At 38.3% G+C, this 144,179-nt stretch overlaps 3 protein-coding genes across 5 annotated transcripts; 2 read left to right on the top strand and 1 right to left on the bottom strand.

Moving 5' to 3' along the window:
• Positions 1 to 12,293: 12,293 nt before the first annotated feature.
• Positions 12,294 to 26,421, top strand: N4BP1 (NEDD4 binding protein 1). The gene is made up of 7 exons (XM_054389915.1): positions 12,294 to 12,527; positions 13,838 to 15,609; positions 19,390 to 19,520; positions 19,973 to 20,069; positions 21,314 to 21,421; positions 22,887 to 22,994; positions 24,685 to 26,421. The coding sequence occupies exons 1-7, from the start codon at positions 12,294 to 12,296 to the stop codon at positions 25,019 to 25,021; spliced, it is 2,787 nt and encodes a 928-aa protein (XP_054245890.1). The 3' UTR covers positions 25,022 to 26,421.
• A 55,982-nt stretch (positions 26,422 to 82,403) lies between these two features.
• Positions 82,404 to 101,455, top strand: SIAH1 (siah E3 ubiquitin protein ligase 1). 2 transcript variants are annotated; one of them, XM_054389642.1, is made up of 2 exons: positions 82,404 to 82,431; positions 100,117 to 101,455. In XM_054389642.1, the coding sequence occupies exon 2, from the start codon at positions 100,119 to 100,121 to the stop codon at positions 100,965 to 100,967; it is 849 nt and encodes a 282-aa protein (XP_054245617.1). In that variant the 5' UTR covers positions 82,404 to 82,431; positions 100,117 to 100,118; the 3' UTR covers positions 100,968 to 101,455. The 2 variants fall into 2 exon arrangements, with proteins under 2 accessions (XP_054245617.1, XP_054245616.1); XM_054389641.1 differs by lacking the exon at positions 82,404 to 82,431 and adding an exon at positions 96,941 to 97,031.
• Positions 101,456 to 104,880: 3,425 nt separating this feature from the next.
• LONP2 (lon peptidase 2, peroxisomal) lies at positions 104,881 to 143,442 on the bottom strand. 2 transcript variants are annotated; one of them, XM_054389541.1, is made up of 15 exons: positions 143,210 to 143,442; positions 141,997 to 142,231; positions 141,098 to 141,229; positions 139,673 to 139,795; positions 138,828 to 138,991; positions 138,351 to 138,445; positions 137,966 to 138,224; positions 132,059 to 132,200; positions 126,155 to 126,305; positions 125,542 to 125,668; positions 124,482 to 124,615; positions 116,181 to 116,323; positions 109,544 to 109,751; positions 108,096 to 108,286; positions 104,881 to 106,392 (listed from the first exon to the last, which is right to left on the bottom strand). In XM_054389541.1, the coding sequence occupies exons 1-15, from the start codon at positions 143,440 to 143,442 to the stop codon at positions 106,171 to 106,173; spliced, it is 2,559 nt and encodes an 852-aa protein (XP_054245516.1). In that variant the 3' UTR covers positions 104,881 to 106,170. The 2 variants fall into 2 exon arrangements, with proteins under 2 accessions (XP_054245516.1, XP_054245517.1); XM_054389542.1 differs by lacking the exon at positions 141,098 to 141,229.
• Positions 143,443 to 144,179: the final 737 nt, after the last annotated feature.

Genomic DNA, 144,179 nt, shown 5'->3' with positions numbered 1-144,179 from the left:
AGGATCTTATATACAAACAATTCTTTCACTTCTGAGCAAGATCAATGTTCTGAAATGTCTTGCAGAGGCATGTTCTGACTGGCAGCTCTTCAGAAACCACTGAGAAAAGACTGGCCTTTGACATTTCAAATATCATTATTACAATGTGTACTAAATTGAAGGGCTAATTGGATTACAGTTTTAATGACTGCATTTAAACTACAAGCCTGGCTATGCATTTACTCTAGGTATCAGGTTACCTAAAGCATATCCACAAATTACATTGTTCCTGTTCTCCTAATAATATGGTTAGAGGTCTCTGCACAGCTCTTAGTAATAAAGAACTTTCTCTTACAGAAAATAGTTGCTGAACAATGACATCTGCTGATACTGCAGCCTGTTATACATCTTATTAGAAACCCCTTATCCTCTCACACAGACATATCCCTGTAGTATCCTGCAGAGTAACTTCAGTGCATCTAAGAAATGGTAAAAGCTGTGGGTTAATAAATCATTCTGGATAGTCTACATTTTCATGCAGTGTATATACAAGTAATACCATGCTTCATATAAATTCAGAATGTCAGCTTTAAGAAAAAAAAAAAAAAGAAGAAGAAAAAAAAAGAGGAATAATTTTAAGTGTGAACTGTGGAATAATTTTTTCATAGTACCACAATAAACTGTCAGCTATCTTGACAATTGAAAATGAAGTGTACTATACTCCTCAGAAATTCCCAGAATTTTTTTTTTGTTACAAACAGAATAGAAAGAAAAGACAACATATTGAAACCCAAAGCCAGACTCCACATGCACAGAAATTTCATTCAGATGCCACTGCATTAGGATCTGTAGAGCCCTTAAGTCATAACAACCTATCAGAAAATATCACCTGAAGTGATCTCAGCATATCTAAAAATGTTCAACTGTCGTTTTGAAGCAGTAATTCAAGTATTTAAACTCAGGAAAAAAAATTTGACAGAAAATACAAGGGAAAAAGCATGTTACTGGAAGAGAAACTGCCTTAATTGGGTCATTAAGAGTATTTGATAGGATTACAAAAAGGCAGAACTGTCAGAGTGCAATTCTTCTCCTGGCCACTGGCCAAAACAGTGCAGATTTTAGAGGACAGAATAAACCACCACAAGTACTACAGCATCTCCCATACAAGATAATTTTAAAACAATTATCAGCATTTCACTTTCATTTGCATGAGAGGTAATTTTTACTTATTTTATAATTTCCCACTAAATTCCTTCATCATTTAAGTCTTTGCCTATAAAAGGGAACATGCCCCAATGAAAAGCCACTTATAGCCAGCAGCACTAACACATATTTCTAGTACGGGCAAACAAATAATCTAATGTCATCTGAACATTTATTTCTTATTTTAATGATTCCAAACATGCAAAGTATCTGTACCAGAAGCTGCATCAATTTAGGGTACAATGACTCAGCTGCAGTTGGAGCAAATGTCCACCACAAAAAACCTTTGGAATGATTAGAGGTAACAGGGCAGCAGCAGCTCCCTGCTGCGAGGCTTTTATTCATCCTCAGCTACCAAAGTGCTTCTCTTCTCCACATGAGCCACAACTTTCTTTTTCTCCAAATTTTAACCCACAATTTTTAAAGGCTAACCATTCTTCTGACCTAAAACAATCTGCTATATGTAAGAAGAAACTCTCCAGGAAGGGGAGATAGAATAAAGATCCCAATAGCTGTTCAACACTTCTGAGACTGAGTTTATTTTCAAAGGAAGGAAAAAAAAAATAAGTAAACCACACATGACTTGATATAAATCCTGCAAAGCTGCCAGAAATGCTATCCACCCAGTGGAAAGAGGACATTTCCACTTAAAACAAAAAGTCTCATGAAAGACCTTTATATCTCCTGTCTCTGAGAAGTAAGGAAGCTTTTTTTTTCCCTTGTAGATGGCAAACTTATTTCTAAGTATTCTGTGATTACAAATTTTGTATCAAAAGGGCACAAAGAGAATGGACAGGAAAAACAAGGTTGAATATTCATATATCAAGGCTCAGAGGTAGATTTCACCTGACCTTAGCCTTTAAATGGGTACCAACAGTTTGTTAATTTGTTGGTTTATATTTATATATTTGAACTTTCTATTATGCATGTCTCTTACACATGTATAAGTCTTACCAACAGCAGACATCGCCTTTTATGCAGATAGTTAGCTCATTTTTCTCTCAATTTTTTTTCTCTTCATCGAAGGAAAAAAACGTAATTTAAGAAACAGGCTTCAGAAATATGTATTTTTATGGCATCTGCCATTCATTACAATCCAAGACATTCTGACAAAGAACATGAAGGATGAAAGTCCAGCAATGAACATTTAGGACTAACATCTTCAGATGAGCATTTCTTTTGCCATTCTCTTTGTTCCCACTACCAGTATCTACACCTATTGCCTTTCTCAGTCAGCATGGGCACGATACTTACCACAGCAAAAAAAAAAAAAGCAACTATGTTAGCAGCAATTCTGTTGGGTGCACAGGGACAGCTTCTTTCACACAGATGAAATACAGGGCATTCCCATATTTTTCTTGATCCTTGTAGACAAGGCAGCACTTCTTTAGTAGAAGGAGACATCCAAGACAGAATATTTCAGAAGAAATATTATCTGTCTTGTGTATAGAGTCCTAGAATTTTGTCTTGCCTTGTTTTATCATAACTGCACATTAAACATTTATACCTGTAAATGTGACAGACAAAAAAAGCCTCGACTTATCCTGAGGATGGTTGCAAAGCAGGAACCATTGCATTTTGCAGCGGTACACCTCTCATCTATACCTAATCTGTAAACTGATGTTTTTAAGTGACATGTAGCATCTCTGCAATTTTTGTCCCTTATTGGAGACTTCCAATTTCCCGGCTGGAATTTCCAAATGCAACACTTCTGGTAACGTTATCAGATATCCAGAATTCTGGGGAAAATAGCTGCTGCACACCAAAAAAAAAAAAAAAATCCAGATAATCTTTTTCCTGAATGTTCATGAATCAAAACCACATGCTCATGGCATGCAAAACTATTTCTGTCTTTTCAAATTCCAAATTGTCACAGGTATTCTAACAACTGATTGATGAACTGATCAGTTTATTACCATTAGCTGAGGAATTTTCCTTTGGTTCAAGTGGAAGTTATCATACCTTGATGCTCCAGCATTGTGAAAGGATTACAGTTCTTAGGATTTGGGTTTTGCAAACATTTAATTTGATATGGTGTGTTAACGGTACGAATAACAGCTTAATACAATACATTCTTTTTGGATCACAAACAACCCACACACACTCCCATTTTTCACACAGCTCTTCTGTTCTCAAATACAGCAGCCGAGCCTATTAAAAATAGATTAATCCTTTTTAACGTCACAGGTGTGACATTTTAAAAAATCAGTACTTTCTTTCTTCTTTCCACAAGTACTGCTGGAATAATTTCTTCCCCCTTAACTCCTACTTATGCACATTCTTCTCAACATAGCTGTAGCATAGGAAGCTAGCATAACGATGGCATCTTCAATTCTTACTACTATATCTTCATTATCTAAAATAATTCAGACTTAGGGGAAATTACAAAGCATATCTATGAAACAGTGCAGGAAGATTTTCAAAATTATCCTTCTAAGATTGTAAGGAATCCAATTATTCTGACAATCCATCATTGTCTATTGTGAGTCATGAGAGACAGCTGGTAATCTTGGATTCATAATATTCTACCCATCTCCTGCCTGTTACTAGCCAGCAAGGGCTAAGGTAATCCACTAACAGCTTTTTTATTGTGAGCAAGCTCAGCCAAAAGACAACTTGAAGTAAATGAACTAGTAAAGATTCAAGTATCATATTACATATCACATATTACAGACACTGGCAGCCTCTTCAGTTCTTAAACAGTTAATCTAAAATTAGAAGCAGGGCTATCATCAAGTAGCCCTTAATGTTATGACATCAAATACAGTGATCATGCATAGTTATGTCATGCAAATTATGTAATTACACATGTATTTTCTATACAAATTATAAATGGATTGAGTTCCTACAGCTGTAATTTTTTTCTCCCAAAACATTAAATCCTGGCTAAATCTGTATTTTAGAATTTTACCAAACATTAGTTCTCTTCCAAAAACAATTTCATTTCTATTCAAAATTTTCTGCCTTTGAACATACTTCAAAAATTCTAACAAATATTTTTACATGACCATGGCTATGATAAGAACAGCTCCAAATATCAAAATGTAATAAGGCCTGAGATGAGGGAAAGAGAGATTCAGTGTACTGAGGGTCATGAGCCTGAATTACTCTACCAGAACACACCCACCCAAACATTTGATGCACCGGCACTTCCTCACCATAAAGAAAACGTGAAGCACTCACAGTATACACAATTAAACTATATATTCTTTACTTGAAGAGCATGGGGAGTAATAAACTTGCTATAAATTTGTTCTTTAATTACAAACCAAAAGGCAACATAATCATTTAATATAAATCAGAAACGAATGCTTTAAAATAAAAAAAGTTAAAACTGTTTCATGTACAATTAAAAAATGAGGTTTACCAAACAGCAGATAGATATAAAAGTGAATGCCAAAAAAACCCAATTTATTTACATGCTAGTTGTTTAAGGACCTTTAAATTGTCTTTAAAATTTAATTTTTAAATTATTTCCTGATCACAGTTAATTAGCAAAAATTTAAAAATATTATGAATACCTTGTTTGCTTTATTTCTACTTTTCATAAAATTTTTATGCATTTAGACATTCTAGGATTTACATTTTGTGGCTTGAAGGATTGAACATTCCATGAATTACAAAAATGGGCTAACACATCAAACAAACAAAAAAGTTTGTATTGTTTAAAAGATGTGATCAGAGGTTAAAGAAGTAAGCTCAGACAGTAAATTAGATTCATGCTTTGCATGTAAAGATCACTGATATCAAGTACTCACTTGTCTCAATTTATCTTAAGCAGAAGTGAGGGTAATGGTGCTTACTATAAAGTCCAGAAATGATAAAGTACATCTTATTGTAAGAAGTCAAAGGTTAAACTTATTATTGCTCACCATAGGCCAATCTTAACCCCAGGATTAATGCCATAAACAAAAAAAGAAAATTCTGTTCGCACACATAATGCACTGGGATAACGTCTCTGAAGAATTACAAAAGTGAAATAATGCCCCCTACTGCTTTCAGAAAATGTTTCTGTATAAATAAGGTCTTTTGGTTCAAAGGGAAATTATCATGTAAAACCAATGAACATGTATTTTCAAACTACCCGGTGCTCATTAGCATGACATATGACAAGGACAATTTATTTCTTCTCTGGCTTTTAACTAAAATATATGAAGAACCTTGCCTTGTAGAGGAAACTTTCAGGAACATAAACATCTAGCGTGAATATATAATCTAAGTTTATCAGAAGTTATGTATTTGGGTAAAGAAAGTATGAAGATTTAATTCAATATTTTTTCTTGATATTTTCCTGAATACATCAAATTTCAAATAATAGATTTTATATAGTAATGATATTTTTCAAATAGTAAAGTTAGCTGGCTCATTTCATCAACAGCTAACAGAAATCATACAGTTCCTTTGAGTTGTGGAAGACCACACTTCAATTCCCAACTTGCTGGTTTAGTTCTGGTATCACAGCTAATGCTGTAATGAATCTCTTCACAGGCAGATAAAACAACAGGGTTACTGTTTGAAATAGTTTCCAGGGAAAGGGAGGGCTCAAATACTGAAGAGTAATTAACAAAGTCTCTTTTATTTGTTCTGCTTTTAAGTCACAATAGACAAAATATTATTAACTCCTAATTTCTACTACTATCAGTGAAAAATAACTCCCAAATTCTTAAAGGTATCTGAACTGATTAACCTTCTCTACTTCAAACTAAACTAGTAACATAAATATATACTTGGTATGTGATTGCCTTCGATGATCTGATCTTCAGCACTCTTGAGACAATTGTTGAAAATATCAAATCTTAAAATAGCTCCTAAGACACCTGCCTTTGTTCAAGGCCAGCAGAGTGAAATAGCTAGAATTCACAAGTGTTTATGGCACAAAAACATAACAGATGTTTTTATACAACACTGTACTATTAGCTACACTGGTCATTTCCAACTCAACAATCTCAACAAACACTTGTAAAAGAGCACCAGATTTTATGTGATTCTTACTTGGACGTTCCTGCAGTGGCATGTGAGAAACAAAAATACTTTCTTATTCAGAACAAAAGAAACTGAAATTGCAGAACTTGTATTTTAGAAAACATTTGGATAGATCCATTTTTGCTGATTTATGGGAACTTTACACAACAGTTTACCCCTTAAACACTAACCAGACCCATGACTGGCTCAGTGATGAGATTTAGCAAAACATGAATTCTACTCAGACTTGGAAGATTATATCAAGGGCATATTTTCTAAATTTTGTCCCATCTCAGTGTTTCTTTTTCTGTTGACATTTTATGGCACTCCCTCAAGACATTGCAATGTAACTATCTTCTTCCAATCCTCACCTGATATATATCAATAGGTGTTAACTGGACTTACTGATATCTAGCCAGACAGGTATTTCTTTTAACATCTCTAACCTTAACTTATAATATCATAGTCTTCAATGACAATTCAATTTACTTTCTTCTGTTTTTCATTTTTATTAGTTTGCTTTTGCTATTCAATTTAACTAGGAATATTAAGATTTTATCTGCTCCTATACATCTGATTGTCCCTACTGATTACATATGTCCCCAAAACACTATCTGATTTTACTGCTCTTCATTCACATGAAAAACATTTAGTCACTTTAGCAGTTTAAGGTCTTCACTTTGTACAGTTAGGCTTTGTATAAGCTATCTGCAAATTGATACAATTCAGACATGAAAGTTTTTACACCTATTCTCATACTGCTTTGCAAATGTAAGCAGCAAAACAAAAAATAAATCACCAACAGTTATGTTTACTCCATGCTGGATCTCTTAAAAGCATTAAAAATCCATTGTAAGCACATTTTTCAAGCTTATTGTACCCCTTGTACCTTTCATCTATTGGTGCCATTTTCCACCAACTCTTTTATACTTCACTGAACCTTCCAGAACAAGAAGAAATCAGTTATCTTACTCTATCAGCAATCAGCTACCAAACAGGTACAGTACATATAAGAAGGTTGCTCAGTCACTATAGCTAGTGCTTTACAAAAGGGACTGAAATTCCTGTAGTCAGACTAGGGCCAAAATGTTTAATGATACTCAAGAATTTAAGTCTACCTTTTGATAAACTATTAAAAATATTACTTGAAAGAGCGTTATAAATCCCTAGTTACCAAATTAGCAAGACTACTTCCTTAATATTTGCAGTTGCAGAAATTTTGATAAAATACACCAACTTTAAACTGACTTACAGAGTGGCAGCTGAGCATGGCACACTTTTTGCACCATTTCAGCTGAAGCTGGACTATGTATTCTCAGAGACAGATGTATGATAGTGACACCCCTGCAAACACCTCTTATTTCTGTAAGTAATGCAGTGGTATTCAATCCTCTCTCATAATACAGATTATACTCTCATGTTATAATTTTTTTTGTCAGCCATTCAAGCAATGTTTACATACACAGCAGGTACACAGTGTTGAGAACTTTTAAAGTGACTAGTAATAATACAGCTAAATATTTACATTAAAAAAGCCCCAGAAAACTGTCTTCTGGAACATTTCCCAGACTAAATAACAGCCTTTGCCAACACACCTGCAGCTTTTTGTGACTAATTAAGAAACTTCAGCAAACACCCTAAAAGCCTCAATACCCAAATGCAACCTCCACTAAATAAAAATATTACCCACTCTCAACAAATGATACATGTATAACTGAAGTGATTTTTGTCTTCTGTTCCTTATTTACAACAAATTCTTTTGAAATTAGTCTGGAATAAAGGAATCCAAATTTAAGGGACAGAATAAGCTTCATTAATAGAAACAATTAATTACAGAATCTATACTTTGATTTGTTTGCAAAACATTTACGTCTTAATACCAAAGCTTTGATCTGTAAGTTCGTTAAAATGTCAGCATTGCAAGGGAAACTTTTTTAATCACAAGCATCTCTAGGCCTTCATGTAAATATAAAAGTCTGTCATTGCACAACTGGAGACTTGAATAAAGTCTAGAAGCTTGCCTTTATAAATCATTGTTTTATTATTATTATTATTTTGTTCCTAAACCATTTCTAGCTTTTTGATTTGTAGTCTATAAACAAAAAAAACTTTAATTAAAGTGCATATCAAAATCTTCTACCAAGATCTTGATACCATCATAATGAGAGGCAGTCTTAAATTTTATGATTATATGACATACAGACTTGAAAGCTTTAGCTCTCAAGTTTTCTTTTCCTTTCTGAAATATATAAAATTTATTCGAGGTATCACTTTTGGAAAAAAATATGCTATTACTTGTGTTATGACTACAAATTAAAGTTTCTGATATTCAAATTCATGCAGGATACTTTCAACACCTTATCATTTTAGGTCCCCATCTTGCAAACAATTGAATGTATATTTAAATTTATGCATATGAATACCTTCACCCAAGACCATAATGAGGATCAGAGAACCATCTGTAAACTGCGTCATCATAGATTGCACAGCTCGTTTAACCAACATGAAAGACAATTTAAAAATTCAGTTTCCAAGTTGTTTCAACTAGCACAGCTCCTTTTTCAAGCATGCAACTCAAGCCTAAACATTTCAGGAAGGCCCAGTTTCATAAAATCATTTTTGCAGCCAATTTTTAATTGCAACAATTTTAATAAGTAAGAATTTGTGCAATGCAGCTGAAGCATGATGTTTTAAAACATGAAAGGAAAAACCTACTTACACATTATAGTATTTCTCCAACATTAATAAAAATAAGGAACCTGGCAACAACTCACTCATTTTCAGAACACTGCAAAATGTCCTACTGGTGTTCCAAATGCAAGAACAGCCTTTGGATGAAACCAGTTCCTTTGAGTGCTACCAGTTAACCACTGCACTTTCTCTCCCCTAAAATAAGCTTAATAAGATGCAAGCAAAGACGTAAGAAAGTGAATTTTTCCCTCCAACTAAACAGGGCTGACCACTTTGGATAATGTACTGCAAAAACCCCATAGGGTGAAAAAGTCTTTCTTTATAAAGCCCCTCTGTAAGCAGCCTATTATAAAATGTGTGTTTTCAACCTACCTCACAATTTGGTTTTCATACAGATTGTGTACCTGTGACAAGAAGCTTGCAATTTCTCCTAAGTATGGGGAAGATTGAGTCCAGGATACAGTTTCAAATGGCCACTAAAAAAAAAAAAAAAAAAAAAAAGGTAGAAAATTCCAACTTTTTTTTAATAGTTGACCCCATGTTTGTAAACATAAGCAAATCTTTTCAACAGCATTGGTCTTTTCCACTTCAAAAGGGCTTTAGTTTGTCTTGAATTTTACGAAGTCATGTAATACCTAACCATAGCAGACAGGGTCGCACTTTTACAGAACCATTCCAGCTAACAATGACCTCCCCGAGAGCAGTTTCAGACCCTTATAACGCCGTAAATAAACTCTTAATACAGATTTATAAAGAATATACACAGAATTATACAGACACCAAGTTTTATAACATGCAGCATAGCAAAACAGACCACAAAAGATAGGCAGCACCACACATTATCCAGTTTATTTAGAAACTAGAAAGCTTTTGGTTATCCTGACACATTCCAAAAGTCTGTGTTGACAAGGTAGATAGAAATAAGTTTCTTTCATCTTTTGCATACTTTAAGCTCCAAAACACTGGTAATTTAATTTTTATTATAAAGTTCCTTGCGATTTCATTTGTAACTAATAATGACTACAATGCAACAATGGCTGCAGTGACTACATTTTAACAGTTGATGGCACAAATTACCTCAAGATATTGCCTAGTGAAATGTTAGATTAATTCTTACATATGAAAGTAGTAGAATAATTTGACAGGAAAGCAAAATGCAAGTATCCAAATAACGAAACCAGAAGAATTTCATCTTTAGGGAAATATAGCAGTTTTCCAAAAACATGACACTCATTGTTAGAGCCCCATCTGGTTCAGTGTGTCTATGCATGCATACACAGATGCAAGTTTTTCCATTTTACCATGCCACAGACGACATTATATTGGACTTCAGAGGTTTAACACTTCAAATCCAGATAGGAAAATGTATATAGCTATACCTGGACATAAGCATTTAGTGTGACTTTCCAATGTGTTAAGAACTGCAAACTATCATTTGATTAAAATTTCTAAACAGGGATATGAGCACCTTTGTAAAAATGGTATATTATTAATTACATCCCAGTGTAAGTAGATTAAAACAAAATATATATGTTTAGATATACGACCATAACATTAATTTTCCCTTAGGCAGTCATATTTGATGAACGGCTACTAAAAATTAACCTCGCAGTGATGCTAAAGGGATGGAAAAAACAAGTGGGCTGAGGGAATTGTGGTTTAGTCTGAAGAAGGGTGAAGGGAAACCTTATCGCTCTCTACAACTCCCTGAAAGGAGGTTCTATTGAGGTGGGTGTTGGTCTCTGTAAAAACAAATAGAATTTAAGGAAATGGCCTCTAAGTTGCACTGCGAGGTGTTAGAAGAAACTTCTTCACTGAAAGGGTTCACAAACACTGGAACAAGCTTCTCAAGGAAGTGGTTGAATCCCCAACCTATGGGGCGTTTAAAAGAAGCAGAGATGTGATTAGTGGCACGGTTTAAGACCAGACTAGGTAGAAGGGCAACGAGGCTGGTGAGAGGCCTTGAGCACAAGCCCTATGAGGAGAGGCTGAGGGAGCTGGGACTGTTTAGCCTGGAGAAAAGAAGGCTCAGGGGAGACCTCATTGCTGTCTACAACTACCTGAAGGGAGGTTGTAGCCAGGAGGGGGTTGGTCTCTTCTCCCAGGCAACCAGCACCAGAACAAGAGGACACAGTCTCAAGCTGCGCCAGGGGAGGTTTAGGCTGGAGGTGAGGAGAAAGTTCTTCACAGAGAGAGTGGTTGACCATTGGAATGTGCTGCCCAGGGAGGTGGTGGAGTCACCATCCCTGGAGGTGTTCAAGAGGGGATTGGATGTGGCACTTGGTGCCACGGTTTAGATAGGCATGAGGTGTAGGGTGACAGGTTGGACTCGATGATCCTTGAGGTCTCTTCCAACCTTCTTGATTCTTGATCTTGATCTTGAATTAGATAACGATTGGACTCAGTGGTCCTAAATGCTTTTTTTGCAACGAAAGGCATTCTATGATTTTTGTGAATCCAACAGTCGAAGAAAAATTTCAAAGATATTTTCCCGAGTCTAGATGTGAAAAGATGGAAGAAACAAAAATACTTATTCCTTTGCACAACAGTTACTCAGTATTGCCAAATCCAGGCATTTAAAAGTCAAGTGTAGTCCTAGAGCTACTTTTTAGGAACTAATCTCATCCATCATATCTCACTTTAAAATCCTCTTTAAAAAAAAAAAAAAAGGAAAGAAAGGAAAAAAGCAAACTTTAAAAGCGTCTTCGTTTGCCAAGCTATCAGAGTTGGCAGTAGGGGCTACACTTCAGTCCCCTATGACCACGAGGCACAAAATCTTCACCAAAAAAAAAAAAAAAAAAAGTTCAAGACGACGGTAGCAAAACATGGCTTGCTAATAGTACCTTAAAATGAAACTTTTAGGCCGTGAAATCGTGAGAGGGTGCTTTCCCTCCGATGGAGCGGGCTCCTCCTAGCTGCCAGGAACGGGAGACTGTACTGCGCCAATTGTGCCCGGCGCTAACGCTCGGAGGCGGCACGCTATGGGCAGCCACCAGCCTTCTCACAGCAAGGTACCCAACACAGGACAGCAAGCACCCACCAATCAGACTGGAGCCAGAGAAAAAAGAAGGAAGGAAAAAGAAGGGGGGAAAAAAAATAAGAAGAAGCGGGACACTCAACCCCCAGCAGCGTTCCAATGTCTGCCTCAAGCTGCCCGTCCCGCAGAGAGGCCAGGTCGACAGAAAGGAACCTCGGCTGCCTTCACTAAAGATGGCGCCACGGTGCCCGACAGGGCTCCCCGCCTCCCGGCGTAAGGTGGTGGCGCCGCCGTCGCGTGCCGCTGACGATACAGCTGTGGGAGCATTCTCCTCCTCCTGGCGCGAGGTCGCGGCGCCGTTATCGTCGCGAGCCGATGACGTTGGCGGGTGGTGTCGAGGGACGTCGGGGATTCCCCGTGTTGTTGTTCTGGGGACCCGCGGAATGGGAGCCCGCAGCGCGGAACGGCGCGGCTGGTGCTGATGGCGGCTTGCTGGGCAGCCCGCGGCTCCAAGCCGGCGGTAGATGAGTTCACCGTTCCTGCGGAAAAGAGCCGTCTCCTGGAGGGGAGCCGGGGCCGCATCGAGGGCTTGTTCGAGGTGCGGCTGGCCGTTCTGGAGGCGCAGGGGGACTGGCGGCCAGTGATCGCGCCGCCCGCCCCCGCCAGGATCTGGGTGCAGCTGAAGGGCGGTGGGAAGGCTGTGCGTAACGCCAAGGTACGGGGACCAGGGGTGTTGTGGGGGGCTTGGTCACCCAGACGGAGACTACATTTGTGCTTGCGTAAGAAAAGACTCTTCTAACTCGGGGCGCGGCTCGGGGCCGCTACGTGCGGGTATAAGGAAGAAGGGGTAGGGAAAAAGTGCTTCACGAGGAAACAGAAACGGTCCTGCCCTGGCAAATAGTTGTGTTCCAGGTAACAGGGTGTCTTCCGTGGTGTTGACATAAGCGTGGAAAAGAAAACGAAACAGTTCAGCTGAGAAGTGCAAAGTTCATCGGTTTTGCAGGGCACGTTAGGGTCACCACGTTGTTAAACCTTCCTGCTGTCTCCATGTAGCTGTGTCAGGGGGTTTAACAACGATGAGAACGGATCAAGTTGTACTTCAAAGCGCAATTAAAATGTATTGCTCTCTTTTTTTCTAGAAGTTAAGAAGTTTCTTGGAGTGGGTTGATATGGTCTTGAAGCAGTCTGCCTTGATACCTGCGATGATGCAACTCAAGAGATGATAGGAAGTGGTGTTACATGATCCATTACCTTGTATTGATTTTCAGTTCCATTTAGAAGAGAAGCTTAATTTCCAAGAGTAAAGACATACCAAATTTCATTATCTACTTGGTAATCTGCAAATGCAATGACTGCAGTTTAAAAACTGGTGTCACAACATTACAGAATTCTAAGCACAAAGGAAAACAGTTTGAGGAAAAGTAATGTTACCTGAAAGAAGAAATAGTGAAGTATTGACAGACTTCAGAACTCTGATCTTTTTAACAATCAGTGTCCTTGATTCTATGAGTATTAAGTGTAGAAAAACTAATGCTTAATAACAGTTTTAAAATACAGGATATATACTGCTGTATTGAGCATTTGGAAATTTTCTTTAGAAATAATGTTTATAAGTTCAGTTTTATGGACTAGGTAAAATTCCCTAGGGCAAGGCATTTGTTCATGAAGTGGATTTGCTCTTTGACCAAAGAACAGGAATGGGAAAATAAATTTCCTTTGACTTGACTTTTAAAGTGTTTGAAGATACAACTTAAATATTCCTCTAGTATCAGTTTCAAGTAAATTTATTTAGAAGCAATAGGATATAAAAGAAAGTTAGCCTTTATGAAATCTGTTTAAGAATAATTTCTGATACCTGCATTGTTATTTATTATCCAGTTTACTAGCAGTATTTACTTTCTTACATTTCTATCATATGCTGGCTTTGGTTTTTCATGTACTTGTCAATTATTGACATTACTAAAGCTATTCTTAATATATTAGCTTTTCATGAATATTCACTCTGCTGTCTTTTATTTCTTCTAGGAGTACGTTAAGGGACTCTGTGAACCTGAACTAGAAGAAAAGGAATACTACCCAAAGGACATGCACTGCATCTTTGTTGGAGCACAGAGCCTGTTTCTCAACAGTCTCATTCAGGATACTTGTGCTGATATAACAGTGCTGGAAATAGGGTTGCTTAGTATTAAGGGGGGTGCAGAAGCTGTTGTTATGGCTCAAAGTCACATTCAGCAGTTTGTGAAGCTTTTTGAGAATAACGAAAGCTTATTAAACGACAATGAATCAGAGATTAAAAGGCATTTCAGACAATTTGTGGAAGCACATGCAGATAAATATACAATGGATTTACTGATTTTGCCTAGCTCACTAAAAAGAGAGCTGCTAGCTCTCACACAAACCGAATGTTGTGAAGTGGAGAGTGACATCATAGATCTTACAAGTTCTGAAAGCCCAACAGAGTTTTTGCAAAATAAAGCCTCCAAAGTAATCACTACAAACAGAGATGGAAAAGCAGATGGTGAGGAAGCAAGAAACAGTGCTGGGACACCTGTAACTGAGCTTACAAAGCAAATGGACACTGTGTTTTCTGATGCTTCTGAAACAAGTTTTGTTCCCATAAATTTGCCTGTGTTAGAGGCAGTGGTATCTAAAGAAAGGCAATCTTGTAAAAGAAGATCTTCTGATGATGAGGAAAGGCTTTCTAAAAAGCAGTTTTCTTTGGAAAATAATCAGGAAGTGATATCTGCTTCATGCAGTAATCCTTCAAACAGTGATGCAGTTACTGATTTGCTTTCAGATAGCTGCAGTGATTCAGGTGATCCCAATTATTGCCTTAAAGAAAGTGATGATATCAGTGAGGAAATGGAATATAAGATTCTTGTGAATTTTTTCAGAACGATGGGATATTCCCAAAGTATTGTAGAAAAAGTTATTGGTATCCTAGGACAATCTGTGGAACCATTAATATTGCTAGAAGAAATTGAAAAGGAACATATAAAATTTCAAAAAGAACATGAACAATCATCTCAAGAACCTGGAACTCTCAATCTTCCTTTAGGCAGTAGTGCAGATAATTCACAAACACTAGGAGACAAAGGTATTTCTAGACAGAAAAGTCTACTTAAATCTAGTCATGCTTCAAAAGAGGTGAAAAATGAGTGTGATAGAATAAGAAATTTGCCAAGCAAGCAAGCTGATGCAGAAGATAAAATGCCTGTGTTGGTATGCAAATGTGCTTCTCCTTCTAGCCAAAAATCAGCTGTGTGCTATAAACAAAAAGACTCTAACTGCCCTGGTAAGAATCACAGTGCAAGGTCAGGTGATACAGAAACTGATGATGATATAACCATTGTTGCTGTGCAAGCTGGAGCTGTAAAAGATACTGATTTTGTAGCCAGAGGGAGCTCAGATGTGCGTATCTCAACTAATACTAAAACTGCAGTTCAGCAGAAATCCACAGGGCCCTCAACTGTACGCAATAGTTATCCTGGTTTTGAGGACCAGCTGGGACACTGCAGCTCTTCTCAAGTGAGATCTCTCAATCGACATCTTTCCCAAACCTCAAATACTGAAAATCCTGTCCCAGATCAGGTATTCTCTTCAAAGACATATCCTTCAAATCCTGATAGCAAGAATGTGGGGCCACACTCAAACAAAAGTCATCGTGATCCTTCAGTTACTGGAGTTCAAAGATTTTTGGATTCTCTGAAAAAGCCATACAAACTGGAGTTGAAAAATGAACCTGGGAATCCGTATTTAAAACACATCATTATTGATGGAAGCAATGTTGCAATTTCGTAAGTATTGTTCTTTTCAGCTATTTCCATATTAAAAGTTCAGTGAACTTTGAAATAATGACTGTGGCATGTGTTTGCTAGCTTGCTTTTTGATCACCAACGATCTGTGTACACAGCACGATTTTTCAGCTACTGGTAATGGCTATGTTGGTAAGTTATTGTAAAGCTTGATAGTGAAAAATTAGGTGAGGTTGACAGAAGTAAGTTTTATTTCTAACACATAGCAGTTCTGATAGGTTTTATTCTCCATTTAGTCATAGCGAATGCTTTTTTGAAGTTATTCTTTCTTAAGGTACTGTGCATAGAAGGAAGTTTGTAAGTTTTTAGCAGGTGGCACTGTGTGACACTTCAGTACACGAATCCTGTTACAACAATGTGGTTTCTGGGATATTCTGTCAAGAAACTATTCCTGTAGAATTTACTTCTGGCTTGAAAAAAATTACATAGTCTGAAATTGAACAAATGGAATAACTGGTTAAAATAGAATAAGGAAAATTCTTGATTTTGACTTTAAAATTGCTTGGTAATAGCAATACTCTGGAAAATGTTCACTATAAAGCCTTTTAAGACTCAGTTTTTGTTACAGAAGTGCAGTCCTAATCCTAGGTTTGCTGAAGCAGAATCTCAGGCATCAAATCTCATAAAAATGAGTAATTTAATAGAGTGGTATACCAGAAGGATCAGCTTGAGCTGGGTGCCTCCTGAGAGTTACTTCCCTGCACTTTTTAAAGCCTTTCAACATAGGCTGTTCATGTGGCAAGTGTGTGTCTTTTGTCCAGTCAAGCAGTACTTGTCCTCTTCCATGAGTAGAGTTTTGATGTGGGTGACTTTACCTGCCTACATGGTTTCATAATCTTTGTTCAACCTGCACCTGGAGCTCATCTGTTTTCTGCTCCCTGCAGGTAGAATAGAATGACTTCCTTCAAGGTCAATCCTTCCTTGAATTACAGTTCATTTTCCTTTGATCATAAGAGCCACTCTAATTCATATTGCTAAGCATACAGTCTTCTTTACTATTAGTTATACAATCTCATAATGTTAGCTCAGTTACATTGCATCAGAGTCATGTGGAAGTTACATGGATGTTCTTTTTGTGTCTGTTTTCAAGAAAGAGTTCTACCTAAATTCATTAAGCTCTAGGTTAGAGCTTGTGCCATTTCAAAGCAATCTGATTTGAATTATCAGTGCTCCAGCTCAATGTAACACTTCAGTCAGAAATAATTTCAGAGAGCTCTGCTCTGCAAACAATTTTATGCATTAAACTTGTTTTCTTTAACAAAGAAGTTGAGCTGCCATCAGCTTAAGAATCAAGTCTTCTGGTTTTTTACTTATTTATTAGTAATTCTAAAGTGGAGGTTCTTACATAGTAGTGACATATTTGTTCTTTAACAATATGAAGCATAGTGCTTGGGTCGTATTGCTTTTTGTGAATCTAGGCAAGGAATAAAAATACTCCACTTCCCCGCGTAAAACTTGCAAGACAGGGAACCATGTGTATGCGCACCTCATTTTCTTCTATTCCTCCTGATACTTGAAAGAAACTATGCAAACAGTAGCAGACAATTGCAGGGCTGTTGGATAATTCAAATAGCTTGGCTGACAGGGCACTATGCAAACAAAGCCAATGAAATGGGCACAGTTAGTACTGAAAAGGTAAGAAATCCCTTTCAGTGACTATGATGTAAGAGTTTTCCATTATTGTAAATATATTCTAATTCCTTAATAATTTTTATTAGTATCTTCTGGAAATTTAAGTTTGTTTATCTAGAACAGCAAAAATCACAACCTATATTTTTAAAATTTTTTGCTTCACTTGGTTCATTTTAAAATTTGTCTCATCAAAACTATTCTTTCATTGATTGCTGTTCTGTAGCGACTTGGGAAGCAAATTGGGATTTTTTTTTTTTTTTAATACTAAGTAATTTTGGCTGGCATGCATGCCAAAAGGTTTTGTCAGTGCTTTTTGTAGGGCTTTTTTGTAGTTTTGAAACATGGAAGAGAGCAATGACAAATGCTTTCTTCACAAGTACTAATAGAAATGTTAATATTAGTTTAGCAAATTGGGGAATCAAGCTTAACTTCTTCCTGTTACGTACAGCCCTAGCCTTATGCTTTCTTTTCGATACTGTGATGTTTGCTCATAACTTGCATAAACTACCAGATGTTACCTTGAAATTTTTAGATGTATAGTTCATGAAGAACTATTTCTACTGATGTTTCTGCCACATGCATTTGCACTTGTTCCTGCTGGATCAGTATTTTTCCCTTTTCAGAACAAAACATATTTTTAAAGACAATTGGCTTCAAATGTAATTTAAGGACCTAGTAATATAGAAATATTTCAGTTAGCCTCTATGGCTAGCATAAAAGAGGCATCAAAAGCAAATCACTGAATCATCTTAGAATGAGTTGGGTTAGAAGGGACCTTAAAGATGGCAGCACCTGTGCCAGGGGCAGGGATGCCATGTTGCTGAGGGTGCTATCCAACCTGGCTTTGAACACTTCAGAGTTGGAGCCTCCACAGTTTGTCTGGGCAACCTGTTCTGGTGCCTCACCATTCTCACAGTGAAGAATTTCTTCCTAATGTCAAATCTAAATTTAGCTTCTTCCAGTCTTCCTTCTTAAGGTCTTCCAGTTTGAAGACCTTACCCCTCATTGCTACATGCCTTAGTAAGAAGTCTCCCTCCAGCTATCTTGTAGGTCCCCTTCAAATTATTGGAAGGCTGCTCAGTCTAAGTAACTTCTGACATACCTTCTCATAAACAGAAGTTAATGTGTAACTTAATGTGTAACCTTTCCTCTCAAGTGATCATTATTTGAAGATGGTGATCATCCTTATAAATTGATTTCCCCAGTATAAAGAGCGCAGACCTTGTCCCTTATGACTTACGTTATGAGAAGCATGCTCAGAAGACATAACATGTAACTCAAAATACAGAATATGTACTGCTTTTTAAGAAATGCTTTGCCTGTTCATGCTGTCTGGATCAGTGTGTCTTTTCAAACTAAGTATATCTCTATTATGACTAAGTGTAACCTCTAATCTGTAGTACTATGAGAAAAGTTTCTGAATGAAGACTGCTAGTAGTTCCCAGAATCTAGTTAGTTAATTGCTGAAGGAGAACTTTCTGACATGTCTTAAAGTGGCATATAGGATCATTAGGGCAATTCAGATTGGGAAGGACCTCACAAGGTCATCAACTCTATGTAATTAGTCAATTACTGAATTTTCTGAAAAGTCACTTAACTGAACTGCACAAACAAATAATGAACAGCACTTCTTTTTTTAGTGGGGAAAAGTTGTCATTAAAATACAGTGGTTTTAAAATCTTTCTTTAAAGAAGTTTCATTATTTTGCCTGAAAGTCGTAGCTCACATAGTTGAAATGAGCAGGGACCAGCTGAACCAAAGGTGTTCTAATTTTTAGTGAGACTGTATTTGGAGCTACCACACTAGTCAAGTATGTTCCTTTCCAACTATGATAAATAGCTTTCAGAAGCCATCACGACTGGCTTGTTTTTGATGCTAACCCCACTTCATTTACTCAATGTGCCCACAAGACTGAAAGGGACTGAGCTATAGAGTTGCAAAGTGGTATTTCTTTTGCCTTTTGCTATAGATCTGTTTCCATTTATGAGATTCCTCATCTGTAATATCCATTTACCTTTTAAGTTTGGCGAAGCTGTAACTTCCAGCTTCACTGCAATGTTTCCTTCTGTTTCTTTGTATTCACAGTGGTAAAATGTGATTTTAATCTCCCTTGTCTGTCTTTCACCCCAGTCATGGTCTTCGGAAATTCTTCTCCTGTCGAGGAATTGCAATAGCTGTTGACTACTTTTGGAAACGTGGCCACAGAAATATTACTGTATTTGTTCCACAGTGGAGAACAAGACGTGATCCCTACATTACAGGTGAGGGAAAGAGAAACGTCATGTGGTCTTACATTTAAGTACAGTGTAAATTTAAGTACAGTGTAACTATTTCTGTGGCTGCTTCTGTGAGGAGTGTGTGAAGAAAGAGTACTTCATAAAACCTTAAGCATGAGCATTTTGGCTACTCAGAATGTGTAAATGGGTCCCCATATAGTGTGAGACACTCTGAAATGCTGTTTAGGTTAGCCAGTGTGCCCCAAGTGGAGGCATTTTGTTTAGGATTTGTTTGCACTTTAACTTCCAGTTTCAACTTCTTTGTCCCCATTTTTGAAGTATTATCAATCCTTTAGCTATCAACATGTAATTTCCGTAATTAATAGGTACAAAAATATCCCATCTTCTCTGGTAATTGTCCTTGAATAATTATCAAATCTATAAATAGCCCTGAAAAAGATTTTGGTTTTAAGAACACTTGTTTTATGTTTTAACAGAGCAGGATTTCCTAACAGAGCTCCAGGATGTTGGAATACTGTCTTTAACTCCTGCAAGGATGGTTTTAGGAGCAAGAATTGCTGCTCATGATGACAGGTATGGAATATACATAGTTTTAAAGCCTTTTTAAGTATTGCATTTATGGTTGTGAAAGCTTGATACTTCATGAGCAGTTGTGTTCGCTAGTTCTTCAGTCTGTCTAGACAGAGAGCTATGCATCCAACCCCCCACTATGGGGGTTCCTGGTGTTTACATTGCTATTGTTAATTTTTGCCAGTTGTGAGACAGTTAAAAGTGCATGTTGCTTAATTTTTTTTCCCTATAACCTGCTTTCCTAGTTCTGCATGGATGAGTAGTATGTAGCTTTAAAATAGTTTTGCAGCTAGGTACAATTAGCTGGATTTCGGTTTTTTCCTTCCTGCTAATAAATATTCATACTTTATTTTTCTGACTACAAAATTGACTAGCTTTTGCATCATGGCAATGCCTACTTTTGGGCATATTGCAAAACTAATATGCAAAAGATATATAAAGTAGAGTGCGCTTAGCTTCCTTATTAAAATCACAGAATTGTTAGGGTTGGAAAAGAGCTCAAGGATCATCTAGTTCCACCCCACCCTGCCATGGACAGGGACACCTCACACTAGGTCAGGTTGCTCAGAGCCACATCTGGCCTGGCCTTAAAAAATGTCACAACTCTGGTCTCTTGATGTAGCAAAAAAAAAAAAAAGTACAAGGCAGCCAAGTTGGAGTTCTTCATACACTTCAGTTTTAGGTACACCCAGCATTTCATCTCGAATGCTATGTATGTGCAGTACTTACTGTTGAGATTACTGTAGAATTGTGGTAATGTATTTGCACTTTCATCAAAAGTGTGCACTTTTCTTTAAAGACAAGTGCATCATCCATTATCTCATTGCTAACATAGTTTGAAATGGCAAAGCTTGTTTTCAGTCAGGTAGAAATTAAAAAAAAAAGGCAAGAATACTTTACTTTTTGTGTTGGCATGCATAATAAATTATGTACTCTCTGTAAAGCAAACCATTCACAAATGTTTTGAATCTGACAATCCCTTGGGGTTTAAAGGATTTAGCTTTCATACAAAACAAAAAAACCAACAATCCTCCCATGAAGAGTATGCTACACTAAATAAATGTCTGCTACCTAAAACACTGTGTAAAGTTGTATGATGAGTCAAACCACAGTCATTTCATGGTAATCAAAGTGCTTGTTGTCATTCAAGTTGATTACTCTTGGGAGGTGAAATATTTGGTTTACTAGATCTTTGGAAATTTCCAGTAAAGCAGACTATCTTAATGGTCTTTGAATTAAATTTGCAGGTTTTTACTACATCTTGCTGATAAAACTGGAGGTGTTATTGTGACTAATGATAACTTCAGAGAATTTGTGACAGAATCACTTGCCTGGAGAGATATTATTCAAAAAAGGTAATTACTCAGTTTCTATGAACGCTGAAAAGGATGAATGTCCTTACAATCGTAGGTACTCTACCTCTGTATGGGATTTTTGGTTTTAATTATTCTGTCATGCTATTCTGGTAGAGCCCAACCAAGCAGTGTCTGATTCACCACTTGGATTCATGTCTAACCTCCCTATTATTCATATATTTTCTAATGTTCATTTGTCAGTTGGTGTCGCAGCCAAACTGTCACTTCTGAAGCTCAGTGTTAGATCCTGTTAAGAGTACATGCCTTGTGGTTCATTCTCACAGGCTTTCTTGTTTTGCATTTCTTCAAGGAGACACGATAGCTGATGCAGACGTGCAGAGTCACTTTCAAGGTTTCAGAATCAACCACTCTTTAGTACAAATTGGCATACCTAAACAAAATGATCATGTGCAACATACCCTTCTAGCCATTTCCCTGCAGTTGTTGATTGTCCTTTGTGTTTAGATGCTTCAGCTTGAGCTTGCTTCCACTTGTGGGTTCTCTGTAAATTACAGTTTTTGTTGTGCAACTCATTTGGTTTTTTGTTCATTTGGCGTTTTTTGGTTTTCACCTCTTCAGTTAAATCAGGTCACTTTACTATTAGGGTATGATCTTCTGTGGCCCAAATTTCCCACTAATCCCTCAGAGGATCCCTGACACGTTCTGACATATCTGCAGTGACTGGGGTTCATAGAGGTATAATTAAATAATTGGAAACTGTCTGGCTTCTCACAATATAGTTTGTAGAACATGTAATTGATGTTGGCTAATCATTTAGGATTTACACCATTTCTTGAGTGAATTCTATCCAAGTCAGGTTGTGTTCTACAGAACTTGAGTAAGAATATGTACCACATCATTCAGAGACTGTGTGGTTTTCTAAGAGCTTGTGTTAACATCTGTTAATAGTTTTACTTCTGGGGAAATTCCACTATACCGAATTTTCTCCTCACAGACAAATTTTAGTTCAACTGTTTTCCTTCAATGCAAATTTCCCCCTGTCCCAAAATGATTACAGAAAAAAGCCTTCCTGTCTTAACTATTAACAGCTAATGCTTATGTTTGCTAATTGTTTGGCTTTCTGATAACATACGCACTTTTGCTATGCAGTTCAAGGTCCTTACAAGGATCCAGTGTTTGTCTTCTCTAATCACCTAGAAAATTACCCTCTGGTCTCTTTGCATAAATTTGTAGTCATCCAACTCTTGCTGTCAAAAAAAACCCCAACCACCTCAATGTTTTGCAGTGTATTGGTTTGCAGGCAACCATTCATGTGAGCTCCTGTAAAGTTATTTTGACAATTAACATTGGTTGTATCTAAAATGGATTGCCAGTTAAACTTCATTGACTCCTGATGTAGTATGAAATGTCTGCTGTAGGGCAACTTGTCCTGTGCTACAGAGGTGAAAGGCAATGACGGTGTAATAAATTGTTAGTAAATAACATTGAAATAACTCTCTTGTAGATTGCTCCAGTACACTTTTGCTGGTGACATATTTATGGTTCCTGATGATCCCTTAGGAAGAAATGGACCTAGATTAGATGACTTCCTTCGCAGTGAAGGCTGTTATAGGTATAAGCACTGTTTTCGCTTTTGAGAAAGTTAAGATTTCACATTCAGTTTAAATTATTTTCCTGATTTACTTGAACTATCTATATACTAAAGGTACAGTGAAATTAAGCAAGAAGGATGTAGTAATTTGCTTCTAATCCAGATCTCTCTCAGAAGAAAGATATGTAAGACACAGACTTTGAGATGTAATTATGGTGGCTTTCATACACAGGTGGTCCAAACTCTGTTAACATCACACAACTCTGTGGTTTGGGTATGTGGTAGCCTGGTATCCAGTTAATTACAGTGACATTTTTTAAAACATTAACTGTCAAGATCTGAGAATGAGGTGGCTCTTCTGCACAAGAAAATAAGCTGCTCTTTGCTCTTCTTTCACCATTTTAGGAAATACAAATACTAACAGTAAGGAGTATTGAGAGAACTTTTAGAAACAAGTGAGGTAATTAAAAATCAGCAATGGAAAAGGCAAACTGTATTTAAGGATTAATAGAGTAAGCAAGAATCTTAGATGTTGTTAAAAGCTGAGAAACACTTGACATGTGTATACCAGTAGGTCACAGGTTGATTTGAAAATAAGCATGTAATGTTGACATCAAAAAAGCAAGGTCAGTTCTAGAACTGCAGTAGGAAATGCTAAGAAAGGATTCAATCTCTAATGCAAAACTAGTATGAGATGTCATTTGGAAGACTGTTTTAACAGCCTGTATCCAAGAAAACTAAAGTGAAAACACTGTGTCTTGAGAGGTGACTGTGATTGTAGAAATGGAAAGAGACTCTTGAGAAGACTCTAGAATTGCTTGGTTTCCTGTCTGTAAACTTGGAACTGGAACTAGGGTTTGGGTTTAGGGGATGTGTGGAGAAAAGGTACCAGTGTGAAGAATTAATTCTCTTCCTTCTCTGAGACTGTTCTACTTGAGTTAAATCATGCAGAAATGGCACCAGGAATAAGATCAGAAACTAGAAGGATCTCAAGCAATTAGAGAGCCTTTCCATGCTGAGTAACAAGAAGAGTCATAACCTAAATACTTTTAAAATAGAACTCTGTAATTTAGGTACTGTTTCTCTGGGTGGTAGGAAGCTAGACTGTAATATGAGTTCCAGCTGACATTTGTGTGTTATCTGGTGCCATCTGAAGTAGACTTGGCGCTCAGTTTTGTAGTGCTAGTAGCTTATAGTATTGACAGATTTGAAGTCTGAAATGAACTCTGTTAAGGAAGAATATTCAGATTTTGAAACTGGTGAAAAACTTCATTGTCCCTGATCTAGACAGTCCACAGTCATGAGCAAAACTAAATTGTGAGGAAATCTGGTGGAGCACCTGGAAGGCCCTATGGTCTGTCAGTAGTTTCACAGATTCTGAATCAGTGTACATGTGTTCAAAATATCTTCTGTATCCATTTAGCTCAGTAATACTCACATAAAATAAGCTTTGACTGTTGCTGTGTTCTGTCAAGTGACGTACTTGCAGTATGTTGGAGCTAGTCCTAGATAAGTAGTGCCAGGTTCAAACTGAAAACTGTTAGACCTACTGTTCTGTTTCACTTTGAAAAAATGCTTATCGTTTGATTCCAATGACTAATTATTAGCTGAGCAGTGGTGAAGTATAGGAGTTACATGCATTTTTCTTTTCTGTGTTTGTACAGAAACAACTAGCACCTCCTTTAATCAAAATTTTTATTTTGTTCCCTAGAGGTTTTCAGTCAGCCCACAACGCTTTTCAGAGCAGTGGATGGTATTCTTCTGAGACGCCTTTCTTCGAACCAGGCCCTGATCCAACCAGTAGCAGTCGACAGCCTCAAAACAGAGTGTATGGTGATCATGCATCAACATGGTTTCCAGCAGAAACAAACATAAACTCTTGTCTAGCAGTTCCACCACAGAGATCTGCCTCAGAAACAGTACAGCTAAGAGAAGCCTTGATAAAAATTTTTCCTGACTATGAGCAAAGACAGAAGATTGATCAAATACTAGCTGACCATCCATTCATGAGAGATCTTAATGCACTTTCTGCCATGGTGCTTGACTGAATACTATAAAGGGTTTTTATATTACCACTGATCAGACTAACTTTGAATATCAATGTGAAGAAAATTTTGCTCTGAGTTACTTTGTGAATATTCAAAACCTAATTTTATTTGTATAAACAAAGATATTTTTTCTGTATGTTCTGTTGCTAATAGATGCCAGGTTTTGGTAAATTAAAAACTGCTGCTACTACAGATTTGTAGTAATATTTTTCTATGGAAAAAAAAGAAAAAACACACAAGTCTTTTGCTTCACTTGAATTGCAATAACAGTTCTAGAGAACTGTTACCACTTTAAATAGTACGCTAGCACTTTTTAAAACTCCTTTCCTCTTAAAAGTGACTCCTTCAGCTTCAGATATATTTTCCAGGTATACATGTAACATACTATAATATAAGCCATGAACCTGTCGGCTATCTATTGTTGGTGTTTGTATCTACAGTATAGATATTTTTAGGAAACCTATGTTCTACTAGTACCTCTTTTGCTTATGGACTTTAAAATATTTCTCCATGGAAATAAAACAGACCCTTTTAAGATTTTCAGATATGAAGAATTCTGCGTAGTTTATATGTGAAGCTGCTTTCATTAAGCCTGCATCCTGGATTTTGAAAATAGGCTATACTCCTAAGGGTCTTAATGAGAGTGGTTTGAAAGTCACTGTGTGGGAGATGTCCGGTGTATTATTGCAGTACTGCCAGACGATGGCGTTGTGTTTCTGTTGGGTTGTTACGATCAACAGTAAGGTTTCTGACGTATTCTGAAGTGCTCATTCTTACTTAAATACATCATTCCTGTATAAAAGAAGATTAAATACATGATGAGTAATAGTAAAAGTTTTAGGGATAAAATTGCATATTATATGAATAACTTACAGATACGAAGCAGCCTTCTGGTATTGTGGGTAGCTAAGAAGCTTTGTATGGACGGATAAAATCTGAGTGCCTGTGGAGTGAAAACCAAGAAAATACATTTGCCTATTTATCCAGGATGAGAGATACCTTGGTAAAATAGTTAGGAGAAGGAAAGTTTCAGAAGTGTGAATTCACAACTCCTTAATAGAAAATATTTGTAATGCTTTGAAAGGCCTGTGGTAGAATCCTATCTACCTGTGATAGATATCTACATTGAGTTTTAAGCTGGAAATTCTTTTGACTGTCAGTTACTCTTACAGAATAATTTCTGTATCTTTAGCGGTCCGTGCTGTTACCTGTTTGTCTAGACTGTTAAAAATTTGAATGCTGTGATAAACTTCTAATGGAATGTGATGCTATTTATGTAGAAATGGCATGCTGTCTTGTGCAGAGCTTATACACATCAGTAAAGTCAGTTCCACCCCTTTAAATCTCTTCTGGGATCTGTCCCAAAAGTGTTGTATCAAAAAAGGAACATAATTTATGAAAGCTGATCAGTAGTACCACTTTCAAGACCAGGGACAAAGTGAAGATTACTGTGTATCTGTGTCTTTGTACATGCTTAAGTCTGTTATGCCTTCCTTTTAAGCAGCTTCTGGTTCTGTTTACATTAATCAAGTCAAATTACACTGTAAAGAAAATGCGGGCTACAGAGTCCACAGTGTCTTAAATTTCTAAGGCACTGAAATCACTCTTTCCTTAAATGCAAAAGAGCTGAAATACACTGAGGAAATGAGCACTGAAAGTTTGGTGTCTTGCTGGCCCTTTAATTTGTATTGTGAAGCTGGAAGGCAAAACCTTACTCTTCCCTTGATAGGAGTGAACTGAAAGATGATTGTAGCAAGAACAAAAGAAAAACATTAGTTACAGTTATTACCGCACCTCAAAGAATACAAATAAGGATGGTGAAAGAGTTTGATTATGTTTCTATAGACAAATCTTGAATTATTTTTGTTCTGTATAAATGAGTGTGCAATTCATTAGTTAGGTGGCGTTCTGTCCAGCATGTTTGTGAGGAAGCTGTGCATACCTACTTAGTGCTATGTTATCACCAAGTTGTCTCCATAAAGACTTGGGCAGGTTCCTGAAGCCTGTTGTCACTGATTGGAGTTAGTAGAATTTTAATTGGTGGAGAATAAATTACGAGTAGTGAAGGGCTTTCCCTTAACAGGGATAGGGTCCCAAGGAGAACAATGGTAATGAATTCAATATTTCTCCTTAGTTCTATGTCAGAATGAGGCACAGGAACTTTGGATCAGCTTCTTCATTTCTAAACAAGCTCTTCGTCTTTAGGAGGAATGTAGCATGAAGTGTTGAGCAAGTTACTTCTGCATGACAGAAGCAGCCTAGCTGAGTCTATACTAAAACCTGTATTCCTGCACTTTTTCTCAAATAGAGGTCAGACTTGGCAACTTATTTTGATGGCAGAAACTTATTGGTGGGCATAAAATCAAGCTGTCACAGTTCGCATAAAATTACTTCAAAGGCAAAGAACCTTAGGCCTCACTTTTTTTTTTTAATGTTGCCCCTTCGGCTTTGTGTTCTAAACGCTAAATCTCTGTTAACAGGGAAAATGTCCTTACCAACATGCAACAAAATGGTCTGTTCAGTATGGTCTGAAGTTTTCCTTGAGGGAAATGGGTGGAGCGGTTGCAATACTATGCCATATAGAAGGAACAGCCATGATGGCATCTTGACTGTGTTTAGAGCAAAACCGTCAGTGTGGTTCAAGTCCTTTCATTTGTCTCCTGTTAGTCTACTTACTTTAAGTATGGCTGATCATGAAATCGACAAGCAGCCTCTCAGTGAGTGCACAACAGAACTAGCACTGCATGAAACATAACCAAGAAAGCTTTCTTACATCTCACAGAACATTTTTTTCTTTTTTAATATCAAAGATAATACACTCTTTTATGCAACAAAGTTGATCTGTGATTCTTTCTTATCAATTATAGAAAGTGCTTATTGTTGAACGAGCAGATGAAAAGGTCAAGTCTAAGTCTGAATGGAGCCAGAATGTTCCTGATCCCTAGAATAATTTTCTGTGAGATTGTATATATTGCTAACACAGCTTTCAATTTCTTGGTATTTCCACTGAAATAGGAAGATAAAGGAATGTTTCATTGACCTTGCTCAGAACTTCCCCGTTGTCTAGGAAAAGACACTCTTATTTCCAGGTAGATAAAACTGCTTTTACCTGAACAGAACAGCCCTGTATATACCTGTGGTAGTAATAAAGTGCCAAGATCCAGCAATAAGAAAAAAACGAAACCAAACACAAAATCCTGTATCATCTCCTAGCTCCATAGTAAGACAATAAGATACTATATTATCACTTAAGTGCATTCAAGTAGTAGTCTGCGTGATTAGTAATGTCTGACTGTGGATTAGTTCTATCATCCTTGTGTATAGCAAGCAGTGCAGTTCAGATACTCAAGGCACTCAGGATTTCTTGGTTTGGGTCCAGCAAAATTTACCTCTAAGTAATGATGTTGGAGTTACCTAGTCTGCTTCCTGCATTGCTCCTGGTTCCAGACAGCTCACACTTCAGTTCTGTGCTGGTGAATGATGCATACTGTGAGTGACGTGGGTTGGCAAGCAAGTCCTGCACTGATTATGAGCCTAACTTGTCATTCCTGCTAGACCTGAGCTAATGCCATGAAGTGTCCGTATTGTCTCCCAGTGTGCCCTGTGGTGTGTGGTATTTGGGCTTGCTTTTCCTAACAGTGTTAAGGCCTTTTGTGTTCCAGGCACCTTTCCTATCATCTTGGAAGACAGAGTTGACTGAACCTAAGAGTTCAAAAGTACAAAGTATACTGTTGTACTTACTGCAAAATGCTATTTCCTAATGGTAATTAGTACAAAGAAAAATTATCAAAATACTGTGGTATGTGGGAAAGCTGTTGTTCTTCACTGGAAAAAGTTAAGGTGAAAACCTTGATACGAATAGGTAAAAGTTTCTAAGAAGAGACTTCTAGAGAACTGAACAGGTTTTTTTCCACAAATTCACAGAGGGGTGTTACAGAGGTCCACACAAAAGTTTGCTCAGGCAAAGAAAGTGCTTATTGGCAGTATTGTGATGGTTTGAAACTGCCTTTTTAATTTTTCCTTGCAAAGTTCAGAACAGAGAAAGTGAAAGAATGTAAATAAGTCACTATTGGGTGTAAGAAAGCAAAATAACGATTGTTCTAAACACTTCCATTGGATAGATAGAAATGTTTAAGAACTATTACGCAAAACAAAGTAGGCATTCGGCACATTCTGCGTTCGGCAGTGGGGGCAGCTGCTGGGCTGTCTGGCTGCTGTTTCTTCTTCTCGCCTGGCTGAAGATAACACACTGACCTTGGCAGCTAAGTTAACAACTTTCTGCTTAACAAACTCTGCTTCTCTGTCCAGGGGGGTCTGGGGGGGAAGCTCCTGAGAGAGAGAGAGGCCCCTTTGGGAGGGTCCCCTTGGGGGGAAGCAAAGGGAGATCGGTTGTGCTTTTCTGCTGATTGTATATATTTTTAAATGTTGTGAACTTTGTATATTTGTACATATTCATTGCATTTCATCGTAGATTTTAGATTCTGCTTGTAAATACAGCCTTCATTTGCTTCCAGACTGAGCTAGCCTGGTTATTGTCAGTGGGGGGGGTGAATTTCAGCTCACACCGACACAAGTATGTAACCTGCTGGGTTATGGCAAGTGTCCAAGTGCTCTTTGTGAAATAATACTAATTAATTAAGGATAATCTAACAATATAATTGTAAATCATCTTTTGTTTATCACAGAGAATGAGCATGCAGAGGGTTTTGTTTTGTAATGTGAATATTACTACATAATTCCCATTCTTTCTGTAGATAGATCTGAGACAATGCTAAGATTTTAATGAGTGGAAAACATAGGGAGGAAAGTGCTTTTAGAGGAGGAACTACAGAATTGCCAAGAAATATATTTGATGAGTATTTTTTTCTTGTCAATCAAAACATTCCATAGAGATGGCCAGCATAATCATTCCCATTTTTCAAATGGAAAGACTGAGGCATAAGAAAGAACCAAGTTGCCTAAAATTCCTCAACATGGGACACAGAATGGCTCCTAAGACTCACTGCAGCAATGAACTCCTTAAATCCTATCTCATCCCACCACAACACCTATCCTGCTTATGCAGGTGTCCAGGACTGACATGAAGATTTTTCTCAATGTGCTCCAGCATCATCCAGCCTGCAACCAGCACCACAACAGCCCTGCAACTGTGGAAAATGAGGCTTCTGGGGACATCCATCCTCAGGTGAACTGTGGCAGGGAGGGAGGGAGGGAAAAGGGGCTTGAGGAAACGTGAAGGCTGGGAGGTAACCAGCACAGTGCTGAAGGGAAGTTCCTTGTGAGTTTCTGTGGTAGCCTGGGCAGCACCTGTACTGTTTTTTGTGCCTTGGCCTGTTTTTGCCACTGAAGAAAGCAGGGTGAGAGCAAATGAACATGAGATACTGAGGGGAGAGTGGCTGTTGGGGAAGTGATAGGGTTGGGGGACCTCTGCTCAGTAGCAGAACCTGTTGATAACAGCAAAACCCTTAGCTGGGTTCAGAGCAGCTGTGCTGCAGGTATGAGTTTTATGTGAACTTGTATGTATGCTCCACCTGTATTACTAGGCTTGACTAAACACAGTCATGTCAGTATTAAACCAAGATGGCAAACTGCAGGTAGCCCAGTGTGGTGAAGGGCCTACATACAAATTGAAGGGTGTCAGAGAGGTCAGGACTGTACTTCTGTTCTTAAATAATTGCTAAAAGAAACAATTAAATGCGTTTCCTGCTAGGGCTCTGATTTAATGATGCAAATGCTGTGTAAATGCTGTAGCAGAGGGGATGGGATGGGATTCAGTCTTTTTACTTCAGTATATAGCAAGGCTTCTGGTCACATAATTGTTTACCACAACTGATGGCAGAGGTTTTGGGGTGTTGTTTTTCTTGTCCTGAAGGATTGCACTATGCCTGAAAAATGTTAAGTATTATGTTCTTATGCTAAAATAAATATCCATGCTTAGACTTAATCAAGAATAGATAAATCACTTGAAAGTCACACAATTATTTAATCAAGTAAAGACAGAACTCCAGCGTGATGTTTGTTCATTTTTGGTTTTAAAGGAAAATGGCATTTTCTCTTTGCACTCAGTCTGATATTAGCTATAGGCTTCCTTAAACTGCCTGGATCCTGTGACATGTGTAAACATGCTCTTCTAAGAACTTGTATCCTTTCACTTCTGTATATCCTAGTTGTGTACATATTAATTTTTTAGGTGCTGGTGTGATGGATTTCAAGTATGTACTTTCTTTACTTGTGTGTGTATGCATTTATGTTGTATTTTTTATTTCCTTCTTTAAAATCTGTTCCTGGAGTATGCTTCATGCCATTCAACCTATAGTTGCTGAAAAAACACAACTAGAAGCAGTGTTTTTAGTGGAAAATAATAGGGGCCATCCCTTCTGAGTTGTGCAGCCTTCCCCTCTCCCTCCCTTTAACGTTTTAGAGAATATCTGTCTTCAGGATAAAGCCCTCAGGCTTTGAACACTGATTCCTGGTGTGGAGACAAATACAAGATTTTCATGATAAATTCAACAGTTTAATGTGGAAAGGACCTTTTTTCCCCCCCTAGGTTTTAAGATAGTCATTATGTAATGCAAATAATTTTATTCTAGTTGTAAACGGGTAAAGCTACAAATGAGTCCTAGTATTCAGTGCTACTGTTGCTGTTTTTCCTTTCTCTTTCAGTGCCATATTAGGGTAGTTTGTGGTTTGGAAGAGCATTTCTGTGAACTGCCTTTTGCAACAGCAAAGAAAGTGCCTGAGAAAGTTCCATGTAAACCACTGGGTGATACAATGTCTTTCTAATACTGACTGTTCCCTTCTGGTTTACAAGGTTGCAGACTGTTGTATATGAATGCTTTTCTTGCTGGTATTTTTTGTTGCATCCAATGCTATTTTTAGATCTGGGCCTGATTTACGTTCTGGATGTCTCTGTTTTGTTAGGAAGGTTGCTACTCTGCTACAATTCTTGTATAGGACCTGTTATTTTCACAAATACAGTTTAAAATAGTGAATACATTGCAGATCCAAAGACTATCTAATCTGCTGAGGAGAGTGGTATCAACTATGTGTAGGGTATTCTGGTATTTGAAGGGATCTGGTTGCAAAACTACAAGTGCCTCTGATTGTGTTCAGTTTGTCTCTTTTATCACTGAGTGTAAACCCAAAGCCCTTAAAGCAGTGCAACTAATCCTGTTCAAAGTAATTTTGCTTCTGTCTGCTATACCGTGTTGAATTTTCTACGTATCTGTTGGTATGTAATTCTGTGCATACACAGAAATACTGCAATGCTCAAGTAAAAGGCATAGACAGCTAATGATTTTTTTTTAAATGAATGGATTTTAAATATGTACTTTCTCGTGTGTATATGCAGTTCTGTTTAGAACGTGATTCCATTATACTAGTGACACTCTGCAAGTGTGTACAACAAATCAAGTTTTGGTGTTTGTGATTCAAATGTGAAGTAATGTAGCATGTTTCTCCCTAGCTATTGAATGAGTATACAATCTAGGAAGTATTGAGTCTTAGCATTAGTAATCGTAAGAGAAAATTTTGCTGAGCAAAATATTATTCAGAGGCTATCAGACAAAAAAAAAAAAAGAGCTGCCATACATGTATTTTGGTATAGAAACACACACACACCCCCTTTTAAAAACCAGTGGTGAAGATTAATACAAACTATGAGCGTTTCAGTCCTTAAATACTATGTGTAATGGTTTTGATGGTCGCAAAACAGTTTAAAGCAGTTTCTGGAAAGAAATACCAGTACTGACCTCCTCATAGCAGTAGAGGGAGCCATTTGTTAACGCTTCAGTTCAAAGGTAAACCGTTCTATGCTTGGCCTCATGTAGAATGTTATGAGGTGGTGTACCAACTTGTTTGTACAATGACCCTGATTTAGTGCAGAACTTCCCTGTTACGTCTTGTTGTATCGGTTTAGACTTTTATGGGTATCCTTACTGCCGTATGTGTAGGGTTTCTTTGCTTCTTGGCTCAGGGATTGTGCTTTTCTCTGCTAAGAGTTTAGGTTTGAGATGCAAATTAAATTGGTAGTAGCATACTTACCTTTGATATGAGTTCTTTGGATTCAAAATTGAAACCATAAATCTGCTGTTTGGACATTTCTGATTGGCAAAAGTTAAGACAGCAGTGCATGAGTGTATTTGGTTTGGCTGAGCTGGAGTTAATTTTCCCCAGCATTTCTTCACCTCGAATCCAAATGAACCCAAATCAGTTGTGTGTGTTTTGCAAAGACAAAAGAAAACTGGGAATACCTAAGAGGCAGAGTCATAAAGGTCTGGCAATATTTTCTGAGCAGAGGATACACATTGTGGTTTATAAATACATTTCTGTGGGAGATCTTTGCAGCAGAGAGGCTTGGATTAAAAAAGTTTGAGTCCTTTGCCAGATCTCCTGCTGGCAGAATGCCAAGAAATGGATAAGGACATTCTTGACATTCTGAAGTGAAGAAGCATTAAAATAGTAATATTTTATATTCACTGGCAACAAATGAATGCTTTGTGTTGCATTTGTAGATGCCAAGGATCCTTTACATTAGGGAAATATAATTTGTTATATTTTAACTTTTAACCAAATTTTTATTCTCTTGGCATGTTTGTCTATTGGCTGGTAGGTACTAATCTAATGAGAAATTTCCGTAGCTGAATGTTACTTAGTGTGAAATATGTAACATCAACACTTAGCTTCACAGTGTTCAAACTTGTTTCCCTTTAAGGTTTGAGTCAGAAACTGACTTTTAAGTAAATGAATAAGGAGATAGCACTAAATTTTAAATTATTTAAGACAATGCTAGTGGTGATTAGGAAATTAATTTGCAGGGTCACTACTGATTCAGTGTGTGCATGCAATTATTTTTGGCTTAAATCATTCACTGTATTAGTTTGGGCTGAAAACTTATAAGGCCTTTGATTCATAAGCAGTATATGTTGTAGGAGCCTAAAATGTTATTGGTGTTATTTGCAGAAGATTCATTTCAGCTAGCTTTGTTACTGCAGGACTACTGTGTGTTGGTTTCTCAGTTGTCACATCTGGCATATTGGTTTAAACTGCTGCAGGTCATGAGTCAGAGCCCTCAGTTCTCTATTGTCAACAAAAATGCAAAGATATAGTAGCTAGATGGTTATCCTTTGGTTTACAGCATCCATCAAAGCCCTACTTTATAAATGGAAATCAAATTAAGCTTTCCAGAATTACAGCAGCTATGAGTTTTCCAAATTATGATGGATTGAAATAATTCATGCAAAAGCTCAAGATATCTCATCTATCCCATCTGGTGGGTTTATTCTCAAGGCCTTTCAGGGACATTATTCAAATATTTCTGGTAGGAGCTGAATGTAATTGCTGCTAGAGGAGCTATTTGGGAGGGGAGGTTATGATTTCTTTTAATATCATATTTAATTATATACAAATAATAAAACAGCTTAAATAAGTTTCTAATGTTCCTGTTAAAATGTTATGGCCTTTTATTTCTTTCCTCAGTGATAGGCTTTGCTCACCTTTTGTTGGTGTTGTAATGCACTAATGGTGAGTGATGCATAGTAAGCAGGAAATAATGGGAGTCTGCCTTAAATTTCTTCTGTCTAGAAAGGCCTTTCCAGTCCAAAGGATGACATCCCTTGTTACAGTGTGGAGAGCTGGAATCCCCCTCCCAAATTAGCAATAACTCAGTCCAGAAGCAAATAAAATTAATAGTTTGATACTCTGCTATAAAACCATTTTTAAGGAGAGTATGAAAATTTGACGTTCTGGAGGTTTCTTTCTAGTTTCTTGCTGTGTCAAGAAACAAGAACAAAGTCTGTCTGTTAGAAACTTTTTTAAGGCTATCTTGTGGCTGGAGAATGCAGATGTAGAGCAGAAGGTCTGATCAGATATCAGCATGTAGAATGGTGGGAAATATGATAAGCCATGTTCAGCAGAAGTCTCTGAAACACAGAGTAGGTATTTGGAACAAGTTGCATTTCCCGAGTAAAAATTTGAGAGTATATTTGAAAGCTGTGATTATATTTCAGAATAGAACTTACCAAACTGCCACAGAAAATGCTCTTGTCTTACCATCTACAAACCACAATGGTGGAAGAAGCTAAGTATCAAATCATATCCTACTGTGCAATACACACTTTCTATACATTCGAGCTGAGTTAACTACCTTTATGAGAACTGTGTATTCTACTAATTGCTTTGACACTATGCTACTGAACAGTGTCAGAAATAAGCACGTATTTTCTGCTGTGAGTATTACAGAAGGAAAAATGGCACAAATACTGTGTGCTTCTTAATCAACTATTGGGTTTAGAATGTGTGATGGAACCTATCATTATGCTGCTCATTGGGGCAGCATCTGAAATTCCTCCACTTGCAAAACATAAAGCTACTTTTCAAGACTTTCCTGATAAGCCAGAAAAAAGAGCAAGAGGGATTTCACCTTCTCTTAGCAGAGTTGTGAGGGAGGAAATATGGCACACACTGTGACAGGGTGAAACCTTATCTGTGTTCCCTCTTCAACCAGGTTGTTCCCTGAAGCTTTCTGCAATCATTGTATTGAAGATATCTATGATACCCCACTCCCCCTTGACTTCTAAAGCAAGGTAATTTACCTCACAGGTGAACAGAATATATATTGGAATGATTGGTAATTGGTGTTAATGGAAAATCCTGCCAGACCCAGCTGCTATGTCACGTGAGCTGCAAATTCTCTCTTCAGCAGAAGGTAGGCCATGTCTTGAAGACTGTGTTCTGAAATGAAAATTTAAAGAACTGGGAGAGTGATGCAGGTGTATGAAGAGTGTGGTAACTCTTTCATGTAAGGTTTGAGGGATTTTCTGTCTAACTTCCTAGTCACATTGCAGTTTTGGTGGTTGTTTTTCATCAGTTTCTTGTTATTTTAGCAATCTATGTAGATTATTGCTTTGGTGTAAGCCTATGAAGTTTCGTACTTGATTCCAATGCAAAATGTGGAAAGGAAGATCAGATGTGGATTTACAGTGGAAGGTAAATGTACTTTAGGTCCTGCACCAGCAGCATCATCACATCATATGCCACAACTGCAGCCACATGGCTGTGCATTATTGCCATGTAAACTGCCCCAAATGTGGCTACAGGTTTTTGTAAGATCCACTGTAGTTTGAGAGTGGAAAAAGAAGAGTCATTTCACAGCAATTAAACCTTGGACTTACTCAATTTACTGGATGCATTTCCAGTTCTGATTATTATTAAGCTTGCTTTTATGAAGATGAAAGGGATCTAAGAGTAGGGACAAACCTGGAGGTACAAACATGAAGCAGATTGCACTCTAGCAGCTGCACAGGATCAAGCAGTTTGGATATTGGAGTATGTGGGGAATGCAGTAGTTGGTACAGGACAAGACTAATTTTAACCAGTCATGTGTTTGGTGCCTAAAACAAATTAGCCCATAAGAAAGTTATAGGCTTTCATAGAAGATTCAGTGTACTTCACAGTGTCTTCCACAGCAGAAAGAGCATTTCCAGTAAGAAGTATGCCACAGAGCCATTCTGAAAGTCTGTCACATTAAATGTACTGATGCTTTAATCTTAGGCCTGAAAGTACTACTTGACAAACTCCATGTCTTCCTCATGAGCTTTTGTTTTGGTGGTGATTTTTAGGCCCTTATTTCAGCCTCTGCCATAACTCCTTTTGTGACTGCTGCTCAGAATAAAACCAATCACAAATGTTTACTTGAACCTTTGGTACGCAAATATTTTTCTCTTGTTGTTGTTGTTTTAAATAAGCTGTTGTGGTTTTAAAATACAAAAGTAGCAAGTAACAGAATGCTTGCATCAAAGTGAAGTACCAGTCATGGTGATTTGGTGTGACTGACAATGCTGTTAATCTGCCTAGCCTGACAGTTGGGAGGTAAGCTTCTTACAAGTGTTTGTCTCCTTAGGAATTCCCCTCTGCTTAACCCCAGTGATAAAGAGATGATGGTCCTTTAACCATAAAGGCTTCTCTACCAGCTGCCTCTGTATTTATTAGCACAGTTTCTGTTACACAAAAATAATCTATAGTACAATGGCATATCTGATTACAGAACTGTTTTGTGATATTTTCTGTTTCCTGAGAATCATTTAATTTGAAGTAACCATGCAGAAACACTTGGATGTGTGAAGTTAGTGAGGCATTTAATTGAGCTGCAAGAACCAATGCACTTGCAATTGGAATATTGAACATACCACTAATAAGTGGTATATTTCATTCATGAAACAAAACTGGCTGTGGATTTAAAGAAGAAAAAGCTTGCAGACAAGTATGTCCTTTTAAGTTCTAGAGGCATCGTAAGTAGTCTACAGTCTGGGTTTAATTGGGAAGTGTCCTCATTTGGATTTTTTATGTTTTAACTAGTTAATAAGGCAAATTCTTTAAGTTTTTCTATCCTCAGTTCTGTTTCACCTGGACAAAAAAAAAATTTACATAATGAAAGTATGTAATGCATTTTACTAAGTGAAAAAATGTTTTGTGTAGTTGGGTTTTGTTTGTTGTTGGGTTTTTTTGGATTGGTGTCATTTTTTTCATGAGAGGTAAATTTTGAAGGGGGTAGTTTTGTTGGGTTTTTAGAGGTTTGCCTTTTGGGGAGTAGGGAGAGGGGATGTTCAGAGAGAAAGGGGCTTGGTGAGTTATTCCTATGGCCTGCGAAGGTGCCATGTTTTGAGTACACACAAACTGGGTTAATCTGGGACTGTCACAAAGGGCATATGGGCTTGGAAGGAGCATATGGCCTGAAAAAAAGTGTTCACTGTAGTGCTGCAGAACCTTCCCAGCTAGTTTATCTATGGGATAAATGTAAGAGTCCACTGGGGAAAACTGTATGTATACCTGGGGAGCCAGGGTAAGATTTCATTATTTGAGCTGGGATGCTCAGTTGCCATTGTAATCTATTTAATGGATTTTTTTCCTCAAAAAAATTACATTAGGAATAAAAGAAAATCCTTGTCCGTAACGGCAATCTTTGTAAATAATCTACATGACAGTGAAATTGCTATTTGGAAAGCTTATAGCCTTGTGAATTTCATTAACCATGTTTATATGAAACTCTAAAATTTGACTTTAATATCGTAGATCATCTGCCCAGTCCTGCAGTTCTTTTTCAGCTGACCTTACTAGGACTACATGCTTGTTTGGGTTTCTTGATGTTTGGAAAAACATGTCCCAGTGACTGAACTTTTTCCATTAAATGTATTATCGGAGATGCTGACGATGTTTGTGATGATTCTGTACATTAGTTCTGTCTGGCCCACTGCTTGTTTACACAGTGGCAAACATAACATTTTGAATAAGAAAACAAGAAAGAATATAATTTAATTTATAGAATCAGAGCACCCATCTAGAGATCCATGGTTGTTCACTGCTTGTAAAGCTCTAAGCATTAAACCAAAAATTACTCTTCGATAAGTTGTTGGTTTGTTTTTTTAGCCTATCATAACTTACTTAACTTCAAATACTTTTGTAGAGTCTTTAAATATTCACATGTCAAGTAAAACAGTGTAGCTTTAGGGATCCTTCTGTATTAGTAGATTTTATAAGGTATAAATGCAAATTAGGATTCAAGATTCTCCATAAACATAGTAGCTGCAAAATCTTTCTGTTGTTGAAGCAAAAACAAGGCTCCAAGCTTGTATCTCAGCCCCCAAGATGATTTTGCAGAACCTCTTTTTGGTGAGGAGGATAGGAGAAAAAATTCCTCGTGTATAAATACAAGAACTTTGATATGGAAATTCTTGTTTCCATGAATACCACAATATCATGTCTATACAGCTCTTCTTCAAAGTAGCTAAACCAGCATCTAATATGCTTATTCCTCTTTTTTTTAATAAAGAAAATATTAATGCCTTTAAATTTACTCTGGCTTTATCAGTCCTCATGTTCCTATTCTGTGAACTCTAAGCATGTTTGGTGAAAGATCTTGCCTTTTTTTCTCCTTGCTGATGAGATTTTTGGTTGACAGTGCAAGATAAAAACCCAATTTTGTCTTGAAAACCTCCAAGAACTGAGAGTAGGCAATTTGTTCCACTGCTTGGCTCTCCTCATCTTTAAAAAAAAAAAAATTCTCCCTTGATCCTCTCTTGATTGAATTTGTCATTTACCTCATCCTTCCACCATATGTTACTGTGAGGAACCTGCTTCTCTTTGATAGCAGCCCTCTAGTACCTACAAGGAAGTTATCAGGTCTCCCCCAAAGCCTTCCCTCCTCCAGGGATTATCAGTGCTTTTTCTTCTGCCTCTCCTCATAGGATAAGTAGTGCTGTGGTCATCTTAGTGGTCCTCTTTTGACCTTTCTCTCTTCGTTTTACCAATATCTTGTTTGATTGGAAAAACCTAGAATGGGTCACAGTATTTTGGATGCAGCCTAACGTGCACAACATACAGAAGGGATGATCGCTTCCTTTAGTCTATGGGCCAGTTTCTGTTAAATACAGCTCAGGCTGCTTTTGGCTATCTTGTGCTCTAGAGCACACTGTGGGCTTATGTTTAACTTGCTTTTAACCAGCATCCTCAACTCCTTTTCAGCACAGCTGCTCACAGACTGTCCTCCGCTTGTATTCTTGCACAGGCTTGTTCCATACCAAATGTAAGACCTTGCGCTTGTCCTTGTTGAATTTCATGAGGTTCCTGGTGACCCAAACCTCCAGTCTAAGTTCCTCTGAATGGGAATCTTACCTTCAAGCCTGTTGAATGGGTTCCCCAATTTAAAGACACAAACCAAGCTGCAAATTTTCGGGGGGGGGGTTCAAGCTGAATTTTTTTTAAACAAAGCTTACAATAAAGTTTAAAATATTGAAGAGCTATCTCATTTTGATTCTAGTCTATGGAACTGCATATTTGGATATGATTGTGGAAATGTTTTCTGAAACTTTTCAAGGAAGTTTGCTCTTGCGGAGCAAAACTTAGGTTGGGAAGCATGACCTGTATCTGTCCAGAAACAGTTAAAACACCATTTTTCTCCTTATTAGGATAATTTTAATGTATATATGTTAGTCAGTAGACAAAGTTGAAGACACATCAAATCTATCATATATTTTATGGAAAGGAAAGAATCTTCTTCTGCAGCATTTGGCACTTTCAGAATGGCCAGGATATGTAACAGAGAGATCACACTCAAAGAAAACCTGCATGTCGATGTAAAAGCCTCAAAATTCCAGTCCTTTGGCAACAGAAAGTCCTGCCAATGAAAACTAGCTAGATACCTAAGTAGAACAAATCAACAGGAAATAGCCCACGAAAAAATTTCCAACAGAAAGCCATTGGAGTTTTTTAGCCCAGTGAGTATAAATGTCACAGATTATATGCTTGTTTAGTCACTAAGGTAAATCTGAAGAAGATAAGATCTGCTTAATGCTAACACAATTAGCAAATGGTACGGAATTGATCAGTGTTCCATGTATTACCATTTTGCTTTTAACTCTTTTTGAGACATTCTTTGCCTGCTAATGTGCTGTTTGCTAATTAACTTCATCTGTTGAAAGTCTGGTCTGTCAGTTTAATGATATAACAAGTTACTTTATTAAAAAATTGTGCTTCAAAGTGCTACTGTTGGTGGTAACAAAGAGAATTTGAGGTAAATACATCTTGGAAATATCCTTATTTTGCTGGTGATGTCACTAAATCTTAACCTATTAGAGCTCTAGTTCTCCACATTTGTATTTTACAGGAAATGGTTTGTCATGGATTTCACTATGCAAAACATTATGTTTAACAATCTGTTGAATTCAGGGTATATGCTGCTATTGTGTGTATGAATATGCACTACCATTTGGCATACATCCAGAGCTAAAATGATACCTTGGTATAACCATTATTCTTACTGAAGCCCAAGCAAATTTCTGGCTTGTTTTTTAACTGTAGTTTCCCCATTATGTGCAGTTATTTGTAAGTAATATATTTTAAAATACTTCTTCTTTGCTATTCAAGGAACTGCTGTGCCTGGTTCTCCAGAAGCCACTAGCATTCTGATGTGTTCATAATTAGTCTGAATGCTATTATGTAGTTAGTAAAGATAATTATATTGTACTTTCATAGAGTTTACAGCCAAAGAGCCAGTAGATTATGTAGACAACAGGCAATTATAGTTCACCTGATATTTTGGATGGTTACTCTAGGGTCCATCTTTTTACATTCTGAGAGATTAAGTGCTTCAAGCAGGGAATGAGAGTGTATGCCATTAAGACTCGTCTATTGATAATTGGCACTTAGCCAATTACTGCTGCCTACTCTGATAAAAATGTTCATGAAAAATCGTGGAATCTTACTGGTAGGAAATATTAAGACAAAACAAGTAGTAGCTGGTGAGAAGCTCACATAATGCCCTCCCTCACAAGTTCTTCCTCTTACCTACTCTTAGGTCCCAGCTCAAACTACTTCTTTATTACTTCCTTATGAATACACTTAAACTTAAAATATATATATTTAATAATAAAACAAACCTTGAGAAGTTGACCTAGGGAATAACCATTAAGCAAATCCTGTCTGTAAGTAGATTCAGCTGTAACTTCTTTCATTTCCCTGAAATTGCCTGAGTGAAAACTAAAAACGTGAAAGCTAAAATGTGAAAAATGCTGACTGCGGGGAGGTCACACTGGATGACCTTTGGAGGTCCCTTCCAGCCTGGACCATTCTATGATTAAACTTGGCATATGTAATGGAGTTTCTGGAGGCAATTATGTTGAGAATTATATTGCAGATTAAAAATACGGGCCACAGGTTGCTTATTCATGAGACAGCCTAATTGTATCTGTAGATAGCTGTCCTGATGTCTGTTTCCTTGAAATACAATACTTTGTGTCAAAAACTTGAGTAATTTATGTGCTATGCTATGAGAGAATCTCTATTGACTTCTTTTAAATTATACAAATAGATCTGGATATGCTTTGCTTCAGAAGATGCACATCTCTTTTTAAAGTATAATCCACATAATTAGCTACCACAATGGACTGTAAATAAGAAACTTATCCAGACCTCTATAGTTCATTGAAGCTTCTGCCTATAATAGTATTTTTGGTAAATAGATATTCAGATAGGCACCTAATAAAATATTCACAACTGCCTAATTGACTCCTTCCCATCGATTTCAAGGGAAAATAACTGCTTTTTGAAACACAACCCTTCTGCCAACATTTGTTTGTTGATTTAGTTTGTTTGTTTTAAATTGAAAACAGTCCAGGTGTTTATATTATGAACACATTCTACTTCAGTAGCAAAAAAGCGTCTCCATAATGGTAAGGCAATATTTGGCTGTAAAAAGGAATTGCACAACTTGACTAATTTATGAACTGGAGTTGTAATGGATGCTTAGCTAAGGGTGTGTTGTTGGGCAGAGATTCAGACATAGTAACAAATTAGAAAACAAAGTGAGGGCTAAGGTGATGGCTGAAAAGGCAAGAACTTCCTTTGTTACACTTTCTTCATGTTATTTAATTTTGTTAGTCTTTAAAGTGATTTTTAGGATGCTACAGGAAGGTGTATGGTCAAAATGATCCTTTAAGGGATTTTAATATCTTAAAGCAAAGCAGCTAGATTTTTAAGCAATTGGAAAGAAATGAGAGTAGTAATCTTAATAAAGCAGCAAAAGGGAAAATATTTGACATGTTTATGATTTATTGGCAATTTAAGATATATACAGATTTGATAATGACAAGAGTCACACTAACTTACCATAAGGGATCCTAAATTTACATATATTATATATATATATATATATGAATATACATAGATATAACAACCATACAAACACACAGACTTATCTGGATCCAGTGGAACATATAAACACCTACACTCATGACAGGAAATGTGTATATTTAAACACACAGATGGGCAGAGAGGTGGATGAAAGAAAGGCTAGCCTATAGTTAAATCTTTATCCTCCTTTAAACTCAAGTACTTTAATTGTTAAAGGAAGAAAGTTATCTCCTCAGTGATGACATTTGATAGTTCTTCTAGTTTGTGACTTGCGTTATCCTGTGGAGCAATGCTTCTGTTAATAGAGCTCACATTAAATTTTTTATCTTTGCATTTGATTATCTAGTTGTTTATAAACAAGTCCACATTGAGCCATGTCCAGGGTAACTGAATAAATCTGAAAGGTAGCTAGGATAAGTTGCTTAAGTGTTTACGTTAAGCAATCTGATTCAAGGGAGAGAGAGAGATTTGTGCTGACTGTGAACTTAGTTTTAGACTTAGAAATCATTTCTAAGGAACCTGGAAACTAAAAACTCCAAAGACCTTTCTTCTAGTGGTTCCTGTTAGTGCACAGATCTTTGATGGATTTTATATTGCAAACTACCAGATTGCTTTGTTTTTTACAGTTAATTGCTTACAGAGACTTAGAAATACTGGACTACATTTTTAGCATGGTGGCTAATTTTTTTGAGACAAATCAAAACTAAATCTAAACAAACTTTATGTGTCTGTTCCAATATTTGCCATTCTTAATTCCATCCTGGTGTCTGAGTGAAACTTCTAGGTTTGGAAGGACAAGGGAAGAAGAAACAAAGAGAAGGGAAGGTGCTCACATAATGCAATACTCATGAGAGTTCTTTGTGTGGATTTGGCTATGGAAAATACCATCCTTTGACCACACTTGCCCAACGGGCTATCAAGACCCAGACTCTGTATAATTATTTTCTCTTTTTGCCTTTTACTGTAATGAAAAAGCAACAGTGCAGCATCCTGCATGTTAAATCAGTTCATAGGCCATTAAAGTTGAGAACAATATGCATCAGAGGAAGAATATTAATGTTGATCCATACTCAGGTATACATGGGAAATGAAAGTTGTGTTGCTATTTTCAGCTATACTTCTCTGCAACATTTTTACCTGTACAAACCTGGCAAAACAGTTCGGCATGCTGTGTAATGGGACTGAGAGCTACAATCTAGAAAGAATTGTGCAGCAAAACTATAGTAACTGAATGGTTAAGGTGTCTCTTGATAACACAGTGAAGCATGACATTTTTGTAATCTCTACGTAAATCAGGGGGTTTTGGGGTTTTTTGGTAGTGGTTTCAGTTGTTAAGGATGAGATCAGTTGGTATTGTCCTACACCAGAAGTTGAAATATTTGGGGTTTTTTAGTGCATTCCATTGCAGAGCATCTTGTTTTGTTTTGGCCTCTCCCACTTCCTTTCAAAATTGTACCAGCAGCCTACAGGCTTGTTCAGCATTTCAAAGGGGCAATATGATTCCCAGATCTGAGTGGTGTCAACAGGAGGCAGTCTGCCTAGTGGAGTGTTTTTTGAAAGTTGTTTCTTTGTTTACATTGTGAAATGAAAAGGAGGAAAAAAATCAAATTGCGCACAGTTGTCTCCAGTAAATACCAAGTGACAGTAAATGCCTTGTTTATTGCCTAGGGAACACTGGTAGCTTTCTGAATTTCCATGGAGGCTCCTCCATAAAGGAGCAGGGCTCAGATCTCCCTTGGAGCTGGTTATGCAATTGACGGGGCAGGGTTTTGGCTTCTGGAGCAGTAGGCTTGCATAACACGGTTTATAACTCAGCACTCCCTTCCCAGCCTGAAAGGATCTTTTTTATAAGGCATTTTCTAGAACTAAAATTGCTTCTAGTTTTCTACACAGTTCCTGAAATAATAGTACCCTAACTCTGTTATAAATAAATAAATAAAGCCTATACAAGAGATTCTTGACCTGATCTTTCTGTTGATGGGGCACCTGCAGTTTTCTGGTAGGGCTTGTTTGTTTGGGGTTTTTTGCCCCCCAAAATAATGAACCATTAATAAAATTTTCTTTTTTTCTTTCATACCACAAAAGCAATTTTGTCTGTTATTAGCAGAATTTGTGTTGATACAACAGTGAAGAAATTTAGTTACGGCAACTAGGCATTTCTTGGAGGCCTTAACACAAACTGGTTTCTGAGAGTTTAATTTTTGTGACTTGATCTATATATGAAAGCATAGGTGACCAAACCTGCTACTAGAAGCTTTAGTCTTTGTACTTGGGAAAGGAAGGCCTGAATAATAGCACGATATTAATGCCACAAAGATGTTGTCTGTAGAGATGGCTGCAGTGGTTACTTAAGGACAATGGGAATTGGGATGTCTTGTTCTTTATTGCAGCCTAGAGGCATGCATTCTTCTTGCTTTAACAAGAAACTTCCATCTATTATTCCTCATCTCCCTTCAGAACATACGCTACTCATCTCCAGATGCTTGATTACTTTGCCCATGTTTCTGTCCTTACAGAAATGTGCCTCCCTGTTAGCTTGGTCAAAAATTCCATAGCAGCCAATGGGTGGTATTGGTGTGTTGCAGTCCAGGTCCTACATTGCTTTGTGATCTGTCTGTGAAAATATATATTAAAATATATAATTTTTTAAAATATTAGTGTCCTTAAGGTCAATATGAGGGCTCACGCATCACAAGGTGGCTTATATATTGATAATACCATTATATCTTCTAGCTGATAGAACAAAAGATAGAACTGTAAGAAACCCTGTAGATGAAGTCTCCTTGGGAATTGGAAGGGGTAATCTAACATTTATGGACTCCTGTCCCTGAACTGCCCAGCTGAAATTTCATGTCCAGAAAGAACAATGTTCCCAGCTTGTTACAAATACACCGTTTCTCTGGGTATTCATCAGTTAGGAGCTGGTGATTTGGAAAGGGCTAAAGTAACATGTGTGTCTCCCACCATTGTCAGCTGTAACTGCACGACTGGTCTTTCTGAAAATAACTGGTGGTAAAGAAGGCAGCAATCAGAATAACTTATGTGAGATCACATGAAACTTGCTATTATGATGTCTGTAGCAGCTGTTACTTGCTTTCCATTCATGAAAGTAGATACAAAAGGTGAAACAAAGAAATGTATTTATTTAAATATTACTTTTTTAAATTGTTGGACAAAATACCTAAGAATTCTAAATTTGATTGCCAAAGTCTGTCTCATTCACAGAAGAGCAGTACTGGAATCTTCCTAACTACTGCACGTATATGAGTTGCCATATATTTATGTGTTGTTAACCCACTGTCTTCAGGAATTGGGCTCTATGCCAGCAATACTAACAACGAAATGTTTCCACCAGAAAGTGCTCACTATAGGAAAACTCCTTCTCAGGTCTTACTCTCTTCACTGTTTTTCTGATTCCACTAGCATTGCCATCATCATCTCTGCTGCTGTTACACAAACCATGAATCACTTTTTGACTCCTTTCCTAGTATCTGGATTGTTCCCAAATCTTGAGTTGCTAATCAAATAAAAATTTCTGGTTTTATCTGGTGGGTTCTCTGACACCCAAGGAGATGATCATCAGACTAATCACAGTATTACACTAATTTAATTTACTTCCTTCAGATTCAGTATGTGATTATGTTTGGTTTGGATTTGAATGACCAGAATATGAATGTCTGTCTTAATTGACTTTGTCAACTCCCTAAGGGACTGACAAAAATTACACTAGATCTTTGGCAGAAATTGTTCAGATTCATCTTTTGAAAAGTCGATAGTTTGGTTGTAGAAAACAAAATCTGAGATGTGGGATCAGCAAATTAAAGTAAATCCTCAGTTTATTTTGAATCAGGAACTAAATTTAGATGTTACTTACAGTAGTTAAATCTTTTATGAGAAACTGCACACTCTTGATTTGTGGCCACCTAAAAGGCAAAATAGGTATCATTGTACACAGTCTGGCTAATCTCCACTAAGCAGCCCAAGTGTTTCACCTATGAGAAACTGGAACCAAATCAAACATTCTGTTTATGCAATCTATGTTATTTAATGAGCTACTAACTCTAGGGCTATTTGACAGTTTGGGGGCAGGGATAGGAGGTAAAGTTGCACCCTTACTGGCAAAATCCTTTTTAACTGAAAGACGTTTAGGGTCAAGTCTGTTGTACAATAATGCATTCACTAAATTGTGTATGATTGTTAGTCTAGTCTTAAAATTGATTTTAAGCAAAGTGACATCAATTCAATTTTAAATTCCATCTTTAATGTTCTGAAAGAGTCTGAAATGACTAATAACAAAACCAAAATCTAAATCTGAAATTTTGAATTGCCAAATAAGTTTCCATGTACTCGTTGGACAACAGAACTCTATTTTATTCCTTTAAAAACCCTCAGCTCTGTTTGACTGGCTCTTTAAGCATAAAATAAGAAAAATTTTCCCCATCTCTCCCTGAAACTGTTCCACTGGGCTTAGGAGCAAGTCCAGGATGGGACAGAATGTGTATAGCTCCAGGATTATCTAAAGTTGTGGCTTGAATTAGTGGCATGTTATTGACATAAGAATGTTTATATGCTCTACTAGCATGCAATTTTAAAATAAAGTGTAGTATTGACAACTGCAAAGTTTGGATTTTTTCTCATTAAATATGGAGAAAAAGTCTTTATGTAAACCAAGTAGATGTATCTGTAAGAGTAAAGTTAATCTAGAACTACCCTGCACAGTAAGCTTGCATCAATGTGTCCCTGAGTGTATTAAAAAAATCATTATATCCTCACTTTACATTCCTCCTTGTATGCAGTGGACGTTTTGAATGAAGATTATTTGAAACAAACAAAATTTGGTTTATCACATTATCCAGTTACGTAGCTATCTGGGATAATTCATTGCAAGCAGAAAATCCACATAATGGCATATATGATGGGGCAAGTTTTCTGTTTATTGGAAAAAAATCAAATTAGCAGCTTCAGAAACAGACCTGAGTCAGACAGCTAGCTCTATTATTATGTTACTTACAAGCTAATGTATTATGAACAAGTGCCAAATATTTCTGTGTAACACACAGCAGATTAAATGGATGCTTCTATTTTTGAGATACGATATGTAGCATATGTGTAATCAGTAGAAAGACCTAGATAACAAGTAGTACACAGACAGACCTGGTATTTATGAATAATAATGTAAATTATTATTATCACTGTGCTTATCTGAGGGATTAAGAATACACACAAATGAATAGAAAAGTGTTGAAAATACTTATATGTTTATTTTTAAACAATGGTGTGGGAGCACAACTCAGCTATGTAGTTTTGTTTAAAGTCACATTCCTAGCACAAGGAAGGAGAAAACACCCTGACAGGGTTCAGCTGCATTAAGTATATCAGGCCTGGAATCTGGTCAAGTAACTTGCTCAGAACTCAGCTGTCAAAGACAACACAAATTTTGAGTTTCTGAATATTTCTTTTTTGCATGTTCTTGGCTAGTTCAGTATGTTTTTATACTTCTAATATTCTTTCTTTAATGCAAAAATCAATGTATAGCATTGTAGAGCTGGACATAAGAGTAGTGTTTCCAGTTGCAGTGGCAGCTCCACAACTATTGTTCATGCAAATACTCTTATTTCTGAGACAAATGGCAAAATTGATTTCAAAGATCTATGTGTTCTAGGAAAGTTCAGATCTAGTTAGCATTATGCATAGCATTGTCTGTGAATGTATTTAGATTGCTTTGCTTTATTTTGAAATGGCATTTGGTATGCACTTCTACTGTTTAGAAATGTTCAGGAGTTCACAGAAGTAACTAGGATAAATTTCACAGGAATGGGCTTATTCAAAATATTGTCATCTAAATTAAGTAGATGTCTTAGTTTGGAATGAGACAAAGCAACAGCAAGCATTGACTCATTCAAAATTGATGTGATGTCTTTCTAACTTTGCTTGTGGAGCCAGGGAATAGAAGACATCAAGGAATTTTCTAGGATGGATTTACAGGCTCTGAATATATTTGTGTTTTCTGAATAATTATTAATTGTTTAGTTTTGGGTATGTGAAAATGTTGCTGAATTTACAGGTGATTTTTAAAAAGTTTTTGTGGATGACAGTACTTGCTAGTTTTAAAGTGCTGGTTGAAGACTTCAAAGAACTTGCTTAACTAACTGTTAGCATTTTAGTTCTATGTGGCACTTTCTATAAAAGAGCACCCCACTCTGTAAGTCTTTAAGGAAAATCAGAATGGATTGTTGTGGCCACTGGAGGAAGCAATAATTAAGGCTCTGGGAGAAGGAAGGGTACACTTCACAGCTACCTGGCAGAGCAGGAAGTGTGTTAGCACGTTGATGATTTGAAGAGAACTCTGAAAGTAATTACTGCTGCTTCATTAAAGGGATTAAAAACACCTTCTCTATTACTTAGAACCTTTTCTATGTTGGCTCTGCAGACTTTCTGAAAGTAGCAGAACAAGAAAGCAAGTTTTGGTTTGGTTTGCTTTTGTTAGAGTACCATTTAAAAAAACAAACAAACAAACAAAAAACAAAACACTAACAAAACAAAAAAACCCAAACACCCTACTTCTAAATCAGAAACAAGGTGTCTTTTCAATGGGTATTTGTTGCTATTCTTAAGAAGTTACACTTACAGAAACACATTGTTCCTATTTGCTTTCAAATGTTTATGTGCTATTTTAAAAACTACTCGTGAGCCTAAGAAAATTTGGTTAGGGAGCCTTTGAAAGAATTTTCCTAAGAAGTATTTAACTTACTGTGAATTTTTTTCCCCCTATTGCTATTTCTAAATATTTTTTTTTTAAAGGTGAAAGTTCCAGATTTTTTCCCTGTACCACATCATCTATATATTAGATACTAGTTCTCCCTCAATATGCATTTAACTGGTTGTCTTTAAGCAGTAGTCATTTGAGTAATCACTAGATTATTTGAATGATACATAAGAATTGCATAATTCTGTCTCTATGAAATTTTGTAAAGGCCAATATTCATATGAATTTGGGTCTAAAATTCTTACCAGATGGTTGGATAAAGCTGATACTTACTACCAGTCTGTTCATGGCTAGGGAATACTCTTGTGAGCACTGTATGGTGAGATTCTGGTGTGTTTCTAGAATATGCCAGAATTAAACCATAGCTTCCTGCTGGGAGGTAGTGTGTGATAAGAGCAGAATGTGCCTTCGAGGGGCTTATGAGTTAGCATGAAATTAATGTAACGAAAAATGGTACCAGTCTGAAGAGGAGGAGCTGAGGTAAGTCAAAGATGACAAAAAAAAAATGCTAAGGAACATTTTATATACCCATTTCAAGTGCTTTGTTTTGGTAAGTAAGGTGTTATTTATCAATCAAAGTTTAGGAGGATTTTTACTTCCTCTCTGAATGTAGCAGCTCTAGAGTGCATTTCTCATTCCAAGTCTTTGTTTCTGGTTATGAGACTTTATTTATAAAGGACTACTAAAAAAGATGCATATTCTGAAAATACTCTTACTCATTTGTTTGAGGTTCTGGGAGGTGTTCTATTTCCTATGTCTCCCAGGAAGCCCCTGTGCTCCCAGCACATCTGCAAAAGGGTGTGCTGATGTTTTTTAGACACTGATAATATCTGACATTTAACTGGCTCATTGAAATTCCCCAGGGAATTTCCAAATGGTGATACACTCCCTTAGCTGCCTGGTTATCTTAACACAGTGACTGAGTTTTATCGCTCCTGTCATGGAGGCAGCTACTGTGGTGTCAAGCCAAGAAGGACCATCTGGGATAACTTGGCAGATAAATTCCAGTGATTTGCTTAGAGACTTGTATTGACCTTAAAGCAGTATTCTCTGTTTAGGCTGTGAAGGCCTGTGTAGAGATACTTACATCTGAACTCGCTTTTTTTCCTCTTCTTTTTAACATGCTTTACTATTTTAAGTTCAAACTGCTGGTGACATTGATTCCTTCCTTGTGACAGCTACATATTGTTACAAACAGCAAGTTTGTCTCTTGTGTGGTTCCTATTTACCAGCATCATTTCCTTCTCAAGAGAACTGAATGCACTAAACATATTCTCTAGATGCGTCTCCTGTCATCAGTCCTGTGCTTGAAGTTGTTCATTATCCTGTCTCTAATTCTTGTCTGATATGGTGGTGTTCAGATTATTACTAACCAAACTTCAGGACATCATACATTGTGGCAGACACAGTGTGAATGGATTTCTCCAGTGGTAATGTTTGGCTAAATAAAGCTGCTGCTGCATGGATTAAATCTACATAACATGTTCTCTTCCAAGGTTTTTTCATTAATTTGGTGACAAGACATAGAAGTTAATACATCACAGCTACATTGAAGATGGAGTTTCAGTCTCTGAAATGTCTTAGAGCCATGCTTCCAAGGCAGATTAAACTCAGGCACTGAGCATATTTGTGAACTTCTGCAAAATATTCTTAATAGAAAAAGTCTTATGGGTCAAATTACATATAAAATCTGGATACCTAGGCAACACCACTCTGACCAGAACGGGGGAAAAAAAAAACTCTCAAACATTTGGCTTCACAAGAAAGAGACATGACAAAGATCTTATAAAATATGCTTTGGACTTTACTAATTCATATATAGAAAATATTCAAACACTATAAAAATAGGTGAAAGCACAAGCAGATACACTGATATCTCCTAAGCAAATTGCAGTTGTTCAGTTACACTGCTAGATGGTCCAACCTCCAGATATTTCTCCTTAGCAACAGATGGAAAATATGCTGTCCAACAAGTACTAGGCAAAACAATAACTGCAAAAGAGCCCAACTCCAGCTAAAGGAATGTAGACATTTACAGCTACAAAACAGTTTTCAAACACGGTCTAAGTAGGAGACTCCCAGCTGTTGCTATTTGAGTGGTGCTGACTTTTCCCAGGCATTTCACAGAAGTACAATTCCATTGCAGGAGAAGGGTGACTGATCTGACTGGAAATATCCTAAAATATGTGAAGGAAAAGAATTATTCACTAGTCTGTACTAGACAGACTAGGGCATGGATTCATGTGTTGGTCTTCAGTCATTCGTGCTGTTGAATTGTTAGGATGCTTGATGAGACAGTTCTGGCCTACCAGTGAGCGCTCCCCTAGAAAGTTTAAGGGCATGGCTAGGAGAGTAGAGTAGGGCAGGGCTGGACTGCACTTGGTGGGGCTAGGTGTGCAAAATATGGGAGTTCTGCTCTCCCAGATGGAGGCTGGGCTGCGTATTGTTCTCAGGGTCAGAAGCTGACTTGTTTGCTTGTATAAATGTAGCCACAGAGCCTAAGAGGGGAAGAAAGGATTATGAGCATCTGTAATGAGAAATAAAAGGAAGCTAGAGAGAAGAAAGCTAACAACCTTTAGAGCGACCAAGAATCTCTGAAGTGGTTGAGATTTTTTTTCCTTTTAGATTAACTTGAAATAACTTGATCATTTGTTGTGCTTATTTTGTTTGAGGACTTCAAGTGCTTGCTTATACTGAAAAGCTAAATCATGAGCACTTTTTGCTTGGCTCCCTCAAGATTAAAGGTATCATGAATTATATGTCAGGATGAGATCTTTTGGCCTAAAAAGATTAAGCTCTTTTTTCTACCAAAGCACCTGCAAAAATATAGACAAATCCAGAATCAACAGAAGAAATAAATGTATGACGTGACTCAGCAACAACATAGATGTCAGATTATCAGTATTTTAATTTCAATTACTTTTTGTCTTTCACATAGATATGTGCCATTACTAGCAAAGTCAGAAGTTGCCTGCTTTCCCCTTCTTATTATTTATTCTATATTTCAGTTCAGTTCTGAGTAGCTGTAGAAATTTTTCATATGTGAAAGTTCAAGTATGTTTATGTTACAATCCTGTTATTTTTATTCTGTAGCACTTGCGGACCATAAATATAGTCAGTATCCTACTCCTTTGCAACTCTCAGCCCACTATCTAAGTTCCAAAGTGAAACATTTCAGAGTTGCTATAAATAATTTTCTGGAACTAACTATGAATGAAGATAATTAAACAGAAAGGCTTGACATAGACACCTTATTCTCCAAGCACCCCTATTTTGATTGCATTACAAAGTGAAACTATAAAGAACGAAAAATGGTAGGACAGATCCTGATACTTTATTTAAAAGATGTGGCATTGGAAACAAGATTTGATAATTGGGAAGCTGCAAATAGCTGCAATTTAAAAAGGAGTGGTCCCTGACTACAGTTTTGCAGCAGGTTTAAAAGTACCAGGAAGCTCCCCATGGACATACATTGGAAGGAGAAGGGCATGGAAGAAACGAACTGTAATCCAATATTTATAGATTTGTGTACTACAGTCATCATTGTAGTGTCTGAGTACGTTCATGGGAGCTACTGCTTTTCTGTCAGCTAGTATCAGGAGGTTCTCTTCAAAATAAAATGTATGCCTAAATCTTGTTCTTCAAATGGTGTATGTATATGAAATATTTTCAGCAACACCACCCAGTCTGTGTAAGGAGGGAAGAATTAATTCTGTGACATCTCTTCTATATGTCAGTATAATGCTGAACTTATTTTTATTTTTATTGACATGCTTGGTATCTCATTTCAGTAACTGATATGAAATTCAAGTAAAGTGGAAGAGAAAGTAGTAGCTATGCATGTATCTGTGGAAAAGCGGATTTGTCAGCCTGTTGGCCTGGTACGGTTCTGAAAGAAGTCCTTGGTAACAAAACAAAAAGCAAGACCAGAAAATCTACTTCTTGCATCATTGTCTGTTTTAGAAGGCTTAACTGTTGTTGCAAAGCAGTTCAAGGAATCTGGATTCCTTGCATGCTTTTAGGATGCAAAATCTATCTGATACCTTCTCCTGCCTTTGACACTGGATAGGGTCTGGAAAGGGCTTCACCATCTGTGTTTGTGTTGGCTTGATCTTTGCATGTCTAGTGGGTAAGTCCCACAAGTATTTCACTGTGAATAGTATTTAAGAGTCTTAGCTGATGCATTTTTGCATGTTTTATTGTCTCTTCACTTGATAAATGCACTGAAAGCTTTTAACATGTTCTAGATATTTCTATCTCTTGTTTTAGGGAAGTATAAAATAGGGTGGTTAAACTCTCCGGTGTATCTGATGTTGTTGAGCATTCTTTGAACTTAATTGTAATTCCTTATCATATTTATATATAAAGGTGCTCTAGAAATGTTTGTCTTATGTAAAATTCCAGCTTTTCTATCCATAGATTGCATTTTAACAGACATTTAACATAAACAGTTTTCCTGGTCACAAAAATACTTTCTCTTGAATTGTGTGCAAAATGTTCCTACTCATGATACAGCCACATTTTACCACTCTAATGTGGTAAATGTGTCTGGTAAATTGGGAGGGTAGTGATTCCTTGCATGCAAAATGATTGCAACAGCTGGGAAGGGAAGGGGAATAAGCTTTATCAGAGAGCAGTTTTGAGGAATAAAAAAATTTGTGCTTGGAGAGACTTAGTAATAAAGGAGTTCTCCTGACTAAACACTTAGTGGCACTTCAGGAACAGACTTCTGCATATGAGAGGCATGGGCATCCTTAATCTTCAAGGACAGAAACCTGGCTTGTATTTGGACCAAGAGAGTACAAGTTGGTAAGCACATTTAAGAAAGTGAAAGAAAAATTAATTTTAAAAACATACCAAAATTTAGTATACATTTTTAAATATCAAAATACTTTTTAGTACTAAAACGTACCATAATTTTAATTCTTGCCTATTTCAAGTTCCTAATAAAGCAAATTAAGCCAAACTCCTCAAGAAAGAAGTTGAAATGTAAATGAGAATCTTGCACTACCTTGCTGTATGCTTCAACATACCCAAAACTATTATCAGTTTCTTGACATGCTATTGAGTCTTTAGAGGTCAACTTCACACTGACCTCTATGAAATCTACAATTTAGATTTGTATGTGTACAAGCTGCAGACACAAATAAACTAGATGTTTATCTAGACAGTGTCAAGTAATTTTCCCGAGAAATGTAAAGACGAAATGTCTTTCCAGGAAATTCTTGTTAAATAATAGCCTCTCTATGAATTTAATCTTCAAGAACTGGACTATGGTTGAATAATACTGTATTGTTATAGGGACAAAATGGTGGGCTATGCTACTGAAGTAGTAAATACAGCTTTTCTTTTATGTCTAGGTCTCTCTCTCAAAGATACCTGATTTGTGTCACAAAAATAAAACTGCAAGTAACTTATGATTATAGAAGGAAACAAAAAATCAAAATTGGAACCATATGTTTAGAACTAAGTTATTATTGCTTTCACAAGTGGTTTGTTGTACAGTTTTCTCAGAATTATCCCAGATGAGTATTTTGTTGATGGCAAGCTGAGATTAAATTAGGATAATACACTCTGCCTTATTGAAAAGATGAAATAAAATAAACAGAAGTCTCTTTCTGGCTAAAGGATACTTGTCACCTTTAAGAATTTTTGGTCTAGGATATTAAAGCACTCGGTAATGACTGTCTGCCCTTGGGAGACATTTGTTAATATTTTATTCCATGTAAACATCTGGATTCAATTTAGTCAAAGAATATTGTAAATGAGAACTGGCCTCTCTCCATTGCACTGCAATAGGTGTCTGGAGGATTGAATACTTTGTTTGCACTACTCTTCTGAGATAAAATTTGCCATCAATCCAAATAATCTAGACTCAGTAGGTGCCCTTTAATACTAAGAATATTAAGAAAAAATCTAAAATTAAATTTAGGTTTGTGTACTGTCGTATAATAATCATAGGATTTGTGATAGAGGTGTACAAAACTATTTCTGGAATTATTTTGCAATGGTATAGCAGTAAAATAATTTCTCACCCTGGGTAGTGGAAGTTTTTGCTCTAAATTGATTTTATTGTTTGCCATTTGGTGTCATAACAAAAATATGATAAGCTGTTTTGCTAGCCTCTGGCAAACTTCTGATTTATTTCCTCCAAGAGTCAATGAATTTTGACCTTTCTGACCAAATCAGAGAAGTACCAAGCATCTCCCTTTTGAGGTACTGAAATGCTACACAAAATAGCAGCACTGCCATGAGTCTATGATGAAAATATCCCTGAATGATCATAATATTTATGGGTTTGTCTATTACCATTAGTAATGATGAAGAACATCAATATTGTTCATTAGTTAGTGACCAAATTTAATTCCTTAAATGTAGCTGTAACTTCAAAGTGATAGGCCTTCTTGATTGAATGTAAGTTGCATGGTCAAGTTGTGTTCATTTTACAATTTGTAAACAATACGAGGAGCTATTCCTACACATAACAAAAACCTTTTGTGGGGTTAGGAGATGGGGAGAGGTCTAGCTAAACATATGCACTCCAACTTGTATTAAGCTTCTCTGGCTTTGAGCATAAACTATCATAGTCAATTGCAACTCATTGCTATTTTGTAGTCCTCTCTGTCAAGGAAATAAAATAATTACATTTCATTTGTAAAATGATGATATACCAATATCTTAGAGCTTATAAAGATTAATTTTGTAAAGTTGTCCAGTTGTGGAAAGTGTTACCTAAGGCTTAACTAAACCCTGTTACATCCTTATACTGCATGGAGTTAGTATCACGTAGCTGCTTAGACTTAAACAGGAGATTCACAAATCCTGTATATTGTATTCTACTTCCCCTAGTTTAAGGAACTTCATTTTGAGGGCATGAATCAGTTGCCAAAACTTGAATGGCACAAAACTTGAATGTCCATTGCCATCGTGATGACCTAAGATAAACTTCAACACTGGGTGCCCATTCATAGGGGAACAGATACCCTTTATGTTCTTCATTATATCTAAATACATTTAAAAAAATAATTTGAAACAGTATAGGTTTCACAATCATTCTGAAAGTTACATTATAGAGGTGTGATCCTGAGACCCTCCACCCTAACCCTGAGACCCTAACACCCTAACCAGAGGGATTCTTCAGAGCCAGCTGGTGAATCAGGCCAACTTCTGACATATTTGCTTAAATGGCCTGTCTCACTTTCACTGAAAAAATTCTAGTGTTAGAGGAAACTAGAATATTTACTATGTCAGGGAATAGAAAGTATAAAAATAATAATGCTGAGAAATCAAACAGCAAATATTTTTGCAAAGGGCTGCATACTCTTCATTTTTTTTACGTGATCTTTAAAAATAGTGTGGTATAGCAATATGTGTGTGCAGAATAGGTACCGGATCCATTCCATGTGCATCAACTCTGTGAATGCCACTTGTTGTGGATCCTGTGACAGTTTTTCTTTGAGATTTTGTTTACAGAAATAATCAGTCTGGACTTCTGAAGCATACATTCACTCTTTGAGTGCCCCTCTGCAATTTTCCTTGATAGAAAACATGATAGAAAACATAGCCATCAAAGGCCAGTGAAAAGGTTGTTCTTGGCATCCTTCCCAGTTAGCACTACGTAAAATTTTATGTGACATAGGCATCCAGATCCCTGTAGGGGATGTAGGTGCATACATGGACTATGTAAACCATAACAAATCACTTGTTTCAAATACAGTTGATCCTTTTTCTTGGCATCTAAATGTTTGAGATTGTACTGTATTTACTTTGTCTAAATGAAAAGGAACAGATTCTTCCCTGCCCATTTCCTCCTATGAGTCTTTTGAATTAATTTTGGTATTTTTATTTCTAAGCCTTTTTGAGGTTATTTAGAGGCACAATGGACTAAAGTTCCAAAGTGGTGTAGTGAGCTAGGCAACAGTATTGTGTCCATAAGGCAGATACCTGTGCACCCCTCAGATGTTTAGTTAAAAAATAAGGACAGGACAGTTCAAAATGGGGTATTCTTCTGCTATTGGTAGCCTTAAAAAATAAAAACTAAAACCCTTCCTGTGTTCTCATTATGCTTGTTTTCTAGTGAAATGACCTAATTGAGTCATTATGGAGTTTAAGATTTTACATTGTCCTTCAGAAAACTGTTAGTAATATTGGCACTGGCAGTATTTCAACTTTTTATGCATAGATTCTTTGGGTTTTTTTCTCTTACTGAATTGTGGAGTGTTGTGTTTATCCTCCAAGATATCTTAAAATGTTTCAGATGAAAGCCCTTTTTCCAATAATTTCCCCAGGATTATATTATATAAGAACTCCACCACTGATCAGCATCCATAGCAAAAGTCTGAAATACTCCCTATGCCACTAACATCTTATTTCCCAAAAGTTAAGGGTAGAAAATGAGGCTGCAAATAAGTACCAAATATGAGCTGAAGATACAAACACCAACTGCTACAACAAGCGAGATTGCAATGTGACCAGCTGACTAGAAATACCATGGGGAAAAAATAATAAATTAAGAAAAATCTTCTTTCAGCAAGAAAGAAAATCCTAAGAGCTGGTTGATGTTCTTGAACCACTACATGTAACTGTGGAAAAGACAGCCTTTATGATTATTTCCTAAGTATAAAGGAAAGCAGAATAAGTGGACAGAGATTCTTTGCAAGTCAGGTCATTTCCATCCCAGTATTTTGTAAGGATACTTGAATTACTCTGTTCAGGGGATTGCCCTAGTTATGCAAGTACTTGTTATGGAAAGGCAACATTTCTGTTTACGCTGGTATGACTTCCAATGAAGGTCAATTTTTCCATGCAAGCTGTAGCTTTTTATGGAAAGAGTCTGCAGGAAGTCTCCAACTCTTGCCACTGTTCACTACTAGCCTTCACTATCTGCCAGCAGCTAAAAACCTTACATATTTGGGCTTAAGCCTTTTGGAGAATCATAAAATACCAAACAATTTTGTTGCCTGTAGACAGACTAAAGAGCTAGCTAGATTAGTTCTCACTTCCTTCTCTCACTACATAAGCCACTGTCCTTTTCAGCTTTTATGGAACTCCATGTTTCCAGCACTCCCTCCCTAACAGTGAATAAAACAGCATTTAGCACATGATGCCTGAATACCTCAGTGTCTAGTTTTGAATGTTTCTCTCTGCCATCTTTGTGTCCTTTTTTTTTTTCAGTAGCTTAAATGAGGTCAAGTTTTTATGCCTATAATGCAGACTAATGTATCTAGTCCACCATTTAATATGGGATTTAGGAGTCTTTGATTCCCATTTTACCTCCAGGTGTCCCCTGGTTGAAAAAAAACCCCCAAAGCTCTTTGAAAGCTATATTATTGGCTGAGTGCATATTTTAGCAGACTTCTGATTTATTTAGTTATTGTATGTGACCTGGCCATCTGTTGGAGCTGTGGAGATCCTCCAAGTGCTTCAGGAAACCAACTGGAGAAAATGTGAGGCATTTTGCTAGTATTAGAGAGATGCAGTGTTATGCAGGAATCTGTGCAGTGTTTTCTTTGAAGGAAGCAGAGATTGCTCCAGCACACTAGCCTACATGAGCCTGTTGCCTTGCCTCTGCTCCCTCCCTTTGCACAAGCTCCATGCTTTGTGAGGTACAGTGTGGACAAGAGAAAGTTTATTTCATTTGGCTTTTGTCACTATTAACCAAGAGAAGGCTGATGTTTACACCACTTTTCTTTTTGAAGAACAGTACCCTCTTCCATCTTGTTGAAGTGATGTAATCCTTGCGTTGTTATTTTTCTGTACATAAATAGCACTTGAGAGAAAAAAACCCACTGTTTCTAAAAGTAGGATATCACTTTAAGATCTTTGCAAGATCTCTCTATTTGGAGGTTTAAATTTAGAAACGTGTGCTGTCATTTAGAAAAAAAAAATAAAATTGCTTTTCATGTGCTTTCCCTCCAGTTCCCAGGAGTCAGTCTCAATGTAGCAGACACTGCATTGCTATTTCCTTTCTAAATCTAGGACAGCAAAGCTATGACACTTTTCAAAGTCCTGGTGTCCTTGTTAATATTTCTTTTCACTGTGAGCAAAGGTAAAGCTTACGTGGGAAGTGTCCTAGTTTCCAGTTCCAGCAGAAAAACTTTAGAAAACAGAAGTTTCACAGCTTCTTGTACTGATATATATTGTAGCATATAAAAGCATTCTGCAAGATGGAGATCGTAAAATGCAGAAGTATGACAGTTTCTGATCAACTTTTAAAATATTTTACTGCTAATTTTGAAATAATTTTGAACCTTTCACAGTCATTTAACTGAGATGCATCTGTCTGCTATGTGAGCACTAGAAACCTCTCAATGGCTCTCCAGCACCAGGAAGATACTAACATATTTGGGTTAATTCAGCAAAAGACCACTAAGATAACCAGGGGGTTAAAGTACATGGTACACAAGGAGAGGTTGAGAGAACCAAGTTCTTTGAACCTAAAGAAGAGAAGGTGAAGGGGAAACTTTATTACTCTCTACAACTATTTAATGGGAAGGTATAGAAAAGACAGTGACTCTTCCTAGGGAGTGTACAGCTATAGGATGAGATACAATGGATGCAAATTTGAACACAGGAAATTACAGTTATATATGAAGAGAAATGTTCTCACTGTGAAGGTGATCAAACACTGGAACAGATGACCAGGGAAGTTATGCATCCTTTGTCCTTGGAGAACTGGACAGGACAAAGTCCTGTTCTGCCAGATCTACTTGTACCTGTGTTGAGCAAAGGATTGGTCCTACGTAATTTTGTGTTTTCTATGCCTGAGCAAAGCTACTATATTTCATGCTAGTTTTGCCCTAAGGATAGAGCAGTATGTCTTTTATATAAAAAGAGTAATTATTTTTATAGTTTCACTGAAAATGGGGGACTCTAGATGTACCAGATTGGATCATACTTTCTGTACTCTCCCTTCTTCCCTGTACTTATGCAGCATTAATAGAAGTTGGACAAATATAGAGCTAAAAAATGAAAAGTTGGACAAATTACCATAATGCTTTTGCAAAGGCTTTGAGCTTGTCAGCAGAGCACATTAAAACCCTATTTGTGTGTGTATTGGGTTTGGCCAAGCTGGAGTTAATTCTCCAGTGCTGTGTTTTGCAGCAGCAGTTGATAACATAGCAATGTTTTGGCTACTGTTGAATAAGTACCCAGGCTATGTCTTTTCAATGTTTCCCTGCCCCAAGAGTATATTGAGGGATGGGCAGGATCTTGGGAGGGGACATGGCTGAGCTGGCATACCTGGACTGGCCAAAGAAGTATTCCATGCCATATGATGTCAGCTCAGATATAAGAATGAAGTAAAAGAAGGAAGTGGGGGGGATTGGTCCATGGCGTCTATCCTCCCAAGCAACTACCAAGCTTAGAGAGCCCTACTTCCCGAGACCGACCATCGTCCTGCTGATGGGAAGTAGAGACTAACATCTCTCTCTTGCTTCCACGCGGTCTATTGCTTTTGCCTATTATTGTTATTAAATTCGCTTCTATCTTATTATTAGCTTTGGTCAATTTTTTTTTTCTTCCTCCCCTCTCCCTCTGTCCATTTAAGAGGGGGAGTGATAGAGCGGCTTTGGTGGGCATCTGGCCTCCAGGCCAGGGCCAAACCACCACAGTCTATTTTGGTGCTGAAACCCGGGAAGAAGAAAAAGAAAATACATATATACATAATATAGCTGTAAACTCTGTAGTTTTTCTATAAGCCTGCTGAAGATACAAGCTTCTGTGCTGGTCACGTGGCTTGTGGATAATATTTGCTTTGTTTTGGAAACATTTCGGTTGTTTGGGAACATGCCGAGGCAGATAATGGCTATGTGTTTGTTTCTCCTACTTGTAGGGCTACTGTTCTGTGGGAGCTATGCTGGAGAGGTTATCATTTCTTTCTCCCCGCCTGAAATGAATATAGAGAATTTTATTATGCAGGCCCCCAAGATTTTGATCCATCCTTACGTGAGCTCTCTAGTACTGCTAATCAACGTCACTGGCATGTTACGGGTTTTGTGGAGTTTGGTTCCATCATGGTATGACAGGAAACAGCCCTTGGGTGGGGATATATTGAAACGTGCCCTGAGGTGGTCGGTCCCTGGGTGGCAGGGAGTGTGGAAGGATTTGGGCAGATTCCTAGGACGGTTATCACCTCCCATAGCCTGGGACTTTACCCCAGAAGAGCTGAGCAATCCCACTAAGCTGACTCACCATCTGATACAAGGGTGCCTTGCCTATCCCAATGAGAACCAACAACTTCTTGCACTCTACTGGGGCCTGGCCTGTGCTTACCGAGCCACAGTTCAGTGCTCTAAGAAAACTGTGGCTGAGGCAGGTACTCAAACATTACCTGAGGATATCATGGTTGAGATGGGGACCCAAATGACAGCCAAAGAGGTTGCCCCAGTAGTGAAAAAGAAACAGTGGACAAGGAGGTCAACAGGTCCCTCTCATCGATTGATAAGGGATGAGGAAGATTATGATCAAGAGGCTGGTCCATCAACTGGCAGATCAGAGGCAGTGAGCGAGATCAAACAAGAAGCAGAAACTACTCGGTCCTTAACCTCGGCAGAGCTGAGAGACTTGCGCAAGGATTACAGCCGCCAGCCAGGAGAGCGGATTGCTGCTTGGCTGCTCCGGTGCTGGGACAATGGGGCTGATAGTCAACTGCTAGAAGGGAAAGAGGCCCAACAACTGGGTCCCATTGCCAGAAACAGAGGTATTGAAAAAGGGATTGCAAAGGAGACAGGCATATGTAGCCTCTGGAGACGACTCTTGTTAAGTGTGAGGGCAAGGTACCCATGCAAGGAGGACCTTATGAGCTCTCCAGGGAAATGGAACACTGCAGATGAAGGCATCCAGTACCTAAGAGAATTAGCGGTGCTGGAAGTTATCTATGGTGACTTAGATGATCAAAGTGGCTCCACAGACCCAGAGGATGTCCCATGCACGCGGGCCATGTGGAGGAAAGTGATCCAAGGTGCTCCAGCATTGTACTCAAGCAGCCTAGCGTTGATGTACTATCTAGATGAGGACACACGGCCTGTGGAGGTAGTGTTAGCCTGGCTCCAGAATTTTGAAGATAACCTCTGCACCAACTCATTCCCACGAACCAGTGCCTCACCTATTAGGTGTACCCCAAGAAACCAGTCCCCTTCTGCCCCAGTTGGAGGGAAGGGGAGACCCAGGCGCACGCCACGTGGAGTACTCTGGTTCTTCCTGCGTGACCAGGGAGAGGACATGAGGAAGTGGGATGGTGAACCCACTTATAAACTGGAAACTCGTGTTCGTGAACTAAGAGGGAAGACGGCGGTTAAAAAGGGATCATCTAAGAAGGCAGCAAAGGTATCTGCTGTAGAAAGCCAGGAGAGCAATCAACGATCTTCCAGGAGGAAAAGAACTGAGGTTACACCCCTTGATCCTGATGAGGGGACCTCTGGCCACGTACCACCTGGATCAGACATTGAATATTCTGATGAAGACCAAGAGTAGAGGGTCCCTGCCTTTGGCCAGGAGAAGGAAAGGGATGACAGAGTATATTGGACTGTGTGGATTCGATGGCCTGGCACATCAAAGCCACAGAAATATAAGGCATTGGTAGACACGGGGGCACAATGCACGCTGATGCCATCTAGGCACAAAGGTGCTGAATCCATTTGGATTTCTGGAGTGACGGGAGGCTGCCAGGAGCTGTCTGTATTAGAAGCTGATGTGAGTCTAACAGGGAGCAAGTGGGAGAAACATCCCATTGTGACTGGCCCAGAGGCCCCTTGTATTCTTGGTATAGATTACCTCAAGAGGGGTACTTCAAGGACCCAAAGGGTTATCGATGGGCTTTTGGTGTGGCCACAGTGAACACAGAGAAAATCAGACAGCTCTCTACCCTGCCTGGCCTTTCAGAGAAATCTTTTGGTTTTGGGATTGCTTCGGATTGAAGAACAACAGGTGCCAATTGCTACCAGAACAGTGCACCGGAGGCAGTATCGCACAAACCGAGATTCCCTGGCTCCCATTCATGAACTGATCCACCAGCTGGAGATCCAGGGAGTGATCAGTAAAACACATTCACCTTTCAACAGTCCCATTTGGCCAGTGCGGAAGTCTGATGGAGGGTGGAGATTAACGGTTGACTATCGTGGCCTGAATGAAGTGACGCCACCACTGAGTGCTGCTGTACCAGACATGCTAGAGCTCCAGTATGAGCTGGAGTCGAAGGCAGCCAAATGGTACGCTACCATCGATATCGCCAATGCCTTCTTCTCAATTCCATTGGCAGCAGAGTGCAGGCCCCAATTTGCCTTCACCTGGAGGGGTGTACAATACACCTGGAATCGATTGCCCCAGGGGTGGAAACATAGCTCCACCATTTGTCATGGACTGATCCACAGTGAACTGGAAAAAGGTGATGCCCCTGAACATCTACAATATATTGATGACATCATTGTATGGGGTGACGAGGCAAAAGAAGTGTTTGAAAAGGGAGAAAAAATTATTCAGATACTTCTGAAGGCTGGATTTGCTATAAAGAAGAGCAAGGTCAAAGGACCTGCACAAGAAATTCAGTTCCTGGGAATAAAATGGCAGGATGGACGCCGTCATGTACCTATGGACGTGGTCAACAAGATAGCAACCATGTCTCCACCATCCAACAAGAAAGAGACACAGTCTTTCCTAGGCCTTGTGGGGTTCTGGAAAATGCATGTCCCAGGATATAGTCAGCTTGTGAGCCCTCTCTATCGAGTAACTCGGAAGAAAAATCAATTTGAATGGGGCAGTGAGCAACAACAAGCCTTTGAACAGATCAAGCAAGAGATAGCTCGTGCAGTGGCACTTGGGCCCATCCGCACAGGACCATCGGTGCAAAATATCCTTTACACCGCGGCTGGGGAACATGGTCTTACTTGGAGCCTCTGGCAGAAGACAGCAGGTGAAACCCGAGGTCAGCCATTGGGATTTTGGAGTAGAGGATATCGAGGATCAGAAGCCCACTATACACCAACTGAGAAGGAGATTCTAGCAGCCTATGAAGGAGTTCGAGCTGCTTCAGAAGTAGTGGGTACAGAAGCACCTCTCCTCTTAGCACCCAGGTTACCTGTGCTGCACTGGATGTTCAGAGGGAACGTCCCTTCTACGCATCATGCGACTAGTGCTACATGGAGTAAGTGGGTAGCACTGATTACGCAGCGAGCTCGACTAGGGAAACCCAACCACCCAGGAATTCTGGAAGAGATTATGGACTGGCCAGAAGGCAGAGACTTCGGAGCATCACCTGAGGAGGTGGCTCGTGCCCAGGAGGCACCACCATACAACGAGTTACCCGAAGATGAAAGGCCTTACGCTCTGTTTACTGATCCTGTCGTGTGGTAGGAAACCATCGAAAGTGGAAGGCTGCTGTATGGAGTCCTACACGACAAGTTGTTGAAGCTGCTGAAGGAGAAGGTGAATCGAGTCAGTATGCAGAAGTGAAAGCCATCCAACTGGCTCTAGAGATTGCCGAGAGAGAGAAATGGCCAATACTTTATCTTTACACAGATTCTTGGATGGTGGCTAATGCCTTGTGGGGATGGTTACAACAGTGGAAGAAGACCAACTGGCAACGCAGGGGCAAGCCTATTTGGGCTGCTCCATTGTGGCAGGATATTGCCACTCGAATAGAGAACATGACTCTGAAGGTACGCCATGTTGATGCTCATGTACCTAGGAGCCGTGCTAATGAAGAACATCAAAACAATGAGCATGTAGACAAGGCTGCCAGAATCGATGTAGCCCAAGTGGATCTGGACTGGGAACGTAAAGGTGAACTGTTTGTAGCTCGATGGGCCCATGAAACATCGGGACATCTAGGAAGAGATGCTACGTACAGATGGGCTCGAGACCGAGGGGTGGACTTGACCATGGAAGCCATCACGCAGGTCACACATGACTGTGAAACCTGTGCTGCCATCAAGAGAGCCACCAGAGCTAAGTCTCCCTGGAACAGAGGGCGGTGGCTGGGTTTTCGCTACGGTGAGGCCTGGCAGATTGACTATATCGGACCACTGCCACGAACACGCCAGGGCAAGCGCTACATCCTCACCATGGTAGAAGCAACTACAGGCTGGCTGGAAACATATCCTGTAAACCATGCCACTGCCCGAAACACCATCTTAGGCCTTGAAAGGCAAATCCTGTGGCGACATGGTACACCTGAGCGAATTGAATCTGACAATGGGACTCATTTCAGAAACAATGCCATCAGTTCCTGGGCCAGAAAACATGGCATTGAATGGGTGTATCACATTCCCTACCACCCACAAGCCTCTGGGAAGATTGAAAGATATAACGGACTGTTAAAGACTATGTTGAAGGCATTGGGTAATGGGGCATGGAGGCACTGGGAGGCAAATTTAGCAGAAGCTACTTGGCTGGTTAATTCCCGAGGATCTGTTAACCGTCCTGGCTCTGCACAAACAGAACCCTTGCACACTGTGGGGGGAGATAAAGTCCCTGTAGTGCACATGGGAAAGTGGCTGGGAAAGGCAGTGTGGGTTGCTCCTCCTATGGGGAAAGGCAAACCCATTCGTGGGATTGTCTTTGCTCAGGGGCCTGGATGTACTTGGTGGGTAATGAGAAAGGATGGGGAAACCCAGTGTGTGCCTCAAGAAGATATGACATTGGGGGAAAGGTAATTTGAGATGTGAGTAATGTGAGTTGTATGTTGCAGAAAGTCAGAAAGTGAGAAGGATTCAAACTGATGAAGGCCTGCAAAGAACAAGAGCCACCCAATGGCTGAGACCAAGCTGGTGTTGGTGTCCAAGAGTGGAATATCCTGCTTCTCCTATCCTGAACACTCCTAAGTAACATCTGGAGGAGCAGAAGAACTTTTTTTTTATATTTTTATATGGGTCTCTTTGTGTGAAATATTGAGATGGTTTAAGTATGTAGATTGAATCACGAGTACGAGTAAGAAAGGATTTAAGCATGAGAATCAAATGAGATGATGAAAGGTACTGAATTGTGTAGAACCTGAGCGTGACGCAAATGGTATGGAATAAGGGGTGGAGATTGTATTGGGTTTGGCCAAGCTGGAGTTAATTCTCCAGTGCTGTGTTTTGCAGCAGCAGTTGATAACATAGCAGTGTTTTGGCTACTGTTGAATAAGTACCCAGGCTATGTCTTTTCAATGTTTCCCTGCCCCAAGAGTACATTGAGGGATGGGCAGGATCTTGGGAGGGGACATGGCTGAGCTGGCATACCTGGACTGGCCAAAGAAGTATTCCATGCCATATGACGTCAGCTCAGATATAAGAATGAAGTAAAAGAAGGAAGTGGGGGGGATTGGTCCATGGCGTCTATCCTCCCAAGCAACTACCAAGCTTAGAGAGCCCTACTTCCCGAGACCGACCATCGTCCTGCTGATGGGAAGTAGAGACTAACATCTCTCTCTTGCTTCCGCGCGGTCTATTGCTTTTGACTATTATTGTTATTAAATTCGCTTCTATCTTATTATTAGCTTTGGTCAATTTTTTTTTTCTTCCTCCCCTCTCCCTCTGTCCATTTAAGAGGGGGAGTGATAGAGCGGCTTTGGTGGGCATCTGGCCTCCAGGCCAGGGCCAAACCACCACAGTGTGTGACTTCTGGTCCATGGTGAGGAACAGTGGGGTCATCAGTGGTAGTGCTTTGAATTCAGGAGAGTAAAGTTCCAATAAGATTTGAGATTTTGGCCACCGATGGTTGGAATGTGTGCCTCACACATAAATTCCTACTTTCAGCTGTTTCATATTACCCAACAAAAATATAAATATGCGCATACACTTTTTTTTCCTCAACAACGTTTTGAGGAGCTGCTGCTGCAGCAGTCTTAATTCAAAAATGAAAGTGATACAAAGAAAACAGATTTTTACATTCTGATCCCTGTGCTTCGAGGTGTTTTTTCTAGTCTTCAGTCAAAAATCAATAAGTGTAACAAAGCTGGGACAATGGTAGTCCTTTCCTGTTGACTGCAGTTCCATATATGCTCACAGCTCATACTAGAGGGAAAAAGTTTTGCAGGAGTCTATACCATTACAGCTATTGCTTTCAGAAATGGAAGATTAATGGCTCTTACTTTCTGCTTATAAATCACTCCTTTTACTCTTTTCCACTATAATAATTTTTTTCACATTTTCTACCAGTATGGAAAGTTTCGCATAATATCTGCAAGCCTTCTGTTGAATCAGCAGATCCTACAAAAATGCTTTTACTGGCAACAAAGTATAAAATGTTCAATGAACTTCTAAGAATCATCCACAAAAACATACACATAATTGCCATGGATCAAAAAATGTCCCCAAAAAAGGTAGCATTGTAATAAATATCAGTGCTACATATAAAGAGGGGAATTTTCAACTCAAAAAATTTGATTTATTTATCAGATTGGGATAAAATTTTTAAAGCTGTTTCACTGACACAAGACACTAAATCTGGAAATTTGCAGCCTAAATGTCAATGTTTGTAAAAGAAAGCTGAGTGTTCCTTGGAAGAAAGTTTGTTTATGCATGTTGGGGACATTTTTAATGGGACAAAAGCTGTTTTCCTACATGTTCAGGAACCTTGGTGGTACAGCAAGAGTGCTACCAAATTCCTCAGTGGATGATTTTACTGTTCTATTGATGTTATCTATATAAAAGGTCAGATTCTAATGTCTGTACTCTGTCCTTATCTATATGTTAGAAAGTCATTATAGGGGTAGAAACAGGAGGAAAGCATTACCATTTCAGAGTATAGCAGGCATTTAGAAGATGGCAATATTAAAAATGAGAGCATTTTGAAACCTCTTTCAGAGTACTAGCAGTTGAGGGGAAAAAAGAGAGAAATCAGGCAGTCTGGGGGCATTTGTCTTTCTCCAGTACACTACCAAAATAGAAGTGAAAAGATTGCAGAGTTCCACAAACCTATACTCAATCCCACTAAATCAGCAGAATTGCATCATGATCTAGTTATCCTTGCAATTTGGACTACATAACATTGAGTTCAAAGTGCTCATATATCAGGGGAATAGATATGTCACCCTTGGAAGATACTGTCATGTCAGCTACTTTGCTTCAGGCTCGCATGGAAGTCAATTTGGAAACCCTTTGGGAAACTCCCTCCTAAGTATGGGAGTCCAAGAGGAAATATTAATTAATGCCTATACTGGACAAGGTAAGGCATACTCTGCTGTTCTGCAAAATGAAAAATAAAGGGAAATTGATCAATTGCTGTGAACATGTTTTGGGAAATTTGATGTTTTTGTTTCTGCACATACTGGCATACAAAGATTAATTCTAGATACTTTGTTGAAATTCCACATGTGTGCTTTAGCAAATACTACTACAGAGGCTAATCATAGCATATAACTCTATGCAATGTTATGTACCACTTATTAGGCATCCTGTAAGTAACCTTTCTTTTAAGTAAACTTTATTGATACTCTTTAGAATGTATGCTGTGGAGAAAGCGTGTGGCTGAAATAAAAAATTTAAGGTTCTGGAGGTAAAATGTATAGAGTTGGATCTATTTAGATAAGATGGTTAGTGGGATGGACAGATGTTTTGCTGTGACTTGGGACAGAATTAGCTTAAAGCAGGATGTAGCTTGGGGTATGCAGTCATGCTCATTTAGGAGTGATACCAATGCCCAGATTGTGTCTGTTACTATACTGTTACTCTTGAAAGTAAAGCAGATATGGTCCTACCATCTTTTAATCAGTTAGGATCAACCAAACCAGGGGCAGGGACTTCTGCTGTATGAGATCTTTCTTTGATACATAAACTGGAATTGCCACTTCCTATGTACCTATGTAACATGGCTGGCTGTGTCAATGGGCTTTGACCTACCCATACTCTGCATACTGACCTTTTTCACAAGATGACTATAAAGCAATTAAAATAGCCAGTGTATTCAGTTCTTCTGGCCCCTTGCATGGGTCAAGCTAAGCTTAATGGCTACAGCATGCTAAGCTCAAGTTCTGCAAAGGGAATGTAATACTAGCAGGAGAAGAATGGTGGAAAACATTTAGCAGCAACTGAAGCATAGTTGGCTTATGTGTTTAAAGAGAAAGGTGTTTTGACAGCATCTGGAGGTCCTCTTAAGGAGTTCCTACAGTCTCTGAACAATAAATATAAGTAAATTCTAGAATGTAAGATTTTTCTGTAGTAGACTGTATAAGCATAGTGTGTTAAAGAGAGCAGTCATTTTCATAGTTATTACTTTTATCCTTTGTGTATCACATTATACAGCTGTCTGCAGCTGGTAACATGAGCAGAATATATTGAATATATTAAGTAGCATATCCTATCTTATCACTAGGTTTTAATGTACATTGTTTTCATGCATGCTAGAAAGCATTTAATATTAATTCAATAAGCAGAATTCTAAATATCATTGCTCTTATTAAATCTTGATTCATGCTACAATATTTTGATGGTGTAATAATATAGATTACAAACTATATTTACTCTTCTTGGCTTTCCAGTTAAATGGGATTTATGAGATTCTGCCTTCTTTCAGCTGCTCGTCATCAGCTTTCACACCACTGTCCAGTTTTCACCCAACTGATGAATGTAGGTTTTTTTGTCTTATTGTATTTCTGACAGTAAGTGATCAGGTACAACAAGTGTTCAAATTCCAGACAAGTCCAGAGGCTGGACTTGGCTCACAGAGTGAATGTTTGTTAGTAATGATGCTTCCTTCTTATACCAACAAAATACCTAATATAAACACAGAGGTATGAAGCACGGACGTATAGCTAATGTAACCTGCAAAATCTTTCTAACAGACCAAGGTTTGCCAGGACTAAATCTTTACTGATGACATAATCTTTGCTAATGAGGCTTCAAAAATATCTAGCAAAAAAAGTGCAAGATATTACATTAATAAAAGTGAGTAATCTGAAGTAGCTAACAGTTCATTAAAGTGTGGCAGAAGCTTGATGGAGTGCTGACGCATGGGTAGCAAAAGAGATGGACGATGTTTCCAGAAAATGTGAAGTGGTGACATTGTTTTCTACTGTAGATTTGACTCAGAAGATTGGAACTTGACTTCTGGCCTTCATATCAACACTTGTTGGCAGCATATCACTGTGTAAATAAATCCATTCAGTTCTTTTGTTCTGATTACTTTCCCAGATCATGTCCAAGTACATGAAATACATGTTAAAAGGAAAATATCTTTTATCTTAATAACAACAATAAAAAGTGCTTTAAATATTCTTCAGTCTGACATACATTAAATGAAGAAATATATATTTGGTATCGTTTCATTAGTCTAAACAAACACTAGTATTTTCTGTGGGAAAGAATGGGAAAGGTTATCTGTATCATAACACAGGTGAATATTTCTGCTTTGTATGATACTATGAGATTAGGTGTTCTTGCATGGCATACTCGAATCTATCCTGGCTTATGTTTTGAACCCTTGACATCTCTTTCCCCTTGTAAAAAGAATGTTGGGAAAATGCAGAAGAAATTTAAGTTGTATTTTGGAGGAAAATTGGAATTATAAGATGTGACTCAGAGATTCTGATGACAGATGGGCAGATAAAGTTAATTGTAGGCATTTTCTTGAACTATAACTTGTAATGTAAACATTAGCAATCTCATAATTTTCCACTCGTGATTTTCTACTGTATATTAATTACAGAATATGAGCATGTTCACTTGTAAACTGACTGATGACACAGAGAAAAGGATGATGATGATAAAACATAAATACAGAGAGTTAAAATAAGATGATAGCAAGTTTTTGTCTTGATGAATACTGCCTCCATGTTCCCTTTTGTCCTGTACATTCAAACTGTGATTTACATTTGAAGATTTGCATTATGGCCATCCTATGTGATAGGAATATATTAGTATAACAGGCATGTTATCTGAAACATCACTGAGTTGTTACCTAAAAAGTTACTGATTTGTATTGTGAGCTGTTCCATTTGTAGGGACTGTAAGCACAATGTAGCCAGAAAACTCTAGAGAACATTACTGAACAGAGTGGGAAGTGATTGCATTTATCATAATCTCATCTTCCTGTGTGAGCTATATGAAAACATTCCTGCCATCCTTCATGATTAATTTACAGATGTGCAGTATATTTTACCTCTCTAGTAATGAAATTATTTCAGATCTTACTGTGGATGAAATTAGATTGTGGTCACTGGAAAGAAGACCGCATTCAGGTTATATGAAGTACAAAGCCCTTATTATTTAATAATTTCTAAGTTCTTCTTCAAGTGTGTTTTTAAAAACAGGATTAAATTCCTATTTAAATTATGCTCCAGGCAAGAGGTGGTGATGCTACTACTGTTCTCTGTTTCCCAAGTTACAAACCTAATGCATATTTGCACCACTTTGTACACAGGTTTTAGAACAGAGACAGAGCATATATGGTCTGTCCTTTACAGTGTTTTGCTCTAGCTCAGTAAAACCCTTCTCACTGTGTAGATTCTTGCATGTTATTCTCCAAACTGGAACTTGCCTATAAAATCCCCATACAATGGTTAGTAAAGTGAAATCCTGGATGCTGACAAAGATTTTAATTTCCTACTGTGCATATACAGATGTACATGGCAGTGGACCTTTCTATTTCTTCACGAGTTCTCCTTGTTTTCCTTTCATCTAGTCAGGCTTTTCAGCAATATGTAAAGGAAGTGAAACAAAATATGATGAATTATGCAGTAACTGGGGGAGTTAATTCATAAGCCATCTAAATGTATGGCTTTAAGATACATTATTTCTCTTCTTATCCTTTACTTGCAGAGAATTAAGGGTATGTACACAGTTAAATTACAGGTAGGAATCTCTTCCCAGTTGAGAGATTCAGTTGAGAAATTCAGACTTGAGAAATTCAAAGATTTGAGAAATTAGTCTGCCCATTAGGCTCAATCACTAAAGCCATGAAGATTGTAACACAGATTTTGTTAGAAATTCTTATGAAAAAGGAAAAGGTTTAAAGCAGATTTCTTGCCTGTGATTCAGTATAACACAATATAACAGATCTTTTCCTGAGGACTATCAAAAAGTACCAGGGAAGCTTCCTGAAAATCTGATGCCTGACACTGCATTTGTGTTGATTGAGATCAAACAGGGTTAATGCCCAAAACTACTGATGAAAATCATAAAATAACACCTTCATTTCTTCTCTACTAACTATTGAAATCTGTGGGAGATTATACATGAATTATATCCCAGAATGTTGGCAGATATGTACAAAAGAATTATGACAGCAATTTTAATTCTCTCCATGAAACTGGTATTCATACAGCCTTTTCTTCACCACTTCTCCATCATCAGAGGGACAGAAATTAGAATGGTGAAAGCAATGTATGAATTAGCCTGGCTGTAGCTCAGCTATTCATGCTTGGCCCTCAAATCTTTCTGCATATCTGCAGTGTAGACAGTATTGGGCTGTACTTGCACAGCACAAATGGGGTATGAATGTTTCCTGCCATTCATACAGTTCTAATATTGTGGGAATTTCAAGGCCTTGTATAAACTGGACTCAGTCCTGGGTAAGTTCATCTATGCAACTCTGTTTTTATATAAGCATAAGCATATGAAGATTTGCTGCTTTGGAAGATGAAATTCAGGCTAGTCTTTCAGAAAATGGGGAAGGCCTAATATTTTCTTCATGAGGCCAGAGATGTAACAGACAAAATAACCTAATCTCTTCCCAAACCATATAGAGATCTGGCTAAAATGGATCTTTCCTAATGAAGGTCTTGCACACACCAGGCATGAAAATTACTCCTTACAGCCAGAAGTGGAATACAATGAAAGGCAACAGATGCTCTTCTCTGCCTCAGGATATAAAGTAACAAAGAGGAAATGGTAGGACCCAGTGGAAGCAGAGCCACATGCTACTGAAAAGCAGTGGAGAAAAATCACTAAGGCTTCTCTGCAAGTAATGTACTTAAGGCAGATAACCATATTTTATATCTTGGTGTCATGGTAACTGCAATTCAAAACTCAAGGTAAAAACATTACAACTGGGAATGGTTGAGAAAAGCATCTCACTTGGACCAAGAATTTTATGGGCAAGATTCACTTTTGGGTTTTTCTTTTTTTTTACTTCATTGGCACAAAAGATTGCAATTTATAACTTCCCTGCTTAATTTGTATTGATAGTCTGTAGAGATCTATCTCCTGTCTAGAATATGGTCTTTTCATCATCCTCTTTGAGGTATGCAGTTTTTGGGGACAGCATATATATACATGCAAGCTTAGGCCAGTGAGACCACATATTTAACAGTACCAACATAAATAGGTATCTTCCCATCACCCAATTCTTATTTGTGTTGGTTGTCAGTCTGTACTGTATGAAATCCTGTTGGGAAAAGTTTTGCATAGTAGAAAGATTTTGTTTCATTAAGCGCCATGTTATAACAAAGCTACAAAACTAGTAAACTACGAAGATAAATGGAATTTTAAATAGTTTGTGAGGATTTATGTAAGTGTGTACACACTTCAGAAGGCCTCTGACACTAATAAGCCCCAGCATCTATCCTCTAACTAGATTAAGTTCATTTTCATTAGAATTCAGCAGATGCAGCAGGCAGGGTTTGTTTTTCATTCCCCAGAGGTACTTTCTCCTTGATAGAAACTCCTGATGCCCCTTTGCTTTTCAATGACTAATTGTTAGACAGCAATCAGGAAGGTGACAATGACACCAGGAACTTATGGTAAACACCAGTTGAAAAAGAGGAAGAAGTAGTTTCTTAATGGACTTCCTAAGGAGAAACAGGAAGATGTACACTGTGTTTGTCAGGGTTGCATAATCTGAAAAGTTGAACCTGAATAGTGGAATAAAACTTTTTAAGAGTGAACAGTCATTGTTAAAGAAACTAAATTGTCAAAACGAAATTGGAAATGAGGCCGGGTGGCAGATTTAGCAGTTAATTCCTGTTTCCCAGGAATCCCTGCCTCAAAAAACACCTGCCACAACAAAAAAGTAAAACTTTGGATGCAACACTACAGCACTCTACAGTCAATGATAAGGAGAATTTTGATAGGGTGAATTAGTTGGTGTGTTTGGAGCATTTTTTGTTGTTTCATTTGGTTTTGTTTTATGAACTCTATTCCTCTCTAAAAGCAATTTTACAGATGCTTTGATGTGTGGCTGGGGAAGATTCTACTTTGATTAGTTACTAGGATAGGCCACATTCTAAGGCTTCCCTTTTTGGTGTACTTTTAAGGACTATTCATTGGAAGCTCATGGATAAAATTTATTGAGTGTGAAAATTGTCTGTAATGCGACCACTAAAGGGACAGGCCTGTTTGTTGAATCTCTTGGAGTCAATTTATTTAAAATTGGTGCCTGAATAGTGTAGTTTAGGATACAAACAGAGATGATTGATTTTATTCCTATGGCAGTAGCTTTCCCCACCACCAGTCCAAACTTTCTAAATGTGTAGGATGTCCAACAGCAAGAACAGTTCTGCAGCAACAAATTCCCATGTTCTAGAGCTTATGTTCTTATGAAGAAAGCAGAGGGTTTTTTTTTCCATTAGCATTTCCGTTTTTTTCCATTCTAAGGAAGCATGTGTTACAATAATATAGTAAGAAATAACAAGACTGAGACTGTGGCAGACTTTTGCATGCTATGATGGATTTTCAATTGTATATTATTTAAAATAAGATGTGATATTGTAGGTTTCCCTAGTACTGTATATAAGGCCAAGCAGGCAGATAGGATTTACAGTATTTCATCACGTCTTGAAGTGACATTCTGGGGTGTGCCTGTTGGAATACAATCCTGTCTGCAGGATCCCTGTGGTAACGGATGCATTATACAGTGCTTCACATTACCCACCTTGGGCCAGGAAGGGCAGGATTTGCTCCACAATTATGAAAAAGGATGTGTATTTCAATGTGCAGATGTTCAAATTATGTGCTTGCTTTCTTTCATTCAGAGAGACTTTTTTTTTTTTTTGGCAGTATCACAGTGAACACAGGCACAGATTGCAAAGGATTTCTGTTTAACATCTTATTGAATGTTGTTACCATGTCACCCAAAAATACTTAGGAAGATGATATCTTTATGCAGCTGACAAGCTATAAATTTCCTCTCAGGCAGCTCTGTAAATGTGTGATCTTCCCAAGAGCTTTACATTTTAAGGAAATGCACAAAATAATCAAAACAAGTATGAATTTATTTATAGGTACCCAAGAGATTTTTGCTTTTAATTTTGGGCTTACTTTGGTGTAAATGCTTAATCTTTAATGAATCAAGTCTAATAATTTTTAAAAGACAGTCTTTCACTTTAGCCAGGGAGCTGTCCTCTCTACACAACTGACAAAACAAAAGCAAAAACTGACAAGCAAAACAAAGAAAAACACAAACAAACAAGAACAAACCTGAAACTACTAACAATAACAGAAATTAAAAACTCAACATATTTAGTACGGAAAATTATGGTGACATTAATGATGGTCAGTGTCACCATGCTAACTGGGATTCTGAACCTATTACCGTCACATTTTATTATTTGAATTACCCTGTTGCAAACCAGGCTTTTATTCAGTGAGGTCACTGCTATAGTGACCTCACTGAATAAAAGGAAGCCTGTGGCTCAAAAGCTTTCCTGTGCAGCACCAGCAATCTAAGGGAGGGCTGGAAACAAGAGGTGCTACAACAGTAAATGATATTATGGTAAGGAGGAAAAAAAATGTGTGCAGAAATAGACTCTTGTACCAAATAATATTATAATGCCTCAAGCTTTCTCTGTACTCAGGTGTGAAAAACAGAATGTTGTCTTTTGTAATTTTCCCTTTTCTCTGGTAAACCAGAAGTGTCAGGGATAATGCCTGTAATCAGATTTCCTTGTGGCCAACGCCTTTTTCAGTGAGGCACCCTCTCCAATTTTATAATCCTCATTACACTCTGTGGTGTCTGCTCAGACTAACTCCCACAAAATTAACAAGAACGTTGCATGACAAAGGATACCTGATAATAAATATCCTCACTTTGTACTGTTTTCAGAACACCTACTGTAAGGTATTTATATTTAAATGGTACGTGACTTGCTGATGTACTTCTGGTGGCAAGGATTTGTTGAGAATGATAATGATTTTTAAATGTGTTTTAAACATAAATAGGAATGTGAATAAGGTGGACCCTTACTGTAATGCATGACCTTGCTCTACTTATGTCGTGGTGATCACCAGACCTCTGCTGAAAAGTTACTAACAAGAAAAAATCTAGACTCCTCAATCACCCTTCACTTAAAGCTGAATGCAAACCTTGCTGCTTTGTTCAAGCTTCCCCACAGTAGTGCTCTCATTCTTACTGAATCATGCAGAAAATGAAAACCAGGAGACTTTTTGTCTTTGTTTGTATGGATAGAGGAAGAAGACAGGGGAGAAAAGGGGTGGAAGCATGACCATTTTCTTTGGAGGTGTTCTCAAAATGCTCTTTTTCTGGCAAAGGTTTGTGACTCCTCAGTCATGGGCCTGAGTACAGTCAATAAGTAAAGGCTCAACAGGGGAACAATGAAACATTCATATGTACTGAGAGAGCTAGAACATTAGAAGCTGGTAGACGTGGCAGGATCTGAGCAAGGTGTTAATCATGTGTCTCAGGAGATTGGTTACAAACCCCATAAAAATGGGGATTAGTGTGTGTTTTCTCATCACAAAACTTGAAGAGCAGCCATGAGCCTCTGTCAGAGGTATTTCACAAAAGCAAGGATTTGTAAGCAAGGAAAGCGATGCCATTCTTCTTTTCCCTGCAATATGTTCAAGACAACTATTTCATAAATAAATAGGCTTATGCCAAAGACATAATTAAATTCCATAGAGGTCTCCTCTTGATTGAAACATTTTAGGAAGACTCAAAATATTGGCTGTTTTCCTGAACCATAAGTAACAATATAATGAAACAAACTACCTATAATGTGCTTGGTATAGAACTATGTGTGTATACCTCTTGGAAAACAAACTCATTTGTGCTAGCTAAAGTGTTTGCATACACTGGTTTGTTTGGGGGCTGGTGGTGGTGTTTTTTTCTGTATTAAATTAAAGATGTGTAGAGTTTGATTCAGAACTTTCGTGGTGGTGAAGTTCCAACCCCTTGGGCCACATTGAAATGTCAGTGCTAGCCCCTATGTTCCTGTTTAATCACAAAATACAGCAGGCTAGGAGAACTTGTTACTTTATGATATTGTCTAAAGAGACAGCAATCTGGTACCTTCCCATCCTGGGTACAAGTACAGTGAGATGGAATGAAGGAGCACTCTCTAACCACACCTGAAATTCCTGTTGCCTGGGAAACATAACCTACAACTCCTCCTGCCTGGATCATAGCCCACTTAAAAGAGTGCCAAGATTACCTGGCACAAAAAATGGCCACAAAGTATGAACCTGTGTCAATTACTTTGTGACCCTATAAATGCTGAACCTAAGTGAAGCCCCTTGGAACTCTCCAGGATTGCAGCAGGCTGTGTGTTGGCATTTCCCTGTTAGCTGGGATGCCTCTCAGGCCAGACTCCAATTGTCTGCTGGTAAAGGCAACAAAAGGAAAGACTGTCCTATCCACCCACAAAGATAGATGAAAGGAAAGACCATCTGCTTTGAAAGCCAACAAAGGGAGACGTGAGTAATTCATTATAGCTCAATTTTGGGTATAAAAATTTACTATAATCTGCAGAAAATAAATCATCTTAATCATAGGTTAACTTCTATATCTCTATATATATGTGTATGTGATTTGCTCAGAGAACTTCATCAAATCATTATCTCAATCACCATACTGATTATAACTGATTACTGATTAAGCATTACTATATAATCTTACACCTTGTTATGGTGATCTTATGATTCACCAAAAAGTGTCAATTAATTTTAAATTGCTGTTACCATGAAGTTATATAGGACCCACAATGCCATGTTACATCACTGCCACTAAACCGAGAAGCTCATTTCTTTCTTACAAACTAGGTTTAGTTCAACAGTTTTAGGAGAGAACGTCTTCAATGTATCCCAAAGTTGCTTTATTTGAAGTTCCTGTTAGCTCAAAATTTTGCTACTATACAAAATAGTCCAAGTGCATGAAACAGCTATCAATGTTTACTTAAGCTGTAAATTGCTGTGGTATTTTTTTACTTTCTTGATGTCAGAAAGTCCCTAAATAAACTGGTTGGGATGTTTAGCAGCCTAGGCAGTGAAGAATATAACTTAGAAACAAACTAACTCACCCTGCTGCAGGGTAAAGAGATTACTCAGTAGAGATCAGCAGCTGATCTTCCATCTTCATCAATATTCTGCCCTCCTGGAGGTTTGAGACAAATGTTGGAATTTTGTCATCTTCCTTTCTGTGATTCTGGGAAATTGTGGACAGCAAAAAATCATTAGTAATTCATCCAAAGTGCTAACATATATCAGGAAGGTTAAAAATATTTGTACTTTTTTCTTTTGTAAATAGAATGTATAAATTTGCACGTGAAGAGTAGCCTTTTTCTTATAAAGTCATACTGTATTTAGTACTTGGAGGAATTATTATCTTAGATGCCATTTGGTAACTTGTGTAATCACTAATCTGTAATTAGCATACTATGTTATCTTCAGGTACTTCATTTACACAAGTCTCAAAATAAGTGTGTTTTGTTGGACACAATGTACTCAGTTTTCTTAAGGACTTAATGTTCTCATTTTGATACAAAAATTTAGTTAACATAGGATACCAAAACTGGTGAAAATTAATTCTTCATTACTTTCTAGAGACTTTAAAATGCTCCAAGTAGAATATTCACTTAGGCATGTGTAGTTTTGCTAGTTTTAGTGTTACTATAGACAAGCTTAGAAAAGAGTTTTTTTTGGAGGCTCTGCTTAGGAGGTAGGCACTTAGCTACCAGGATTCAGAGTTACTTTGAATGATCAGAAGCTGTGTTTCTGCCCATGAAGTGAGATCCAGCCACAAAATTTAGCTTTATAAAACCTTACAGCAACTCACATAAATAGTATGAACTACTGTATCCCTTTTACTAAATTAATATGAAATAATATTCTTAATATGAAATGGAAAAGTTACAGGTATTGTCTAATAATGAAACACAGTAATCCCATTACACTCTAGGCCTACATACATACATAACTTTATCAGTCACAGTGGTATTATACACTTCCAACAGTGACAGTAGGTACTTTTCCTACTGAACAGTGCATACAAATGCAATGCTAATAAATTAGTAACTAGTAAACTTGATGTTAAAAACTAACTTCAGTTTGCAATTATTATATTGACAGACACTAATTTAAGGGCATTCCCAGAGAGTCAGCCTTTATTATTCAGCATTTAAAAGAGCTCAGCTGGAGTGCCATGTCCAGTTCCCTAAGCTATGGTCAAAAAAGAATAAAAAGAGTATGCAGAGAGAAAAGACAAGAATGATCAGAGACCTTGCAGTGGTGACCTATAGATGGAAAGGAACTGATGTAATTTACTGAAGGTTAAAGTAAAATCTTCAAAAACAGTCAGCTCCCTCTGCTAACTTTTGAACCTGTAGGCTAGTTTTACCCCAAGTTTGAGAAGGAATGACTCTCAAAAACACTGAAGTTCCTGTAACTGTCTTGAAAAGCATAATGATGGATAGTAGAGCAAAACTGAGATGAGTGGTTCTGTTGAGCAAAGGAGGTAAACATGAACTATTTGATCTGCCAGCTGGGTGTGAATTGGATGATGGAGTCAGTGGGTGCACGCACACCACTAGGAAGCAGCTAGGTTGGGTGCTCCCTCTGGGGCAGCTGTCAGTTACAAGGGTGATGGGATGCTATAATGGGTTAAGGCATGTGGGTGAGCTGGAGGCATTTCAGAGGTGAGGTTAACAGGAATATTGGAGTGAAGTAGGTGGTTCCTGTAGTGAGGAAAGAGGTAAGAAAAGTTCATTAGAAAATCTCCCTCTCTGGAGATATTCAAGACCTGCCTAGATGAGTTCCTGTGTGGCCTGGTATAGTTGATCCTGCTTTGGCAGGGGGGTTGGACTAAATGATCTCTCGAGGTCCCTTCCAGCCCCTAACATTCTGTGATTCTGTGAACATAGATTTAATTACTTTCACTGCTCAAGGAACTAGTTTCTATTCAGTGAAAGGTAAAAGCCTAGCAATAGTGATCAACTAGCAATGCACTGATCTGATATATGACTGTGAGACTTTGTCATCTTGCCCTTTTTTTTAGCAAAAAGTTTGTTCGTGTTTGCAGGATCAGAGCCTTAACCAGAGAGATACTTTCTACGCAACCAGACAGACTACTGAAACTGACAGGCATTCTTGCTGTCATATTTAAAAATACTGTTAATATTATAGAAACTTTTTTCCTTGTTGTCTACAGAACACTACCTTTCTTTTTTCCCTGAAGTTTCCAGTAGTCAATAGACCTACATATGTTTAAATATACATCCAATGATTTGCCATATTTAATTTCCACCCAAAATCAAAGGTGGAAAAAATGCTCTAATACATGTTGTTTCATAAATGAGTCCCTCCTAGGCATAATATATTACTAGATCATAATCTATTTCCTTATTTATTAAGTCAACTCTGCGGGTGGGCAGTACTTGCCATAGGTATCACTCCTCGTGAATACTTAAAAAATTAATACCACTGCATAGCTACAAATCACGCAGGGAAAAAAATACGTGCACAGAAGTTACACTCCTGTAAGTCAACATCCCACTCCTATAGTTGGCATCCTTTGACAACAAATAATTTATATTGAGTACTTGGGAAGTTTGGTATGTATTACACTGCACCACTACAGTGATGTTATTTTTGAGAAGCTGCCCTAAAACTAATACCAAAAATCTCTGAGTAAGAGCAGACTTGGCCGCTTCAACCTAAGAAAGTTATATTCCCAAAAACGTGCTTTCTGGTCATCAAAAGGAATGAGAAGGATATTGGGAACCATCTGGATAAACAAACTAGCCAAGAAAATGTTTCAGTCATTGAAATACTGAAATAAGATAGCCAATACATATTTAAAAAATATTTTACTGAAAGTTAATAGTGGCTCTTCTCTGGGAAACCTCTGAAATAGCTTCTATTGATGGGAACAAGATCCTAATCCCACAAAATATATGTAAGCACACTAGTAATTACAGCAACTTCGTCCAGTTCATGTGCTGAAAGTTAGGTATGTATTTAGGCTTGTGAGATGGGGGCCTAACCTGAGTTATGCCAAGTCTCTGAGGAAGAAGAGACTGGAAGAAGGGTTTCTTGTTAGCAGTCCTTTAAGTTCGCCGGAATACTCCTGTGCAGAATGTTACCAGCCTCTGTAAGAACAGGCCACTTTCGAGGGCTCTCATTTTTAAAAATAGAAATAATAGCCTTTGTAACAGACCCGACCTGGGCCTTTGAGGCCTTGACGCGTGCCCAAAACTCGCCTTCAGTGTAGGAGTGCTGTCGCTGCCCGAGAAGGGGCCGCCACTACGACCCACCAAGCACAGGAGAGTGAGGGCCGGGCCTGCGGCCTCCTCACTACCCCAGAACGCGGCGCCGACGCGGCTGGCTCGCTCGCTTTCGGGGCCGCGGTGAAGCCGGGTGACACTGGCAGGGCTCGGCACCGCCACAGGTGAAAGGTGGCATCTTCCCGGACCCGGCAAACGGGTGAAAGCAGGGGAAAGCCTAAAGGCCATCGACAAAATACCCAGGAAGAGGAGCGAAACGTGAGTAGCCTTTGTTCCCCGGCACCACCGGCCCGCGCTGAGAGTGGGGCAGCAAGGCCCGCGCGCTGGTGCCGGCTGCGCGTGCGCGGAGGTGCTGCCGCCCGCTCGCCTCGGGAGCGCGCCTAGCAGGCAGGAGGACTCCGCGGCAGCTGGCGCGCCCCTGTGGCGGTGTCTCTTGGGCCGGCAGCTAGAGCGAGGGAGAGCGCGGTCAGTTCAGTTGGTCGGGCCGGGCATCGAGCGTCTCGGCGACAGCGGCGCAGCTAGTCGCCCCGCAGCCCGCACGATCGGGGGAGCCAGGCCGCCTCAGCGGGGTCCCGCCCAGCTCAGCGTCCACAGGTGAGTGCGCCGCGGAGGGAAGGCCGAGCGGCCTCAGAGGACCGAGAACGTCTCGCCCGACGCCCCCATTCTCTCTTGCCCGGCCCCTGCGTGGAGCTGCTGCCCGCGGAAGAGGCCCCGGCGTGGTCGTAGGGCCGGCGCAGCAGCTGCAGAGGAGAGTTGGTGCAAGGCCCCAGTGCGGCCTAATCGCAGCCCGGGCGTCCGGTTTCCTCTTGGTGGCCGGGTCCCGCAGTGCCGCCCGCGACGGGGTGCTGAGGGAGCCCGCCCCGAGGGAGCGAGGCGCGACGGGCCTTTCTCCTCCCAGGCCAGGCCTGCGGGTCCCGGGGGTAGGAGGGAAGCGGCCCGCGACAGCAGGCGGCTCTGAGACCTGCTGGGCTATTGTGCGCGAGGCTGAGGCGGCGGCCCGGCCCGGCTGCTGCGGAGGGCCCGGCGCGCGGGGGCCTGGGTCACAGGGCTGTCCCTTTGTGGGCTCGGCCGTGCTGCGCCGTGTGCTTTGTGCTCGCGGTAGCGGAGCGGGACCCGGCGCCGGCTGCAGGCGCGGCGAAGGTCAGTTCGGCCGCGGCGGCGGAGGGAGACGGGGGCGGCCTACTCTCCTAGTTGTCAGCGGCGCCCCTCTCTGCCTCCGTCCCGGCGGGCCCAGCCGCCGCGGGAAACAGGTTGCCGGAGTACATGGGCCTCCGAGTGTTCCACTGTGACATTTCCTGGGAAGGCTGCTGTCTCGAGCTCTTCTTTAATCTGGTGAGAGCAGAGGAGAGGGGGAAGATTCTTGCTCATTCCGCGGCTTCCCCCACGAAATTAAACGGCTGGGAAGCTCATTTTTCTCGTCTACGGTTTTGTATGGGCAGGAAACAATAGCTTGTGTAGTAAAAGGCAAAACATCCTAAGTGCTTCTGAGAAGAACCAAGTTTCTCTTCCGGTGGTGGAGTGGTAGTGCTTTTATTATAAGCTCACGTTTCATTTGTAATTGTAAACATACGGTATTTTTCCAGTATTCTCTTTTCAGTCTATTTCAGCTAGTCTGGGTGAATACTACCTTTCCTCCGTAATAAGCCGTTTACTCATGTAAACTTGTTTCACATGTCAGTTGAGTGGATCTTAGAAAGCTCGTAGCTGGGTCGTACTCTGGGCCATGAAGGATATGGGACACTCTACCCGTGGGAAATAGTGTCAGTTGTCGTTTTAGTCCTCTTCCAAACGCTGAGGCTAGCAAGGTGCGTTACAGAGAGAATGCTCAATTCTGAGTTACTCAAGCTGGTCTTCATGAAGATATGAGGTATTGGAATACAGATAAAAGTACTATAGAGGCTTTTAGGATAAAACTTTGATCTCTGGACTAGTCATCTGTTGCAGAAAATAATTAAAGAATAAATCAGTTAGTTCTACATTTTTTGTCCTATACTACAACATTGATGTAAAATTAAGTGCTAGAAATTATAATTCCATTAAGTGGAAACTAGTGTTTTCAAATAGGTTTAGCAATTTTCATAGCATTGAAGAACTATACAAGAAAGCTCAAGGGTAAAATTAATTAGTGATACAGTTTTAGGAATCTACTGTGATCCAAAAATTCTGAAACTGAGGGGCATTTGGGTTATGAAAATCCATGTCATGAGAAAGGATCCTGTTCATGAATCCATCTTTTTTGTTGATAAGATTTTAATGCTATAGTTTAATTAGATTGTATTAGAGGAGTTAGCACAGAAATTCAGTGACTCCAGTTAAGTAGGTGTGAACTAATGAAGGTAAATATTTTAAATAACACATGTACTTTCCATACTTAGATTTGAGTATGGTTGCTGCTGTCCATTTATTGTGAATTGAAAAGGAGATACTGCTCAGATATTAAAGACAAGCCCCAGTAATGCAGAAGGTAGAGCATGACCATGTTCACCTAAGCAACAACTGGTTTTGGTCTGAAAAGTGAAAGAAATAGTTTCATGTGAAAACTAGGGCTCATAAAACTTTCTGGAAGATTATTCACACAACTCCTATGAGAAATGTATTTTTAATTTAAAATTAGAATCACTTTACTTTGTTTTTCTGCTAGTAATAGTGTTTGTCGTTTTGTAGCTGTTGGCTTTGACAGCTGGACTGAGTTTAGTCGCCTAGAGTATCAGTATGTGCTTCGCTTTAGTGGTTGCCTCATTTTCAGAAGTGGGGATGAACCAGAATAGTAAGGGTAAATCAGAGGTATCTGAAATTCTGGACACATATAAGGAACTCAGTGCTGTGGTTGCGATGCATGTACCCAGTCTGCAGAAAGCCAAGGTAAAAATGGTGTTTCCAGCTGTAGAAACTCTAGTTCCCTGATTGGTACTTCCAAGTACTGTCTGCTGTAGAGAACAGTAGCTGTGAAGTAAGGATGCTGGCAAGCTCTAGTTTGTTTTAACAAAGCTGAGGTTAAACATCGTGAACATTGTAGATACTGGATAACAGTTTTAGTGGATTTTTTCTTTCTTGTTACATGTTTTTTTGAAGGAAAATCAGCATTAAGAAAAGTGAAAACTAGTTGTAATTAAAAAATAATAGTAAGAAATACTTGTTTTGACTTGTAACACTAATTCAGGTGGAGATATCTTTATCTAATACAGAACAGGTGGAGGTATCTTTATCTTAAAATGTTTTGTGTCATTGATTAGAAAATTTGTTGTAAGTGATTGCTCTTTTTCAAAGTTTACATACCATCCATGTCTTAAATGTACCATGTCATAATAAAAATTGCCATAATGGGCTAGCAGTGGAGAGGGAGATGTAAATACTGTTGTCAATGTAAGATGTTGCTGCAGCTTTTTCTGAGTTTTTCCTATTGGAGCTTAATTGTATATAGCAAAAACCACCAACATAGGGTTTTATGCCATGCTGTATAGTATCTAGCTGTTAATTATACTAGGCAAAGAAAGAAGACAAAACGTATCATTGCCTCCTCATTAATAGTTATATGTGTTATGCCACAGTTCATATATGTATACATTTTTCTAGTTATAATGCAGACTACTTACTATGTTTCCATATTGCCCAGGACAACTGTTATAAATATATGCCTGTCTGAGTTAATCTATAACATGGTGATTCTTTGTGTTATCACAGGAATACTGAAAGATTTGGTTACTAGTTCCACAGTATTTTAATCGGATAAAGTGCTAGATAATTACAGTTAACCAAGTGGTGCGTTTCTGATTTTGACTTGTTTCTCTTGTAGAAACTGAATATGGAAGCTGAGGCTGGCTGTATTTTCAGTGGGGAAACGATGTAAAAAGAACAGCAAATTAATCTACAGTTGTTGACCATTTTATTTTTTGTTTGCCTTATCTAGAAACAGATTTTTATTTTCTCTTATAACAATTGATGATCTTGCTGAGACATGAAGAAAACCAAGGAGAGTGTAGTTATAACATCTTCTACTTAAATAACTAGCCATTGTGTGGTATAAAGACTTGAGGTAATATTTTAAAGTTCTTTCCTGCAGTTCTTGGCTATAGTACTAAAGGAAGCAAAAATTCATTTAGTGTTTGATAGAAGGCCACAGTGGCTTTTCAGTGTTTGGGTTTGGGGTTTTTTGAATGCTGTCAGGGAGGAGCATTCAGAATGACACACTTTTAAAGTTACTTTTAAATACATGTTGAGGTGAAATATGTCAAAGGAAAACTGTACATGAAGGAAAATTGTCTGCTAAATTTTACTAATGTACACATTGTCAAAAAGTTGAAAGGTTTTAACTGGAGTAAGAGTATTTTAAACAATTCAGTGTGAAATTTCAAAACCATTTGGTGTGTAATTAGAGGAGCAAAAGCTTGAAAATAAATTCCTTTACATGAGGATTGCTAGAACTAGTGTCTAGCTTAGAAGTGTAGGTGTATTAAAAGGGTTATTTGTTGTTTGTTTACTCTGTATTACAGATCTTTCATGACTGAATGTTTTATATCTTCTGTATTATGCAGGGGGATGACAACTGAAATACCAGGTTTCTAAGTTCTGTTTTGTAAATCTTAGTACATATTGCTTTATGCTGAAATGTGATGTAGATACTAGTATGAAGTGGATTTGAAAAGTTAGTTTTTCCCGTGTGATGTTCTTAAAATTCAGTTACCATTATTTCTAAAATGTGATTAGTTGCTGTTAGCACATCAATGTTAGGAAAGAAGAAATAATAGAAGTAGCACTGCACAAGCTGTAGCACATCCAGGGTACAGTTCTGCAGTAACCTAAGACAGTTTCTGTTCAGGCTGCTTGTGATAACTTGCAGTATTGTTCTCACCAATGTGAAATGGGCCAATTATAGTCCCAAGAGTTGAAAGCTAATAGCCAGTGAGTGGGTAACGATTACCTGGTTCACTTCCCAAAACAGCTTGCATGGTAGCATCAGAGCCAGTGCTGCTGCAAGAGATGTCATCCTCTGTCATTGCACATGTTCTTGGCATCAGTGTAAGTGCAGGTTTGCAGCTAGGGAAGAATGCACCCTCCATTGCCAGTTTGGTTTTGGTGTCTTTCTGGTGTGCTTGTGTAAGCCCTCTTGTGCAAGACTGATTTTGCTGAATGCATTACCTTAAAGAGAAACAAAACTAATGGGTAAAGGACAGGCAGCACAACCATTCATTTTGGTGGCAGCTTGCTTTTATTTGTTGTAGAAAGGGTGAAGTTGCACTCTGACATACTGTGTGTGTGTCTTGAGTTGTGGAGCCTGTATTAAGTTCTTTGTGCTATTAGATGACCCATTTTCTTTGGTTGTTTGTAATAGTATCTCAGAGCTTCTAAGAAATCCTGCAACTGCGCAGTTCTGAAAAATGCTCTTAAATATACAAGAATCTGTGAAACATATAACTTTGATACTTTCTCTTTGAAAAATGACTATAACTCTGTGCATCAGCCTGGAACCAAGACCTTAATCCCATTCTAAGATCTCTGAAATGGATTTTGTTTTACTATCTCTTATAATTTTTTTGAAAAGACATAGAACTTGGAATTTGCTGCAGTCTTATGATCAGATATTTTAAGCTTCTTCATATATTACCTAATGTCGTTTCGGAAGTCATATTTGAAACATGTGTCTGTATTCTTGTGTTTACATGTACATAATCCCACTTTAAATTTTACATGATAAATCTCTTCTATTTAAAGTTAGTTTTTTAATTCCTGTAAACTTGTTCACTTTTGCCTATGTGAGCCTCAAGTCTTGTTCCTTTCCTTCTTATCTGCAGTTGTGCTCTTGTAAAAGCTGTAAAATGCTCTGCTCAACTAATCTTTCAGTTTCTGAATGCTTATGTTGAAATACATGTACGTGTGTAATTACATATATATAAAAAATTATTAGAATCACAAAATTACTTTCATTCACAGGAATTCTTTCCCCTCTTATGCATAAAGATGTCAATGCAGTTGTGAGTTAATTTGTCGGTTTCTTCTCTACATGCTTGATAACTGTGTGATTATGCAAGCACATTAAGGATGACATTTGAAGACTGGTTGCGCAGGTGTGACTGGGGAATAATTTGGCAGGCAGATGTTGATGGTGCGCTACAAAATTTTGTGCTAGGTCAAGTATAATCATTAGAAAGGAAGTGTTACAAATAAAAAGTATATATTCCATTATAGAAGTAGTGACAAATATTCTTTTAAAACAGCAGTTGTAAAGCAGTAATTTAAAGAGCACTTTTATGCACATTAAAACCAGCTGTTGTGCTGAACAGCTTTATTTTAAAATTGAGTGTTCTATTTGAGGAATAGTTGCTGTTCCTTGTACAATAATAAGTCTTCCATGGACGTGCAGGTGCTTATCTATTGAAGGATTTCGGTGTAAGGAAAAAAATTACATTGTGAAAACTGTTCCTTAATATGCATTAGGCTTAGGGGGTTGTGTGTGAAACTCTGCTTTTTTGAATGGTTGCTCTTCCAACCGAATATATTTTTGTAACACTCCTGTAAAAGAAAAAGGCTACAAAAGTACTGAACTTTACAGTTATGCTCTAGGTATTGAGTAATTCTTAGGATTTGATGTTTGAGATTCAGCACGTTGACATAGGTCTGAATCTTAATATAACTACATAACAGAAGAGAGCACAGTATTTTGCAGAGGAAGACAATAGTGATAGGTGTTGAATTTAGGAAGTGCCCATGATGAGATCATGAAGTAACAGAAGAAAATATATCTATCCTTGTAATTTCCAAACCATTTATACTATCTTGTGTTTTATTTTCTGCTGCAGAGACAAGCCTGACTTTAGAGTTATGTTTGCATTTTAATTTTGTATGCCTTGAAGCATTTCCTAAGCAATAGAAATCAGTGAAATAGTGCATTTTACTTAGCATTTGAGATACACCTGCTCAGAAGTTAATGTCAAAAAAAGGAGCATATCATTCTCTTGCCTGAGACCTATTTTTCTGCTGAATTTGAATCACTTGCTTTAAAAGTTGTGTAGTTGGATCTTCACAAAGAAAGCTGAGGTGGTGTGTGGCTTTTTTTGGTTTGTTTTTTTTGTAATACTAGGATTCACCTAAACAAAGGTTACATCATTTGCTTTCTATAAAATGTCAATGTGGAATTGATTTCTCAGAAGACGACCTTCAGATTATATGCAGTAGAATTAGTGAGAAGGGTGTTGCCAGTGTCTACCTTAATTTGTCTCATTGATGTATAAACTATTGGAGTGAATAGAGGGCAGTTATCCTTATGTGCGCAGGAGCTGGAAAGTAAACAGTGATTGAAGTTTGACTATGGCTAACTGTAAAAATTGAAATGTTAAATTATTTAACATAGTGTCCTTTAGAGTATAATGAAATTTAGTTATTACTAACCTGAAGTAAATTTGAATAGGGTTTACTGAGTTAATTTAGTATACTAACCAAGTTAATTCATTCCCTTTTGCATTGATGTCCAAAACTCACAGCTACTTAAGGTATTTCAAAATCTGTAAAAATGCAGGGAAGTACTTGGCTGTGGTGACTCAGAAACTTGTGACAGAGCTGTGCCAGGTCTCCCATGCCACAGACTACTGCTCTAGTACTACTAATACTTCACTACTGCAATTATTTTTTTCTTGTTTCATTTAAGGTTTCAAGGAATGTTCCATCGTTTCATGTAACAGGGTAGTCTGTGCAGTCAGCAGTTCAACCCATTTCTGTTTGCTGTGCCTCAGGCTGCTAATGTTTCCTGGACAAGAGGTCTTATTTGGTGAGATAAAGCCACATTCTGTATATGATAGCTTGCTGAAAAGCAGTAGAGCTCTTATATTGTACAGCAATGTGACCATGGTAGACTTGTCAATAGCCAAGTCTGAGAATTCATATAAAATTGTAGTAATGATTTTTTAAAAAATACTTTTAATAGTGGCAGTTGAATATTTGTCCAACGATCCTACAGAAACAGTTGATTCAGAACTGATGAGCAGGGAAAACTTAAGTCTCTTAAGTAAACTGTATTGGTCTTCATGGAGGCATATTTACTTTAAAGAATGGATGCTAGAAACGAGATGTGGAAGATGACAATTTAAAGAAATTAAGTACTGAGAAGTTTGGAACCACCAGAAATGTGAAAATGCCACTGTGCTTTTGCACTTCTTTTACTAAGGTCTTATATTTGTTACAGTGTAAATAATATCAGCATTCTTTTGTTATTTACCCATAGTATATCAACAAAACACAAAAACATGTGCCCTATCTTAGATTTCTATAGCTTTTAATTTTGAATTAGGTATCCATAGTAGGAAAAATGTTACTTCCAAAATGTAAAAATACAGGCTGGACCTACCTTGTATACTTAAAATCTCCAGGGAGACCTTATAGCAGCTTTCCAGTACTTAAGTGGGGCCTGCTGAAAAGGTGGGGGGGGAGGCACTTTTTATCAGGGAGTGCAGTGACAGGAGAAGTGGTAACAGTTTTAAACTGAAAGAGGTTAGATTTAGATTAGATTATTAGGGAGAAGTTCTTGACCATGAGGGTGGTGAAACACTACGAACAAGCTACCCAGAGATGGAAGTATTCAATGTAAGGTTGGATGGGGCTTAGAGAGAACTGTTCTAGTGGAAGGTGTCCCTGCCCATGGTGGGGATTTGGAAGTAGATGATCTTTAGGGTCCCTTCCAACCCAAACCATTCCATGAAAATGCTGTGACTTTTATTTTCTTTGTGTCGTGTGTGTGTGTGTGATAAAATAAAGAATTCTTCTTCTGACATTATTCTAAATGTTAGTGCTTTAGAAAATTAAATATCTGGATAAAAAAAAAAAAGAAAACAAAAATACACAAAAAACTCAACCCGAAAAAGCAAAAAATCCCCAAACCCTAAAAAAACCCCTAACTTGTAAAAAAAAGTCTTCACCAAAATGATGGGACAGCCTATGTAGGTTAGTACTAAAAGTTCTGAAAAAGGAGTAATTTCAGATGAGTTAAAAGTTAGTTTTCCAGTATCACTGCTCTGTGATGTATTTGTGTTGATGTCATGTTTGGCACCAGGATCTATACTCTGCAGTCATCTCAGTGCTCCAAGCCCTCCCCTACCTGTTGGCTCTTCACAGGTCAGATTGCTATTCTTCACAGGGCTCCACTGTCATCAGGACTGTATATGGGAATACCCAACAAATTAAGGATTGCAAGAATTAATCATTATTTAAGATGGAAATAAATGTGAGCTCAAACAGTGCACAAGATGGAAAGATCTTCATAAAAATATATGTAATCCTGTCCCGACTCCTACAGAGTGGCTTTCTGTGTCCTGATCAATCTGTTTTATAGGCCAGGTCCTCCTTGATCACATCTGGTTATTTTGGTGGTCTGCTCCCTGGTACTATTTTGTCATGCAGGAAAAACTGACCATAAAATAATCTTGAGTTTGAATTGGAATAGTTATCACAGAAAGACATAAAGACACATCCAAGTTCAGGTACCTCTTGTAGCTTAGGTTTATTGAATTAAGGTAGGTATTTCCATGCCACACCCTCTTCCCTGTGTCTGCCACTGACACAGAAATGGTGATGCAATATTGCATAGCAGTTACAGTATGCAGTGAAGAAATTTTTGCAAAATCAGACTGAGGAAAGAAACACAGTCCCTAAATTGTCGCATTTGGTAGGATCTGCTGTTGACATTTACAGAGAGGGATTTTTTAATTATTTAATTTTTGCTAATAGAGTGTGATCATATACAGGCCGCATCTATGGTATCTTCTAGAACAGAATTAAGTGCTTCCTGCTTCAGATACTTCTGAGTGGTAGTATATATTACAGCATGAAAAAATTACTTGCATTTCTGTCTGGTAGCTGATCTTCCTGTATGCCTGTCTTAACTTCTTAAGCGGTAACTGTCTACCTGTGTTTACAGAAATTACTGGGCTGAATTACTGCTGGAAGATGATCCTGATGCAACTCAATTCAGTGTGTTCTGTGTACAGAGAAATTAGGTATTACTAAAAAAAAAAAAATGCATAAAGTTGTATTTTCATATGAAGTTTTTGTTAGGTTCTGTGGGTTTTGCCATCTTTGTTTTGAAACCTGTACTGATATATCTTGGCTTTACTGCACTGAAACTATGGCAGGCTGCAGAAAGGCATGTTTAGCTTGGTATCTGAGAAGGTTAGTATGGGACAGCTGCTGTTCATACCACAGATTATCATGCTATGGGTTCCATTTGTAGACATGCTGGAGGTTCAGGTGTCCTATGCCAAGGAAGGCGCTGGCCATTGACTGACTACTGATACTGTTACTGAGCATTCAGAGCTACTGAACAGAGAAAAAGAGGTGGCTTCAGCTGACAGCGTCAGCTTGCTTTTAAAAAGGAGAAATACAGTAAAGTCGACTTCAGAAGTAGTCCATGATCTTTTTAATGCAAGTGTTTGGTTTTGATTTGTATGCGAAGAATGATTCTTTTTCTCTGTTATTACAGTAGATTATAAAATGCTAGGTTTTGGTACTGTTGGTGATGCCAGTGTATTACTGCGTTTTCTCTTCCTAGTGGTGGCTTTTGAGAAATTGCTTTTAGTGTAGCTTTAGTTTTTGGGAATCGCCTTTATAGTTTCCCTAGCTTTGCTTTCTGTCCTGCATCCTCTCCTTCTAAGCTCAAGAGATGGGGGAGATAAGCATCATATTTTGCTTTATAGTTTGTGGATGATCTGAATTTACAAAGAAACCTATTTTCTTATTGAATGCAATGAGTAATTATAGGGCTTGAAAGCTGGGATGCTCTCTACTTATATAATATATATTGGTCCAAACTCTGATAATTTGCTGGTGATCAGAAATGTATGATTTTAATTCTAGAATTAAATTTGCAGGTTTATGAGTAAGCTGTTTTTCTTTGAACTTTTTCCCTCAGCTTGTTTTACTTTGCAAGGCTGGAGTACAGTAACAGTATATTCCAATATTCCATGTTAATGTGGATCTTGATTCTTTAGAATATAGAAAAATCTCATTGGCTAGAAGATGGGTTATTCACTTTTTCCAATAGGTGACCTTTTTTTTTTTTTCATTTAAAAACTAATGCTACAGTCATGGTAGTAGTTGCTTGCCAATATGTTTTTTTTAATGTCTTTTTTGTCTATCTTATATAGGACTGTTCTTTCTTAATGTTATAAAGTTGTTGGAATGAAAATCTTTGATATCTAGGAAAAACAAAACAACAAAACCTGAAACAAAACAGCTCCTGGGCAGGAGAAGTAGAAACAGAAGACAGACAGCACTAGCCAGGGCTCAAGCTTTTGTATCGAATTAGGAACAGGTCACTATAATTTGATGGGCGTAATAATACTGTTTGTGTTTACACAGTGCTGTCTGTATCTGCCACACAGCATGTGTGGAGTTCAGAGAAGACCTGGACTGCTAGCTAGCTGTGGTGATCATCTTGTATAAAAAAGAACATATATGGTAGCATCAGAAACACTGAATGTTAAGGTCTGGCAGTTTGCTGCAGAGGTAGCCATAAAAAGGATCACTGATTCCATGATTATATAAATCCATTGGGATTTCCTTTGCTGATGGTTGGAGAGAGGGGTTGGTAGGGCATGTCCTGAGGTGGTAAGAAACAAATTACCTGCAATTTCAGGCAGGCTGAGTCTCTACAAGGTAGTGGAAATTTGTAATTTTTTGTGAAAGAGATGAACTGAACAGATGATGTCTTAGAAAAGGAAATAATCTTGAGATTTGCCTCAATCTTGTAACTTGGGTTACAATACTCTCTTACATTGGATTGCTCTGGTTTTTGGCTAGTGTGCAGGAAAAGAGAAGCCCTGAGGTGTCTAAAATAACAAATAGAATGGAAACTAAAGAAAACAGTGTCTGGAAGGGTTGAAAAAATGCGTAATTCACTAATAAAAACCAGCATATAGAGACTAAATTGTGTTACTGCTTCTCGGTTATGTAGTCAATTAATAATTTATATCATGAAGTGTCATCTAAAAGTTTTGAAGTAAGCCAGTAGGTACAGAGCCTGCAGATAAGCAGGGAAGTACGTTTCTGTGTCAAACATTGTTGCATTCACAGAAGCAGGCATGCATTTGGTATTAACTATGCCAGGCCTTCGTGATCTAAAATCTCCCAAGAGCTGTGAGAAAAAACAAAGTTCAAAATGGAAAAACCTCAAGCCTTGTCTTTTACAATTTAAATAGAAATTAAGAATACTATTTAAAATAGTAAGAATTCACAAGCTATTCTCTGAGCCGCTTGTGCATAATACATTAAATGTTACACGTGTTTGCTGAACTGTGGGTTTGGTGGAGGTGAGGCAATATATATTCATGAGAGCCTGCTAAAACCTTTCTCCCATCTGTTTTGCTGTATGTTGATGATTGAGCGCACAACAGGACAGAGGAAAGGTAGATACCTTGGAAAATTAATTTCAGAAGTAGTAAATACATGTAGTTGAAAATGTGGCTTTTCTACAGTGCTGTAAGTATTGTCCTCAGCAATTTAACTTCTCATAAATTGAGTGGCTATGGTAGAGGAATAAGGTGTTCTAAAGGAGTTTTTAATATAAAACTAGTCTAATGCTACTTTAAAAATTGGAAGAAGATTCCCTACTTCAAGTACACTGGTGCTCCTTTTCAATTAGGACAAAATGTGCTTTTTAATTACCTTCATTATCCAGGTAATATTCACTTGGCACTTCTGTATTGGTGACACTTCCCGGTTTTTGGCCACGATACTGTGCACTTCATGTATTACCATGTGCAAACACCACTCCCAACCCCCTTTTAGTTTCTAAATGTATACACTTTTTTTTATTGCATTCATGAAACCTTCCTTAAGAAATACTGGTGACTCTTTAGTATCTTCAGTTGATTATATTTTAGCAAATACTTGTTGTTTATAATACTTTACAGAAGTTACCAATACTGAATTGTACAAACATCTGATGATATTGGCTAATCTTTCTGTATTTTAAGTTCTTGTTCACACCTGGTTAATGAGGATTTTTAACAGTTCATTTAGGTTTTATTACATCACATATAGACATCTTTGATAAGGCTTTTTTTTTCTGTCCATGTGTCACTCTTTCACACTATCTAATGAGATCTTTCCCCCTTCCAGCTATTAAAATGATTATACAGAGTTTTTTAGAGCTTTTTGGTTTTGGTTGGTTGGTTGGTTTGGTTTGTGTTTGTTTTTTTTCTGAAAGTAACATTCAGTTCCCTCCCAAAAGTGAATTAAAATGTCAAACCCAAGTCTAATCTGTTTGATAGAAGATTTTGGAAAAGTGGATGGTGTTAAGTTGGATTTGCAAAAGCTGCCCCATATTTCAGTGAAACGTAGGAGATGTGATTTCAGGAATGATATCTGAAGCTAACACCTTTGAAAGATGGGATGCTGAAAGGGTTTCAGTCTATTTCTGTCTGCTGTTGTTAATTCAGTGGCATCTGAGGTACATCAGCCTTTTGAACTTATTTTGAAACTGCTTTTCTCATGTCTACGCTGCAGCTGAGATGTTTTAAACAGTGAATTCATTGCATCTCTGGTTCTCACTATTCTTGTACCCATCTTGGGGTTTCAAAGGCATTGTACATTGTATCACAGCATAGCAAACAGCACGTTCGGCATTGGCTTACCTGTCCAGAGGCTCCTGACTTGCTTTGGGGGACAGCTGCTTAGCTGCAGAAGAGAAAGCCTAGGGCATGTTTCAGAGGCTTCAGAGCATGCTTCGGTTTCTTCAAAAGCCATTTCTGTGCTGGTTTTCTTCAGCTTTTCTTTTATTGGGAAACTTCATTGACTTTTAACTGATGGGGATGTTATATGTTACATGTTTTGGGGTGAAGCTGAAGCACACCTTGTATCGAGTTAGTAGGTATTTGTTAATGGTAGTTGGGTGTTACTTGCACATTATAGTGCCTGTTACAAGCTTCCACAGTCTTCCTTGAACAGGATTTGAATTTCAAATCATAGGAGAGCATTTTTAAAGATAATTTTCTTCACCCAGATACTGTAGCCCTACTTTTTATGCAACCAGAACAATTTATTGCACTGTGTTCTTATGTTTCCTCTATTGAAATATGTACTTCCATGATACTATGATCATTCCACAATGACCCTAAGCTGTTCTGAGCCAGGCATATGCATCATGGAAGGACATTGACTTGACTTCGAATTCCTTTATCCTTAAATGGTTCTCATTTTTTTATTAGTCTATGTGAATATTCAAATATGGCACATCGTTCCAAATATGCTACTCCTTGATATTATTACAGCTTTTCTTAACAGTAATCTTTATACAAATGGAGAAAATTCCTGTTGCACAGGTACTTTAGAGACCCACAGCGGAAAATGCCAATTTGAAAAAGCAGGAGCAGGAAGTGAGGTTTACGGTTCATGTATAGGAAGAGTTCTGAGTAGAATCTATAGCTTTTAAAACTGGATACTTAGGGAAGATGATCAGGTCTGTTAGCCTGTGAGTATCCGAAGAAGAAGGGGCTGCGACACGTGTGGAGCACGTACTGCTGCTGTTCACATGACACTGGGCTGACACGTGAAGAGAGCTGCGTGCACAGGCAAGGTTCCCTCTGAGCCTGCGGGAAATGGAGACGACGTGGTGTTTGAAGGCCAGAAGGCGCTGTTCGGGGGCCGAGGCGCTGTCAGTCGGAGGGGAAGGATCAGTTCGCCGGGGCCGCGGCTGGGCCCTCCCCCCGGTGCGGATCGCCGCCTGGGGCCGCCCGCGCTGCGCACCGGCCGGGCCGCCGCGCCCTCTCCTGCGCGGCTCCGGGCAGCGGCGGGGCGGGGCTGGCTGCGAGCAGCCAATGGCTCGGGCCGCGTCTCGGGCCCCGGGGCAGCGCGACGGGAAAGTTGAGGAACCATTTTGGGGCGCCGGGCCGGAGCACGGATGTGGCTGGTGAATGCGGAGCGAGCGCGGCCGTAAATGGGGGAGTTTGGGCCTGAAGCGTTGACAGCAACGTGCGGCGCAAGGCTCCTCACGAGAACGCTGGGGCATTCACCGGGGGCGGCGCCCCCCAGCCGCCCCGCGCTCTCCGGGCTGCTCGCAGCCGGGAGGGGCCGCTGCCCCGAGCTCTGCTGCGCGGAAACGCGATGAGCTGCTTCGCTCCCCATGACGGGGAGATCTGGCTCCAGCTTTTTGTATGCGTGGAAGGGAGTCTTGTGTGCGTGCTTGCCGGGAAGTGAAACCTGCAAGGGGAAAGGTAGTGAACTGTGTTATGTCAAGTTTTCTAAAGCTGCTTTCGTAGGAGCTGTGGATTGCGTCCCTCGGGAGATGTAGATAAGCCTGTGCATTTCACACTTGCCCAGAAAGTTGAGAATAGTTTCATCAACAGGTCGGTGCCTGCTGATGTCATTAAGCACAGAGTTTTTCTTGATTAAGAACTGAGAAATCTTAAAATAAGTTTTCCCCTCTTCACTCTTTATTTAGGTTATACTTTTTCAAATTCGTGCAGTCTTTGACTAGCTTGTAGGAACTAATGCCTCTGAAGATGACATGTATAGTACCATAGTTTGTCACTGCTGCTTAGACACTTATTCCCCGTGTGTGCAAACAAAGATAACATAATAGCAAACATTGCATGAAATGGAGTTTTCATACCTAAAACTAACTTTAAACTTTATTTTCCAGTTCTGTAGTTGTTTTACAGTGTATTGCACAGCCGTAGTTGACACTGTATCCTACTGGTAATGTTTTTACTTGTGATTAACTCTTAGTTTTTAAGATAACTATAAAAAATACTGTGACTTTTCTGTCATGATTCATAATTACCTTCATGCTAACAAGAGCGGTGAAAACTTAGGCTTTGGGCAGGTTTAGGCTCGGTAAATTACTGTTTATAGCTTTATCCAGTTTCTTCCTTATGTGCTAATCTCCATGGTACGGTTCACAGATTTGTGCTTTCATTCCATGCTCATTTGGATGGTACTCAGTTGTGAAAGGTGTGTACAAAGGCTGGTACGTACAGAAACAGAGATAAAACGGGGCTGCACGGTTCTGGTCTCCAGTACTTCCACAGCTTCGAAAGCTTAGGTGGGAAATACATCTATGCATGCGGTCTTCTGCAGAGTTTGTAGGTTGATTCATTTAGCTCTTGAAAGGGCTCTGAGGGCTGCAATTAATGAAAACAGAGCTGACTCAGCTTGTCAGACTGCCTAGGGAACTGGTCTAACAGTGGTTTCACCAGAGTTATCTGTGGGTTACAGGGGATCCCTGGATCAGGATGTATAGGCTCAGGTAAGATGAAGTACACACAAACTTTCTTGAATTGTGTGTTTACAGTATTTGAAGAGAATTTTATATGAACATGCATGTGTTTTCTAGGTTCTTTTCAAGCAATTGGCATGACCAGAATGTGCTCTCTAGTGCACATTATCTTCTGTGTATCATTTGTTCTAGGGCACAAAACTGTGGTGTGCCATCATAAACCTCCCACCTATGGGAGGTGAGGAAGAAAAGTAGCAGCACTCAGTTGTCACAGAGGCGCGATCATTTGAACCTCCTCTTGACAAACTGGTGTTTGCATCACTTCCTAAGAGCATATGTTTGATTTATCACACATATATTAAAGTTTTCATGTGATGTGGGATGCCTTACAGTATGAAAATGAGCCCAAAATACTAAAATTCCTGTCATGTCTCTGCAATATCGGTGAAGGCCCAGCATTGAAAACCACTGTCTGGGGTTGTTTTGGTTGTGTTGTTTTTCCGAAGACAGAACTGGGTATTTCTAGTCCAACAAGCCTGAGATATGACAGAAGATGCTTTGGAGTTAGATGATGGTGTTACTGGGCATGCAGGACTCAAAATCAGTGTCTGGATACTGAATCTTAGACGTTGATGTTTTTCTAGCTCTGGACTGGGGAGAGGTGCTTCCCTCTATGGTGTTGAACTTGCCTGTTTACAATTGCTTTCTGAATGTTGAGTTATTTTGTATGTTGGAATCTCTTAGTTCCTTCATTTCATGCCCTGAACAGTGCATGTCTTGGAAAAGCATGCACAGTATGCTGCTTTGAGACATCTAGTCCAAGTGTGAGTAAGTTTGTGGAGGAGATGATGCTAAATATGGGAAGCTTGCCTATTGCCTAATATTCCCATGTCAAATAGCAAGGAGATTAAAGATGAGGTTTATTTTGAGAGCTGTGTACTTACATGACAGATACAGAGCTGTTGTGCTTGCAGAGAAGCACCTAAGGTGGTTGAGAATTTTACTGTGTAATGGAGGCAAATTTTGGATGGCATTTTACTTAACCTATGAAGGGACAGTTGATTATTCTCTCCCCCCCCCCAATGGAGTGTTTATTTTTTCTGATAGTACTAATAATTCCTGTGGCCCAAGCAGGAGGAGAGTTAGGGGGTGCAGGAAAACATCCATAACATGTTATGAAATACAGTGCTTGCACAGCATGTGTGGAATGCTTGAGCAAGCTGTTTGGTTAGACAGCTGTTAACTTTTATCTGGGGATATTGTAAACTCCACTGAATGTAAAACTTCATCAACAGTGCGTTTTCAAGTTACTGGAAATGTTCGAATGTGCGTTAAAATTCTCAGATTCAATCTCTTGAATGTGGGGAATTTCTTATTTGGGAAATTCAAGAAAATAATTGAAATAATTGCTGCCTCTTCCCCACCCCCACCCCCAGGTATCCTGACAAGTGATTAGAGACGCTAGGCCTTAGTGACAGTAATGACAAAGAAGAGTTCCTTTCCTGGTCTAGGTAAAAAGCAGTGTAGTAGTGAACTGCCTTAGCTGTATTTTCACTTGCTACTCTTTTTCAGCTTTTTAAAGAAAGCATGCAGTAAACATGGTAACTGAGAAGGTTATATCCAGAACATTTTTTTTTTAGTTTAAAATGGCTAGTTTCTTCTTTCATTAAATGCACAGCAACTTGAAATTCAGCCTTAGAATTGTTCCATAATGCTCCGAGTTGCTACACACAAGTGATCCGAGTGGAGTCTTTTGTAGATACAAAAAAAAAAAAATCAACTCAACAACAAACTTTTGCAAGGATTTTGGTTACATTTTTAGCATATTTGCTCCCTCCCTCCTCCCCACCCCTTGCAGCTTCCAAGAGGTAAATTGTCTTCAGAAAAACTAGCAGAACTTCTTCACTTGTTAAATTTGCATGTCATACAAGTGTCGTATTGCAGGCAGCACAGCACAGCACATGTAAAGTTTTTAGAGTCTGCATTACATGGGTTCTTTGCTTTTGTTTCCTTTTGAATCTTCTTTGTAAATCAGAGGAAAATGTGTAGATACTAATTCTTCTTTCTCTCTTGTGTTACAGAAATGAGCCGTCAGACTGCTACAGCACTGCCTACAGGTACTTCAAAGTGTACGCCATCACAGAGGGTGCCTGCACTGACTGGCACTACAGCTTCCAATAATGACTTGGCTAGTCTCTTTGAGTGTCCTGTGTGTTTTGACTATGTGCTGCCACCAATTCTTCAGTGTCAGAGTGGCCATCTTGTTTGCAGCAACTGTCGCCCCAAACTTACGTGCTGTCCAACCTGCCGAGGCCCGCTGGGCTCCATTCGTAACCTGGCTATGGAGAAAGTTGCCAATTCTGTACTATTCCCATGTAAATATGCCTCTTCCGGATGTGAGATAACTTTGCCACACACAGAAAAAGCAGACCATGAGGAGCTATGTGAGTTCAGGCCTTACTCCTGTCCGTGTCCCGGTGCTTCATGTAAATGGCAAGGTTCTCTGGATGCTGTAATGCCACATCTGATGCATCAACATAAGTCAATTACAACACTTCAGGGAGAAGATATAGTGTTCCTTGCTACAGACATTAATCTTCCTGGTGCTGTTGACTGGGTTATGATGCAGTCTTGTTTTGGCTTTCATTTCATGTTAGTATTGGAGAAACAGGAAAAATATGATGGTCACCAGCAGTTCTTTGCAATTGTACAGCTGATAGGAACACGCAAGCAAGCTGAAAACTTTGCTTATCGACTTGAGTTAAATGGTCATAGGCGGCGATTGACTTGGGAAGCAACTCCTCGATCTATTCATGAGGGAATTGCAACAGCCATTATGAATAGTGACTGTCTAGTCTTTGACACCAGCATCGCACAGCTCTTTGCAGAAAATGGCAATTTAGGCATCAATGTAACTATATCCATGTGTTGAAATGGCAATCAAACCTCTTCAGGCCAGTGTTGAAACCCTTGCATTTAATTTAGCAGAAACTAGGGTAACCATCTTTGACTGTCAGACAAATTACTTGGTAGACAGAGGGTAGACATATGAAGGTAAACAAAAGGAAAGGCTGTTAAATTACAGGAAGCAGTTGCATGTAGTAACACTAATATATTTAAAAAGTCATCAGTAAACCACTGAAAATATATATACACCCAAAATGGGCATCTTTTGTATTAAGAATTGATTCTACAGGAAACGTTGTAAAATAATTCTAAAAACTTGTTTGTAGATTGATTGTACTGTTGAAAAGGATACTGTTTCGTGTTTTTGTTTGTGTTTTTCTTTTTCCTTTCCCTTTTGACTGACAAGCCATGTTGAGCGGTCTGGTCTCTGGCCACTGCTTCCCCTCCTCCCCCACCCATTTCCCCCTTTGTAAGTCACTACATAGTATTGCTGCTGTTTGTGTATATTTTTTGTGTATTTGCTAATTTTTATTAACTTCTAGTTTTTCATTAAATAAATATGACTTTCTTTTCTGTAATTCAGGTTTTTCTCTTTTTTTGTATCTTTTTAAAATTAATTACAGGTGTCATCTTTTGATATGCATCATTGCTATGGTAAATCTTCTATTTCTGTGTGTTTGGTAAATCGTCTCTTTCCAGTAGTCAATTCATTGGTGATACTGTTCTTAATTGAGCTATTTTGTGAATGTACTGAACTCAAAAGGAGCACTTATGTTCAAAGATCTATCGGGAAAGAAAGCTCCTTTAAAAACAGGTCTAGATGTTGTTGTACTTTGAGTTATCTTTGAGCAAAACCAAGCAACTACTAAGCATTTTCTGAGATTAAAAAAATATTTCGCGTTTCAAATTTAGAGATGCTTAGAAACTTGATTGCATCCTTGTGTTTGTTGGTTTTGCAGTACAAAGAAGCTGTTGTCTTACACACTATTTGTAATTCTAAAACTAGACCTCTTTTTTTTAATAAGGGGGCAGTCAGAAGGAGATGTTTTCACTCTTTTTTATCTGTCATTAAAAGAGAATACCTGGCAAATTAAACAAAACCTACAACTTTGGCTTTTTGCTTGAGCTGAAAGTTTGACATGTTACTGCTCTTGCTCGGTTTGTCTTTATGTCTTTTGGTTGCTACTGAAGTAACTGTCCTGAACAGATTCTTGTATGTCATTTTAGTGGCACGATACATACTACAATGCAAATAAGCTCTTGAAGGTGTGATTCATCAGCCACAGCGGCTGTGGAAGGATACTGGGCTTTCTGCAGCCTGCCTGTATGTGAAAACTTCAGCCATGAATGTATCTTTGTGTTATGAAACAGAGACAGAAAATGAGTTTAGTGAAAAGCTGTTTTTCATCTCAAGCTATCGGAAAGAAATCTGTGTCAAACATAGTAGTAGTGACGTGGCTGGGGAGGGAGTCTGGCTATTAACTACGCTTGTGACATTAAAATACAGTTTATCTACTGTGCACCATCTTAACTTTCTTGTCAGAAGTTGAGCTATTAAGACAACTTATTATTTTGATGCATGATGAGGTAAGTAGTTCTACAGGTAAGGAAAAAAAGATCCAACATGTTGGATTAATAAAATGCTACAGCAGTAGTTGTCTTGATCTAAAAGTTCATTTAAAACTTGATATTTAGGCTGTTGGAACTGTGCACAGATTTGAATTTAAAAGATGTTGCAGTACCTTGTGACAGTAGATAAACACTTCAAAAATCCTGCAGTCCAGCATTTTTTCCTTGTGACTACACAACTAATTGTTTGCAGTCTTCTGAAACTCAGTTATTATTCTCACCTAATGAAGCTTGTCTACATTTACCTCAGGTTTGTCTTCTGATCTTTGACAGAAACTTGGCTAAATACTTCAAATATTTTTAGAGGACTACACTGACTTGCCAGGACAGTTGAGTGGCTGGCTTGAAATGCCTGCCCAGGTTAGTTGATTTTTCAGCTCTCCAGTTTTAAGAAAATCTAGCTAAGAATCTATTGAACACTTTGCAGTCTGAAACTCGAAATTAGAAATTAACAGGCCTGCATAAGCACACAAGTTGTGTAAGACTGTTCTGTGCTGCTGTGTGTACTTGGAATGGTTCAGCTTCTGTTGTGTCTCCAAAAGACCTGTGAATCTCCAGACCTCAGTGCACTGGTTGCAGTGCTTTTATTGAGGCTAGAATGAACTGAAGATAATGTACTTTTGAAAGGGACTTAAAAAAAATTGTATTTGTAATGAGCTTTAGAAGCTAACTGGTATGGTCAGATGGGCACTTTTCTTTTTCCTGTTGCCAAATGCTATAGCGAAACTAATGTATGCTGACTTACTGTAATGTGAACTGGTATTAACTCCATTTAGTGTAAAAAAAAAAAAAAATCTGTATAAAACATTTGACATTTAATCATTCAGATACAATGATTAAACAAATTACACTCAGCCCCAGATCTCCAGAATTACTAGAAGCTTAATTCAGTGGATCTCCTCTAAAGAGTTTTGAGGGTCTGGTAAGTCAACTATGCTCTGTTATATATGAAAAAAGAAAACGTAATGGCAATCTGTACAGTTTACTACCTTATCTAAAATAAATGGTGTATTGAAGCCTGCCATTGTCTTAATATCAGCTGTTTATTTTAGAAAATACTTCTTCGCTGTATTGGGAAAGAGTTTCAATTTTGTTTTCAGTAGATTAAATGCAGTAGGTCTTACACTTGCCTGCTAGCACTACCTTAATGTGTTTTCATTGCCCCTTTAAAAACAAAACAAAACAACCCCCAAACAAACAAACAACAACAAAAAAAATTAAATGGAAAAGGTTTGACAAAGGTGGGTGTTAATATTTGGGCTTGCTTTTGCTATTTCTAGCTAGTTCTTGTCTGCAGTAGCGCTTTAAAATTAGAGCAGGTGAACACTTCATATTGCTGCCTAAACTCTTGTTTTCAAAGCTATGATTAAAGCATGAATGGCACTAGAGGGATAGTTATTATCTGTTGCAGTTTACAATGTGGATAGAGGAAGGGAACTAGCACTGCTCTTTTTACCTTTGATAAGTTTTACCTGTATTAAGAGTATATTATATTCCAGGGGATGTGTGTTTAATATCAACTCCATTGAACTGTCAGTTGCAAAGGAGAATAATCCTAGTGTCTTGAAATTACTTTTAAAGTTCTTTACTGTTCCAGCTTGCGGCTGCAGATTGACAGTGTTCAGTGATAGCAAAAAAAAAAAAAAAAAAAAGGGGCAAAAAAGCAGTGAAGTGTATCTGTATTAGCTGGTATAAAGGTAACACTGAAGTTTTAGTTAAGTGATCTCAACAAAGTTAACATGACCAATTCAGCTCTGCAAGCAGGAACATGACAAGCTGTAAGTAAATGCCTGTTAATATTTTCAGAGTGGTATTAAACCCATTGCCTCCCAGATAAGAAAGAATCCATGGGGGCTAGCCTTGTGTACTGGAGTGGTGTGGCAGGCAGAACTCCTTGCTTTGCTTTTCCTCAGGTAACTCTCTGCAGTATAGGGAGACTGCTTGCAGACATTTCTTTTTGCAGTCCTTGCTCTCTTGCACAAGGTTTTTCTATGCTGTACTAGAACTCTGCACATGGCTGTCTTCTCACTAGTGCTAAGCAGTACCGAATTGTCATGTCATTTGCATTGTTTAGTGAAGAGTTCCCTTGCCCCCTGCCATTGTGATTAAAAGCAAAGTAGCACATGACTTACGTTGCCAGTACCTGTTGTTTTGTCTAGTTTCTTCATGGGTTTTGTGTTCAAGTATTTTATAAGTATTCTGAGACTTTGTTGAATTGGGCTAGTGAATGACTAAGAGTAGAATTCTAAAACCAGTGAAACAAACGGGGGGGTTATTTCTTTCATTTTATTAGATAAAGTGTTCTCCCAAAGTTGTAAAATCTTTTGTAAATCAGGTGCAGAAATACCCACTGAATTTATTACTGTCAGTGCTATTACATTTCAGGTAAATCAGCTTTTTATATGTAAAAATGAAAGCAAACCAAACTATTACATTTGATTTATAAGCTGCTACTATAATAGGCTCTTGTCACCAATACAATTTGCATTTCATAAGCACGCTTGAGTTTGTTTCTGAATGAGCAAGAAGACAATGTCACATACCGTTTACTCCTGTGGTTGACCTTGGCATAGAACACTGAAAAACTCAAGGACCTTACATTATGTAAGTTTAAATTTCTAGCTTCACTAACATTCAAGGGAAGATGAGACTAAACCTATCAACTGAGATGGATATCTTAAATTACTTGCAGTATGCAGCACCTATTACAATTCAATGGTCGAGTATTTTATTGACATTGTTTGAATGGATTTAATTTTTATAGGCTAAACTCTGAAGGCAGGCATCCCTCCAAAACAGTACCAGGCTTTTGCATAAAATGTGCTCCACCTACTTCTGGTGCTGTAAGTACAACTGTGCATATGTGAACTTTAGTGCCTGATCTCCCTCCCTGTACAAAATTGGTGCATTTCAGTTCTTCTGGCGTTGCTGCCTGTAGTAAGGTTTGAAAAATGATGCCTGTGTTGACCTTGCTGCAAACTACAAATGAGTGCTGAAAGGATTTACTAATTTAATTTAGACTGTATTGCTTCTCTTTCAGTCCCTGAAGCATATTTTTTTAGATTTCAAAACTTTTCCTGTGATGTGGTTTCTCAGCATACTGAATGTTACTTTCTACTGAAATAAACTCTTGCAGTAAATCAGTTTGTTTTCCAATAGCAACCCCCTCTATTACATTCTTGCTGTGCTGCATTTGCTGCAGTTTGTGCTGATTATAGCTCGGTTGCAGATTATTCCCTCCTTGGGGGTGTGTCCTCTTCAAAGATGCAATCAGCTGCTGACATTTACATACATATGTGCCAGATAAGCTAAGGAATTCCTTCTCAAAAGCTTCAGCTTTCTCATGCTTAAATTTATGAAGAAAAAAGTTTGGTGGGGTTTTTTTTTGAGATTGCTGATGGTAGTAAAATGCATCAAATGTCAGTAAAAAGTGCTTTCAGGTTGGTAACTGCTGAAGTAATCTTTTAAATTTGATTGCATTTACACCCACCTTGAAACAATCAAGTTTAGCCTATAGTTATACTTGATTCATGTAGAGCTGATAGTTACAGACCTCTCTTAAATTTGATACAGAACTGGACTGGTCTCAGCCTGTCTGCTTAAAGTTTACTGTTCAAACGCTCAACTCTGGGCTTAACTGCAAATCCTCCATCAAAAGCGGCATTAAGAACTTCATCTAGACAGCTTGCCATGACAAAAGTCAAATCTTGCCGTACGTTTGCTGCAATTTCTTCAAGATCTTTTTCATTTCTTTGAGGAATGATAACTCTCTTCAGCCCAGCTCGGTGTGCTGCCAGGACTTTGTCTTTAATTCCCCCAACCTAATGAGGAGAAGAAATATCAATTAAACAACACTAATCTAATAAAGCAATTACTCTAACAAACCACATCAGGAGTTAAATTTCAATAGAAGGTTCTCCCTTCCCTACTAATTTAGGAAAGCAATGAAAAATGCAGCAGTAATTTTAGCTCATTATATGCTTAATGAGGGAAGTATGTTAATATGCTACAGTACCCTTTCATAACAGGTCACAACAAGAGGAAAAAAATTATCTAGGAATGCAAGTACAAGAGTATTGCTTTTCAGGATTTTTTTTTTCCCTGAAGAAGTTCCTTCATGGTTTCAGATACCCTGTTGAAATCCTGCAGCTACACTAGAACAGTATATTTTTCAAGCTCAAGGTAGTATTAGGTTCAAAGGCTGCTGTGCAACACACTAAACAATTTGTCCAACAGTAAAACACAGAAGAGGAAAGCTGTGATCTAAAGCTGCAAAGATGCCTTTGTGCTGAACAGGCACAATTTCAATAAACCACCGGAGTTTGTAATGAGATGCAGAAGAGGTTATTAAATTAGTTTTTTGTTTAGTCACAGCTGTAGCTTCTTCCCTTAGAACTCTTCTAATGGTATTTAAAGACTGTATTACAGAATAAACTTGTAAAATTATGATGCTTTAGAGTGAAGGAGAGCTTTGTAGGTGTAGTCCACAGGGAAACATTTAGGCTGCTATCACACAATGCAGCAGCGCCCCCAAGTCCTCATGATGGTCATGCTTATCTGGACAGTTACACACTTGGCACATAGCTTGCTTTCAGGCAGCAGCTGTAGTTAATTGACAGGCTCATGAATTAAGTTATTAAGATTCTGGACAAGATTTAGCAGATAAACCTGGTTTAATATTTACAGATACATGATTTTTGTACCCATCGTAAAGAGTAGGCAAAATCTGGTCACTGGTGCAATAAAGATAATTCAATTGAAAAGCTAAGAAAGCTTGCACCATATCAGATTTAATGCAGTGTTTATTCTTCACATCAGGCAGTCTTGTCAGTCTAAGCACCAGAAAGCTATTTCAGAGATCCTTCTGTATATGCCACCTAACTGTGTCATCTCTGACTTACTACGTTGCATGAAACAAAATAGTTTTCCAACTTCTTCCTGTGACCATCCTTCGGTACGAGATGGTATCTCCTGTACTGGCTCAGTCACACCAAGCTTCACTTGATATTTAAACTGCGTTTGAAAACTTTCCCTTGTCCTCATACTTCGAGACAGCTTTATGGGGACAGCTGAACTATACAGAACGCAAAAAATGGACGAACATAAAAATCCATCTATAGAGACAGTTGCAAAGGTAACCCATGTGCAATTAATGTAAGAGCTTTAAGAAGCAATTTTTCAGAGAGACCAGAGATACTTCTGTACTAAGTTTGAGGAAGCATGTTTAGAATTTGCAACATATTTTGGAGCCATCTAGTTTTCCTTTAGAACTAGACATCTGAAAGTGCTTTCCCTGAGAACAGCGGCAAGGCTAGCTGGAGTGTGAACTGTGAAGCAGACAGCAGCCCTATAGTTCTACAGCAGCCTGGTCCAGCACCCTCTTAGAACTGCACCAGAAAAGACCTGGATTGCTTCAAAGGAAGGATCCAGCAAGGCTTTCCCTTTCCAAATGGCTATAAACAGATTTTATATGCAGAACAGGGAGGATTAATACAACTTAGCTCTTTACTCAGACGATGCTTACTGGAAGAACAAGGCCTCGTAGTGTAATTTCTCCTGTCATGGCTACATCTGAACACACCAGCCGCCCACTGAAGAGTGAAGCAAGACAGGTTACTATGGTAACACCAGCAGATGGTCCATCTTTTGTGACAGCTCCAGCTGGGAAGTGCAGATGGATGTCGGTGTTGTCAAGGAGATCAAAACTTCCAGAAGCTTAAGGGAAAAAAAGAATGGTTTGAATGTGAAAAATCTAAACCTATTTTGTTCTTAATCTTTATTGTAAAAGCCCACCAGAGAATTAAAAGTCTTAGCATTATTTTTTTAACAGTAAGCTGAAAAAACAACACTGTATTGCAGAGTGCTCAGAAAAAAAAAAAACAGACAAAAAGAAACCCCACAAGCTTTCCTACACCCTGATTCCTAGACAAACCGTAACAGTTAACAAGAAGCCTGGCAGCTGCATGTGTTGGGAAATTCAGAGTAGGGATTAATGTAAAACCCAAGGAATTCCTATCTAGAATTTTTAAGGGGTTTTATGTCAGAGAGAACACCAGAAAAACAGTACTCCACAGAAACTCAGCATTAACCAACATATAAGGAAAATCATTTATGTATTTTTTTACTTGACCTGTAACAATGTAAATGAGGTAAACATGGAGAGTTAATGCCATCAGCATTTCATACATAAATTCAACCTCTTTTTTTTTAATCTGGGCTAAACTTCCATAAATCATGACAGATACTGGAAAATTATCTGACTGTTCAGAAGATGGTCAAACTAGAAGGCACTCTCAGGAGATACAAACAAAAACCCAAAGAGTTAGAAGTTTCTTGGCTGAAGTCCCATTGCAGTGCAGCAAAACAGCTACCATACCAACCAAACTAATTCTCAAATTATTAAAACTTAGACTACAAAAACCTACTTTTAACAGAAACTCTTCATCTTAGAGGAAAACTACAGTATTTTGTATCTATTTCTAGATACAAAAGCACTGCTGGAAAGCTTGAATGTAAAAATGAGTAAGAGGCAACATCTGCGACAAGCATCTTGGCACAGGCTCCCCACAGCCTTCTAGGTTGCTTGCAGGGAGGGACTGACCAGGGTGGGAGAATCTGCAGTGGCAACTCATGATCTGCCTACACTGATCTGTCTGCCAGGCCACTAACACCTCAGCGTGGCAGCAACCAGGAAAAGAACTACAAAAAGGAACCTTAGAGCTGATACCACCTTCAGTGTAACACCACTTGCTGTAAACCCCTGTCTCACTGCCACAAGGAGTATGAGTAAGTCCCACCATTACTCAGAAACGTTACAATCTGCTGAATTACTAAAAAATACCAAGGTTTAGGACATTTCGTTTTCCCACTGTATTACTGCTTCCCTGTCTGTGTCCCTGCAGTAACAGGCCAATGGATGCATTCAGTCTCTAGGGTGCACGAGAGCTTGGCATTGTCACTGTCCCAACCTACCGTTGGTCAGCTGGTATCTCTTTGCATTGCTGCGCAACCAGCTGATTGCAAGATGCGCCGACTCCTTCATGACATCTCCGAGCTGCCCAGTCAGCGTGAGCTGACCTTCTCCATCCATGCGACTGGCTTCTACGAACATGATCTCTCCCCCTAAGGGAGTCCAAGCCAGACCTATGGCTACTCCTGGCTGACTTAAGCGTTCAGACACCTGAAGGAAAACAACAGGAGAAACAGTTCAGGAAACAGTGACAAAACGCTTGCAAAACCAGTTTGATAGTTGCCTTCAAAACAGCATTGAAACATGGAAGTTAAGTCCAAGTGTCTGTCCTCCTTTTGTTATTTACTTACTATTGCAATGTTGCAGTAATTCTGCCTTACATATAAACACCAATCACAGACTAGAAGCTTAAGGCAATGACAAAACATTCAGGTATATCATTCTTGAAACCTTCCCCACTCCCAAAAGTTCAATGAGAACACTTTTCTTCCAATGACTTGTAAATAGCTAGTTGATACTGGCTGAACACTTACTAATCTATCTGCTAGAGATGTATTTGCCCTGTTAATATATGAAAATGCCACTTTTGCTCCCAAACGTTACCTGACAGACTTTTCAGAGGCAAACTACTGTTGGACACATACTGATTCTGTTCATTGCAGACATGCATGAATAACTGTCAATGATGTAAACATGAGTCTACTAGCAGGCTGAATTATCAGAGAGGATGGGAAATCTGACTGACACATATCAGCAATTACAAGGAGTTAAAAAAGTTATGTCCAACATGAGACTATGATCTTCTTTAAAAGCCTGCCTATGCCTAGTTACTGAGAGTAATGGAGGTCTCTGAGTTCCAGTCTCCTGTATTAAGGGAAGGAAAGAGAAGCAAGGTATTTTCCATGAAAGGAAACATGGAAACGTTTTGATTTCTTTCCTTTATCTGAGATATTCTTTTAGAATATACAGAAAGTCCTTTTGCTTTCCTGAGTTTTAAGGAGATGAAGAAACTCTACTGAATAGCTGTATGATCTTTCATCATGTTCTGAACTACTGAGAGCTATGTATTTATTACAAAGCAGAAAAGAAACTGGATGAGTTTTTACTGTTTCGGGCAGTAATGAGAGCAAAAGACAAATGCTACTTTGTAAAATAAAGCAATAGACTCATTTAAAAATAACTCTGTCTCTTGCTGAAATCAGAATTGATAGTTAATTTGAGTCATTCCTGAAAGGGATGAATTCTCACTAAATTGTTTAAAGAATTTAAAGTAATGTTTCATTTCTGGATAGAAAGCAAGTTGAAGGAGGCACACAACAGAACCATCTTAAAAGAATTTGAGTTTTGAAATCTGTGTTTCTAGTTATATTAAAAATTCTTGCAGTATTTTTGTGTCTTCTGACCATATCAAACATTCAGCTCTGGTATTCAAATCCAAAGCAGTAGGCTGAGTTTCTTTCCTCAAGCATCAACTCATTCTGCACTATACAACTTAAAATAATCTTTTGCTCCCTTCCAAGAGTTAACAGAGAAGTAAACTAAACAGACTTTGTACAGACACTGAAAAAGAAAAGCTCTGTATACACAAAAGCTGACTTGCTTTTAACCATCAGCCCAGCTGCAAGATCAGAGGAGCCTGGACAGAAGTGTGTCCAGCTGTGTACTTTGGGTCCAGAGGCAGAAACACTTGTTCAGCCCTGCTGTGGAGCTGGCTGGATTACAAATACTTCCACTTGTGAGTTACAAAGTACTACCAATACCTTCTCTGTAAACTCACTAGAAATGCTGCTGCAAGCTTCCAAGTAGTCTACGGGCCTTAAGTTTTCTAAGAGCAGCAGTGGATTACCCAAGCAGAACAATATAGCCTTCCATGAGATTATCAGAACAAGAACTGGAGCCAAATGTTGACATTTCAATATTAGGCTTAAATTCATTCCCATCATAAAAAAAAAAAAAAAAAATCAAAATCAAGACCACAAAATTCTCAGTTCTCCGTTTCTCTTTCCTGTTTCACAAATAGAAAACAACTTCCTTTATGCAGTAAGAGTGAACAGCTATTCACTCTGCAGCTGGTACCTCTGGTTACTGGACAAAAAGAAATGCACATTTAAAAAAAACATAAGCTCATCTACAAACACACAAGTTGTACCTAGATCTGTAGACAACTCAGATATATGACAGGAACAACTTTTTCCATGCAAAAGAATTGGTGAAGGGAAAAAAGAAAAAAGAGCAAGCATTTAAAGTCCTACAAAACTAAATTAAACACAAATTATTCTTTTAATTTCTGATTTTTTCTGGCATGCTTTGCCAGATGCTATACTGAGCTATCAAGCACTGTTATCTTCTGAGCTTGGCTAAGATTTGAAATGTGACCCCTGCTCAGCATCACAGTTTGTTGGTGTGAGGGCAATTAGCATACTGCAGTAGTGCCAACTCTGTCGCAAAGCTGTGTCCATACAGGAGCTCCTGGCACAAACAAGACTCCAGCCGTAAGAAGTGTGGTCCTGCAGACCCCTCCCTGGGCCACACGTGAAATCAGCACCAGCAGCTCTGGTTTTGTTAATTGCAAAACGCAGGTGGCTGGGACAACTTGGTACCTGTAGTCTGAGTAGCTGAGCCTATTGTCAGACACATTTTAGCTGCTCAGACACTGCCAAACGAAAGTCTTAACGTTTAGTGCAGTTGTTAAAAAAAGAAAAAAAATCCAAACACTTAAGGTTATTCCAGGATAAAGGAAAAGAGATCTCATCCACAAGTCTGCAGTTTTGGAGTAACTTCTCAAGTCAGTGTAACTGACAAAAAAAGCTATTTCATCATGGGAAGATGAGAACCAGTCCTAAGTTACTTGCTGGCCTCCCAGCCTGACTGTGCAAACCATTCTTCTAGTCTGTTCTTCTGATTCATTCTCTAACAAACCACTGCAGGCAAAGTATGTAACAGCAGCTTCCCCTTAAGGCAGGAGGATTTCCCAGAAATACTACCACCAGACTAGTAATTCTTAGATAAAAAGAGCTACCTGAACCCATGCTTCGTACAGGCTTTGCTTCTAAAAGATAACCTGATTTGTTCCTTAATTAGAATTGTGTCTGTCCCATGAAATAGAGCTATTCTTGTATGGCATCTGCGCTTTCATTACCTAGAACAGGTGATTTCACTGACCTAGAGCTTCTATCACTTCAACTTCACATTATGAGGACACAGACTAAGCCTGATGGGCCTTTCTATACTCATAATAATGTTTTGTTAACCGTGCAGAATTAAGAGCTGAAAGAAAGGAGAAAAAACCCCAAACAAACCCAAACAAAAAGCCAGCCACAACCCAAGTCACCAGAGAAACACTTCATTATAAACACTCTGGATATGTTATGAGCCCTTTCCCCAAAGCGTGCTGTGCTGAAACCTTTCCTTAAATCTTTTATACTTGAAGCTTCTGTCAAGATTATTCTTCCAAAGCCTTACTGCGTGATTTATTCCAACGTCTGTCTGTAGGGTGACACATAATTCATTTATCACAAATACATAACCTTAATTCTACAAGTATAAACTGAGCATTCTGTCAGGCCTGTCTGCTGGGAGACCTCTACAGAAAACATACGAGCAATGCACTGGAAAGGTGAAAGATGAATCACTTATTTTAAAGTATTCCCTGAGGACAAGAGATCAATTAAGTCACACCAGGTTTTCAGGTCTATTTGATCAGCCTCATCCAAGTACGGACATGGTGGCTGCCTCCATGTATCTTTTATTTCAACTAATCATAAATGACAAAATGCAAGTCAGAGGTGAAGCTTTGATGGCTAGATAGGAGCCATCAAGAAGCAGAGAGGCACACTGCAGACCATAAAACCTGAAAACACATCAGTAGCTAATCTGACATGTCTGTCATTGAGACAAGAGCTATACTCTTCATCTGAAAAAATCTTGGGGGAACTTAAGAAAATTCAAAGGAGTAATAGGTTACTTGTATGAATTCATTACAACAGGAGTTATGGATGAGCACTACTTGTGTAGTAGTAGAAAGAGAGTAAGTGCAGGTGATCCCCTTCTGAAAGGAACAAAGGGCCCCATATGCTGACAGGTTCAATCCCAAAGGAAGTCTGCTGCCTCCCTGAGGCCTGGGTCAGAGAAGTTAACAGGAAACTCCCTAGACTGGTTTGGCCCTCTGATTATTATCCATTACTAGTCATACAGGTTAGAAGTGATGCAAAAGTGATTAAAAAGCACTTCAAGGCACTGGTGTGATTGGTTGAAGGACTGGAAGCACAGGTAGTGTCCTCTTCAGTATCTTTAGTGGCAGGGAAGACTGCACTGAGCTCTGTGGTTTAGGCTGGACATTAGGAAAAGCTTCTTTACTGAGTGGTGAGGCATTAGAACAGGCTGCCCAGAAAGGTGGAGTACTCACCATCCTTAAAGGCATACAGATGTGCCACTTCAGGATATGGTTTAGTGGCCATGGCAGTTGGGATATTAAAGGCCTTTTCTGGCCTTAATGATTCTACAATTCTATGATTCAAATTTATGCTGGAAAAAAAATAATAAAATGTGTACTAAAAATATTTATTCATTAATAAATACAGCAAGTAGGGCACAAAAATAAATACTGAGCTGCTCAGGGAATTGATCTTGTGTGGATTCATCTCTAGTGCTATCTACAAACTACTTAATTTTCTTGCTAGGTATGTAAATCCTTAAAAAACACTTGATAAAGAGGTCAAAAGCTTCAGTCAGTCTAATTTCAGCTTATACAGTCCAGCAGATACATGAAATGCTTATATTCATATTCATGGCAACTGTTAATGAAGAAAACTCCACCCAAACTAGCACCCATGTGTTTGTATATTTGGATTAAGTCCAAAAAATATCTTACTTGCACTACTTACTCCTGCAGAAAAATAAAATAGCAGAAATTATTTGCCAACACAGCCACACTTCCACATGTAAATAAATTATCAACTCCAGAAAAAGTTCAAAACTAGGTAGAACATCTAAGGAAAGGTGCATCCTACCATGTGTCTTGGTGTACAATATAAATATAGTTTGTAAGAAGTGTGATGAGATCTTATTTATTTAATTCTATTCTTGATTGGGAACTGGTGGGAACTAGGAGCACAGTTGTCACCAGAACTTCTGTACAAATTCACAAAATCCTATTTAATTTTTAGAATCATTATGAACCTAATAAACACCATTTGTAAAAATCAGTGTACTGGCTTGAATATTAAGTTCAATTTACTACAATGGCTTTATGTGCATCTGCAACTCAAACACTGAAAAGCCAGATGATCCTGCTTTAGCTCCAAAGTATGTAACATACTTCAAAAGGAAAATTCACATCGAATGTTATTCCTCTGAAAAAAAACCCCATGTGCTGTTTTCAGTAATTGATTCTAAAAGTCAAGTAGTGAGAAAAAGACAGACTAGAAAAAATTTCCACAGGCATATGACAAACGGTCTGACAGCTACAGTCATTCCAAATCAAGCTGCAGTATATCCACACACCCTTCATAATTAAAATGGCCCTTGCACTGTCCTGTGTAATTCTATTTCCTATAGCAGCTTCTGAGGGAAGAAAAGAAAGAATGTAGGTTGCTTACAATAAAGTAATTTGCCTAAAGAACAATCTCTTCTAATTTCTGAAAGTAAAAATAAATAAATCAGACCATAAATGACCAATGTGAAAAAAAACTCATCCAACAGATGAGTTTATAAGGTCTATTGATCACCTGATCTTCCTTGCTTTCTGCTCCCCCCAGCTTCCACTGCTACCATCATCATCAATAGTGCTGTATTCTTTCAACTTGTTTCCTCATTTCTGTTTGGGTATCTCATCCAGGAGTGAAGAATTCTCACAGCAAAGTTCTTAAAAGTTTTAATTTTTGTCTCTTCTGGAAGTTTTCCCTTCATTTCCATTTTCTCCATAACTTCCTGGTTTACTGATCTTTCCTCTGGGATAAAGACAGAAAAACTGAGCATTCCATCAATAGCTGGGTTCCTGTCACAGTGTTATGCATGCTACTTATACTTGGTCAGTTCACTGAAAAGAGAATCCCAAACTAACAAACTATTTTCATGGATGGCATGTGCATAGGATGTAGTAAATATAGATGGCAGAAACTAAAAATTCTGCAATATACCTACTGAGGAACTGAGATGGGACTAGGAAGCCAGAGGTGCCTGACTGATCATAAATCATTGTTAACAGCTAAGAGTCACATAAATCTAAAGAATGTCTGAGAACTTCTGGTGGAAACTGAAGTGGTTTTAATATTCCAAAATGCTGACTGGATTTGAGGAGGTATGTGGGACAGTCTTTAACACAGCTGCCTCAGACACAGGATTCTTTCCCAAGACCACCAAACATCCCCCAAACAAAACGATGTTGTTATAAACAAAAAACCCAAATCTCCACCAAATTCTTAAGCACTGCTAATAGAAAGTCATGTCATTATGTTATTTATGTACCCTGAATTAAAACAAAACAAAACAATCTTTAGGTTGAAAAAACACCTGCTGGAACACAAAGAAACACAGTTCTCTTACTAATACACTTCTTAAAACGCTAATATTGCAATAAAACAGACAAGTAGTCAGACCAGACAAAAACAGCACCCAAGCAGAAAGCAATGGGGATGTTACCTCTGTTTCATACATGGGTGGCCCCAGGATATCTTTTAAAGCATGGAAATCAATTAAAATCGGCATCTCAGGTGGCAGAGCCAAGTCAGCTGTGTCACTGATGGATTCTGGTTTTGCATCTTCTGTGATATGCTCTTTGCAATCTAAGAGAAGAAAATCTGATTTAGGATTTGTAGCAGTCTTTCTCAACACAGGAATTTATAAAAAATGACAGAGGAATAAATATTCAGAGAAAATCTCAGAAAGTTCATGAAAGTGTACCAAAATCTTGTCAAATTAAAGATAATATTGCATCAAATTTAGTTATTAAGACCAAACATGTTCTCACTGTTCAGGAAAGATAATATTAATCTAGAGCACTGACAGACACAACTTGCTTATATACATTTTAAACTAGGTCAAATAGCAAAGTACATTAGGTTCCTTTAGGATTTTGCACTTTCCACCACATTTGAGCACAAACCCAGTATTTGTAGGAGATGATCACATGTAATGTAGTGTCACAGAGCTGAATGTGTAAATACTGAAACTGCAAAACTACTCTTCTTTTTGCATACAACTGTGCTCTCTGTGGTCTGTTTCTGCAGAGATTTTAAATGCCTAACTTCTGACACTAATAAGTTCTGTGAAACAAAGTAGGTGCATTTGGCCACATGTACATACCTTGCTTTGCCACACAGCTGCATTACCTACAGCTGGCCTGTGTTACACACAATTACACCTCAGTTCCCACTACCCAATCAGGACAGCGTAACTTCCTACCTTCCTTTCTCCACACCCCAATCCTCACACACATACACCAGCTGACTGGGTGCAGGAGAAGATGCCACATGTAGATCACACAGAAACCAGCTCCAGTGGAAGCATAACTCATTCACCCTGGGGTGTTGCCTCCTTTCAGGCTGTCAAGATGGCACCACTACCCCAGAGCATAGCACAGTCTACCTTTATAGCAGCCTACTGCAGCACATCTTCTGACATTACACTTTTCACTTTGATTTTTGTCTCTTATGACTATTATGGCTTTACTCAAAGAATCACAGGAAGGTTTGGGTTGGAAGGAACCTCTGAAAATCATCTAGTCCAACCCCTTGCCAAGGGACACCTTCCACTTAATCAGGATGCTTAACTCTCAAAATTGACATCCCTTGTTTGTCCGACAGCTACTTCAGAAGACAGCACATACTGTCCTTGCTCTGTGGAAAAATCTCAACTTCAGCACAAGTTCATCTGTGGCTTTTGTCTTGAAATATACTTACACAGGGCTTGTGCTCTCTTACTTGTTGGATGAGATGTTTCTAGGGTGTCTTGACCAATAACCACTAGCAGCAAAGGATTCTTCAAACGAGGCACTTTCTGAAATGCCTACAGGTGTGATGTACTCTTCAGGAAAGGCTATAAAACCCAATTAGCCCAACACTCAAGTATCATCAGGAAGGGACCACATACCTAAAGCAATAGTTATGGACTGAAAGTGTGCTCTTTCCTTCCTCCATTTACAGTATGGCTGTATTTCTTACCTATACAACTGGTTCCTTAGCAGAACGTCCTTAAAATTTCTCTTTTCTGTACAAAGGTTTGTTTGGTTTGGTTTTGTTTGGGTTTTTTGTTTGTTTGTTTGTTTGTTTTTGTTTGTTTTTTTACACACAACTGAACTGTAATGGGGACCATACAAGTATCAAGGCCTCACAACTGTTCTAAACCAGACTACACAGCCTGTTGTTTGCATGACTAAGTTGAGGAACTTACACATCATTTGTACTAGGGCCTACACTGTTTAAGCTGACTGTGTACAGAAGGACAACATAAGCAGGGAGACATTTCCCCAGAGAATTTGATCCAGATGCAAAAGAGCAAGAGCCCTAAGCAGTATTTTAGTGAAACGTATCACAGAAATGAAAAATACTTGAATGAGCCAGATGTTTCTAAGCTCCTGTGGCAGCTTTATGGCAATGCTTCCCTGACCTGAGGCTGTCATTAAGAAATACATTGTACATAATGAAGATACTGCTTCTCACTCCAAAAATGTAAGCCTAAAACACATTTAAAGCAATAGTCTGTATTACAGAGGAACATATACTGAGCTTCAAGTCTTCTGCACCATATTTTGGAAAACACCTACTGTTGCCTCCTTTCTTTGAATTGTTTTTTACTGCCAATGAAGAAGCTGTCTTCATTTGCATTTTAATGCATGCACAATAAATGAAGATCCAGGAATGTAAACAATTGTAGACAAACACAAACCACTGAATCTATATAAATATAACATTAAGGGGTATTCTGTGCTGCAGAAGTACTTCTCAGAATGGAGCGTCTCCTTTCACAAGAGACAAACTCTCCTTTTATTAATCCTGATATATAAAGGCCTTTTTACAGTTAATTTTGCTGCAGTACAATTGTCACTGATGCATTCACACAGTATCACGGAAAATACTCTACATCACTATCACCATAATAATACCAATTTGGATTTCATTCAGAACTTAAACCTAACAGTCATCATTCAACAATCACTAATTGTACAACTCATTGCTTCATGCAAAAATCCTACTTCTGTACTACAAACACTACTTTTGTTCTATACCAAGGTTTTACTGCCTAACAAACACAATTTTCCATTTTGGTTGCTCTTATTTCAGCTACATCTACATCTACAATTGAAGGAGACAGACTTCTTGTAAACAAATCAGTAGGTAATTTTTGAGGCCACCTGCCCTGTTAGAAGAATCAGCTGCTGAGTTTACAAAATTTAATTAGTAGACCACATTTTATGATCTGTTAATAACAAACTCCAGATTTTTTCTGAAAATATTGAAATTCTTGCATTATCTGGTTTTCTATAAACGCATATAGCGATGCTCCAAAATATAATTAATTACAAATACTACCTTTTTTTCTGGGGGGGGAAAAAAATTCCCACATTTTTACAGACGTGCTGACTATGAAGACGCTCTAAAGATGCAATAAATATTTCCGTTAATGGCGACAAATACATCTTCTCTACCTATTCCAGATGAGTAGCCATAACCCATAGTGCAAATGAAATCACACAAAAGACAGTTAAATTCAAGTTTCCAGAAACAGACGTTTCGATTAGGATAACTGCTTGATCATCTCACATTTTGAGTTAAGTTGGAGAAATAAGCTAAAAAGTGCCCTTGTTGACAACTCCACATTCAAACCCAGGCATAACATGAAACTGCATCTTAAAAGTGACTTTCCATTGTCCAACTTAAATCTTACGCACCACATCCTTGGGAATTTTCACTTCTGAAATATTATCTTTTTGGGAAAGAACTTCTTCTGGCGACCCCAATCCTACTAACATTTACTTACAGAGCTAAGTCTAATGCTATCTGCATTTCTTCCCCAGAGTATCAGAGAATTTACCTTTTCACAAAATAATTACCTTCCAACAATTCTGATCTAAAAAAACAATGTGTACTTGAAGCACTTGAATTTGAGGTTTTCATGCAGGAATATTGAGATAAATTAACATGGTAAAAACACTCTGCGTATAAACCCAATTTTTTCGTAACAGTTAGGCCTCTTGGGCCTAAAACAGAAAAGACATTCCAAGCAATTTTTAGAAAGACTTTAGAAAGATATATTGCAGTCTGCAAGGCTGATAAGTATACTAACACCAGCACAGCTGAGCTCAAACTTGAGTGCCTGCAGTCATACCACTGTGGGATTTATGCTGATCAGATTTCATAAATTTATTTCCCAGTTCTGTGGGAGATCTGTGCTGCTGGAAGTGCGGACTTTTGGGTAGATCATAGAAAAGGTAGGTCACTTTTTGCAAGAGTAGTGATGTTAGCCCAGCTGTATGAAGGCCTTCATGCATATTGAAAACAAGCAAAACCCCACACACTCATGCATAATACTGTTTTGTGAATAAACCACATTATGCTAAAGCTGAAGGGAGAGAAAGGCTACATGTTTCAGTTCATGTTGATCACTTCAGTCAAACTTGCATTTATACTCAAAATCAAGTGTTGTTTCAACCACAAGCAGAACAAATTGCATTGTATTTACTGGGTTATTAAAATACTTAAGCAATTTCAAAGCCTTGGTTTCAACACATAGAACCCACTTTTAGTTATTGAATATTACTGTCCCTTTTAAGTCTGAATTTTTTGTTACAGGTTTCAACTGCTATATCGGGGCATGTTGCCTTAGTGCTGCATTGCACAAGTCAGCTGCACTAAAAGAGGAAAAGAGTTCATGTATTTTTGTGACTCCTAGAATTTCTCCTAGAGTCAAAGAGTAGACAAGTGTTTTTCAGTAAAGTATCAGTGTTACTGTGCACGAAGATGACTCCCTGGAGAGGTCTGAAGAATTTGCTCCACCTGCTTTTGATGAAGTTCACTGTAAAAATTCCATGACTGACGCAAACTAACACTCTTCCTCTTGCCAACTTCATCATAAAGCTCAGGAGTCAAAGTCAATACAAAGCCACAAGTGTGTTTCAGTCATGCATTTTTGGGAAGTGCTAAACACAGCTTAACAGTTTATGTCTTAGCTTCAGTTCCGCTACGGTAGCTATCTACCATTTTTAGACCCTCCTAGCAAATGGTGTCAAAAGCCTGATGTTTACAAAGCCTTAAAAAGAGATGCTCTACTTTGAGTTAATAATGTGCTTTAATAAATATGATGGAAATTTTGTGGGTTTACCACCTAGTATCTTTCAATGTTATTACTGACCCACAAGCCAGAAGGCACTCAGCTGAATAAACAAACAATAGGCACCACCCTAACTATTCTGCTATGCTAAGAATCTGTCATAGGCTGAGTTTTAGTCTGTTGCTATTCATACCAGCCTGCCTCGTGACAGCTTCAAAATGAGAAGTGCTGGCTGGAGCAAGGTCTTATGGGGCTTGAAGTTCAGATTGTAACACAGGAGGCTTCCCGTTCTGGTTGCTGTTTCTGGGTTTTGGGTTTTTGGGTGTTGGCTCCTTTCCACAGACATGGCAGTGAGATGGGTGTGCACTGGGTAGTATGCTAGGTATTTTTTTGTTTGTTTTCTATCTCATGTTGTTTTTTAACCTTTCCCACATTTCACTGTGCTTTTCTGCAAGTAGGCTAAGTTAAAGTAGTTGTGATGTTATGTCATGTGTTATTTTTTCTGCAAGTAAGCTAAGCTAAGATAATTGTAATTATGTTACATTATATTAAGCTCTTATTTCTTTATCAGTTTTTATGTGTTACTTTTCCCTCACTTCTGTGTTGGGGGAGCAGGCAGGTTAACCCCTTGGTTTGGCTTTAAACCTTTGCAGAATCATATGCAAATTATGCTTTAGCAAGTTTGAATCTACAAGGCAAGCCTGTACCTTGCTCTCTCGTGATCACCATTCACAACATATGAATGCACTAACTGCAGAGTCTCAGTCCTGCATCAGTAACTGGCAAATATGTAAAGCAAAATGAATTACAGGTCTTTATATATAGATAGAGGGGAAAAAAGGCAATCAACAATTGTATGAAACTATTAAGAGATGACAACTTGATTATCTGTTCTTCCAAAGAAAATATATTTAGGCTACAAATCCCATTATTTGCATCAATTTGCAAGTATGTGGGGGCTTTCTGAGTTTTGTTTTAAATACTTGGTTGCTTCCAAGAGGCTGAATGAAAACTATACAAATGTATTTTTAAGAAGTGTCCTACTTTCATGCACTCCCTAAGAAGTGACACATTCTGCTAAAAATACAGCAGGGTATAAGCCGATTACTTGTTCAAAATAAAAACACATCTTGCAGACTGCACCACATCCTTGTAATAACAAAGTTTAACTATAGAACCACCTGTTCCTTGGACTCCCTTTTATTAATACAGCTTTTTCTTATGGACAGTTTCAATTCCAGAAGTACAAAGGTAACTGTTCACAGCCCACTTCTCCTGGGCTTACTCCAAATTGTGTCAACTAAAAATGCTTTTTGCCCTCTTTTGAAGATTGCTGTTTTCACTTAGCTTTGATAAGTTGCAAGTCCAGTACTGATTTTGACACTGTATAATTTTAAGTGTAAATATCAAAGTTACACAATCCAGTGCTAATCTTAACATTGTAAATACCTCTCTCATCAGATTGAGGTGTCTAATACACTTTCTTTTCATTCTTTGCTTTAATAGTAAAACATTTCTTCTTAGAAGATCAGGAGTTACGCTCTGAACCTGCTTTTCACTTATTTTATCAGAAGGCTTAAACAGCAGAATACTTTTTTTTTTTAATTCAGCAATCACGTCCAACATTTTAAGCACAGTTTAAACAGAGCTACCATTCAGTTCAAAGAAATATTTTAAAATACGACTTAGCAAAATTGCAATCAAAAAAAAACAGAGTAGCAAGGACACCTGATATTGCTTCATGCCAGCAAGCCTAACCACCACAGACCATGGGCTCGGCGTTCTGGTTCAAAGGCAAGTTCAGGTATCACAGAAATCAATAAACTCAATTTGACTTCAGAAAATCTCGCACAGAGGAGACAAGGTGCACATAACATAAATGAAAAGCATTAGTAAATATGTCTTAAAACCCCTTACTTTTAAGGTAGATGGGACAATTTAAACTGCACAGTGATTCACACATGCACTGTGAGTTCACTTTAAGTCAAACATCCAAAGAAAACTGAGCTGAATCTATTAAGTCAACACTGATCTGTAGACAAAATTAAATCTTCTGATAGCACAGTTTCCACAGACATTATGATGACTTAGAAAACTCAACAAGGTAAAAGACGTGATTTTCAGAAAGGAAATAATGAGTTGGGGGTGGAAAAAGCCAAGTAAAACTGAAAGACTGCAAATAAACACATTTCCAGAGACAACTAACAAAAGTTTTGCTATCAGTAAAATTCTTCATATACTCTTAATTAATACTCCTGTTCGTACAAACATCAGTTATATTTCCTCCACTGGGATTCACTCTCTGCAAGGGCAGGGGGCACCATTCAGACTTACAAACTGACTTATTTTGGAAGGAACAGAGCTTCCTTATTTGTCCTTCTCTAAGCCAGTCTAGCACTATTCTAGCTGTACAGATGCTAAAACTTGTTTTCCACATTGGTTTAGTTGTGGCATTTTTTCATAACAGCAAATCAACAGGAGTCTGTTTAGTATTTTAAGTTTGTATTCTGGAGCAAAAATAAGCAGCCATTCTGCAATCTTTGTTTCCTAGTGTCCTCTGATACAGTTTTCTCTGGCAGTCTGGTAGTATTTCTTGTCAGGGAATGTCAGCTGGACTCATTGCAGTCTTTAAAAAACAAACTAAACACCTGACACTTTACTTGCTAGATCTTATTAAGACCAAGAACTATCCACTTCAGTTTCAGATGCTGTCCTTTCACATTTCCCATACACCTTGAACTGAGGGCTCCCGCAGGCATCTAGTGCTGCAGTGATCACTCTGAAGCTTTCAACTTCAGCTATTGAATACAGTGAAATCCTCCACCAGCAACTGACTGGAAGAGAAGTACAACCATCTATGCTCTACACTGTATGTTTAATCAAACACAGTATGGATGGTCACTTTTATTAAAGAGAACATTACGCTGGGAATGAGAAAGGGAGCAGTCACCAGTTGCATGCTGCACACAAAATGGATTATAGGCCTGACTTCTTCCTTCTGTTTCAAGGCTAGAAAGAGGTGTATTTTTACTGGTGAAGCAGTTACCCAAGAATTTCTGCTGTTTCAGAATTTTATGTTTTGTTTTCATTCACTCTGTTGGATGACAAGGAATGATAAATCACTGGTCTGTACACATGGGAGTAAGAACAGACTTCCTGGAGTTGAGAAGTTACCAAAGCTCCAAGAAACTCAGAATAAGCAGTCTCTTAAAAAGATACTGAAAAACCACCCCTAGAGCTTTCTAATGTCAAAGCTCTTCAAGCAGACATTTTAGAGTACAACAAAATAACTAGACTGATTCTGAGGTGGTAGAGCAGTCACACCACAGTTAAAGAACCTTTTTAAACACAGTAAGTAAAGCTATGCTTAGCATTTTATTAAAAAAAAATAAAGTATAAATTTGTGTAAAAAAAACCTAGAAAGCCATAAAAACATACACAAATCATAACTGCGTAAGATACAAACCAGATCCATTGTATTTCTCAGTTACTGACCTGCCAGGTTGAAACTGCTGTACTTCTGTCCCACGCCATAATGCAGCACTACTTGATACATACACAGTAAGAATGTCACTCTACAAAACTTACTAAAACAGAGCCCACAAACAGTTTAAAAAAGGAGGAAAAGCTGGTAAGTCAGCTTCCTTTTTAATGCAACACGCACAAGATACACACCTTCTCCTTCACCCACTTCAGCACGATCTGGCTTTGTTTCTTTGTGCTGTCCTTCCGCCACTTTCACTGCCACTGCTCTGCAAATAGCTCCCAGCTTCCGATCCAGAGAGCGGACTCCTGCCTCTCTAGTGTACCTAGCACAGAGACAATTGTTTTACTGGTGGAGATTCTTTGTAAGATTTCTTTTGATGTAAACACACTTTATTTTTAAAAATACATTCACATAAAATGAGATGTAAAAGGTAGTGAGACTTTGGGCTACTCTAATAAATTGGAGACAAATGCCACGTGCTTTTATCAAAATAATTGTGGTCTGCTGTTAAAATTGTAAAGGAAGGCACACTACTGAATGGGAAGATGACATGACTAACACCCAGTGTCAAATCTTAGTGAAATGCTGAACAATGCTTCAATACCACTGAGCTCTTCTCAGATACATGAAAATTTAAAGAAGAACTACGTTTAAATTCAAAATATAGTTCACTTAAAGTTGAGGAACTGACTGTAAAAGAATATTTTCTTTTAGTCTGCAAATTAAAAAGAAACACCAGACAGTAACACTAAATGCCAGAATGCTATTTCTGGTCATAAAATACTTAAACTCATTGAATGAAAACACACTTTTTCCATTGAAAATTATCTAGTTTCAACTCAAAAGATATTCTGATCAATACCTTTACCTTCACATCCAGTAAAACAGTATTTCTAATGAATACAAGCTATCAACCCCCACGCATTTTATGTTTTTAACTTTATTCAATTTTTTATACAACTGGGGCCATCAAGTCACACGGTAATTTCCATTTTTTTTTCCTAGGGAAATGACAGAAATAAAATTAGCTTCACGTGTTTCTGTTTGTTCATAGTGCCTTGCCAGTTGTGTTGACACAACTGATTGCAAGCCACGCTCCGACAGTCAGAGCAATGAGACTTCTGGAGAACAAAGGATGATTTGGTTTAGACAGCAGAGCTCAGAAGCGAGCAAGTTCATAAACTATCAAGAGTACAACTGAAAGTGTTAAGGACAACATAAACTTAAAGCAATGAATAACAGATTTACCTGGTAATTATGTCCAGAGTGGTTACTTGTGGAATCTGTATTTGCTGTGGAGTCAGGCCATGTTGTTCAAGTTGTTTAGGAATCAGGTGTCTATGTGCAATTTCTATTTTTTCTTCCTGTGTGTATCCTTCAAAAGAAAAAGCTTATGCTTACTAATCTTTCTGCTTGTACACTACAGTAACATTTCTTACCATTTATAATTGTACCTGACTTTAACACCCACCCCCCCACTATAATTTATTCATCATTTCATGCAACAAGAATAGAATTTTAGTGTTTGAAAGATCCCTTTCTTCACTAGAATCTAAAAGAGATACATCAGCCAACAACCAGTCAGAATACAAACACATTAGTTACTGAAAATATTGTAACAGGATGTATCGATATATCTCCATACCCTCAGAACTGAATTTTCTTTAGTGCAATGCTAAATTTCATTCTGATGACACAGGACTAAATGGAGGAATCCCAACTGACTCCTTGAACAATTCCAGCCACGTAGTCTGATTTCTGGCAGGTTTACCTTAAGGAACTGCTTTTCATTTCAGGAAAAACACTCCAACATTGTTTAAGGATTTGCAATAGCTGCTTTAATGAAACACCGCAGCATTACCTGGGACTTGAATAATTTCCATTCTGTCCAGCAGAGCAGGTGGGATAGTAGCTGTAGTGTTGGCTGTAGCTATAAAAAGGACTTGGGATAGATCAAAAGCTACATTTAAGTAGTGATCGGTGAAACTGTGATTTTGTTCTGGATCCAAGACCTTAACAAGAGTGAACACAAAAATTAATGCAGTTGCTCAATTGGAAGTAAATAAAATACGCACGTTTTTACGTTCCGTTTGGATCTGTCAATTCTGCTTTTACATTCATAAAATGTTATGAATATTACTAAAGATTGAACCTCAGTATCCTGCCTCATTCTCGTTACTCTATAATGACATTACACACTACAAGTAAGAAGAAGTTCTTTCCCCATTAGTTTTTACCTTTTCATGAAGATGGCTGCAGCATTGCTCCAGTCATGCAGTGCCTCCTGTAAGCTACCTCCATGACCTTTAAAAATCGCAGAGAACAGCCTCTAAAGGATTCAGCACTCTTGGAAAAGCAGCTCATGCAGTCCCATGTACTTGTATGAAGAGAAATCTCTAAAGCAACCCTGACTCCAGTCCTCATCTGCTGCTGGTAACTGTTCTTTCTCTATGCACACCAACCTGAGCAATACCACTGTGAAGACCAAGGTAAAGAACTGATTATCTTAACCTTACCTGCTGTCAGTAAGTCATGTGCCCCACTCACTTAGCTTTGTCTATCCTTTTATTACTAATGAAGCTGTAGAACATTTTCTTACTGCCCATGACATCCCACATAAGTCTTCATTCTAGGTGAGCCCTAGCTTTCTTAACACAATCTTTGGACTGTTGTTTCTTTTTTTGGGGGGGTTTCCAAATTTTGTGATAAAAATAAAGGGGGGGTGGACGACACAAAATTAAACAAGCACTGAAGAGTAACACACAGTCTGACCAACCTCAACAATTCACCATGTAAGTAGAACTATGGCTGAAAGAAGTGTTGTCTTCCTGTTGCTTTTAATACTGCTGTGTGCTAATGCAGCACTTGCATATCTTGAAGCTATTACTCAAATAAGCTGGGGTTTTGCATCAGGTGATAAAGATTCTATATACATGGATCATGAGCATACTACAGTACTATCTTCTAATGTTGTAGCAGTGCTGAAAATTAGAAGTTTACTGTATACAGCAATCTACATTTGGGCTTCTGTGTCACCACCAATGAAGCACACTCATTTCAGCCCCTCTTAAAGTACTGCCACTTTTCCTTCCCAAATGATGAATTTTCAGTGCTACACTGACATGAATAATTCTCACGTAACAAATAATGGGACCTGTGAAACAGCACACTGCTGTCAAAGAAATTTATCTGCCTATACACAAATGAATGCACTCCTTGTCTTAGCAACTTGAATTCTAGCCAAAACCAGAGCTGATAATTCTAAAAAACTGAATTTGAGTGCTTCCTAACTAATTATGAAAGAAACAATACTAAATTTTCATTACTTCTGAACTGCATTCAGTCTTTGAAAAGTTAACAATCTTTAGAACAGGTACTGGTTTATGATCACAACAAATTAGTACAATACTTTATTACAGAATGCCAAAAAAAAACAAAACAGTAAAACATTTTTTAAAACACAGCTCGTGACTTTATTTTGAAGTGCTACACAGATTTAAAACTGTATTTGGAATTGTATCATGACTGTAATAAAATACAAGTTATAGACTCCCCTTAATAGCAAAATCTTAAAATACGCTGAAGCATATGCCTAAATTCTGAAAGCAAGGTTGGAACTCAGTGAATGCTATTGTTCACTGGCTATAAGCTATTTAAAAGCTTCTTTTCTTACCCTCTTCAGCAGGCAGCAGCTATCATTTACTCCCTTCTTTACTGATGAAAGCAAAGGCCTTGAAGTATCCTTACTAGTCAATTACACCATTGCATAATTTAATCAGCATTATAGATGTCGCTTACCTCAACTGGTCCTACAATTTAGCCCTAAAATGCATGGGGACACAACAACAGGCAGTGTATTCAGGTACAGCATCTACAAACTGCCTTCAGAGAAAGTAGATCTATACCAAATATTGGTCTCCCATTCAAAGTCTACTATTACAAAGTTTTCAAAACTCATTTAAATTGTACTTACCTTTGTTTTATTTTTTTCACAAGGATAACACTGTTTCAAAAAATTCCAGTCTATTAGCTGAAGCATTTGCAGCCACTTCCACACATGCTGAAAACTCATATATTGTGACAGACCAAGCTGTTTTTTCAGAAAGTTTATCTACCCACATGTCTTATCTCTCTCTCCTTCTAGTCTGCAAGCAGAAATCTTTACAAATCCTACTACACTTACAGTGCTAAGCTGGTGACTGTAACACCACTTACAAAGCTACACAAAATGTTGATGATGTACTCATGTGTAAACATATATTCCAATTAATGTAAAGGTAACTGTAATCAAAACCAATTTGAACTGTATCTAAAAATATGAAAAATATGAATCATTTGAGATTCTCTACAAGGTCTAGAAGTTTCTCTGGACTAGTAATTCTTTGTCTTTCTTAGAACAGGACATAAAACACCTATGCATTTAAAGCAGATTTTCCAAAGCAAGAAGAACTACTCTTCTGCTAGGTATCTGTGCTAAAGCTGAAGCTCAAAAGTTTTTAAACACATTCAACTAATACAAAATTATTAAGTACAAAGGGAACATTCAGTGAACAAAACATCTTGCTTAATTTATAGCCCACAGCTCACATGCATACAAAGGATTCTCTGTTCCAGCCTTTTATTACTATGAAATCCAGAAAAAGTTCCATGAACATTTAATTGCCTGGTTATGCTCCTGGTCTAATTTCTCTGCATGCAAATACTGACTGTCAGGGACTTGGATCCATTTCTGTGTTCTTCTGTTTTAAACAGAGGTCATCTAAATTTAGACCAGAAACATTCCCTTGTTGATGAACAGTAACTGGAAATAGGAAGACTTTCTGTTTTGCCTAAGCAAGAACTCTCCAAAAAGCACTAGAACTAAACACATATCCAGCACTTAAAAACATCCAAGCTTTGCTTCCAAGCTTATAGGGTGTGGCCATTTTTTTCTTGAATATACCTCATTGTACACAGTCAGTGAGAATTTATGGGCCTACACATGAAGAAAAAAAACGATGTGCCTTTTATACTTAATGATGGCAATTACCAAAACAGATGCAGCAGTCAGAAAAGCAAACATGCCAGTTTGGTGACCACTTGCTATCGTCTGTCCTCCTACATGATAGCCCTTTTTGCAAATGCTAGATGGACTTCGCAACAATGTAAGCCACAAAAAGCAGATAAAAATTAGGCTGTTACGTCCAGGCGTAAGTTCTCCATCAGAAGAGGTAAAGCACCTGCTTCAGGATGTTTAGACAGCAGAAGAGGGATATACAGATCTCACATGGGAGCAGCCCAGACATGGTAATAGAGCAATTACTTCTCCAAATGCAACTAATGGTCAATTAGCAGTGACTTACAGAAAGACTGCAGCCCAAGCAGACAGCTGGAAGCTAACCTGAGAGCCTCAGCTGGGACAATCCATGGCAGGGGCTGAGTTGGGTATCATTGACAATATGGTTTTAAAAACACAGAAAACAGAGAAATCGCAAAGCAGCAGCTAAGCATCAAAAATTCAAACACAAATGATTAAAAAAAAAAAAATCCATTTGCCCTCACACACTTGACATTGTAGACAAACAATAGAAATGCTAATTCTCTGCTATAGACAAGGAATGAAAAATAAAGAAACAGCAAAGGTTAAATAAAATTAACAATATTAACGTACAGATCTGGATTAGTGATGGGAACACTTCCAAAATATTGTCATTCCAAGAAATGCCAAATCATTACTTCATTACAAATTTTTGACTGTTTAGCAAACAAAATACGTACAAGTTTCTGCATGCTAACATTTGATTTTGAGTTATTTTTTCATCCATTCATTAACTAGATTTAGGTCATCTTAGTTCAGTGTCTAAAGAAGAAACAAGGTAAGTATCAGCCAAATCAGGAAACGGAGCTCATAACCATTAACAGCAAAGAGTAAATAAAATCCTACACAAGAAAAGTACAAAGAAAATGCATTTGAGAATTTGTCATGCTTCCCTGCTTGTTTTACCTTGTTTTTTAGACACTTGTCATGCACTCTAGAAAGGTGTACTATGCACTTAAGAAATACACAGGTGAAGGACCATAACTGTCGTTTTTAAAAGCTAAAAATGTTAAACCATGATATTCTCTGGCACATTTAAATTATTACTCATGTTACCATGCAAAGATCAAAACAGCTCTCAAACCATAGCCTGCTCATGCACTGATTTTCAAAGAACTAGTTATCCTTGTCAAAACAGTAATTTTACACTATCTAGTAGGAATAAAATAATGACATTTGTAGAATGTCAATTGACATCTCATTTGCAGAAAGTCATACAGCATACAGATGAGCTCATGACATCTTAATTTAAGCAATATTTTTCATATTCAAATCACTGTATTAAGCACTGTCAGTCAAGAACAGTCATTAGAATGACTCTGTAGGCAAATACTACCAGAACTGCTTTCATCTCCAACTATAACCTTCCAGCTACAGAAGTTACTACACCTTAAGTCTGACAACTGAGATGCTTCTAAGCCCTAAATCGTTTCAGTGACAGTGAGCTAGGCCAGCTATTAAAAAAAAAAAAATCTGGATAAATATCTTTTACTAAACTAACTCATTATGTGCTCTGGAGAGTCTCAAGTCTTTAAGCCTAGCCCTGCCTGACTGTGCCATTACCTTTCCTCATCATCACTGCTAGCACAGGACAATGTACACAGCCTTCTGCACTAATACGGTGCAGAAGTGAGATGCTCTGTGTCTCTTCCCCATACCTGAGGAGCTACTCCTTCCTCTCCTCAGCAAAGTGCTAAAACAAAACAGCTGAACCTGCAAGTTAGTGGGCAAATTGTATTTGGATATCATTATGTATCATACTCCAGGGGAAAAAAGGCAGAAAGAATATTCTGGCAACTCATCATTTCTCTCTGCTACAGACTCATCCGACACATGAAGATCACAAGACATAGGTCTCGTTTCACCTTCCTTATAATCACTCAGTTTTACAACTAATCTAATTAATAACATCTCAACAGCTGATGGATTTAGAAATTATTCCAACAGATTCTCGTTCAGCAAAGTCCTTAACTTGTATATTCTAAACTTTAATGTGTCTTTAGCAAGTCAAGTTTAACATGTCTAAGCTTTTTGGTCTGAGTGCCAGAACTTTAGAAAAAAACCCACATTTCATAGCTGAGACTAATGGAAAAGAAAACACTCACCACATAATAATCAGTCAAGGAATGGGAATCCGTAACAAATGAAAAACTTCACTTCAGAAACGTTATGACAATACTGAAGAAACGCTGCTAGAAGAACGTGTAACTAGTCTATATTACATGCTAGGTAAAATGCTTAGCTCCAATATAAGCTTGCACCATCAAATGCTTAAAACAATATATTAAAATTATTCCAAGAAATAAAGGGAAATCTTGAAAAAAATCCAGTTACCTTCTGGCTGCTCTACAGTTCTTTCTTACAGCTAAGAGCACTTAGCCATTAAAAATCAATGTCTTGAAGTCCCTGAAGTAAGTAATGCTTAAGGCCTGAACAGTCTTTAAATCTACGAAACAGCACAAAATACATCCGTCTGTTTTAAGTACAAATCACTGAAATTAAAGACACCTCATTCAGTATGCTATGTAACACCATTTGCACCGTGCACAAGTAATTGAGGGAAATCCAGCAGTGTCATCCAACATAGTAATTGGGTATGAAAATAAAAAAGCTCACACCGCCATGCTATCTTTTGTCCAGTGAATCTTCCTTTCTGAGTCCAGTATTTTGTAATTTACCATCTCTTACCTCAAGTAAGGCTGCTGCAGGATCTCCTTGCAAGCTCTTTCCCAGTTTATCAACCTCATCTAACAGGAATACTGGATTGTTAACCCCAACAGTCTTCAGTCCATTGATTATTCTGCCAGGCATACTGCCAACATAGGTGCGCCTGCGAAAAATAAAATATATATGGGGAAAGAGGAGCCAGGCACGTATAACAGCAGTAGAAATCCAAAAACTCAAATGAAAATACAAGAATAAGCAGCATTATAACAACTCTTGCTGTTCTACAAATCTTTTTGGAACTAATTGATAAACATATGGAATATATATCTGAGCTTATATAAGCAACTATATCAGAAGGTGAAAATTCCAGTTCCATGGTTTACTAGTTGGTCTACATTATAATATATCCAAACTTTATGGCTTGCAGACATTTTACATGATTTGGTACAAGCATTCCTGTACTGTATGAACAAGCAGAAGCAGATTTGGGAACCTCATTAATATTAACATTTTAATAATGACGTTACTGGGATCTTTCTCATCACTACAGAGCTCAAACAGCATGTTACGAATTACAGCAAATATGATGAATTGTTGATGTCCCCTATATAGACAGCATGCTTTAATACTCAAAAAGATAATTGTATTTACTATGTCACTTCAACAAGAAAAAAAACCAGAACAACTCTAAAAGAGTGTAACAGTACAAAAAAATTATGAGTAAAAGCTTTGAGTTTAAATGTATTTATTTAGTAATACAATGAACATAGCAACTACACTCTACATGCATATATATCCCTTCTTTGCTGCATTTATCACAGCCTTTTCTGCCTGTGCCATAACTAAACAGAATAGCAGATTATGAAATGCTGGTCGCTCAAGAAGAAAGAGATACTTGAAGTGCTGAACTGAAGTACCCATCTCATGATGCTCACAAAGCAGATAGGCAGATAGGTCTGCCTTGCCCTGTGATCTGTTCTAATACTGTCCAAAATAAACAGGATGACATTTAGGACTACACCAAAAGTACCATGGGAGTAGTTTCAAAAGATATTAGAGGACACTTTAAATATAAAAAAAACCACAACTCAAACCACACAGAAATGTAATATTTAACCACTGAGGGAAAAAACAACAGTTGCTATACCTAATTCTAGATCTGAGAGAAAATTAAAAAAATTAAGATCCTCTAAACAACCAGAGACACCACAGAATTTCAGTTTGCCTATTACCATCTTCATGAGACAGCTGCTAAAGGCTGGAGCAGCCAGCATGCAGTAGTTTATCACCTCACTACTTTTGTGTAGAATCTTACTCTGTAGCAAGTAGATTGAATCCCCTCCGCTGAGGACTGCAGTTTATAACATTTATTACTGATCAAAAATCTGCATGGGGAAGCCATTATACTGGTGTGCCTCTTCATTCCCCATCTGCACACACTCAGCCTTGCCAAATGGATGAATTGCATTCTATAAAACGCAATCAGAAAATTAACAAGACCGAAGCAGAATTGAAGTTGACAGAACTGAATCATTTACCAGTGCAACCTAATTAATCCCTGCAGCAATCTGGGGGGTTCTTTGGCTTTTTGGTTTAGTTTGGGTTTTTGTTTGTATTTTGCTGGGTTTGGTTTTATTTGTGGTTTGGGGGTTTGGTTGGTTACTTAGTGGAAGTGGAGGTTTTGTTGGTTTTGGTTTTGTTTTTTTTTTAAAAGGTGCTTACTCTACTAGTAAAGATTTGTTTTATGCTTCAGAGACAATGCAGCCTGACCAGTTTTAATATTCTGTTTATGCCAGTAATACAATAACACAATTCAGTAAATATTAAACATTCCTCTATCTTCTTCCACACATTATTCTTAAGTGGATGCTTAAAGACATAATACTATTTTAATGCATGACTGTGTTTTTATATACATAAAGTTTGATCAGATCCTTTTACATTCTATAAATTCACATATATATATATAAATATGTGTGTGTGTGTGTATATATGTATGTATGTAAGTTCCACCTAGTTTTAAGAAACAGCCTTGTTTTATAAACTAAATGAAAGTAAACCAGGTTTCTCTAGACAAAGGAAAGCACTGTTGAATAATCACTCCTTCGTTTCCTGTACCACCCAACTGCAACAACGCAGGTCAAGACATAGTAAGGTATCAAAACCTACCAGAAGGTTTATCCCCATGGACACATACATATACCACTTAAAAAAACCTTTCTGGAGTTTTCCCATATAAAAGCATTTAAAAAACCCCAAACAACCAACAACCAAAACAAAACAGAATTTTTTCTTGAGATACAAAAAAAGCTGTTGTTATTACCAATAGATCCAATCTTTTTCCCCCTCAAGCAGCCCTGAAAGCAGACTTCAAGACAGTAATTTTAGTTTCAAGTAGATTTGGATATTTAGTATTTGTAGTTGTGAAATATTCTCACAGATTCAGCATCTTTCAGTAAGACTTAATTGCTGTACGAAATCAACTTTCTTAACATTTTGCAATATGCTGTACACTAAGCTGAAGCACAATGTATCAAGAACCGTGGTGAAGAAAAAGCAGAATAAAAGCAAATATACTCAAGACAACTTATGATAAGTGAGATCAGTATTTTGGAAAAATAAAAGCAGACATTTGTCTGTCTGGGCATTAACCTTGGACTTTTAATTTGTGAAACTGAATATTTCTATTTGATAAGAGTAGCCCCTGAACATAATGTTATTTTTTGTTTTCATTATTTTAGCTGGGGATGAAAGAAGGCAAAACAATATTCTACATTAACATTTTTGATGACATAATGTGGCTTTGGTCATTTTTTGATGTACTGTTTCTATCCATCTATTAAAGCTAGAAAGTCAGCTGCCTTCCATTAAAAACAGGAAGTATAGATTAAGTTTCCTGGTTATCTCAACTGCATAGTAACAACAAAACTAAAACCCCTTTAAGAGCTCATGCCACAGAAGGTCTACAATTTAGTGATCATTTTATTTATTCCTAAATCAGTGAAAAAGTAGCTTAAAAAAACCAAAACACACTGGAGTTCCATTAGGAAACGCAAGGTAAAGTGCGAAAGTGCACAAATTGGAGCATTCAAAGCTGCTCTAGCACATTGATAAAAACATGACATGCTTTCTTCAGACTGTTCTAAAGACAAAAGGTTTTAAACTGTTTTTAACTAGTTATTTTCAAATTGCAGAGGTAGGAAAAGAAAGTTAATGCCACCAAAGCAGCTATTTCTGGAATGAGTTGCACAAAGGTCACAGCTTTTTCAGCAGAGGCAGGGGTTGGGTCCCCTCAAGTGCTTTAGAAATGTATCTATGCTTTGTACTTGCATAACAAAGCTATTTCTTTCACAGGCCTAACTGGCTGAGATTTGTTTTTACTTACTGAAAGAAGGCCTGTGCTAGCAAAGCCTTTACTGGTGAGGAATCCCTTTTTTCCTCAAACAGACACATCTGAACAAGCCTTTAGCACAGGCCTAAGACAGAAGTAAACTATCCAAACTTCTAAAAACTTAGAAGCAACGGCAATTCACATAGAGGGGAGACGAAAGAGCTTCACAGTGATCTCATCAGCACCACTACAAATAAAAGTTACATTTTCCTTTTTAAAAATAGAAAGTCACATACACATGAAATAGAGAAGATCATCTAATTCCTGTATAAAACAAAAACTGAGGACATCTTAAATGCAGTGAGCCTCTTGTAAAAAAGTTCCAAGTTGTCCTTCAGGGTGGTTTGTGTTTGTTTGGGTTGCGGGTTTTGGTTGAGTTTTTTGTTTTGTTTTTAATACACGTTAAGGACAAACGTAAACAAGCAAACTTTAACATATGGTACAGATGAGTGGTAAATGCAAACAGCTGGAGGATGTCTGATGAAGCAGTTCCGCTGTTGTACCAAGATGACGATTTCGTTTTGGGAATGCAAAACAGTAGCTGCTACTCTTTACCCAATCAAAAGCCACTCACAAACCCCAGCTGCAGGCACATGGCAAAAACTGGGCATTTCCGACTGCCCTAGTTACACATCACATGGAACAGCACACTTATTGAAACACCACTCCCCAACTGCTGCCCTCCAATATATTTTAATTTGCTTGCTGAATCAATCAGTCTACATCTTTCACCTAAAACAGTAATAAGCAGCCAAAGTGAAGGCTATGTCAGGCAATATTTGCCTGCAAATGAAACCGAACCACAATTTCTTTTTTCATGTTCTAGTACATTTAGTACGTTTTAAAAAACATTTAGTACATTTGTAGATACATACCATATTATGTGTCTGCAATGTTAATGGAATCTTTAAGACTTAAAGCCTAATAAGGAGCTTTTAGGAGAAAAGAAATAGGCCCTAAAATGTAACAGCAGAAAGTCAGCCCAATGAACAGTAAAACTCAGAACAGAAGCTTCTCTCTCCTCCACTTTTAGACCACCTCTAAAATTCATCTCTGCCAGAGACTGCAACCGGATGCACAATATGGATTCACTTCACTGCGAGTAGCTCGAAGGATTTATTCATACAAGAGGACATTGAGAGGGGTGTAGGTAAAAGCTGCAGTTTTGACTAAATCTTATTCTAAGCAGCACAAAATCAGGAAAAAAAGGGAAAAAAAAAAAGAAGCAGCATTATTAAGAACAGTTGGGTTTGATTTTACCTATAGAAAAACTTGCAAAAGCAAAGGTAACTCCTTGTACTAACTGTTTTGAGGCTTGTTTTTAAACTATAAACCTATTTGTTGAAGACTATCGTGTGGTTACTCTTGCTAATTCTAGACAGTATTTTCCTTTGCTGATGAAAAATGAACTTACCTTAGCAAATAGTTTCCATCAGCTCAAGTTTTTTTTTTTTAAATTTGTACTGGCTAGCTTTTAACATGCATCAATAATGTAATAATGCCCTCACAAATACTGTAGTGATGGTCAAAAACACCTGAATGTAAACATTTTTAAAAGCCTCATGATTCTTTTTAAAAGCCCATGCCTCTAGCTGTGTTTAGTCTTAATTGGGCATAAGCACAAGACAGAAAGCCAAACAAAATAAAACAAACAGGAAAACAGTAAGAAACTACTGGCACTTGAGTAAAAGTTGATGATAGTTCTACTGTTATTTGTAAGGTCAATTTCACAGACTTTGCTTCCCTGTTTCAGGGGCTTCAGCCCTGCTCTACGCTAGAAAAGTTACTGTGCCTCTAATGCTTGGTATTCAACAGCCTCTAGCGGTTTCAGTTCGAATAGCAATACATTGTTGAACTGTTTTACACTGTTTTTAGGATCCATGCCGTAAGTAATCAAAAAAACATCAGATTTCTTACTTTTAACTAGCGATTAAGAACACAGTTTATGAATTATAGGAGAACACACAGTGAAGGTGGGAGTTTTGCTTATTTTTCCATTAGCGTGCAAGTAAATCAGTAACAATGGCAGCTACGACCCAAGTTTACAAAACAATCACACACATGCAGAGAGTGCCGCTAAGCAGTCAAACCCAATGCTTTAAAACAGATCTATCCACAAACTCCCAGTAGCTGCTGGGTATGTTGACCAGACGTACACTGAGTAAAAACTTAGAGATGAGTCTTTCAAGCTAGAAATTCTGCATAAGCATCAAACACTCTGGAAAACAAAACTCCTGCTAATTCACCACAGCAGAATGTGCACAGGAAGCCACTCCTATAGCTCATTTTACACATGCACTGAACTCACGGTTTATAAAACCATTCTCTAGTATTGTCATAAAGGGTAGCAGGAGAAGGAAAAACTAAAGGCTGTATTTCAACAGTTAACATCCATTTCCATTACTAAAATTCTCTCCCACATTATACACTTGTTTGACAAAGCAAAATTTCTCTGTATTAGCTGAACAATGAAAACAATCAATACATTCTGTAACAGAAGAAAAAAAATTGCAATTAGGAAAGGAAGAAGTAGTTACCTGTGGCCTCTAATATCAGACTGATCACAGACTCCACCTAAAGCAATTCTATGGAATTCTCGACCCAAAGTCTTTGCAATCGATCTTCCAACACTAGTTTTGCCAACGCCTGGGGGCCCCACAAAGCAAAGAATGGGTCCCTTGAGGTTGTTTTTAAGTTGTCGGACAGCTAAGTACTCCAAAACTCTCTTCTTCAACTTCTCCATGGCATAATGATCATTATCCAAAAGAATTCGAGCTGCACGAATTTCAAGGCGATCTATCAGTCATTGAAAACAGAGAAGAGGTCAGCACATTTATCTTTAAAAATGGAAACAATTGTTTACATGATGATTGCTTGTCCTAAAATGTCTGTAAAAGAAACAACTGTGATAGAAGGGTTTACCTTTTGTACTCTTGTTCCATGGCAATTCTACCATCAGTTCCAAGTAATTTCTTGTCAAAGCATATTCTGGCATTGACTGAGGCATCTTCTTTAACCTGTAAATATGTGCTCAGAATTCGTAAGGCTAACCAAGAATTAAGTGTGAGTAAGACTCTCCTGCACCACAAGACACATATGCAGCAAACCTAAGGTCATCAGCACCCTCTCTTACTTTGTGACAATCACAGTAACGAAAAAGCAAGTCACTACTCCATCACTCAGAAGACTGTCGTTGCATAATAACAGGTTATTTATAGGATACAAACAAATTTTAAGAGAGAGTCAGTTCCCTGTGCATACACAACTCAAGCACCACTATATATGCATCCTCACTGAAAAGCAACACAAGTATCACCAAATAAAAGAAGGTTAATGTAAGATTTGTTAAAAACACAACAAAATGAAACAATTTAAACCCCACATTTGGAAGTTTCTTACCTCTTTATTTCCTTAAGACAAAGTTTAAGAGCTTGTTCTGACATATTCGATGCTCTAATCTTTTTTTCCAGCACTACAACATCATCATGATCTTCTTCCTCTTCCTCATCTTCTGTAGTGCTTTGAATATGATTGATTCTTCTATTAGGACGAAGAGCTACAATCTATGAAATGGAACACAGAGCCAGAAAATATGATCAGATTTTGTTTGTAAAATAAGGTGCTTTGAATGGAAAACATGACAAAAACATGCAAGGTGCTGAGAGAGCCTCTTTCATAGAAAAATTCAGAAGATTTTAATGCAGTAAGTGCATGCTATTGGTATTACTTTAAAAAGTTACAGTAATATATATGACTGTTTGTGTTCCTAAGTGCATTTATCATCTACCCTAAACTAGCAGACAACACAAGAACAAAACTGAAAAGTGTTATTTGTGATTGTCTGGGCATTGCCACCCACCGTATTAAGCAGAATAAGCCCAATCTTTACAAAATGGGTAAATCCCTGCTCTCACTTTTTTTCACTGCTTAACTACTTAGTTTACTAAGGTGTCTAAGCATAGTTAGATGTAGTGAAACTCGTAGCTGCCCTAGTTTAGCAAGCTACATTTTGCAATCAACATTCTTTATGTGTATTTCAAAAGCTATCATTGATCTGCAATGCCATCAGTAAATGGTACACATTTCACTGCACAGCCCAAAACTCAAGTGTTCTCTGCAGCTCCAGACGGACCATGAAATATCAGGGTTATAGATTAAAATCATGCACATTCATTAGCCTACTTCAAAGTGTATCTTTACACCTATCTAGGATGTTTAAGTATCCCACATTTAAAGGTCCATACCCTCTTATCATCATCCTGTTTGGGCTTTCTTGTTTTCTGAAGCAGCTTCAGGCCTTCAATCTGTCTAACAAGCAATGGTATAGTCATCTTGAACCGTTCTTCCAGCCTGACGGCATCTAAAATCTAAAAGCAAGGAGTCACAAGCAGCCAAGTTTGCACTAATGGATCAGCAGTTTCAAGGAGGGGAACATGAAAAGTACGTGTCACTGTCTTCCGATCATAGTTACAGAATAGATGATTTAGGAAAAAAAGTACAAGGAAAGAAACCAAAACAACCAAACTACAAAGTACTCCAAAACAGAAAAGAGTTATTTATCCTTTTTTCAAAACCCCTTAGTATTTCAGCTGCATTTTCTGTAGCGACCTATTGGTATTCTATTTTTCCATTGCTGAGCCTCAGGAAAGAACTATCCCTCTAAGAAAGTTACAGCATGATTTCCTTGGTTATCTCAGGGGGAAAAAAAAAAAAAAAAATCACCTCATGCCTTAAGTTTTTTGGTAGGTTGGTTTTTTCACTTTTGTTATCGTTGAAAGAGTTTATACAGTATTTTGTTGTTGTGTTTAATGAAGTTGCTACACGGAAATAGGTAGAATTTCGTTTTTCTGGATTTCCAAAAACTTCTACTGGCTGCTCTTTTTCTTTAGCACTTCTAATTAAAAAAAAAGGCAAAAAAAAAAAAAAAGCTAAGTTTAATGACTAAGGTACCTTCCTTCCAGGATATACAGCCACAGTACACACCTTCAGCTCAAAATTACTGCAATAATTTCTATTCACTGTGCTTTGAAAGAACCTAGCTTGTGCTTTCAATTCAATCTTGAACGTGCAGCGCTGGCAGTGACAAAAAGAACAACAAAACTTCTGAATACAGTAAGCAAAGGTAGAAATCACACTAGTAGGCATCAAGCCATCAGCATCATTTTTACATAAAGTTACTTTGACATATGATGTAAATTTAAGTGGTGTCTCAATATCTGAAAAACTCCCTGTTTCAAAGACAGTTAAAAAGTTTGTTAAAACATATGATGCTGCAGCTGTTGATATTAAGAGATGTATAATGATCTGTCAACTGGGATAAGTAAGGAAGATTTTAACACACTTTGAATTAAGACTTATCATCTTTACCATGGGAAGGGGAAGTCCATGTTCTATTTATTTTTTACTGAAATGAATAGCTTCCAATACTGACTATACTAAATTACCTAGTAGATGAGTTCTGACATACAGATATATAAACACTTTAAAAAAACAGCACTACAAGTATTTATGTCCAGTTGCAACACAAATACCTTTGGGACAACATGAGCACTGTACGGTCTCAAACTTAAGCAATTTCAAAATTATCTAGAAGTGATCAACTGTAAACAAAAATTAAAAAATAAATGCAAATATTTAACTCCCTATAAAAAACCATGAGAACATAATACCTGAAGCTTCTCTTGGTTGGATGTACGGATGATAGAAGTCAGTATGTCTGGCAAAACTTCTCTAGGTAGATTATCCAAGAGACGTCTCAGCTTTGCGACTGCAGGAACAGACATATCCAGCATCTCAACCAACTGTAAAGAACACACAAACAATATTCATGGTTGCTATGCTTCTTTTTAAATTATTTGAGTATCTGACCCACAAAGGACTGCAACTTTCAGTATGAAACATGTCTTTGCACTTTTCAAAAAGCTACTAAAATAAACTTGCAAAACAAAACAACCAAACCATAAAAGTGATACTGACCCATCATAGGGCTATCAAGGCTTTGGGCTTTCTGCTTGTTCAAGAGGTTAAAAAAACCATCGTTTGCAGCACTTTTTTCTATGCCCACATGTCTTACATACCCCATACACCCTGACTAAAAACTTATCTTTTTCTATACATCCTTTAAACTTAACTTTGTTATACCTGGGGATACGTTCACAAACAAGGCTCTAGAGGCTGTGGGGTTTTTTAACTTTTAATAATTTTTAAAACCCAACAACTCACAAAACCCTGTGCATTATATGTATTTTTTATATATGTAATCCTGGGAAAGAATACCAAATAAGTACTCTTTTCACTAGAGCAAATTTACAGTATTGCTACATATGAAACAATGCCAACTAATCACAGATCTAACATACGTAATTGGACCCATCCTTCAGTGAGCTGTACAGACACCCTGAAACTTAACAAAGAAATCTTTATCCATAACAAAAACTTTTATTTTGTAGCACAAGTACCGAAACTCTACTAGTTACTAAAATATCTATGAACTATAGATAGAGAAAAAATTAACAATCCCTCCAAATATATGTAGAAATACATGGACATATGACACATAGTAATTTACCTGCACCGCATACTTGTAGAATTGTTCTGATAACTCTCCAAGTTCCTCCTCAGATTTATGCTGATTAGTAAACTCTTCTAATCTATCTAACTGTTCAACTTCAGCAACAGGATACGGCTTCTCTTTCAGCAGCTGCAGGATCTGGAATCGGCAGAGGCCCGTAACCAGTAACGTATAATGTGGCTTGGGCCAGTTGCTACCAACCACTTGAACTGCCAAGGCAGCAGTGCCAATCCTAAAACAGATCAAATCTTCATGTTATTTATCACCTTGCACAGAATATTTTCTGTGCCTCTTATCAAGAAACAACTGAGCTATAGATTGCAAGAACATTTTAGGTCACAATACTTAACTGTGAAAGACAACCAAATTATACAATCTCCCTTGTAACACAGATGACAAAACCAAACCCTAAAATCTGAAAATGAAGGAGCTAACTGAAAAACAAATATAATACAATAATTTATTGGATCTTGCTGTGGGCAGGAACACTGACATTTCTGCTTAGACTGTACATACTGGCAAATTGAAATTTACAGTTGTTAAGTGAAACTGACAGCCTCATTCTGAAACACTTTAGATCAAGTGTACCCATTCGAGCAAATTTAAAACATAAGTTATTTTCTTGTAAAATCTTATTAAGTATATTCATGTGACCAAGTTTTCAGAGTAAGGATTACAGTATGTTAGTTTTACTTATGCTTTATCCCACCGAAATATCATTTTTCATTTTATGTCAACCAGGTTAATATAAATACATACTACTTAGTAGGTTACCAAAAAAAAAAAATTGTCTTGACAACTGGGGCAGCCTTAATCACAGAAATGCTTTGGTTGGAAAAGACCTCTAAGATCATTACGTCCAACCATCAGCCTTAATGCTCCTGGCCTGGGTTCTTTGGTTTTATTTCCCTTTTCCACCTTGGTCTTCCCCACCGGAACCCTGTCCGGTGCAGCCATGTAAGTTTCTCCAAGAGAAAAACCGTTTTCTACACAGCAGCAGAACAGGAAAGTCCTGTACCTGCGGCCGACCCCACTGTCGCGGGCCCACCGCCCCGCGGAGATGACGACACGGCAAGCTCGCCTGAGGGCGGCACGGTCCCGGCGGGTCAGGGTCAGCGTACTTATGGTACGGCGGCAGCTCGAACAAGGGCGCCAGGCCGCGGCGCCCAAGGCCGCGAGGCACAGCCGGCCCAGGCCGGCCGAGTGGTACCTGTGCAGGGAGGGCAGGTCGTCGCAGTCGGAGGTCGGGTCGCTGGTGTTGGGGATGACGCCGATGATGGTGCTTCTCAGCGAGGTGCCCTTCAGGAGCCGGCTGCGCACCAGTTGCATGTTGCGCGGCGAGTCCACGCTGGTCCGCATGGTCGACCCGGGCAGCAAAACGCCTTCATGAGTGAGCAGTAGTGGGAGACGACTGGGGATCTGGATAGCGCTCCCCTCCGCCATGTCCGCTCGCACAGCTCCGCTGCGCCCCGTCCACACACCGGCGCACCCCGCCTATACACCGGCACCACAGGACAGCCTCGGCACGGAGCACCGCCCCGCTACGGGTACCCAGAAGGGACAGTCCGTGCCGCGGGGCAGGAGGAGCCAGGACTGGGTGCCAAAGGCGCGCTGCCCCAGCTGCAGTTACGCCGGGGCGGGCACACCGCCGGGTTTTGTTATGCCAAGGAGTTGAGTGTGCTTGGCCGCGCAGGCTTATCCTCCCCGCACAGAAAAAGTCACTCACTCACTGTTCACCTTCCAACTCCTCCCAGGTTTCTCTCTCGCAAGAGAAAAAGGCCTCTGCGAGGCTCCCCAGAAGGCCGCCGCGGCTGGCTCAGCCAGCAGGTGTCAGGCTGCCAGGAAAGGTGCTGTAGGGCCTGGCCTAAGAATGAAAGGGAGCAACAAACTAATGTTATATTAAATGGGATGATTACTAATTTTTTTTTTTTTTGGTGGTGGTGGTGATTTTACAACAATCTACTCTCCTGCATCTGTGCTCATACCATGTTCAGGATCGTGTTTCTTCAAGCATAGTTGCCTAGTCCTGCAAAAGCCTGCCCAGGTGAAAGGGGTCTGAGCGCTCAGGCCCTAGGGAGGGTTTAAGCCAAAAAGGAGGCTTTAGAAACTTTTTTCTTCACCAGTAAAAAAAGGTGCAATATCAAAATTGCACAATGTAATGAACTGTTAGCCAATCTCTT

This window comes from Indicator indicator, chromosome 19 (genome assembly GCF_027791375.1).
Source record: "Indicator indicator isolate 239-I01 chromosome 19, UM_Iind_1.1, whole genome shotgun sequence".
Lineage (NCBI taxonomy): Eukaryota > Metazoa > Chordata > Aves > Piciformes > Indicatoridae > Indicator > Indicator indicator.
The sequence above is the reverse complement of the archived record's forward strand: the minus strand, read 5'-3'. Positions and strand labels throughout refer to the sequence as shown.

Coding starts and splice junctions, on each gene's coding strand:
- SIAH1 (XM_054389641.1), top strand. CDS start 96,941: ATGACGGGGAGATCTGGCTCCAGCTTTTTGTATGCGTGGAAGGGAGTC. Junction 97,032..100,116: donor TGAAACCTGCAAGGGGAAAG/GTAGTGAACTGT, acceptor CTTGTGTTACAG/AAATGAGCCGTCAGACTGCT.
- LONP2 (XM_054389541.1), bottom strand. CDS start 143,442: ATGGCGGAGGGGAGCGCTATCCAGATCCCCAGTCGTCTCCCACTACTG. Junction 125,669..126,154: donor GGAAATTATTCAAGTCCCAG/GTAATGCTGCGG, acceptor TTTCTTTTGAAG/GATACACACAGGAAGAAAAA. Junction 108,287..109,543: donor GAGATACCAGCTGACCAACG/GTAGGTTGGGAC, acceptor TTTTCCCTTAAG/CTTCTGGAAGTTTTGATCTC.
- N4BP1 (XM_054389915.1), top strand. CDS start 12,294: ATGGCGGCTTGCTGGGCAGCCCGCGGCTCCAAGCCGGCGGTAGATGAG. Junction 19,521..19,972: donor ACGTGATCCCTACATTACAG/GTGAGGGAAAGA, acceptor ATGTTTTAACAG/AGCAGGATTTCCTAACAGAG. Junction 21,422..22,886: donor AGAGATATTATTCAAAAAAG/GTAATTACTCAG, acceptor ACTCTCTTGTAG/ATTGCTCCAGTACACTTTTG.